At 39.5% G+C, this 144,179-nt stretch overlaps 1 protein-coding gene across 2 annotated transcripts; it reads left to right on the forward strand.

Annotated features, from left to right (window-relative positions):
- Window positions 1-42,972: 42,972 nt before the first annotated feature.
- On the forward strand, window positions 42,973-116,455 carry tbc1d9 (TBC1 domain family, member 9 (with GRAM domain)). Of its 2 annotated transcripts, none has more exons than XM_060851387.1 (21): window positions 42,973-43,682; window positions 59,427-59,537; window positions 71,352-71,470; window positions 72,208-72,436; window positions 74,605-74,866; window positions 75,045-75,264; window positions 78,584-78,787; window positions 81,516-81,692; window positions 82,531-82,681; window positions 84,694-84,908; window positions 87,204-87,321; window positions 97,738-98,023; window positions 98,578-98,707; window positions 105,289-105,387; window positions 105,505-105,573; window positions 106,779-107,019; window positions 108,569-108,634; window positions 110,641-110,730; window positions 114,826-114,894; window positions 115,091-115,197; window positions 115,290-116,455. In XM_060851387.1, exons 1-21 carry the CDS (start codon window positions 43,562-43,564, stop codon window positions 115,983-115,985), a joined length of 3,780 nt encoding a protein of 1,259 aa, XP_060707370.1. In that variant the 5' UTR covers window positions 42,973-43,561; the 3' UTR covers window positions 115,986-116,455. The 2 variants fall into 2 exon arrangements, with proteins under 2 accessions (XP_060707370.1, XP_060707371.1); XM_060851388.1 differs by having other exon boundaries at window positions 42,974-43,682; window positions 75,045-75,252; window positions 115,290-116,454.
- Window positions 116,456-144,179: the final 27,724 nt, after the last annotated feature.

Consider the following 144,179-nt stretch of genomic DNA (forward strand, 5'->3'; position numbering starts at 1 on the left):
GGTTTAATTGGAAGCACTAGCTTCCGGAGCGCCACTCCTTCAGGTGGTTGTGGAGGACACAATCGTCAGACACAGAATTTATAGTAAAAGTTTACAGTGTGATGTAACTGAAATTATACATTGAAAAATACCTTGATTGTTTGTTGAGTCTTTCATCTGTTCGAATACCATGATAGTTTCATTTCTTTCATATGTAAATCACAAAACCTTTTAAAAACTTACATTCTCAGGTTAACTGTAACAATTGGTGTTAGCTAGATAATATGCTGAAGCGTGTTCTCTGTCTATGCCATAATGTTTAGACTGATTCTAATCTAAAAAGTGAGTTAACGGAATCTTACATGGATTCATGCAGTTTTTGAGCAAAGTATAATGTAACTCTGCAAATATAAATTCACCCACAAACGTATATATGTGCGCATGTGTGTCCTTCTGTCTGTCTTACATTGTTTCCAAATTGCAGAATAAATTTGCATATCACACTTAACCTTTGAATGACAATTTGTTTTTCCCCCCAAGCGCTCTGTTATACCTGTATTCTCTTTCTATATTCTCAGCATAGGACTTTTTAAGCTTCTGATGTTATTTAATTTCTCATCTTCCACAGATTTCTATGATTGATTTTGAGCACACTAACAGACATTTCTTTGCCCAGCACCTATGGGTGTATTGCTAATAAAAAGGAAACATCCAGCCAAAAATTATAATAATTTAATTCCTTTTTCTATTCAATTTAAGCATAGATTCATAATCTTGAATCTGTCTGATATCTACTCTGCTTCATTGGTTTCAGCCCTCCATCAGTGTGGTTACCTGTTATGTCTGCTCTTTATCTATTCGTACAGTTGGGAATCTTGAAATGAGGGGGTGATCGTGAAATGAAATTCCTTTATTATAGAACAGACTTCTGTGTTTTATTTATACATTCAAAGTGGATGAGAAAAGCAAAGCTTGGTTTGAGTCATAAACTGCTTTATTTTCATTATAGTGCAAAGTAATGACTTGCTTGGGATACATCCTAACTTGACACTATTTTAATGACAAGCAAAACAGTTCTGCACTTTAACGGTCAATAATACCCTGCTCAAATCATAGCCACTATATATTGAGCAAATTCCTAGATGGGTCTAAGGCTGGTACTTTTGGCCCTGTAAAATGCCCAATCCACCTCAGTTTACCCAAAAATGTGAGTAACAGGTGAAGCTAACTGTCTCATGACACTACTTTGTGGTAAACATGCAAATACTAACAGGATACTTCACTAACAGGATGCTGCCATTAAGAGTAAAAACACATTCTACCTACCACACAATTAAGAAATAGAGTATATGAATTTCAGTGCCAATGTGACTCTCGATGTGTAGACTGCATGACCCAACAACTGTCAGATTGTATCAAATAACACCTTCCATTCAGTGTCCACAGTGGACAGCATGCTGACATTGCTCATGCTTACAAAATTCAGAACATTAATGCCCACTTAGGTGTGATTCTGCTGCTGAAAAATATTTACTGAATAATCTGACTCTGCTAAGAATTACTTCAGAAATTAATTTAAGGTTAGGAGTTGGCCCATGGATTTTAGGACCCAAATGTTAATGTAACTTACTGAGCAGAAATGGGCTGAGACAGCAGTTACTGCAATTTTAACTCTAGTATAGAGAAATGCAACAAACGTCGCTTAATAAAAATATTAATAGACAGAAACTGGGATTTTATGCTGTTATTAGAACACCAATCTAACTTTAATTGGGTGTGTCAGAAATTGCAATTTGTGAATAATCCATGGAGTAAAATCTAGTCATTGGGTTCACAAACTGACTGACACGCCGGAGACCCGGGTTCAATTTCGACTCAGGCGACTGACTGTGTGGAGTTTGCACGTTCTCCCTGTGTCTGCGTGGGTTTCCTCCGGGTGCTCCGGTTTCCTCCCACAGTCCAAAGATGTGCAGGTCAGGTGAATTGGCCATGCCAAATTGCCCATAGTGTTAGGTAAGGGGTAAATGTAGGGGTATGGGTGGGTTGCGCTTCGGCGGGTCGGTGTGGACTTGTTGGACCGAAGGGCCTGTTTCCACACTAAGTAATTTAATCTAATCTAATCAATTGGATTTAAAGGTGCAAACACTTGGATTTGTCAGTGTTTTTGAGTAATCAATTTTCAAGCCATTTCTGAGCTCTGGGTTTAATTACCGTGATGAACTCTTCACTGTTTATGAAGACTGCTTTTTCTGCTTATTTATTTTGGGTGGCAGGCAGTTAAATAAAGAGGAGCAACAAGATCAACATCTGGGAAAAAAAGGGAGGATCAGCAGGTGAGGCTGACAACTGTGAAGGCTCTTACCCAGTCCACACCAGGCAAAAAATTTCTGATGGACACTAAATGAAAAGGACGCACTTCACTGCTGGTGATTGTGCAGTCTGTTGAACTTGCGACTGTTGCATGCTACTGCCAAGGCCACAGCGTTGGGGATCTTGACTTCCAGTGGTCAGCAGAAGAGAATCCTGTTGAAGATTGATGCTTCCATTCAGGAATAACAGCTAGTCGTTACTTTCATAAGTGACTTTAACAGATGAGAACAGGACACCAAATCATTAAATTCAACAGTTCCCTCATAATGGTATCAAAAGAATGCATATAAATGGGAAGATGTCATTTTAAAATAGTTGACTTTGTTAAGGGGAGATTGGAGATATTGGGATGATGCGCAGGAAACATTGTCGGCTTGGATGAAGAAATTAGATGTGTGGATGTCTTGGTGCAGTTTTGTACAGCTCTGCAATGAGGATATTTCACACCACAGGGTGGGGAGTAACAGAAGCTTGATGGTTGAAGGGAAGGTCAGAAATCTTGACGTAAGGATCAAGGAGGAAGGATTCTAATTGCCTTGTCTCACAGGAATTACAAGAATGAGGAAGCTGCCAGCACTACACCGTATTTAACCTCTGTTCTGCTCTGACCTACCCTAACTCTGAAAAATGTAAATTATTGTGATCATGTAGTCATTGAGAAAATTGCTGGATGCTTACTGAATAACTATCAAAACCTGCTGAGGAAGAGAGACATAATATGTACAGTGAACTGATAAGAGTGGCAGGTAATTATGTAATGCTCACATCCAATCTCTGCTATTCATTCTAGCTGGATGCATAGAAAATAATCAGACAGGTTCTAGTACTGTACCAATGTTTTTGGAGTCGGCTCTAGAACTGTTACCACTTTGACTTGTCAAATCAAATTTATGAACTTTTCTTTTTTCTCAGTTTTCTAGATATCTGACTTTTTCTGCAAATGTGAAAAATATTTCTCTACTGAAACAGTTTGCTCTTTTTTTAAATTAATAACTGTTTCTATTTTGATAAATAATGCTGTAGTTTATTGATTTAAAGTTTCTTAACAGAATATGGCTTGTTAAAGTGTAGTGTAAGAGGTGCAGAACCTTGAACCAACATTGCAATAGTGTCATGGAGTTGCCTCTCCTTGGTCATAATTAGCTCAGCGTGAATGGAGACAGTTAGAATGCAGATAAGACGTACAGAGAAGCATGTGAAGTAAACAAAGGAAAAAAAAAGTATGAATCTGATCTGGTGATGAGTTCAGTGCAAAAATACCACAGATGCAGAAAATTTCAATGCAATGATGTCATGGTGTCCATATTTGATACAGTAAAAAAAACACTAAATCTTATTGACTTTTACTATTTTGAGAATGTTTCTACCTATGGATCTTTTTAGACATCCTTCAGCAATCTAAAAGGAATATCTTCATTCAACTTCATGAAGATGCCATATTGATGCCAAGCAAAACCAAACTATACATTAAAAACAGCATTTAGAATAGCAAAAAGTCAAACAACTTTCAGTTTTTGTACTTCGACAATAATCTTTACAAATTAAAGTTAAACAATTTTAAGTAACTAAGAGTAATTGATCAGCAAATTCTTAAGTTTTCATACACCAGTGCAAATGTGAACAGGTTATCACATTCCTCTACGAAATGAAAAGAACATCAGATCATGTGTTACATAGACAGCAGATTGATGAAACAAATTATACCTGACAACCTCACGGTAGGTTTTGATTAATATTTCACTTCAAGAACAAATAAGATAGAAGCAATACCATGCTTCTAAAGCAGATACCAACTCCCAGGAGGGCGTGTACATAAATAATTTCAGTAATGACCTGTATGTACAAGTTGAACCACACAATTATAGAAACCTACAAGAGCTCACCTGTGACAGATCTGTCACCTAGATAAATCAGTTACTTAACTTCTTCAGCCAAAGATGCAGAACATTCGATATTGAGTACTGAATACTTAAAGCACTGTATGTGACAATTTCAACACAAAATCCTAAATAATTCTAATGCTGCAGAAATTGCCAGAGACGTCAGTGAAGACAAAATCTTTTGGCCAATTCTAACAATTTAGTCACTGTCGGAATGGAGGTCACCTTTCAAAGATATGCAACAGTCTAAAGAATATTCCAAACACAACTAAATCATTTTAAGTATATTTGTGTCTTGAACAGAACTTGGAAGATCAGATCAATACTACATGTGGACAACCAACATTGACTTTTTCTCAGAAAAACAACATCTCCTGATTCAGATGCTATCAATGATGAGTGGCTACACGAGTAGACAGGGTGGTAAAGAAAGTGTAAAGCATGCTGCCTTTATTTGTAGGGAAATTAAGTACAAGAATCAGGATGTCATGTTGCAACCTTAGGTGTGGTTAGGCCACACTTCAAGTATTGTGTTCAATTCTGGTCACCACATTACAGGAAGGATGTGGAGGCTTTGGAGAAGATGCAAAAGAGGCTTACCAGGATGTTGCCTGGATTAGAGGGTATGAGCTATAAGTAGAGGCTAGAAAATCTCAGATTGTTTTCTCTTGAGTGGCGGAGGCTAAGGGGAGACTTTATATAATTATGAAAGGCACAGATAGGGTTGATGGTCAGAATCTTTTACTCAGAGTTGAAATGTCTAATACTAGGGAGCATGCATTTAAGGGGAGGGTGGAAAGGAGAAGTGAGGGGCAAGTTTTTATATAAAGAATGGTAGGAATCTGGAATGCGCTGCCAGGGTGATGGCGGAGACAGATATGATAGGGGTGTTTAAGGGATTTGTGGATTAGCACATGAATATGCAAGGAATGGAGGCATATATCCCAAGGGCAGACTGATGGAATTAGTTGAATTTAGCATCGTTTTCAGCAGAACATCATGGGCTGAAGGACGTGTTCCTATGCTGTACAGTTGTATGTTCTGTGAAGAAGAAATTAACTAACTTCCCATACATTCTTGCAGTTAAAACAACATCCCAGGCCAGCATATTGATTAATCTTGATCTCACCTCAAGTGTTTCTATTCTTTGTGGTGGACTTTCTTGACCCAATTCTTGACACAGATGAATCACATCAATGACTTGGTGAGGGATGAGAGATATAAGGAAATATATGCACTAAATGTTATAAAAAGTAGTTATATAGATAACTCATTTATTAGTCACAGAATCATACAGTATGGAAGCAGATCCTTTGGTTCAACCAATGCACGCTGACCGTATTACTAAACTAAACTAGTTCTACCTGCATGTGCAGGGTCAACATCCCTCCAAACCTTTCCTATTTATTAACTTATCCAAATGTCTTTTAAATGTAACTGTACCTGCATCCACCACTTCTCAGGCAGTTCAGTCCACACATGAAACACACTCTGTGTAAACAATTCACCTCTCAAGTCTTTTTTTAATCTTTTGCCTTTTTGTAAAGATCCTAATCAATTTTTATGATGCAGGGTTTTAAGGCCTCAGGAACAATCTTGTGATGATGTCACAAAGCTATCCCAAACTGGGTAGAAATAGCTCCGTGTGGTTGGAGGTAGCGTATGAGATAGGAAAAGAAAAACAGGAATATATATTTCAGGTCATGTCTTTCGTCTATATATGTAATAAACAGCATTATAGAATGCAAATACAGCTTTTAACTTTGTCTAAAATATCTCAATGTCATGTATTTAGTCCAAATATGTAATAAACAGTGTTAGAGAACCTGACTACAGCTTTTAACTTTGCCTTCTCATCAGCCAGTCTATCTTGAAACTTTTGGATATGGACATAAAACCCGTATCTAGCACTTCCTCTGGCAACTTGTTCCACACTCGCACCACCCTCTGTGTGAAAAAGTTAACTCCCAGGTTCTTTTAAATCTTTCCCCTCTCATCTTAAATCTATGCCCTCTAGTTTTGGACTCCCCCACCTGAGGAAAAAGACCTTGGATATTCACCCTATCCATGCCCTTTAATGTTTTTATAAAATCCTATAAACTCAGCCTCTGACCCTGCAGGGAATAGCCTAAGCCTATTCAGCCTCTTGCAATGACTCAAACCCTTCAGTCCCAACAACATGCTTGTAAATCTTTTCTGTACCCTCTCAAGTTTAATAACATATTTTCTATAGAAGGGAATTTTACACAGTATTCTATAAGTGGTCTCACAAATATCCTGTATAGCCATGACATAACATCCTAACTCCATATTCAGTGCACTGACCAATAAAGTCAAGCGTGCCAAACATCATCATCACCACTCTGTCTACCTGTGACTCCACTATTAAAGAACTATTCACCTGCAACCCTGGTCTCTTTGTTCAGAACACTCCCTAGTGCCCTATCAATAAGTGTATAAATCCTACCCTGGTTTGCCTTACCAAAATGCAACATCTTACATTTATCTAAATTAAACTCCATCTACCACTCCTTGACCCATTGGCCCATCTGATCAAGGTCCCCCATTGTACTCTGACAATCTTTGTCACTGCCCACTACACCACCTATTTGGTATCATCTGCAAACCTACTAATCATGCCTCCAATATTCACATCAAATCATTTGTATAAATGATGAAAAGCATTAGACCCAACTGATCCCTGCGGTACACCACTGGTCACAGGCCTCTAGTCTGAAAAAAAAACCACCACACTCTTGTCTCCTACCTTTAAGCCAGTTTTGTATCTAATCGCTAGCTTCCCCTGGATCCTACGTGATTTAACCTTACTAAAAAGTCTACCATATGGAACCTTGTTGAATGCTTTGCTGAGGTCCACCTCAGATAACGTCTACCTTTCTGCCTTCATCAACCTTCTTTGTCATCTCCTTCAAAAAAACTCAATCAAGTTATTAAGACATGATTTCCCTCGCACAGAGCCATGTTGACTATCCCTAATCTGACCTTTCCTTTTCATACACATGTAAATCCTGTACCTCAGAATCTCCTCGACAACTTCCCCGCAATGACCAAAGGCTCACTGGTCTGTAACTTCCTGGCTTTTCAACAGTTCACCCAAGGTTGTTGATAATAGAAATATCTCAGCAAGGGGCCCTGAAATCTCTTCTGTAGCTTCCCACAAAGTTTGGGAAACACACCTGATCAAGTCCTGGGGATTGATCTACCTTTATGCACTTTAAGACCTCCAGCACATTCTCTCCTGTAATATGAATTCTTTTCAAAACATCACTATTTATTTCCCTAGTTTCCCTTGCGTCCATGTCCTTCTCCACAGTAAGTTCTAGCGTGAAATATTTGCTTAATATCTTATCCATCTCCCATGGTTTCGCACAGAGACGGCCACGTTGATCTTTAAGGGACCCTATTCTCTCTCTAAATTACTCTTTTACCCTTAATGTACTTATAAAATAACTTTGGATTCTCCTTAACTCTATTTACCAAAGCTATCTCATGGCCCCTTTTTATCCTCCTGACTTCCCTCTTAAATATACTCCAACTGTCCTTCTACTGCTCGTGAGATTCATGCAATCCCAACTGTTTATACCTGATACATTCCTACTTTTTCTTGACCAGAACCTCAATTTCTCTCATCAACCAACATACCCTACACCTATCAGCCTTGTCTTTCTCACTAACAGGAACATACTGTCTTTGAACTCTCATCATCTAATTTCACTAAGTGTCTTTAAAATGGAGATGGATGGGTTCTTGATTAGTATGGGGATCAAGGGTTAAGAGGATAATGCAAGAGAATGGGGTTGAGAAACATATCAAACATGATTGAATGGCAGAACAGATTCAACAATCCAAATATTCTAATTCTGCTCCTATGTCTTATGATTTTATGGTCTTATGACAGATAGAAAAGGAATGATGAAATCTATGAGATAAATATTTCATGATGGATAATTATATTTTGTATGAAGGAGCTTGGAGATTTACTGTCAAAAGTCTAACAGTGTGAAATCTGCATTATGTAGTTTTATTTTTATCTCTTCATATATTTTATATCATAGTATGCCTAAGCTTTGAATAGTAAAATAATACTTGATAACTTCACAAATTTACTTTTTCCTTATATTTGATCTTTATAAAAAATTGACTGTCATTTCAATGAACGATATATTATGAATGCAGAATGAACACCATCTGCTGATGGTGTGCCATGGCATAGTTTTATCAAGGACAGTGAATAATTCATAAATATTATTGTGAGAGAACTAAGTCCATTGTTGAGTGAACAATAGAAAGCTCTGAGATATTCAAAGCATTAGCATCAAGTGAATTTATTCATGTATCTATTCAGCATGAGTATTACTTGGTGAAAAGTAAATTTGAAATATTGTGCAAATGAATTTTGCTTAAATTCTCAAAATGTGTGGTCTAATTAGCAGTAATACATTAATTGTGCTTTACCATTGCAAATATATAAAGTTTTTTTGTCTTTGCTCCAGGAATACTACTTATGATTAAATGATCAAAAATTAAGTGGCTGCTTTAAGAGGTGGGAAATATAATCCACCAGTGTACTGCTCATGTGGTAAACATAAAAAATTGCCCCAAAGTGTGCTCTGACACTATTTTTGCTATGATAGCAATAAAACTACTAAAAATAGCTAACCTGCACATTTTCCCAAGTCTGCCCGGGTTTCCACCAGGTACTCCTATTTCCTCTCATAGTCCAAAAAATGTGCAGGTTAGCTAGATTAGCCATGCTAGATTGTCTCATACTGTCCAGAAATGTGCAGGTTAGACAGATTAACCAGGGTAAATACGAGGTTATGGGGATAGGAGGGGGGTTGGGTTTGGGTGGGATGCTGTTCAGGGGATTGGGGGTGCAGAGTTGATGGGCTGAATGGCCTCTTTCCGCAATGCAGGGATTCACGCTTAAAGCTTGGATTTGCTTCCTGAGACAAAATAAATTTGCAACATTTCAACAGGCCAATAAGCCCCACTGATTGCTGAATGGATCTAAAAGATTATTTTGTTTTTATACATCTTAGATTAATTCCTGACAAATATCATTTAAATGTAAGTGAGAGTTTAAGATTAACCCAGCATCCATTAAATAGAGTTCCAGCTGCCATCAAATCTGAAAGACAGGATAGAAGAGCGGTAAAGAAGGCAGCAATCAAGGAAGTGACCAAGATGAGCAACTTGGTGGCTTTGAAAAATCCTTTTAAATTGATTTGGAGATGCCAGTGTTGGACTGGAGTGTACAAAGTTAAAAATCACGCAACACCAGGTTACAGTCCAACAGGTTTAATTGGAAGCACACTAGCTTTCGGAGCGGCGCCCCTTCATCACAATCACCTGATGAAGGAGTGTTGCTCCAAAAGCTAGTGTGCTTCCAATTAAACCTGTTGGACTGTAACCCGGTGTTGTGTGATTTTTAACTTTTTAAATTATGAATATACATAGATTCAAGAGATCTCAATAAATCTTCAAAAGATTTCACTACTCCACAACAAACATTGTAGAAATTTTTTCACCACTTTCTAAAGCTAAGGCCTTTACTACCTATGATGCTCAGGATCGTTAGCTGCAAGTGAATCTGGCTGAAAACAGCTATTTTCTTACACATCTGGACACTTTCCTGGAGATACAGTTGGCTTTGCATAGCATTCGGCATTTCTGCTGTTCCAGAACAGTATCAACACAGGCAACATAAGATAGTTAATCTTCCCAGAGTGGATCAAGTTATACTGCTGGCCAATGGATGTGAAGACATAATGAAACAAGTCAATGCAAAGCACAATCAGAATCTAGTGCAATTGCTAGAAAGACCTCATCAGATGAGCTGGAGGCTGAAAAAGGTATGTAATTGAAGGTGCTTGAAGTCAAACGCATGAATCATATACTGATAGCAAAGGGATTCCACCCAGATCCTGACAAGTGAGAGTTGTATCAGAGATGCAATGACCAACAGAAGTGAAACCAGTTGGAACCTCTATTCAAGTTTATTGCTTAAGGTGTGCAATTGTATTGGGGAACAGAACAACAGCAGCTTTAATTAGAATAAAACAATTGATGACATTGCTCATGCTGAGGTACTGCAACACCAATGATGAAGTCACCTTGAAGTGTGACACTGGTGAGACAATATTGAAGGAACTGTTATGCAATAAGGAAAACCTTTTGCATTTGCACCCAGAGCAGTATTTCAAACTGAATAATGCTATGCTCAGATTGAGAAAGGTCAGCAGTCACACTACAACAGATTATGGTTCAACAGGTTTATTTGAAATCACAAGCTTTTGGAGAGCTGCCCTTTCATGGGGTGAAGTGTGGAGAGGCAAATGGGCACAGAATTTATAGAGAGAGAGATCAAAAGATCATACAAATAGTGAGAGTGGAGTGTCGACAGGTTGAAAATTAGTCTCTGCAAGTGATTGAAAGTGTCAGATGGTAGGAGTAAAGTGTCAACAAAGTCACCCTCATAAGAAAGGGATATGATGGTCAACCCATCCATTGCCAGTTCCAATGTGCCACAGCAAAAAACCTACAACAACCTCCTCAGAAGATAGACACAGGACACAACCAATTCAGTACCCTTCATTGTCCAGTACTTCCCTGGAGCGGAGAAACTACATCATATTCTCCACAGCCTTCAACATGTCATCAATGACGACGAACATCGTGCCAAGATCATCCTATACCTCAACTTCTCACCTTCAAACAACCACCAAACCTTAAACAGACCATCATTCGCAGCAAACTACCCATCCTTCAGGGCAACATCAACCACAACACCACACAACCCCGTCACAGCAACCTCTGCAAGACTTGCCAAATCATCCGCATGGACATCACCATCACACCTGGGAACACCACCCAACATGTATACAGCAGATACTCATGTAACTCAGCTAATGTTGTCTACCTCAAATGCTGCAGGCAAAGATGCCTTGAGGCATGGTAAATTCATAAGACGACGAAGACATTAGAACAATGGATAACGGACACCATGCAACAACAGCCAGACAGGAATGTTCCCTCCCAGTCGAGGAACACTTCAGCAGTCAACAACATTCAGCCTCTGATTACCGGGTTCTGATTATGTCCTCCAAGATAGCCTTCAAGATACACAACAAAGCAAAATCGCCAAGCTTGCATCCATGAAGACTTATCAGGGGTAAGCAATAGGGCAGAGGTCTCTGGCGTAGAGTCTGTCCCTGTCACTCAGAAGGGAATGGGGAAGAGGAGCAGAGCATTAGTCATTGGGGACTCCATAGTTAGGGGGACAGATAGGAGGTTCTGTGGGAACGAGAGAGACTCACGGTTGGTGTGTTACCTCCCAGGTGCCGGAGTTCATAATGTCTCTGCTCGTGTTTTTGGGATCCTTGAGGGGGAAGGGGAGCAGCCCTAAGTCATGGTTCATATTTGCACCAACAACATAGGTAGGAAGAGAGATGGCAGAAATTCTGGGAGCTCGGATGGAAGCTTAGAGCTAGAATAGAGTTGCTACCTCTGGTTTGTTGCCCATGCCATGTGCTAACGGGGCATGGAATGGCGGGGGGATGGAGAGAGCATTTGAACACATGGCTACTGGATGGTGCAGGAAGGTGGGTTTTAAATTCCTGGATAATTGGGGCTTTATCTGGGGTAGGTAGGACCTATACAGACAGGACATAATTCAACTGAACCAGAAGGGTACCAATATCCTAGGGGGAGAAATTTGTTAATGCTCTTCAGGTGGGTTTAAACTAATTCAGAAGGGGGATGGAACTGACATTGTAGTTCAAGTATACAGGGTGTTGAGAGTAGTGATGTCAGAACTCAGGTTTCAAGGTCACAAGAAGGCACCAGCAAGCATGAAGTTGGTTTGAAGTGTCTCTACTTCAATGCCAGGAGCATCCGCCATAAGGTGGGTGAACTTGCAGCATGGGTTGGTACCTGGGACTTTGACGTTGTGGCCATTTCAGAGACATGGGTAGATTAGGGACAGAAATGGTTATTACAGGTTCTGGGATTTAGATGTTTCAGTAAGAACAGAGAAAATTGTAACAGAGGGGGTTGTACAGCATTGTTAGGCAAAGGGTGTATTACAGTATTACAATTTTGAGGACTCGTCTAGTGAGGTAGTATGGGCTGAGATTAGAAACAGGAAAGGAAAGGTCACTCTGCTGGGAGTTTTCAGTAGGCCTCCAAATAGTTCCAGAGATGTAGAGGATAGGATAGCAAAGATTATCCTCAATAGGAGCGAGAGTGACAGGGTAGTTGTTATGGGGGACTTTAGCTTTCCAAATATTGACTGGGAATACAATAGTTCCAGTACTTTAGATGGGTCAATTTTTGTCCAATGTGTACAGGTGGGTTTCCTGAGACCGTATGTAGACAGGCCAACAAGGGGTGAGGCCACATTCAATTTGGTACTGGGTAATGAACCCAGCCAGGGTGTTAGATTTGGAAGTAAGTGAGCACTTTGGTGATAGTGACCACAATCTGGTTATGTTTACTTTAGTGATGGAAAGGGATAGGTATATACTGCATGGCAAGAGTTATAGCTGGTGGAAAGGCAATTGCGATGTGATTAGGCAAGATTTAGGATGCATAGGGTGGGGAAGGAAACTGCAGGGGATGGGCAAATTGAAATGTGGAGCTTATTAAAGGACCAATTACTGCAGGCTCTTGATAAGTACATACCGGTCAGGCAGGGAGGACGTTATTGAGTGCGGGAACCGTGATTTACTAAGGAAGTTGAATTTCTTGTCAAGAGGAAGAAGGAGGCTTATGTTAGGATGAGATGGCTCAGTTAGGACGCTAGAGAGTTATAAGTTAGCCAGGAAAGACCTAAGGAGAGAGCTGAGAGAGCTAAGAAGAGCCAGGAGGGTACATGAGAAGTCGATGATGGAAAGGATTAAGGAAAATCCTAAGGCTTTCTAGGTATATCAGAAATAAAAGAATGACTAGAATAAGATTAGGGTCAGTCAAGGACAGTAGTGAGAAGTTGTGCATGGAGTCAGAGGAGATGGAGAAGGGCTAAATGAATACTTTTCATCAGTACTCACACTAGAAAAATGTGGTTGAGAATACTGAGATACAGGCTACTGGACTAGATGGGATTGAAGTTCACAAGGAGGAGGTGTTAGCAATTCTGGAAAGTGTAAAAATTGATAAGTCCCCAGGGCCGGATGGGATTTATCCTAGGATTCTCTGGGAGGCCAGGGAGGAGATTGCTGAGCCTTTGGCTTTGATCTTTCTGTCATCATTGTCTACAGGAATAGCTCTAGAAGAATTGAGGATTGCAAATGTTGTCCCCTTGTTCAAGAAGGGGAGTACAGGCAACCCTGGAAATTAGAGACCTGTTGGAAAGGGTTATAAGAGATAGGATTTATAATCATCTCAAAAAAAATAAGTTGATTGAGGATAGTTGACATGGTTTTAGGGAGGATAGGTCGTGTCTCACAAACCTTACTGAGTTCTTTGAGAAGGCAGCCAAACAGGTGGATGAGGGCAAAGTGGTTGATGTGGTGTATATGGATTTCAATAAGGAGTTTGATAAGGTTGTCCATGATAGGCTATTGCACAAAATATGGAGTAATGGGATTGAGGGTGATTTAGCGATTTAAATCTGAAATTGGTTAGCTGAAAGAAGACAGAGGGTGGTGGTTGGTGGGAAATATTCATCCTAGAGTTCAGTTACTAGTGGTGTACTGCAAGGATCTGTTTTAGGTCCACTGTTGTTTGTCATTTTTATAAATGACCTGGATCAGGGCTTAGAAGGATGGGTTAGTAAATTTGCAGATGACACTAAGGTCGGTAGAGATATGGATAGTGATGAAGGATGTTGAAGATTACAGAGGGCAATAGATAAGCTGCAGCGATGGGCTCAAAGGTGGTAAATGAAGTTTAACGTGGAAAAGCGCGAGGTGATTTACTTTGGAAGGAGTAACAGGAATGCAAGGTACTGGGCTAATGGTAAGATTCTTAGTCGTGTAAATGAGCAGAGAGATCATTGCAAGTTGCCACCCAAGTTATTAAGAAGGCACGTGTGTTAGCTTTTATTGGTACAGGGATTGAGTTTCGGAACCATGAGGTCATGTTGCAGCTGTACAAAAATCTCGGGTGGCCACACTTGGACAGTTCTGGTCACTACATTATAGGAAGGATGTGAAAGCTTTGGAAAGGGTTCAGAGGAACTTTAATCAGATGTTGCCTGGTATGGACGCATGGTCTTAAGAGGAAAGGCTGAATGACTTAAGTCTGTTTTCATTACAGAGAAGAAGATTGAGAGGTGACTTAATTGAAACATACAAGATAATCAGGCAGTTAGATAGATTGGACAGTGAGAGCCTTTTTCCTCAGATGGCGATGGCTAGAACAAGGGGACATATATATCTGCCCTCAATTTAAATCTATATAGGACAGATGTCACAGATAGATAGTTTCTTTACTCAGAGTAGTAGAGGCATGGAATACACTGCCTGCAACAGTAGTAGACTCGCCAACATTAAGGGCATTTAAATGGCCATTGGATAGGCAGATGACGATAATGGAATAGTGTAGGTTAGATGGGCTTCAAATTGATTTCACATAACTGCGCAACATCGAGGGCCAAAGGGCCTGTTCTGCACTGTAATGTTCAATGTTCTAAGACAGTCTCAACTGTGGTCTTGGGTTCATGTCACTCTACATATAACCCCACCATGCTGTTCTATATGTAAAATCTTCCTTACTGTACTGTTTTGACACCATTACCTTGATAATGTGTTATGTATGATCTCTCTAGCTTAATTAATTTATACAGTTTTGGATTATTTGTTACTTTGGTTACGCTCATAGCATACAACTTATACCTATCATGTTATTCCAGCCATTTGATTTGTATCCAGCACCATTTTAACTTTTTTGTAATTATATCTCTACCTCAATTAATTGGATTATAGGTTACCTTACTCATACTATTTGACTCTTTTGATCACCTACAGAGACTTATCCATCAACCTGTTGACACTTCACTCACCCAATTTGCATAATCTTTTGATCTCTCTGCTACAAACTTTGTGCCTATGTGCCTCTCTACACTTCATCTGACGAAGAGCAGTGCTATAAAAGTTTATGATTTCAAATAAACCTGCTGACTATAACTTGGTGTCATGTGACCGTGTCCACCCCTGTCCAACACCAGCACCTCCACATCACAGATTCAGAAAGAGTGCCAGATTACCCTGGCATTTTGATAATTAGTTCTTTGGGCAAGACAAAGTAACATCAAGTTTTGACCATCAACTACGTACCTTCCTTAAATCTTGCTATTATCTCCTCCATAGTATCTGCAAATAGTTTATTATGTTGTGAGATATCATCAGGATGTGATATATAAGCAGGGAAACAGATGTACATTGCCGATATGCTGTGGAGAACAGCATTCGCTTTAAAGAAAGTTGAGGATGCTAGAAAAGAGTGTGAAATCTTTCAACTTCAATGGGAAGCAACAGCTTGATGTGCACTGGAAGTTAATAACCCAGCAGAGACATTGAATCTGAAACTTAAGTGGCTTGCTAAGTTAAGTGAGCTATACAACAAGATGCAACTCTCCAAGTGGTGCAGGACATAATGATGAAAAGATGGCCTGAAAGAGCAAGGAAACAGAGATGAAGTGATAGCCTAAGATGACATTTTAAATAACAAAAATAATAATGTTTCCTCTGAGGAGATGGTGAACATTCTTGAAGGCCAACAAGGAATTGATTCCAGTCTGAAGAATGCAAGAGAAGTAGTCCATTGTCCACGGACTTAAGAAATGAGTTAAGAATCAGCCATTGCAGTACTTGTAATGAGCATCAATTTAAGCAAAATAAAGAGCTGTTTGTGGTACATGACATCCTAGACATCAAATGAAGACATGGAGAGTAGTGTAGTCCAAAGACTAAAGACATGCTATTTGCTAACAACACTTTCAACAAGGAAAAAAACTACTGAAGCCACTAATATCAGCAAAATCATTGTCAGAGCCAAGCATTAGAGATTCATTCTGAGAGTAAACTTTTAACTTGTTCAACACAGTCAATCTATCTAGCAACTCAAGAACTGAGTGGAGCAGTTGTCATTTTGATAATACACAGTAATCCTAACTGACCAGATATACCGTCACAACACAGACATAAGGGTACAACTAGACAAGCTGTTCCTTCACTGCATGCAGTTGATACGGAAGATGTGATCTCACCATCTACATAGAAGACAGAACAACCACCAGATCTGACATCTATTGTTCTCCAAAAATGGAAATAGATCAGCAACAACAGTTATCACAACAGGAGTTAACACCTGAATGACACTCCCTGGAGTGGAACATTACCCTAGGAATGAGCACATACTAGATGAACACCCAACAACGAATCAAACATGTCCCATTAAAGACATGCTGGGCAGGAGAGAACTGCAGCCTAGGAGTAAGGAGAAACCAGAGGAGGGAATTGAGACTAGTTGCCACTCTGCTTGGCAAATGGTGAAGTGGTCTCAGACCCTCATCTACTTCAAAATAATATTAACCAGAAAGATATGAAAAACTAGTAAAAATATCTTTAGAATCAGTTTGACAGTAATGGTTTTGTGGCCTGTGAACTAATACAAATATCTTTTGCCATTTTTAGGATTATTACTCTTAGTTTTAGACTTGCTTCAGCGGAGATGAGTGGATGGACTTCATTTGACAGCTTCTATCTGAAACTCAAAATTTTCATTCTTTGCACTGAACTGGGCTCTAAACTTGTTATCATTTTGTGATTTTTACGTTGAGGACTTCGGTCTCTCTGCACCTTGAATTCTGCAGTGATTTTCTATTTAATACTACTTTATTCTTCCTGTCAAAGTGAACAACTTCACACTTACCTACATTATACTTCATCTTCCATATTTTTTGCCCATTCACTTAACCTCTTTATATTAGTCTGTATTCTTGTTATGTCACCTTCTCAACATACTTTATGCCTATCTCCGAGTCATCTGCAAGTTTAGCCACCATGCCTTCAATTCCCTCATCTAAGTCACTGATGTAAAAAGTTGAGGTCCCAGCTCATTCCCTGGCAGGACCCCACTTATTACATCCTGCCAATCTAAAAAAGGCTCACTCATACTTAGTTTGATTTCTGCCATTCAGCCAATCTTCTCTCCTACACCATGGGCTCTTACTATGTGCAGTAACATTTTATGTGGCACTTTCTGGAAATCTAAATGCAGTGCATCAACACCCTCCATTATCCATAGAATTCTGATAAACTGGATAAAGACAATTTGTCTTTCACAAAACTATACTGAATCTTAATTCTATTAGGTTCTTCTAAGTGTTTAGTTATAGTCTCTAAATGATGAATTCCAGTACCTTCCTAGGATAGACATCAGGCTAACTGGTCTCCAATTTGTTTTTTGTTCTTTCCCAGCTTGAATAGAGATACAATATTTGTTACTTTCTGCTTTACTGGAACTTTTCAGAATCCAACACATCTATGACCCTATTAGCTACTTCCATTACTATAAAATCCATCAGGACTTGGACACACATCAACCTGCAGGTCCATCAGTTTGCTTAGTACTGCTTCCCAAATATTTAGAAATCTTACTAAGTTCCTCTTTGCTTCAATATACAGATTTACATGTATCATTCAGATTTTTTTCTACCCTCAATAATAAAGACAGAGGAAAACTTTTATTTTTTCCATCTACAATTAACTTCCCATTTTCAGCCTCTAGATCATTAACACTCACATGACTTACTCCTTTCTTTTTTGGACACCTATAAAAATGTTTGCTACCTGCTTTACATCTCTAGCTGATATCTTCTCATGAAGTAACTTATTTGTCCTAATTAGTATTTTAGTCATTCTCTGTCATTCTTTGAATTCTGGTCAGTCATCTGACCAGCCACTCATTTGCAGTTTTTTTTAAGTTTGAAGAAGTTAAGGAAATCCACAAATAGTGAGTCCTCCCTTTGGAACTTTTCTTTAAAAAAGCAATGTACTTATTATGGGTATTATAAAGTACCTTTTAAATATTTGCCACTGCTTCTCTACTGATCTAACATCTAGCCTAATATCCCAGTTTATTTTAGCTAGCTTAAATGCCCACATAGTTTCTCTATTTCAGTTTACAACATGAGCCATGAACCAAGTTTTCTTCCTTTCAAACTGTATGTAAAGTCCAATAATTTACAATCACTGCTATGAGTGGCATCTTTATTCTGAAAAAAAATCAATTAATCCTGTCACATCACACAATGCCAAACTTAGTACATTCTGCTCTCTGGTCAGTTCTACATCATGCTGCTCTAAGAAACTCTCTCAAAATCATTCTATGAACTCCTCCATGAGCCTTCTATTGTCAATTTCATTTTTCCAGTTCGTACATACATTAAAATCACCTGTATACACTATCGCCTCCTTATCACCAATATTTATTCTTCCACACTTCTTCCTTCATTGTGGTTATTAGTAGGGGGTGCTATAGATCACTTCCACTCATCACTTCTTTCTCCTACTATTCCTCTTCTCCACCCAGACTGATTCTACATCCTGATCTCCTGAATTAAGTTCAGCTCCAACAAGTGCATCAATACCATCTTTAATTAGGTGTGCTAATACTGACTTTACCTATCTTCCTATCCTTCTAAAATATCATATCTCTTAACATTCAGGATCTAATCCTTCTTAGTCAGCAGCCACATCTCTGCAATGGCTGTTAGATCATATTTACTATATTATAAATGCTACATTCATTCAGATACAAAGCATTTAATTTTGTTTTCTTTGTCTTTGTAGCAGACTTAGTTTTTATTTTCCTCACTGTTCCTTCCAGACATTCTCTGACCTTCATTTTCCATGTTTGTATTTTGCTTTCCTGCCGCTACTCTCCTTCTTGATTTCTTACACCTACCCAAGTTTCATCCTTCACCCCATCGCACTAACCAGTTTAGTTTAAAACTCTTTCTGCTTACCTCGTAATGTGGCTTGAAAGAATATCAATCGCAGCATGGTTGAAATATTGACCGCCCCAGCGATACAAATCCCAATTTTTCTGATACTGATACCTGTGCCTCATGAACCAGAACCCATTGCTCTCATACTAATCTTTAAGCCATTTCTCTAATCTTATACCACCTATGCCAATTTGCACATGGCTCAGAAAGTAATCCAGATATTACTGTTTTTTAAGTTTTTCATCTTAGTTTACATCTAACTTCTCATACTCCCTCAGCAGAACTTCTTTGCTTGCTTTATCTATGCTGTTGGTACTGATATAGAACATGATCATTGGATTATTTCCTTCCCACTACAAGTTCCTCTCCAGCCCAGAGCAGATATCCTAAGCCCTAGCACTGGGTAGACAACACAGTGGTCAGCACTCATGCTCTTTACTGTAGTGAACACTGGCAATTCCCCTCACAATACAGTCCCCAACTACTATTACATTCCTCCTTATCTCTAATATGTGCTAATAAACAAACTTATTTTGCCACTAAATGGAAAAATAATCCAATTCTTCTCCATATCGCCTTTCATTTCCCCAGCAGAACGTGGTAAATACACAAGCATTTTTACTGATCCAGTAATTCAATATTGTTTTCATTTCAACGGTTGCCTCTTTTGCAGCTTTGAAAATCCACCTTTTCAGTTGTACTATTCTTGGCAGTATTCATTAAGTGATGCAGTTTATAGCTGCCACAAACTGCACACAAAGGCACTTCCATGAGCGGCAGAGGTCATATAACTACATTAAACTAGCCAGTATACTAAGTACAATTCAATTTTTCAAAAAACAAAATGTGCTACTATTGTGGGACCAAATGTATGCTTGAAAACCCCGACAAAAAATGATCATCTTTGAACAGAGCAGGCATTCAAGATTTGGAGTAAAAACATTAAGTGCTGGAGAAAGTCAGTAAGTCTAGTTCTTCAACTCAATGTTGAGTGCTGAAGGGTGTAAAGTGGCAAATATTGTGAATCAGACCAAACACCCTCAACTGTATTAAGGAGATAGTCTAAACCCTAACTTTTATCTTATTTTACAGGCAAGCATAAGGTGCTGTGTTCCAAACGTGATTTGATTGGTAGAACTACTTGGCTGTAAGCAAAGCACATATTATTCTTACAGTACAGTTTAAATACAAGCAAAATATTGGCACTACTTTATTATAAGACCTAATAAAATATTAACTACTACTTGTCAACTGTTCCAACATTCCCAAAACACACCCTTGGCAAAGGCAAATTCAGCAAAACAGATTCCCTCACTTGCTATCTTCTCCAGTCCAGGAAAAAGGAACACTGACAGAAAGAATCTGGCAGCAGAGAGAGAATTCAAGTTTTTTCCAGAAGCAGAGAGAAAGCTGTATCTAGCAATTTCAACTCTTAAAAACCTCAACTTCAATAACTAAAAGCAAAACCAAAACCTGGCTCTGTGAGCCTGACTCCACTCACTCATGCTTCTTTTGTCTAATTTTTTTAAAAAAGCTTTTTACTCTGCTTTCCATGGAGCATACACCTCAGCAACACGGAACAAATCTCTCTTGAAGGCATATATCATCACACTAAGCAGAAAAAGAGGTTTTGTTTCATCAGCTTGAATTGGCTTCACCGAAGCAATCCTAAAACAGAAATGCAAGAATGCTCTTGTGAACACTGCCCTTGTTTTGATTACAAAGTCTTCTCCTCCCCCTCCCCCAAATTATGTTTGTGTTGCTTTCAATAAAGCTGACACCCATTTTCTACTATTCACACTCATAATTATTTTGCATTTATATTGATCTTTTACCACTATGAGCACTCCCTTTGACTTTTGCTGTGGGCATCCTCACCATTTGTTCTATTCAGTCTCTTAGCAACAACATCACTACTCAGCTTTCTTCAGTTCTGAGATGTTAAGTTGGACTTGGAACATTACCTTTGTTGGTAGTGATTTCGAAGGCAAAACGACTGGTGATTCAGGAAAGCAAACTGTTAGTTAATTACCATTGAGCCTGGGCAATAAACTGATTGGTCGTGAAGTGGAGAGGTGATGACCTAGTATAGTTGCTGGATTATTCATCTATAGATGCAGGTAAAACTCTGGGTTCAAATCCTGCCATGACAAATAGAACATTGAACAGAATGTTACAGCATAGTACAGGCCCTTCTGCCTTTGATTTTGCACTGACATGTGAAATTAATCTGATGCCCATCTAACTGACACAGTTCCATTTTTATCCATATGCCTATCCAATGTCTATTTAAATGCCCTTAATGTTGGCAAGTCTACTACTGTTGCAGGCAGGCTATTCCACGCCCCTACTTCTGAATAAAGAAACTACCCTTGATATCCGACCTCAATCTGTCACCCCTCAACTTAAAGCTATGTCCCCTCTTCTTAGCCTTCACCATTCGAGAAAAGAAGCTTTCATTGTCCACCCTATCTAACCTTCTGATTACCTTATAAGTCTTGATTAAGTCACCTCTCAACCTTCTTCTCTCCAAAGAAAACATCCTCAGTTTCCTCAGCCTTTCCTCATAAGACCTTCCTTCCATACCAGGCAACATCCTAGTAAATCTCCTCTGAACCCTTTCCAAAGCTTTCACATCATTCGTATAATGTGGTGACCAGAACTGTACACAATACTCCAGGTGCGGCCTTACCAGTGTCTTGAACAGCTGAAACATAATCTCATGGCTCCGAAACTCAATCCCCCATCAATAATAGCCAACATACCATATGCTTTCTTAACAACCCTATCAACCTAGGTGGCAACTTTCAGGGATTTATGTACCTGGACACCAAGATCTCTTTGTTAATCTACACTGCCACAAATTTTACCATTAGCCAAAGTGAACTACCTCACACTTTTCCGCATTAAACCCCATTTATCACTCCTTTGTCCATCTCTGCATCTTATCTATGTTCCTCTGTAACCCAAAACATCCTTTGGTAATATCCACAACTCTGCCTACCTTAGTGTCATCCACAAATTTACTAACCCATCCTTCTACACCCACATCCAGATAATTTATAAAAATGACAAACAGCAGTGGCCCCAAAATAGATCCTTGTGGCACACCACTGGTAACTGAGCTCCAGGATGAACATTTCCCATCAACTACTACCCGCTGTGTTCTTTCAGCTAGCCAATTACTGATCCAATTCGCTAAATTACTTTCAATCCTGAAACTCCGTATTTTGTGCAAAAGCCTACCATGTAGAACCTTATCAAATGCCTTACTGAAATCCATATACACCACATCAACTGTTTATCTTCATTCACCTCTTTTGTCACTTTCTCGAAGAACTCAGTAAAGTTAGTTAGGCACGACCCTTCACAAATTGTGTTGCCTATATCTAATCAAATTATTCCTTTCCAGATGATCATAATTCCTATCTCTTATAACCTTTGCCAACACCTTACCCACAACCGAAGTAAGGCTCTCTGGCCTATAATTACCAGGGTTGTCTTGACTCCACTTCCTAAACAAGGCAACATTTGCTATCCTCCAGTCTTCTGACACTATTCCTGTTGACAATAGTGACATAAAGGCTCTGCAATCTCCTCCCTGGCTTCCCAGAGAATCAGAGGATAAATCCCATCTAGCCCAGGGGTCTTATCTACTTTCAAATCTTCCAAAATTGCTAAACCCTCCTCATTGTCAACCACAATCCCATCTAATCTAGTAGCCTGTACCTCCGTACTCTCACTAATATTGCCCTTTTCCAATGTGAACAAAGACGAAAAGTATTCATTTAGCACTTCCCCTATTTCCTCAGATTCCACACAAAACTTTCCACTACTATCTTTGATTGGACCTAATTTTACACTAGTCATTCTTTTATTCCTGATCTACCTATAAAAGTCCCTGATTCTATCCGCTAACAACTTCTCATGTCCCCACCTGGTTCATCTTAGCTGTCTCTTAGATCTTTTCTGGCTAACTTATAACTCTCAAGCCACCTGACTGAGCCTTCCTGCCACATCCTCACATAAGCGTCCTTCTTCCTCTTGACAAGGGCTTCAACTTCTTTAGTCAACCATGGCTCCCTCTCTTGACAACTACCTGCCTGCCTGATAGGTATATACTTATCAAGGACCCGGAGTAGCTGTTCCCTGAATAAGCTCACATTTCAAGTGTGTCCATCCTCTGCAGTTTCCTTCCCATCCTATGAATCCCAAATCTTGCCTAATTGCCTTTCCCCCAGTTATACCTCTTTCCCTGCAGTATATATCTATCCCTGCCCATTGCTATTGCAACATAACCAAATTCTGGTCATTGCTGTGGTTCTGTTCGCCGAGCTGGGAGTTTGTGTTGCAAACATTTCATCTCCTTTCTAGGTGACATCCTCAGTGCTTGGGAGCCTCCTGTGAAGCGCTTCTGTGATGTTTCCTCCGGCATTTATAGTGGCTTGTCTCTGCCGCTTCTGGTTGTCAGTTCTTGCTGTCCGCTGTAGTGGCCGGTATATTGGTTCCAGGTCGATGTGTTTGTTGATAGAATCTGTGGATGAGTGCCACTATTGACAAAGTGCTCACCTACCTCAAAATCTAACACCTGACTGGGTTCATTCCCCAGTATCAAATCCAATATGGCATCGCCCCTTGTTTACCTGTCTACATACTGGTAGAATTTGAATTTGATTAAGAGAATCTGGAATTAAGACACTAACAATGATCATGAAATGATTGACAATCTAGTTCATTAATGTCCCTTAGGGAACAAATCTGCCATCCTTACTTGGTCTGGCCTACATGTGACTCCAGATCCACAGCAATGATGGTTGATTCTTAACTGCTGTCTAAGCAACTAGGAATGAGCAATAAATTCTATAGTGGCTTGTGATGCTTACCTCCTGTGAACAGGATAATAGGAATAAATGTTCACGTGTTTCATTTTTGTGAAGAAACAGAGTTGATGATCTTTTTGCTTATTTATTCACAAATGCTGCGGAACACACTGCATATTTCCAGTATTTTTTCCATATTTATTTTAGATTCTCAGCATCCACAACATTCTGGCTTTTTCAAACAAACTTTTTGGATTATAAAATTCTGTTGCAAGATCAGGACTGGACTGTTGTGAGACTGGTATAAGGTCAGGAGCAGGTGGGGGGAACAGCAGCAGAAGTACTAAATGGCCTCAATTCATGAAATCTTGTTGAGCTGTTTGAGTCTTACCTGCGCATTGGAAAACTGGCAAAAACATCACTCTACCTCTTTATGTGAAAGCCTGTTGAAACGTAAGCCAACTGCAAAATGGTAAACTTCCCATGGAACCAGCAATCAGGGACAGATATCTCAGCTACTCAGAAACCAGCAGCTCTTGTGCTCACAGTTCCTGCTGGAAAAACAGGCACTAGCGTCCCAGAACTGGGAAGTGATCCTGGCTGCAGTTAAGTGGATCGAAGGGTCTGTTTCCATGCTGTACATCTCTATGACTTTATGACTCTAAGTCATGTGGTGGGTGTAGCTTTGCTCAATGGGAGTTGTAGCAGTGTGGAAGGAGGATCAGCAGAAGGGCTGGGGATGGCTTGCAGCAGCACCTCTTTCCTGTTTTTCAGTTCCCCAATCAGGCGCTTGAGTGTCTATGCTCAAGAGACACACCACCCCACTCCCCATCAGAGGTGACAAATGGGACTACATGGTTGCAGTTGCTGTGCATTCCATTTGGCAACACACCCAACTCCGTTCCAACAGAGGTTTTGATTGCAACAGAGGTAATTATTGACTATTTAAGGGCCCATAATCAGAAGTGAATGAAAGGCCGAGCACATGTGAGAGTGTAATTCAGGTGGAGGTGGGAAGGTAGCGGGTGTTTGGTATATACCACCCTGTCTAATTAAATGCCCATCAAGCTTGCCACTGGTGAGAGCAGACGATGTGTGTCATGTTTGAGACAACACTGTGATAATATGGCTTTTGATATGGGATAAAACATAAAGCTGGTGGCATATTGAAGCATTTTGGGTTGTCTTTGTCCCAGAGGATAATTTAAAAGTTGACTTATCTGGAGGCCAAAATTGATTTCAGCTGAGGAAAGCAAAAAATAACAGCTTTGAGGCATGGTTGAAGTATACCTAGGGATACAAGATGCAGTGAATTTTTAGGAGTGTACCATTGGAAAGGTGATGGAAGCTTATCCAAAAGAACCTTCAAAGAAAACTGAATTAATACTTGAAATGGAAAGGTTTGCAGGGCTGTAGGGGAAAGATAAGTGGTGTGGGATTATTTGATTGCATAAATTCACAGCAACAGGGCATTTCACCTAAAAGATTGATACTGATGTTTACATGCCACATTATTTCTCTGCATCCACCCCTAGTTAGACTATGACTAAGAAATTCAAATTTGGAGAGCAGAAACAAGGGGTAAAACATAGAATCATTAGGAAAAGTTAGTTGTAGAACTGGCTTTCAAACATCATCTCGAGTAAGCATTGAACACCACCAGCACTTGTTTAAGAAGTTTTTCTAGGGAGCCGCAGCATTATTCTGCCGAAATACACATCATCATAGAATTGAATGATTGATTTATTGTCTGACTTTCAGGACTTTAAATTACATTGGTTTCTTAAAACCGGGAAAATGAAAATTCCTTGGTGCTCAACTCTGTATTTTTCGCTAAACTAATTCCTAAAATTAATGAGATGAGTAAAGCAAATACTTGTTGGTGCAAGGTATCTCACAGCCTGCCCTGTTAAGATTTTTTTGTGTGTGCCTTTCAAGTCAAAATGTTTTGACACTGTGATTTGCACTGATGTGTGAGCCATTAATTCTGTGCTGTGGACAACATGGTATCAAAGAGGAGTCTGGGAATTTCATTAATGAAAGGACGAACAGTATATCTCTTTAATTGATTAAATTTAATGATTGCATTAGAAACATAGGAACAACATAGTAGGGATAATTAGGGTCTAATCATCTACAGAAATAAAAGTAAGGAGAAGGAAAATAAAGATAGAACTAAGAGAGAGAAAGAAATGACTTAGAGGAAAAGTAAGCCAAATGTAAATTGACAAGCAAATTCTGGGGTCCGCAGCATAATTCTTAATCCCCTGAAGGTGCTACACAATTTGCTGCTTCGTAATGTTGTATTGTTATGCAATCATTACATTTCATCCATTAAAGAGATATACTGTTCGTCCTTTCATTAATGAAATTCCCAGACTCCTCTTTGCTACCATGTTGTCCTCAGCACAGAATTAATGGCTCACACTTCAGTGCAAATCAGTGACTTGAAAGGCACACAAAAAAAATCTTAACAGGGCAGGCTGTGAGATACCTTGCACCAATAAGTATTTACTTTACTCGTCTGATTAATTTTAGGAATTAGTTTAGCAAAAAATGCAGAGTTGAGCACCAAGGAATTTTCATTTTCCTGGTTTTAAGAAACCAATATAATTAACATTGCATTCATTTTCCAGCAAGATCTGGCTTACTATTTTTATAATGCTGTCTTAAGGCCAACCACAGATGTGAAACCGTCTCTACGTCACTCAAATTTGATCACATTTTTCAAAAATTAGTATAGAGAACCCAGACAGTAGAACTCCTACAAACAAAGTAGGTAGGCTGAAGCGATTTGCTTGTGGTTTATACTTTATCTCTGGTGGTCGTTAACAGTGAAATTTGTTTATCTGCGTAAAGGGGAAGGGAAATTTAGATACTGAGGTCAGAAACCAGACATGCAATGCACTCTCGCCTACCCAAACCTCAATGCAGTACTCAAATGTTTTCTGCACTTCATTATTTTAATCAGGTTTTGATAATCCACAGGAAAGGGGTTGACATTAAGATCTGTGTAAACAACCCTATTTTGAGATTAAAAAATGATGTTTATATTTTCCAATGATTATCATTTTTAAAAAAAATATTTTTTTATAATCTATCTCAGAATATGATTTGATAGCTGGCCTTTTAGATTATTCTGGTTTTGTGTATAATGATAACATTCCTTCTTATTTCAAAGAATCAAAGAATGAATCTTGTAAAGATCAGAACATGGAAAGAAGCCATTTGGCCTACTGAACTGATGCTGGCCCTGCAAGAGTCATTCACCATGCTGATTCCCTTCTTCTTTTCCTGTAATACTGCGATTTTCTCATCTTCAATTGTTTAAACAATTCTATTTTCAAGACCATGATAAGTCTTCTCCTTCTAGTCATAACTCGCTGCATAAAAATGTTTTCCCTAGGTTACTTTGCTTCATTGTTGATCACGTTAAACCTATTTCCTCTGGTTCTCAACCCTTCTACTAAGGGGAGATTTTCCTCTAACTACTCTGTCTAGATGTCTTGAGGAGAACAACACCAGATGATCCAATATATCATGTGAAGTTCCTCATCCCAGAAAACTTCTCATAAATCTTTCTGTCTTCCTAAAATACAACAGCTAGAAATGGACAAAATGGACTGTTGTAGACAGAGTTTATAAAGATTATGACAAAGTTTATAAAGCTTTGTCATAATCCTTGTTTTGTATTTTATGTCCCGCTTTATAAAAGGATGGATTTTAGATACTTCTTAAGCCACTCTTTCAACCCACCTCACCACTTTCAAAAACTTGTGCACCTCTACTGTCTTCAGAATTCCATGTTTCATTTCGTATTGCCTCTACTTATTCTTCCCACTAACATCTATGACATTGCTCTTTGTTTTAAATTTCATCTGCTGAGTCCATCCATTTACATGACTGTCCACATGGTTTTGGAAAACTGCAATCTTCCTTACAGTTCACAACACTTATAAACTAAGTGTCATCTACAATTTTTGAAATTGTTGTCTGTCTACCTATTAGCAAGAAAAGTAGTTCTAGTATGAACCCCTGAAGAAGCCCAACATATATTTTCCTCTACTCCCACAATTGTTGACCAATACCTTCTGACTTCTTCAGCCATTTTAGATACATGCAGCGAATGTCCATTTTATTCCACGAGCTTCAACTTTACCTCAATTTTGACTACATTTCTTGTCCTAATGTGCCTATCTCATAAACATAGGTACAAAAGTGAAAGTCCCAATTAAGATTTTAAATTAGCAAGTTGTGAGAAGATTTGTAGCTCAGTTTCAGGTTCTGCATGTAGGTTTGCTCACTGACTGGAAGGTTCATTTTCAGACGTTTCGTCACCATACTAGGTAAAATCTTCAGTGATCCTTCAAATGAAGCATTGATGGTGTAGCCCACTTTCTATTTATATATTTGAGTTTCCTTGGGTTGGTGATGTCATTTCCTATGGTGACGTCATTCCCTGTTCTTTTTCTCCACGGGTAGTAAATGGGATCCAAGTCGATGTGTTGTTGGTAAGAGTTCCAGCTGGAATGTCATTCTTCTAGGAGTTCTTGTGCTGGTCTCTATTTGACTTGTCCTAGGATGGATGTGTTGTTACGGTCGATGTGGTGTCCTTCCTCATCTGTAAGGATACTAGTGAGAGTGGGTCATGTCATTTTGTGGCTAGTTGACGTTCATGACCCACTCATGAACAGGAAATGACATCACCATAGGAAATGACATCACCAACCCATGGAAACTCAAACATATAAATAGAAAGTGGACTACACCACCAGTGCTCCATTCGGAGGCTCACTGAAGATGTCACTTAGTATGGTGACGAAATGTCTGAAAACGAACCTTCCAGATCAGCGAGCAAAACTTCATCCAAAAGATGTGAAATGACTGAAGCTAATGTCATTTTTAAATTATTCATAAAATTCAAGAAAAGAATTATGGTTCCAAACTGATTTACATAAGATTATCATGAAGTAGGGTTGAACGTGTTAATATCAATAGGGTTAAAATTAAGTGTGTGATTGTATTAAAATAGGTGTTGTAGTAATGCTCAATTTCTGCCATGTTGTAACAATGACAGCCAGACATGTATAATATTCATTGTTATGCAGAGCAAGAAGAATACCTGAAAATTCAGACAAAACAATTATATTACCATGAAACTAGCAGAACCAAAGCTGAAGACTGAGATAACAAGGGCCTGCTTGAGGTTGGGATTTATAAATGTGTGCTGAACACTATTTTTGAGAAGTTAATTGAGTAACTGAGTTGAACTTCTCCCTTGCACATACTCCATTAAAATCGCTCTTTGTTTGAACCACAGACTCAAGAGGGGCCATGTTTCACCACCACAACGAGAGTAAATGGAAACACAGGACTCTTGTGGAGGTGACTGGTGTCTCAGCCACCAGCTAAAGAGCTGCTGAAAATTCTATTGCTTATCTAGACAGAGTCAAGACTTACCATTAATTCAAGCCTCAGCAGGATACAAGTGCAAACAAATCCAGCAGCTCTGTAATGCCAGCAGTATTACCAGGTACAACGACAACATTGGTATTGCACTATGGCTTAACAGAAGATTGCCAAGGGATACTCCAGCAACAGCTAAGTGTGCAAGATGGGGTTCCATGGATGGATAATTTTCTACAATAATGGATGGTTCAATTTTATACAAATGGGAGTGTTGACAGTGAAAATAGGGGATTGACTTCTTGCAAATCTCCCTTCCCAATGTTAGGTCCCTTAATAGACAAAAGAATCTGTTTCAGGGAGTGAACATCTCCACCAGTTAACTAAAATAGCCAAAGCTAAACCTAATAGGTAAGACCTACTCGGTTAGTGTTTGAGGAGCATTAAATTCCACAAAAGCAAGTATTTCCACTTGTGAGAAGAGCAATATTTTTTATATAAATACAAGATTGTCACTAGTATATATAATAAGGTATTTAAGAAGAACTACTTAAAAATTGGTAAGAACATGGAATGAGAATGTAGAACTTGCTGTCACATAGCGATTGAAACAAATAGCATAGATGCATTTAACGAGAAGTAAGGTAAATATATAATAGGCAAGGAAATAGAAATATATATTGATCAAATGAGATGAAGTAAGGTGGAAGGAGAAGGCTCATACGGAATTTCAACATCTAGTGGTCATCTGATAAATTGACTAGTTTAATAATGTATAAATTTATAATTCATACCACTTTTTTTTACTGTACATGTTGTTCCCCAGGGACTTATGTTCTATCAATGGTGGAACAGTTCCAAAGTTACAAATTCACTGGCATTGTGAATGATAAACAGAGAGCTGTGCCTGTTCCAAAGGCATATTATACAGGAACCTCAAAAAATGAAGGTTTTGTTTTCCAATTCTGTAATGTTTACAGGCTTCCAAATGTTTTGAAGAAGTTTTCAGCCCTTCTACTGCTTCAATTGAAGCTTCTCACTGCTGAACTTCAAAATAGAAAAGTTCAAATTACAGGTGATCCCGACGGCTAGCAACATTCCATTGGGGAAAAAGTTCCTCTAATTGTTGTACTTTTGGTTAGGATATTCACCAAAATAAGGCATTAAAAATGGGTCACTGATATTATAATTTAAACTTAATTGACTGTAATGTCTTAATATAGCAGACATATCTTAACCAACTAATAGTAATCCTACACACATTGGATGGGATTTAGTGCTCCCCATCCCCTCAGATAAGTTCTGGTATACTGGGGGAGGAACTTATGATTGCATAAGTCAATTGGAAATCTTGCTGCTATCACACCTCCATTTGATCATGTTCAGAATAGGAAAGCCCTGCCCAGAACCATTTCACAGTGTTGAGGCTGATGAATCACATTCTGATGGGTGACGGGGGACTTGCCATCCAGGAACTGCCCAGAAACAAGTGGTCTCTTACCATGTGGAAGGATGGGGGTGTCCCTTATCTATGATATAATGTGCTTGTTTGAGAGAATCAGAAGCAAGTAGGGGCACCTTGTAAGAATCCATACCTCTCCTTTGTGCCTATCCCTCTCCCTCCTCACACCTCAACAATGATCCCACCCATCCTGATACCTCCATCCTGCCCACACTCACTCTTATCTAGTGACCAATGTCCAATGTCTCCTGCAAGCCTATCACAGTTGGTGAGTACTGTCCCAGGCGGTGTTAACTCTGACTAGCCAGCTGCTCAGACTTAATTATTAAGGAAGCCTGATTTAATGCAGATCAGACCACCTGGTGAAAAGTGACAAAAGTCTCCCATTGGTTCTCTGATCAATTGCCCACATTAAATATGGTCAATATTTAAAATAAAAGTACTTAAGCAGATATTCAACTGACAAACAGAGTACTTCAAGCAATTCTATGGTACAAGTTGTGTCCACTTTTCGCCCAGCTCTGGGCACTGTTTGTTCAGACACTGTTAAACTAAATCTATTATTGGTATTAGGTTAAACATTTGATCAGCACACTACCTGCAATTACAACATTTATTAAAGATCATGAAAACATGCTTCTAACTAGGTATTTTTTATTTGTCACCAATAATTTAACAATATTATTTTATAATACACTTATATGGCATGACAGAAAGAAAGCAACTAGTACACAAAATTCTAAAACAGAACTCAAATAAATCAGAAATGAACTGTTTAACCCAAGGCCTATGAACATGTTGTGATATTCTACCTTAGCAACAAATTGACAAAGTCCAACTCATACGTTCAAAATCTCCTGATGCAATGCCCCTTTGAAAATTGGAGGTGCCTGAATATAGGCATAAAGGCTAGAGGTGGGCAAGATATAAATGCCTGTGAAGTTTTCCTTGTGTGGTTTCCTCAGAAACCAAAAACATTGCTTACATTATAACTCTTCCTCCAACAACAGCCAAGTGTCCAGGATAACTCATATCTTGAACTCATAAGTCCTTGTAAGTTTAGAAATAAATAATAGATATTCAAATATAAAAATCATGAAAAAGTCTAGATAGGTGAATTCCACAAAGATACTAAGGACCTGAGTACTTGTTTCATAGTTGTTGTAGAAATAATGTTGAAGTACTAATAACATCATAGGACTCAAATTTAGATAATGGGACGGTGAGTGCAGTCTTGTGATTTTAGGACTACCTCAACTTAAAATCAGCCCTATTATGACAGTCACACTCTGCACACTCAGGTACTCAATGGGGAATGGAGACAGAGATAAATTTAAAGGTCTTACTTTTAGAATATTATTAAAATAAAATTTGCAAACAATGTGAACCAAGTCAAAGTTTCATTTTTTTTCATTTGCCCATTTGAGGTTTTTGCATTTATTTTTATTGACACTTGCCTCTATCTCTCTGAATTCTTTCACTGTTTATGATTTCTTGCACTTCTTTTCCAACATCTAATACTGAATGAGAAATTTTCTCCAATTAAGTATTTGGAAGACTGAAACAATTGTCTTTGTACCTGATACAAACAGCAATCTCTGCATACTATTTCTATTTCTGCCATCTGTCTGAAGCTCAGCTAGATATTCACAATCTTAATATTTATCCCCGAGACAAGCTTCCAACTATGTGTCCATTTCAGCACTATAACTGCCTACAATAATCCCTGTAACATCATCCAGCAGCATCTCTGGTCAGTACATCTGTTTTCTTGTCCATTTATTTGTGATTTTTAGATATAGTCACCTGGCTGGTCTCTCATCTTCCAATCTCATGCTCACATAAGAATGATATGGTCTGTATTGTATTAGGATGTGAAGGTCTGAAACAGTTAATGCCAAGAAGTGCCTTGAGCGCCACTTACTCTGATGACATTGTACAAAGCTGGTGGAAGATCAGCTTAGAATCTCAAAGGAGTAAGATCTCCCATTCAGGTTTTTCTCATAACTTTTGTAACAATGTTTATTGATCAGTGAAATTTGTGCTTAGTTGCTAACATTCAGTAAACTACATTTTAGTTAAGAGTCTTCTCATTAGGTTACTAAGTAGTTTTCCTCTATCACACCAGACAAAACGAAATCCTATTCACCCTTTCCCTAAAATAGCAAAGTGGCAGCAAATCTAAACCATGATCAGAAACAAGACAGATAGCTCTTAAAACAAGATGATCAGCAATAAATTTCCCTCATACACAATGCATTGTAGCTCCTGACCAGTCTCATCCATGCTCGTTAAATACAATGGTTCCTGTTCTGGCAATACATCAATCAAAAAAACCTCACCTTTGTCAAATCCTTAGGTCTCTGCCTTCCCTACCTCTGTAACCTCTTTCAGCCCTTCAATCTTTTGAGATGTCTGCAATCCTTCAATTTGGGCCTCTTGCATATCCCTGGTTTAATAATTCTATCATTATACTTTAAGAAACAGGCACAGGGAGTAAGCCATTAAGTCTGCTCTACCATTCAAGGGCTGATCCAACTTTCCTTATGTCCATTTTTCTGTGTTTTCCTTGTAACCCTTGATTCACCTACAGATCAAGAATTGATCAATCTATCTATCTCAGTCATAAATATACATAAGGACTCTGCCCACACAGCTTTCTGCGGCAAGGAGTTCCAAAGACTCTTAATCCTCTGAGAGAAGAAATTCCTCCTCATCTCAGTCTTAAATTGGTGTCTCTTTATTCCAGGACTATGCCCTCTGCAACTCAACTCTCTCATGAAGGGAAATATCCTCTCAGTATTTACCATGACAAGTCTCTTAAGAATCCTATACGCTTCAATGAGATAATCTCTTGGTCTTCTAAACTTCAGTGAGTAGAGTTTCAACATGTTCAGCTTTTGCTTATAAGACAAACCCTCCATGTCAGGAATCATCCTGGTGAATCTTCTCTGAATTGTTTCTAATAAAAATGATATATTTCCTTTAAAAAGGGACCAATACTCCTCTCTGCACTCCAGATATGGTCTCACCAGTGCCTTGTATAGTTGCAGTAAGACTTCACTATTTTTATACTTTAACCTCCTTGAAATAAAGGCTGACATCCCATTCACCTTCCTGATTTCCTGCTGTGCCTGCATACTAGTTTCCTGTGTTTCATGCACAAATACCTCAAATCCATTTTTGTTGCAGATTTCTGCATTTTTTCCTCCATTTAAATAATACTGTTCTTGTTTTCTCACTTCCAAAATGAACAACTTCACATTTTTGACATTTTGCTAGTGCTATAGAAATGTAAGTTGTTATTCTAACAATACATGCAGATGATATCATTGGGATTCAGCCTTAAAGGAATGGCTGATTCTAAATGTAAGAGATTAGAATCTTAGAATCCCTATAGTGTGGAAGCAGGCTATTCAGCCCACACCAATCCTTCAAAGAACATCCCACTCATCTCCACTCACCCCCCACCCCGAACCTATCCCTGTGTCCCCTGCATTTCTTATGGCTAACCCACCTAGCTTGCACACCCCTGGACACAATTAATATTTTAGCATTTAAAAAATCCAGCTAACCTGCACATCTTTGGACTGTAGGAGGAAACCCACACAGACACAGGGAGAATGAGCAAACACCACATAGAAGCAAACCTGGGTCCCTGGCGCTGTGAGGCAGCAGTGCTAACCACTGAGCTACCATGCTGTCCTAAAGAATAAGAGCCAGTCATTATGGATGATTCAGCATTGATAGTGTTTACCAATCATCTCAGAATGTTTGAGTTAGTAATCATGAAGAACCAAGCCATTGCTGACATTCCAAACATCAGCATATTTTGGCAACCTATTTAGGAAGACCACATGGTGCCTGGTTGAGCCACTGGAGTGAAATGACAGGCTGTTACTTAATTAGGTGTCCTCTGTTACTTAATTAGGTGTCCTCTGAAGTTGAGGTTGAGGCACTTTACTGGTGCAGAGCACAGGAGCTTTACTCTCCATCACAAGTGTTTGATGCTGTCACGGGATACCTGAAATAGAAGGTGCTCCATTAATAAAAATATACTAAGTAGGCCATTGTTTAGAATCTGTGTGAAACCAACTTGTCACCCCACATTTCAAACACCTCTTGACCTCCAACAGATGGTGAATAGTCAAGGGAAGCTATTTGTCAGTTATACTTGTTTATGTGTAAACCTTTTATGGAAAATTAGCTGCAGAATTTTCAAATCACAATTTTCAAATGTGGTGTTGATACTTGGTTAGAGTGGAAATCAAGGCAAATAGTGCGGGTTAAGGAGACCAAGCCTTACATTATCTTCGATATACAGCAGGCAATTGTTAGGTTCTTTAAAATATGCTTTTGACAGGCTCTTTTTAGGGAATAGTTTCTGACTTTGATTCTTTATTCAGTCACTATGTAACCAGGGGAATGCTGATTTTACCAAGGTAAACCTAGGCCAAAACCTCTCCTTTGAAGCAATGAATTCAGGATAGGACAGCTCCAAGAGCATGTAAGCAAACAATTATCAGAATTACCTTTGTCTGCATTCGTGAAAGCAGGTCCCAGGCAATTGGGAATGTTTAAAGTTTGATTGAAGATTTGCAGCTCGGGTATCCGTTGTTGTGGTTGTGTTCGCCGAGCTGGAAGTTTTTGCTGCAAACGTTTCGTTCCCTGGCTAGGGAACTAACGTAGTTTACAAAATACCATGCAAGGACTGCACAAAACACTATATAGGACAAACAGAAAGACAGCTAACAATCCGCATCCACGAACACCAGCTAACCACAAAACGACACGACCAGTTATCACTAGTAGCCATACACTCAGACAACCATCAACATGAATTTGACTGGGAAAACACCACCATCATAGGACAAGCCGGACAGAGAACAGCCAGAGAATTCCTGGAAGCATGGCATTCATCCCCAAACTCCATCAACAGACACATTGACCTGGACCCAATATACAAACCACTACAGCTGAAACTGACACCCGGAAGCGGCAAGAACATCCATCAACAGACACATCGACTGGACCATATACAAATCACTGCAGCTGAAACTGACACCCGGAAGCGGCAAGAACAAACCAATATAAATACCGGAAGAAACATCAAAGCAGCGCTTCACACGAGGCTCCAACAGCACTGATGATGTTCCCTAGACAGGGAACGAAACGTTTGCAGCAAAAACTTCCAGCTCGGCGAACACAACCACAACAATTGGGAATGTTGGCTGTCAACTATCTGCGAGTTTGTAAATGCGTACGTAGTTTGTTTAAACATCAATAAGGATGCAGACAACACAAGAATCATACAGCACAGAAACAGACCCTTCGGTCCAATCTGTCATGCAGACCATAATCCCAAACTAAACTGGTCCCACCTGCCTGCACCTGGCCCATGTCCCTCCAAACTTTTCTTATTCATGTACTTATCACAATGTCTTTTAAACATTATAACTATACCTGCATCCACCACTTCCTCTGGACGTTCATTGCACACACAAACTGTCTAAAAAAAATTGCTTCTTTTAAAAAAATCTTTCTCCTCTCATCTTAAATATATGTCCCCTCTTCTTGAAATCCCTCACCCTCGGGAAAAGAACTTACCACTCACTTTACCTATACCGTTTATTATTTTATAAACCTCTATAAAGTCACCTCTCAACCTCCTTCTCCAGTGGAAAAAAAAGTCACAACATATCCAGCCTCTTCTTATAACTCGAGCACTCCATTCCCAGCAACACCCTGATAAATCTCTCTTGAACTCTCTCTATCTTCATATTTTATTCCTATAACAGGGAGACCAGAACTGGACACAATACTCCATAAGAGGCATAACCAAACTCCTATACCCAACAGTCAGAGCAGAGTAATGAAGGCAAACATGCTGAACCTTTTAATCACCTAGAACCAATGACATAGGAAGGGAAAAGGTTGAGATTCTCAAGAGAGATTACATAGAGTTAGGCAGGAACGTAATGGAGGTCGTTGAGAGTAGTAATATCTGGATTACTCCCGGTGCTACGAGCTAGAGAAGGCAGGAATAGGAGGATAGAGTAGATGAATACATGGCTGAGCAGCGGGTGTACTGGAGAAGAATTCACATTCAAGGTTTGTGCGAAGATTTGTAGCTCGGGTGCTCGTTGTTGTGGTTCTGTTCGCCGAGCTGGAAGTTTTTGTTGCAAACGTTTCGTCCCTTGGCTAGGCGACATCATCAGTGCTCTGGAGCCTCCTGCGAAGCGCTTCTTTGATGTTTCTTCCGGTATTTATAGTGGTCTGTCCTTGCCGCTTCCGGGTGTCAGTTTCAGCTGTCCGCTGTAGTGGTTGGTATATTGGACCCAATATACCAACCACTACAGCGGACAGCTGAAACTGACACCCGGAAGCGGCAAGGACAGACCACTATAAATACCGGAAGAAACATCAAAGAAGCGCTTCGCAGGAGGCTCCAGAGCACTGATGATGTCGCCTAGCCAGGGGACGAAACGTTTGCAACAAAAACTTCCAGCTCGGCGAACAGAACCACAACAAGGATTCACATTTTTGGATCATTGGAAGCTGTTTTGGGGTAGAAAGTGACCTGTACAAGAAGGACAGATTGTACCTAAATTGGAAGCGGCACGGTGGCACAGTGGTTAGCACTGCTGCCTCACAGCGCCTGTAGACCCGGGTTCAATTCCCGACTCAGGCGACTGACTGTGTGGAGTTTGCACGTTCTCCCCGTGTCTGCGTGGGTTTCCTCCGGGTGCTCCGGTTTCCTCCCACAGTCCAAAGATGTGCGGGTCAGGTGAATTGGCCAAGCTAAATTGCCCGTAGTGTTAGGTAAGGGGTAAATGTAGGGGTATGGGTGGGTTGCGCTTCGGCGGGTCGGTGTGGACTTGTTGGGCCGAAGGGCCTGTTTCCACACTGTAAATCTAATCTAATCTAATCTAATATACTGGCAGGGAGATTTGCTAGTACTGCTCAGGAGGATTTAAACTAATAAGGTGTGGGGTATCCCAGGGAGATAGTGAGGAAAGATTTCAGTCTGAGACTGGTACAGTTTAGAACAAAGGCAAGTCAAACCGTCAGGGCAGGCAGAAACAAAGCAGAGAAAGGGTAGGACTGATAAATTAAACTGCATTTATTTCAATGCAAGAAGCCTATCAGGGAAGGCAGATGAACTCAGGGCATGGTTAGGAACATGGGACTGGGATATCATAGCAGTTACAGAAGCATGGCTCAGGGGTGGACAGGACTGGCAGCTTAATGTTCCAGGAAACAAATGTTACAGGAAGGACAGAAAGGGAGGCAAGAGAGATGGGGAAGTGGCATTTTTGATAAGGGATAGCGTTACACCTGTACTCAGGTAGGATATTCCTGGAAATACATTCAGGGAAGTTATTTGGATGGAACTGAGAAATAAGAAAGAGATGATCACCTTATAGAGATTGTATTATAGACTCCCTAATAGTCAGAGGGAAATTGAGAAACAAATTTATAAGGAGATCTCAGTTATCTGTAAGAATAATAAGGTGGTTATGTTAGAGATTATAACTTTTCAAACGTAGACTGGGATTGCCAGAGTATTAAGGGTTTAGTTGGAGAGGAATTTGTTAAGTGTGTACAAGAAAATTTTCTGATTCAGTATGTGAATGTACCTATTAGAGAGGGTGCAAAACTTGACCTACTCTTGGGAAATAAGGCAGGACAGGTGACTGAGGTGTCAGTGGGGGAGCACTTTGGGGCCAATGATCATAATTCTATTTGTTTTAAAATTGTGATGGAAAAAGATAGACCAGATCTAAAAGTTGAAGTTCTAAATTGGAGAAAGGCCAATTTTGATGGTATTAGGTAAGAACTTTCAAAAGATGATTGGGTACAGATGTTTGCAGGTAAAGGGATGGCTGGAAAATGGGAAGCCTTCAGAAATGAGATAATGAGAGTCCAGAGTAAGTATATTCCTGTCAGGGTGAAAGGAAAGGCTGGTAGATGTAGGGAATGCTGGATGACTAAAGAAATTGAGGGTTTGGTTAAGAGAAAGAAGGAAGCACATGTCAGGTATAGACATGATAGATCGAGTGAATCCTTAGAACAGTATAAAAGCAGTAGGAGTCTACTTAAGAGAGAAATCAAGAGGGCAAAAAGGAGACATGAGATAGCTTTGGCAAATAGAGTTAAGGAGAATCCACAGGATTTTTACAAATACATTAAGGACAAAAGGGTAACTAAGGAGAGAATAGGGCCCCTCAAAGATTAGCAAGGCACCCATTGTGTGGAGCTGCAGGAGATGGGGCAGATACTGAATGAGTATTTTGCATCAGTATTTACTGTGGAAAAGGACATGGAAGATATAGAATGTAGGGAAATAAGATGGTGACATCTTGAAAAACGTCCATATTACAGAGGAAGAAGTGCTGGATGTCTTGAAACACACAAAAATGGATAAATCTAGGATGTACCCTAGAACTCTATGGGAAGCTAGGGAAGTGATTGCTGGGTTTCTGACCGAGATATTTGTGTCATCGATAGTCACAGGTGAGGTGCTGGCTAACCTGGCTAACTGTTTAAGAAAGGTGGTATGGACAAGCCATGGAATTATAGACCAGTCAGTCTGACATCGGTCGTGGGCAAGTTGTTGGAGGGAATCCTGAGGGACAAGATGTACATGTATTTGGAAAACAAGGACTGATTAGGGATAAAGTTTGTGCGAAGATTTGTAGCTCGTGTGCTTGTTGTAGTGGTTCTGTTCGCCGAGCTGGAAGTTTTTGTTGCAAACGTTTCGTCCCCTGGCTAGGAGACATCATCAGTGCTGTGGAGCCTCCTGCGAAGCGCTTCTTTGATGTTTCTTCCGGCATTTATAGTGGTCTGTCCTTGCCGCTTCCGGGTGTCAGTTTCAGCTGTCCGCTGTAGTGATTAGGGATAGTCAACATGACTTTATGCATGGGAAATCATGTCTCACAAACTTGATTGAGTTTTTTGAAGAAGTAACAACGAGGATTGATGAGGACAGAGCGGTAGATGTGATCTATATGGATTTTGGTAAGGTGTTCTACAAGGTTCCCCATGGGAGACTGGCGAGCAATGTTAGATCTTATGGAATGCAGTGAGAACTTGCCATGATTTGGATGTGAGCATAAGAAGTATAGTTAGTAAGTTTGCTGGTGACACCAAAATTGGAGGTGTAGAGGACAGCGAAGAAGGTTAAAATCTTTGAGTAAAAAGTGAGGTCTGCAGATGCTGGAGATCAGAGCTGAAAATGTGTTGCTGGTTAAAGCACATTAGGTTAGGCAGCATCCTAGGAACAGGAAATTTGACGTTTCGGGCCAGAGCCCTTCATCAGGAATGAAGGGCTCTGGCCCGAAACGTCAAATTTCCTGTTCCTAGGATGCTGCCTAACCTGCTGTGCTTTAACCAGCAACACATTTTCAGCGAAGAAGGTTACCTCAGATTACAACAGGATCTTGATCAGATGGACCAATGGGCTGAGAAATGGCAGATGGAGATTAATCCAGATAAATGCGAGGTGCTGCATTTTGGGAAAGCAAATCTTAGCAAGACTTACACACTTGAATGCTAAGGTCGGGGGGGAGAGGGTGGTGGTGGTGGTGGTGGTGGTGTTGGTGTTGCTGAACAAAGAGACCTTGGAGTGCAGGTTCATAGTTCCTTGAAAGTGGAGTTGTAGGTAGATAGGGTAGTGAAGAAGGCATTTGGTATGCTTTCCTTTATCAGTCAGAGTATTGAGTACAGGAGTTGGGAGGTCATGTTGCGGCTGTACAGGACATTGGTTAGGCCACTGTTGGAATATTGCATGCACTTCTGATCTCCTTCCTATCGGAAAGATATTGTGAACTTGAAAGGGTTCAGAAAAGATTTACAAGGATGTTGCCAGGGTTGGAGGATTTGTGCTGTAGGGAGAGGTTGAATAGGCTGGGGCTGTTTTCCCTGGAGCGTTGGAGGCCGAGAGGTGACCTTAGAAAAGTTTATAAAATCATGAAGGGCATGGATAGGATAATTAGACAAAGTCTTTTCCTTGGGGTGGGGCAGTCCACAACCATAGGGCACAGGTTTAGGGTGAGAGATGAAAGATATAAGAAGAGACCTAAGGGGCAACTTTTTCACACAGAGGGTGGTGCGTGTATGGAATGAGCTGCCAGAGGAAGTGGTGGAGGCTGGTACAATTGCAACTTTTAAGAGGCATTTGGATGGCTATGTGAATAGGAAGGGTTTGGAGGCATATGGGCCGGGTGCTGGCAGGTGGGACTAGATTGGGTTGGGATATCTCGTCGGCATGAATGGGTTGGACCGAAGGCTCTATTCCCATGCTGTACATCTCTATGACTCTATGTAAAAGAGATCTAAGAGGCAACTTTTTCACTCAGAGGATGGTACATATGTGGAATGAGCCACCAGAGGAAGTGGTGGAGGTTAGATTAGATTAGATTACTTACAGTGTGGAAACAGGCCCTTCGGCCCAACAAGGAATAGGAAAGGTTTGGAGGCATATGGGCCAGGGGCTGGCAGGTGGGACTAGATTGGTTTGGGATATTTGGTCAGCATGGATGAGTTGGACCGAAGGGTCTGTTTCTGTGCTGTACATCTCTATGACTCCATGACACTATCTATATGTGATGCAAATTCCAAAGAATAATGTACCTAAACCGCTGGGTCTCTCTGTTCTCCAACACGGTCTAAAACCTTACTTATAAATGCATGAGTCTTGTCTTTATTTCTTTCATCAAAATACAATACTTCACATTTATCCAAATTAAACTCCTTTTGTCAATCTTCAGCCATTAACCAAAACTGATCAAGATCTTTGTAATCTTAGATAACCTTCTTCATTTCTTACTATACCACCAATCTTGGTGTCATCAACAAACTTACTAACCATGCTTTCTACATGGTCATCTAAATTATTTGTATAAATGACAAACAAAAGCGGATCCAACATCGATCTCTGTAGAAAAACACTGGTCACTGGCCTCCAGTGTGGAAAAACAACCCTCCACCCTGTCTCCTACTGTTAAGCCAATTTTGTATCCAATTGACAAGCTCATCCTGAATCCCATGTCACCTAGTTTTACTAATTTGTCTACCAAGTGGTACCTTGTCAATAGACTAAGAAAGCTGGCGTGAAACTATAATATTGTAAAGAGGCCATAATGTCTAGCAACAAGATTTTTTAAAAACTTGCAAACTTTTTTCTGCTCTATTTTCAGAAGGTGAATAATGAAATTTGGCTTGTGCAATGTGGTAGGTAGTGTAACACTGATGCATAGTTAAGTAACATCTTGATAAGGATTTTAAAAAATAAGGCACTTATGTACCATAGGATGTAAACATGTACCTTATTAATTAAGAGCCAAGGACTGGTATTTTGTAGTCATTTATTTAACTATAGAAAGGAATTTAATTGTTGATATTAAACTGTGACTTAAAAGCAGGTATCTTTTGTGTTAATTGCTATCAGCCAATCTCTTGAACACACTGCCAGAGAGTAACTCAAAATGACTCAAGACTGGCAGGTGAGTCATGTAAGATCAATACATGATAAATTTTACCAGATGCACCAATGCAATTGTAGTTATTTTAACCAACCTATTCAGATATAGTAAGACACAGCTTTAAGGCAGGTGGGACTTGAATTCGGGCCTTCTAGTCAAGAGGTGCCACTGCAGTACAAGATTCCTACCTATGCAACAATAGATTGTCGAAGATAAATTCTGCTCACTAGCTTTGTAAATCTTCCCCTTATACCAAAAACTGACTTCAAGCTTTAAACACCTTGTCCGAGATACCATTTTTAAAAAAAGCCCCCCCGGTTAAATTGGTGATGCCTTTCGATATTGATAGGATTTTGGTCTATGTTGGTTTCGGTTACCTGTCCGGATAGTGCTCATTCGCAGTTCATTTGTTCTTTGTGCTTCGTGGCACTGGTTTAATTCGGAAACGGGTTTGAACAGGGAACGTCAGAACAATAGCAACACGGCTGAGCGGGAAGGAGATTAGCCGTCGTGAGACGTAATGGTGAGAGTCAATAGGGCGGTGCTCGCTGATACCGCAACGTGACAGTGCCGGGAGCTGTTACTACATGTTGACATTCCGGCTGGGTGAAAGGGTAAATAAAGCCAGCGATCGGCGCTTCGCTCCATTACTACAACAACAACTACACAGCAGCAACAATAACGGACGCTGCGTGAGACCATCTCGCGCCCCACTCTCCCTCCCTTTTTGAACCGCTGCCGAGTCCCAATCCGATTCCCTTCATTTATTTCATTGAAGCGTTTAACGTTGACGTTATGACGTGACAATAACACCGCGCCAGGGGAACGCTTGCCTGCTGCCGTCGTCCGTATGGTTTGAATCGGCGATCCGTTGGTTTATGTTTTCAGCAGCTGTCGAAAACGTCTGTTGTCATTAAATGTCTATTTTATTTTAAAACGACGAACACAATAGCGGAGTCAATGTACTCTTTTTAATCGGATGGTTCCATTTACTATAGGCAAGGGGCAGCTCCTCCTCTACCTGCTCCCACCCCTCTGTGGTGTAAAAGTCCGTTGTCCGCCGCGCTCCTGTCGGTGATGCTGCGGTCCTTGCTGCTGACATAGTCAGTACCCTCACGCGGCGCCGCTCGGCTCGCTCGCGCTCTTTCCCACCCTCCCTTCAACCGCCGCGGCCACCGGGGATGTGGGTCAATCCGGAGGAAGTAGTGTTGGCCAACGCGCTGTGGGTGACCGAGAGAGCCAACCCGTACTTCATACTGCAGAGGAGAAAGGGACATGGAGAAGGGAGTGGAGGGCTGGCTGGTAAGTGTCAATACCTACTACCTACCTACGTGTGTGTGTTTTTAATTGATGCTCATCTGAGAATGCAAACGTGCGCCAGGTGAATGATTGCGAATGGCTGTCATTTACTGCTTGTGTAAACATAAGACCTCTCTCGCCCTGCCTTACCTAGAATACATCATTTTACTGAATGCAAATTCTGCATTACTATATTGCCATTTAAGGGTACGCAAAGTTTTTGTTCAGCATTTTCATCCACAGTCTCTCAATTCAGCACTTGTTGAGATATGTTCATCATAAACCACATATGACTCGTTAAATGTTTGGGATTAATTGTCCATTTGGATGCTGTGATTATCTAACAGGAGGGAGTACCCTATTATTGGAATATATATGTATTTTGGATTTAATTTACTGACATTCAAGTGTGGGAAATTATTGAAGAACTACTGTATATGGTGTCCCAAGATTTTCTCCTTTGATCAGTTTTCTCTGACAAAAATAATACTTTCGTCTGGTATTTTTACATGAGTACACTTCAGTCTATTGGAAATAGTTTAGTGGTGTAGACAATTGTTAGTTAAAATTCCCCCTTTTCCCTTCATGAGCTATTGGAGCCAGTGTGCTTCCAGTATGTGTAAACTTACTGTTTCTCATTTATCTCTTCTGTTTAGCTGAGTTGTTTTTGACATAGAGTCATTGAGTTCAACCCATCCATGCTAACCAAATATCCTGAGCTGATCTAGTCCCATTTGCCAGCATATGGTCCATTTTTCTCTAAACTCTTCATATTCATGTGTCCATCCAAATGCCTTTAAAAGTAATTATACCCACCTCCTCCAGTTCCTGTGTCAGCTCATTCCATACATGCACCACCTCTGCTTGAAAAAACTGCTCCTTAGGTCTCTTCAAAATCTTTCCTCTCTCTAGTTGTGGACTCCCTATCCTGGGAAAAAGACCTTGGCTATTCACCCTATCTGTGCAGATTTTATAAACTGCTATTAGATCACCCTTTAGTCTTTGACGTTCCAGGAGAAAAAAAGCCCCAACCTATTCAACTTCTCTCTATAACTCAAACCCTCCAATCCCTGCTACATCCTGTAAATCTTTTCTGAACCCTTCCAAGTTTAACGACATCTTTCTTATAGCAGGGAGGCCAGGATTGAATGCAGTATTCCGAAACTGGTGCTGGAAAATCACAACAGGTCAAGCAGCAACTGAGGAGCAGGAAAATCGATGTTTCAGGCAAAAGCCCTTCTTCAGGACAAGGCGCCTCATTTTCCTGCTCCTTGGATGCTGCCTGACCTGCTGTGCTTTTCCAGCATCTCTCTCATCTTGACTTTGATCTCCAGCATCTGCAGCACTCACTTTCGCCTGGTATTCCAAAAGTGGCCTTATACAATGCCCTGTGCCACTGCAACATGAAATCCCAACTCTTATACTCAGCACACTGACCAACAAAGGCAATTGTGCCATACGCTTTTTTCACCACCGTCTACCTTCGACTCCACTTTCACAGAACTGATTACCTGCACCCCAAGGTCCCTTTATTCTGTTTTAACAAAAGAATTCTGGACAAGATTGTTTAGTGCTCTCTATAAGTAAGCCTGATGCGAGCTATTTATAGTGTTGTGATTTTTATTGGTAAATTCTGCAAGTATCATTGTATGGCTATACACAGCTTTGCTACAGACTGTAAGGCTCTTCTTTGTATTGTAGGTTATCATCCCAAGGGCTTCCAGGCAAAAGCTTTGCTTCCTGTGTTATCAGATCAACCTTTTATTGTCATGTGACCAAAGCTGTGTCTCAGTCTAGAAACCATTGAATATAGACGCAGAGCTACAATGCACCTTGTTTAATGGTTATTTTTAATCCTGGAAAATCACATTGTTAGAAAGCAATTATCCTATACTTCAGCTTGAAACAATCTTTAATCTGAGGAAACATCTGAATAAGAGTTGCTATCTACTGCTTTAATTCATGTAAACAATAATATTTTGGGAGACTTTCTTGAAGTTAATGCTAATGATCCTTTTACTTCTGGTCTCCTATATAAATGCCAGTTTGAGTCTTATCTCCATTTGCTGAGTAAAGCTTTATCTGCTCTTTCCCTGTTAAATGCATCAAAAATGAAAAGACAACTAATTTTTTTCTGTTTAAAATGTATTTGTTTGACAAAAATATTATTACCTACTAGAAAATTATATCTACTATTTTGATAGTTTTTAAAATTAAACTTGTAGAGGTAGATGCTGCTTTTCTGAGGTCAGCCAGCTTTGGATCAGCTTTGGACTGTCAAAATGTCAACTCCAATGAAAATCTATTGAGCTGCTCCCGGCCACACATGTCTCTGAAGTCTGCATCACTGAAAGTCAGTTTCAATAAATCTGAAAATTCAATATTTTCTGGAAGATTATTTTATTTTATAAAGGTACTACACAATTTCAAATTCTTAGACATTAAGAAGGAATTACAGCTTTTGTAAAATCTATACAGTCTGTGATATTTTCCTTTCTGTTTCTAAAAAAAATAGGAACCGCTCACCTCAGCATAAGTTTACTGTCATCGTTCACCCTCTAGTCTACTCATAACATCACTGATTTGTAGTCCAGGACCAGATGAATGCTGCTTATTTATTTTTCCAACAAATTTAGAATGCTTTTTATTTACTTTCCCAATCCACTTGTGTTCAATCCAAGGGAAGTCCTTAATGTCTGGATTCAATTAGAGGATAATTGTAGTCAAATGTGAAAACTATATATTCAGACTCTTTGTACTGCCGCCACCACCACCACCACCTTCAAACATTGACAGTTTACATTTCCAGGTAATGTGATGGAGACAATGGGGACTACAGATGCTGGAGAAATCAGAGTTGATAAATCGTGGTGCTGGAAAAGGCACAGCAGGTCAGGCAGCATTCAAAGAGCAAGAGATTACTTGTATTTTGTATTCATTCTCCTCTTAGGATTTTGTGAGTTTGTTGTTTTGGTCATGAGATACATGTATAAAGGAGTCAAGCATGGATTTGAGAATTGTGATGTATGAAATGATATACTATGCATCTTTGTGGCTCAGAAAAATACTGTTTTTTTGTTTTATTTAACAGCATTGTATGCTTATTTGTAAATTAGTGGACAAGCAACAATAGTGGAGTAAGAACAGCAAATGAACTGAAGCACAATGTCTGGAACATAGAACAAACTGGGCCTTATCATTTATAATACTTCACATTGATTGTGCTGCTATTGTAGCTTCTGATTCTTGCACTTTTTTGAGATAAGCTGACAGTAACTGATGTAGCTGTGCTATACACTTGCAGAGGATTTTTTTTGACTTTTCCAAATAAACTTGTATTGTTAGTCTTCAAAGGCAGCCAAAGACAGGTAACAATTTTAACTACTTGAATTAGTTAGTCAATCTTCGGTGCTACAGATGGAGTGCAGCCAAATGTAGTCTTTCTGTGATTTAAAAACAGAAAATGCTGGAAATACTCAACAGCTGGACATCTCTGTGGAGAGAAACAAAGTTCCTGGTTGTGATGAATGGTTAACTCTTTTTGCTTGAATGTACTGCCTGATTTTCTGAATATGTCTGGCCTTTAGTTTTATTTTGGATGTTCAGTATCTGCTGTCTTTATTTGAAATCATGCTGTTTGTTCTTATGTTTCTATGTAACAGTTTGATTTGGTGTTTGTAGTCAAATAGCAAAACTGAGGAGATGTAGTAGGTTTTTTTAAAATGTAGACATCTAAATTTATAATGAAGCAGTTGCCAAAAAATTCTATCCATATACATTATCAAAATGTATTTTACCTCGCAGGCCAATAACTTAACTTAAAACTAATTATTTTTGAGGACCTTTTCCAAATTCCTGTGATTGGTGCTACTTCCAACTTAAACAAGTTAGCATCAACAAACATGGTTAGGGTTCAGGATTATTTCCGTGTGAAAAAGATATGAACATGTAAAAAGTTCATAAATTGTATTTTTTTAAGAGGATTTCAGAAGTTGAGATGTATCTTCATCCTGCATTTGGCTACAGTATTATATGTAATACTGAACATGTACTGTACTGATTATGTAAAAGTCTCCTGAGAAGAGCTGTGGAACTTTCTTCGAGTGCATTGGGTTGCCTGGCTTTGAACATTTGTAATTAAATCCTGAGATTAAAGTAGAATTCCATGTTCAATTTGACACAAGTCGACATCATGAATTCTCCCCAAATCCATGAAAAAAACTAAGCTCTATCTTTTGAAGCTGTTGAAAAATTAGTCCAAAAGTAAAAACAAACCATTTCATCATCATCATTGAAGGCAAGGTGTTTAATTTCTGCTATGTTGGTAGCATTTCTTTTGATTAAATTTTAAATAAATTTGTGGGAAAAGTTTCATCATCACATTGTGAGCAGTAATGTAATGGAGTGGAACATCCACATGTTTTCGAACTTGATCGATTTTCGTACTCTATTGAGATTAGTTAAATTGTGCTTATTGTTATACAAATGGTTGATTCACTTTGCAAGATTTATACCATTGTGATGGCTATGAGAGTTTATCCCTTTCTTCCCTAACTTGTTAATGATTTACTGTCCTACCTGCTTGAACTAAACAAACCTGGTCTTTATTCATATTAGTGCAAAGTACTACAGATGATGGAAATGTAAAATAAAAGTAAAGCCTGCTCTAAACCTGCTCAGCAGGCCTGGCAATATTTGTCAAAAGGTGATGTGTTGGGGCATCCTGATGAAGAGCTCATGCTCAATGTTGGCTGTCCTGCTTCTCGGATGCTGCCTGATCGGCTGTGCTTTTCCGGCACCACACTTTTCAAATCTGATCTCCAGCACCTGCAATCCTCACTTCCTCCCTGATGAACAATTGTCAACTTGAAACACTAATTGTTTCCTTCCCCACAATGCTGGCAGACCTGCTGAGTAGTTCTAGGATTTTCTGTTTTTTTAAAAATATCTCATGATATCTGACATTTTTAGTTTTTTTTCACATTTTGAGCTTTAGTGGATGTATAATATTTTGTATTCAAATAGTTATGATTCAGCAGTCACAAAGTGTAATTGGAGCCTCCCGGTGACTTTTTAAACTTACCATTTACCAGTAACACTTACCTCCAAGCAATAAGGAGAGTAATGCTGAGCATGTAGATCACACTTTCACTTGTTTAGTTGTATGCAGATGTACAGTGTTTAATATTTTTATAATAGTGCTAATGAAACTGAATAGCTTATCTAAATGCTTTTCTCCAAGTATGATGTGGATGTGCCGGTGTTTGACTGGGACAGATAAAATCAGAAGTCACACAACACCAGGTTATAGTCCAATAGGTTTATTTGAAACCTCAAGCTTTCGGAATGTAGCCCCTTCATTAAGTGAAGTGAGAGAGAAGCACACAGGCGCAGAATTTATAGGCAGAGAGATCAAGGGCAGAGAAAACAAAAAAAATTATACAAATGGTGTGAGTGGGGTGTCAAAAAGTCTGTGCAGGTGATCAAAAGTGTCAAATGGTGTGAATAAAGTGTCAATAGCTGAATAACAAGTGAAGGGATAACCTCTAATCAATTAAATGAGACAGAGATAATTTATATAAAAAAAAGGTGCTGCTGGAGACAAACCAAATGACTGGAGTAACATGATAAATATAAGACTTGCATGATGAAGGGGCTATTCTCTGAAAGCTTGTGATTTCAAATAAGCCTGTTGGACTCTAATCTGGTGTCATGTGATTTCTGACTTGTTTTCCAGGTAGAAATTGTATTTCTTCAGTTGGGAACAGATCCACACAAAAGTGGATCTTGACTACAGAATATTTACTATTGTATACCTTTATTGCATTCTTCATCTTCTACATTTTCCCAGAAAAATAATCTTGCAGTCTGCCATACCTGTAGCTTTAAGGTATGGTTTTAAGCTCGGTTTTGCGGTTATTATTGCAAGATTTCACTTACCTTGAAATAAAACTTTTGTCATCTTGTTGTAGATATTTTGAAGTTGTACCTATAGTTGCTGCAGAGATGGGAAACTGCTACAACCGTACACTGTTGCTATTTAAAATATCCTTGATCAGCTTGAAAAGAAATGGTACAAAGTCATATAAAACCATGGACTGGAAACTAAGGTTGTCTCTGATCTGTTTCTAAGGCACTTCTGTATATGATAACTCTTGGTAGCTCAATGACAAAGCCTTTATTTTTGACTGGATCAATATTTTGTAGTGACACAAAGAAAATGCTTAGAGTCTAGCATCTCTTAATCCTTACAATGTGGAAATTTTTTAATCTTAGTTCATTTGGAGTGAAGATTTAGGAAGGAGGATCTGCATTGAGAACATGAATTGGGCCATAAATTAAAGGGTTATAGTCTGTATTACCTGAGCTATCACAAATTGTCATCAGGTACTTAAAATTAGAAAGATGAACATATTGCTCAAAAACTGATGTGGGAGAAGTGAGATCTGGTTTGACAGCCACTGGCATCAGTACTGGGAAAAATGGGCATTGCATAGTGGGGTCAATCTACAGAATTCTGTGCCTTACAATTGTGTCCTCCACAATCACCTGATGAAGGAGCGGTGCTCTTCCAATAAAACCTGTTGGACTATAACCTGTTGTTGTGTGATTTTTAACTTAATCAAGTCCTGCAATAGTTAGAGATCACCTTGGTTCAAGAGATCAGGATGTAGAATTGTTTTGGGTGGAGATGAGGAACAGTAACGGAAAGAAATAACTTGTGGGAGTAGTTTGCTACTCCCCTGACAGAAAAATCAATGTGACACAAAGTGTACTAGAATTATATTTGGGTGCTTATGGTAATGGGTCGTTATAATCATAGTGATTTTAAATTGGATATAAACTGGAAAATCACATTGGCAGTAGTAATAGCCTGGATGAGGAATTCATACAGTTTGTTAGAAGAGCATATTTTGGAACCAACCAGGGAGTTGGTTATATAATACCAAGTCTAATATAATGTAAGGGGACTAATTAATGACCTCCGAGAAAAGGCATCCCTAGGAAGCAGCAACCACGCTATATTTGAATTTTACATCTAGTTTGAAAGGGAGAAGCTTGCATCTTAAGACTAGTATTTTAAACCTAAATAAGAAAAGCTAAAGTGAACTGGCATACTAAACTGGCAGTTAGATCAGTAGAGATGCAGTTGCAGATATTTGAAGGGATATTTCAGAATACGCATTGTCAAAGTAGAATCTTTCTTTATCATAATTATAAAGGAAGGACCTTTAATCTGTTAATTGAAGAAGTTTGAAAAAGCATCAAACCAAAGAACAAAGTAGATACTTGTGGAATGGAGAGTGACATGTCAGATTAGTCAGAATATAAAGAACAGTAGAAAATGACTAAAAGATTAATCAGAAGGATCAAGTTAGAGTATGACAGGAAGCTTGCTAGAAATGTGAAAATGGTAGCAAGAGTTTCTACTGGTACCTCAAGGAAAAAGTAAAATGTGAATGTTGGCCCTCTGAGTGATAATGGCGAGTTAATAGTAGATAATAAGGAAATTCTAGCAAATGAAATGAACAAACTTTTTGCTTCTACCTTCACTATAAAGGTTTAAAAAATCCATCAATAGATGTAAAACAGGAGGTGGAAGTGAGAAAAGGAACATGATGAAATGACAGTTTTGAGGGAAGTACTACTAAGCTAACTGATGGAACTGTAGCCTAGTAAGTCTCCAGACCTAGAAGAGGTTGCTAATGCGGTTGTAGTTGTATTGATGTTAATTTTCCAAAATTCACTAGATTCAGGTAAGGTTTCATCAGGCTGGAAAGTAGAAAATATAACCCCTCTGTTCAAGAAGAAGGGAGACAGAAAACAGAAAACTACAGGCCAATTAGCTTGTTGTTTATCATCGAATTAGCCATTAAAGAGATTAGTTTCTACCCACTACAGAAACGTAATTAGGAACAATCAACATGGTTTTGTTAAGGAGAAATCATGTTTAATCAATCGTTTAGAGTTCTTTGATAGAATAAGAAGCACTTTCAATTTTAAAAAAAGAGCCAGTAGACATACTGTAGTTGTATTTCCCAAAGGCATTTGAGAAGGTGCCAGATCAAAGGTCATTGTGGAAAATAAAAGCTCAAAATGTATAAGGTAATGTTAGAATGCAAAGAAGATGGGCTGACAGAAAACAGGAAAAGTATAAATGGATCTTTGACTGGATATGATGAGTAAAGTCCTAGAATGATCTGTGCTTGGGCCTCAAACTTTTACAATTCATATCAATGACTCCTATGAGAGAGGGAAGACATTGTAGCTAAATTACACCAAGATAGGTCGGAAGCATGTTATGAAGAAATCATAAGGAGGAATGTAGATGGTTGTATGGGTGGACAAATATCTGGTAATCGAATATAATGTATGAAAATGGGCAGGAAGAATAAGAAAGCAGAAACCTAACTAATGGAGAATGAGGAGAAAGTGAGGACTGCAGATGCTGGAGATCAGAGCTGAAAATGTGTTGCTGGAAATGCGCAGCAGGTCAGGCAGCATCCAAGGAACAGGAGAATCGACGTTTCGGGCATAAGCCCTTCTTCAGGAAACTTCAGAATGACCTCAGAATTCTGAAATGCAGAGAATTTGTTTTCCAGTGCATGAGATACAGAACTTGAGTATGCAGGTTCAACATGTAATCAACAAGGCAAATGGGCACTCTTTTAATAAGAAAGGAAGTAAACATGTAAGTAATTATGTCATATTTCAATTATATAGGATATGGGTGAGACCACATCTTGAATACTGTGTGGAGTTTTTACCTCCTTATTTAAACTGCTGGTGGCACTTCATAGTAGATTACTTGCAATGAGTGGGTTGTTTTATAGGGACAGGTTGGACAGCTGGATTTGTTTCTACTAGAGTTTAGAACAGTGACCTTTGATTCAAAATTCATTTGCCTCAGTTCCGAGTATACTTAATAACCCAGCTCGACAGCCTGAATTCCACAGATTTGGTACCCTCTGAGAGAAGAAATTCTTCCTCATCTGTCTTAAATGTGCCACCTCTTATTCTGAGATTATGTCCTAAATTCTTCCACAAGAGAAACAACTTCTCTGCATCTAACCTGTCAAGTCCCTGAAGAATTTTATATATTTTTACAAGGTCACCTCTTATTCTTTTAAATTCTAAGGAATACAGGCCCAACCAATTCAAACTCTCCTCATAAGACTGCCCTTCCATATCTGATAATGTTCATGTGAAGTGTCTTGATTAGTAACAGTCTTGTCTAAGTTATTGGCAGGCATTAAATTTCCATTGAGTGAGATGGTACAAATTTAGTTTTGGATTCATAGTGTAGAAAGAAAAATGATCTACAACAACAACATTTTAGACAAGGCAGATGTTGAGTGATTCCTTTTGCCTATTGGCATGATGCAGAATTATACAATATTGTACATGTTGGCATAATGTACCATGTTAACAATGAAGCAGGTGTTTATCCAAATAAGTTGAAGTTAACTTGGGTCACTGATAAAAGATTTCAAGTTTGAATTTACTTCTTGATTCGTTTTTGTTTTGGGATGAAGAAAGAATTTTGATTTCATGCAAGAAATACCAAATAAGATAATTGGAAAAGTTGTGTTCACCATTGACATTGTAATTCTTAGATGTATTTTTCTGTTTAATTTCTTCTTCATTCATTCATTGGATGTGGACATTGATAACTACGCCAGCAATTTTTGGCCATTTCTAATTGCCCTTGAAGATGGTAGTGATCAGTTACATAATGCCTAAACATGATCATGGATATTCAAAATGCTGAATAATCAGATGAAGCAGAGTGTATTAATCATGTTCAGTTTGCAAAAGCAAATCCTATTTTTTTTGATGTTTAAATTATTTCTGCAATAGACCAAGTACTATAACAATTTATGGGCAACATGAAGTCGCATAAGACCTCTGTTGCCTCATTGTTTAACATCACTTACTATTGTATGTTATATTATTTAGAGGCTCCACTATTGGTAAAGGACATCCCATTAACTCTTCTTAATATTTATTCATGACTTCACTGCCAAAGCCAACATTTATTGCCCTTCACTAAGTCAGCCACATTGGTGTGAGTCTGGTAGCTTTCTTCTTTTAAAAATATTGGTGAACCAGATAGGTTTTTCCAATTTTTGACAATAGTGTCATGGTCATCATTAGACTCTTAATTCCAGACTTTTCTTTTTATTGGATTCAAATACCACATCTGCGATGGTGGAATTCGAACCCAGGTCCCCAGAACATTACTTTGGTCTCTGGATTAACAGTGCAGCAATTATACCACTAGGCTGTTGCCTCCCTTCCACCCAGCATGCATTGGCAATAAAGCTGTAATAGGGTACCCTCCAATTCTGCATCCTGCCAATAGAATTCAGCATTTTGTTGGAAGTTCATGTAGACTGCATGAATTCCTGAACTATATTCAGGAGAGTTTTGTCCCCGTCTGTCATTTTTGATTCTTCTAATACATACTTGAGAAGATGCAGAAAAAGATTGAGTAATTTCAGAGATGAGGAACTCCAATTATATGATAAATTGGAGAAGCTAGAGTTCACTTTGGAGAACAGAATATTAAAGAGTACTTTAGTTAGAGCTGCTAAAAGTCATGAAGGCTGTAGACAGTAGATAGAGTTAAACTCTCCCTATTGTTTGGTCAATAACTATAGGTGAAAATGGGTTGCTGGAAAAGCACAGCAGGTCAGGCAGCATCTAAGGAACAGGAAATTCGACGTTTTGGGCATAAGCCTTTCATCAGGATTCCTGATGAAGGGCTTATGCCCGAAACGTCGAATTTCCTGTTCCTTAGATGCTGCCTGACCTGCTGCGCTTTTCCAGCAAAACATTTTCAGCTCTGATCTCCAGCATCTGCAGACCTCACTTTCTCCTCAATAACTATAGATACAGATCATAATTGACTGGTAAACAAATTATTGGTGCAGAGGAAGACTTTTTCTTATGCAGCAAGTGGTTAGGATTTTAAATGCATTACCTGGAAGAGTATTCAATTATGGTTTTAGAAAAGGAATTCGGTAAGAGAAAAAAATCACAGGGTTATGGGGGAAGGATGAGGAAGACCTGGCAAAGACATTATAGCTGAACATCTGCTTTGTTGCAACCTTTCTAAAACTTTTATTTTTCTCAAATAAGTTCAGCCTGCAATTAAATGTTCTCCGTTATCCACAATGTTACTAAAGTTCCTAAAACATTTTTCTAAATATTATTTATAATATTTGACATGTTTTTGATCACAAGATTGATGGTTGTGAAATTCAATTTTGTGACAAGAGTGCATTCATTGCAGTCAAGTCCAACTGTTATCCCCGTAAAGGCACCTAAAAGGATGCATTTTAGGTTACTAAAAGAAATAACTCCAGAAATAGTGGTAGTAATTGTCCAAGAATCCTTAGATTCTGAAAAAGTCTTGAAGGTTTGGTAAAATGGCAATGTTACACCTTCTTAAAGGAAAAAGACAAAAAATAAAAGATACTTTTCAGCCAATTACCTTCATGTCTGTTACAGGAAAATGCTATTGTCTGTTATGAAGTATGTAATAGCATAGCGTTTAGGAATATGTAATGTGATCAAGCAGCATCAGCATGGCTTTATGAATGGGAAATCATACCTGACAAACTTATTAAAACTTCTTGAAGTAGCAAGCAGAATAGCTAAAGATGAACCAATGGATGTAATAGATGTGGATTTCCAAGAAGTGTTTGTTAAGGTACCACATGTTAGGCTATGCAAAAAGATAATAGTCCATGGTTTTGGGGTTGGTCTATTAGCATGGATAGAGAATTGGTTAACTAAAGGAGCCAAACAGTTAAGAAAATGAGTATTTTCAAGTTGGCAGCCTGTAACTAAGGAGTGCAAGAGGGATTAGTGCTGGGGCCACAGTTATTTACAATATATGTTAATGTCTTGAATGAAGGAAGTGAATTTACTGTCACCAAGTTTGTGGATGACCTAAACTTAGATGGGAAGGCAAGTGGTGAGGATGATAGAAGGAGTCTGCAGAGAGATATAGATAAGTTAAACGAGTGAGCAAAAACTTGGCCGATGAAATATATTGTGGAAAGATATAAGGTTATTCACTTTGAAAGGGAAAATATAAGAGTTGAATATTATTTAAATTAGCTGCAGAATGCTGAAGCCAAAGAGGATTAAGAGTCCTCATGCCTAAAACACAAAACCAGTATCCAAGATCAGCAGGTAATGGGGAACACAAATGAAATGTTGGACTTTATTTCAAAGGAAATGGAATATAAAAACAGGGAAATCTTGCTAAAACTGTGCAATGTGCGCATTACACTACATTTGGAATATTGTGAACAGTTTTGGTCCACTTATTGGATGTAGCCTAGAAAAGGTTCATTAAGTTTACCCTGGAAATGGAGTGTTTTTTTTGTGAAGAGTCGTTGAGTTGGTTTGGCTTGTACTTATTGAATATAGAAGAATAAGAAGAGACTATATTGAATTGTGAAATACAGGCACATTCTCTATCTGGTTTATGGGGAGTGCAACTTAGAATCATAGAATCCCTGACGGGCGGAAAGAGGACATTCAGCCGATTGAGTTTTCAGCTCGGAAGAGCATCCCACCCAGACTTGGCCTCCAAACCTACCCCGAAACCCTGTATTTTACCATGGCTAATTCAGCTAGCCTGCACATCCTTTGATACTATGGGGCAATCTAGGATGGCCAATCTACCTAACCTGCATATCTTTGGACTGTGGGAGGAAACTGGAGAACCTGGATGAAACCCATACAGACACCGGGAGAACATGCAAACTTCGAACAGACAGTCGCACAAGGCTGAAATTGAACCTGGGTACTAATGAGTTCTGTGCTTTCCCCTCCCCACCCCAAAGAAAAACAGTATTCAAACTTCATAAAGGGTCTGAAGTGGTCTTCATAAACAATTGTTTTTAGAGTTTAAGAAGAAGAGGTGTTTGTAGTGCAGTGGTAGTGTCCCTAATTCAGAGTCACGAGACCAGGGTTCAAGTCCTACTTGCTCCAGACATGAATCATTACATCTCTGAACAGGTTGTTAGAAAACATGAGATTGAGTGTAATATATCCAAGTTTGTCGATGATCCAAAGCCAGATGGAAATGTAAGCTATGAAGAGGATGCACATCGGATGTTAAGGGATATAGACAGCAAAAGCGAATGTTCCACGAACAAGATGGATGAAATATCAGCTGTTTATATTGTGGTGCTGTGGAGTCTGTCGACCATGTACATATTGGTTGTGAATGGATGCAACCCCCTTTTAATTATTTGAAGGGTTTTTTTTAGCTTTTCATTGTAGTTTAACTCCACTGTTCTAATCTCTAGACATCTCGTGTAAGGTCTAAGGTGGCCATTGGAGGGGATCATAGTTGTCAAATGTCTCTCCCTCTTCCATGGCTATACTCAAGCCCAGCAGTCCTTTGAGAGGGAGCATGTTGTCTCCACTAACACTCTTGATGCTTTTACATTGTTGTGCATTTTACGTAAATTGATCAATTGGAAACAATTGATGATAGTGGTATGGATAATAGATGAAGTAGTAAAAAGTGAGGTCTGCAGATGCTGGAGATCAGAGCTGAAAATGTGTTGCTGGTGAAAGCGCAGCAGGTCAGGCAGCATCCAAGGAACAGGAAATTCAACGTTTCGGGCATAAGCCTGATGAAGGGCTTATGCCCGAAACGTTGAATTTCCTGTTCCTTGGATGCTGCCTGACCTGCTGCGCTTTAACCAGCAACACATTTTCAGTAATAGATGAAGTACCATGTGTGTTTTGGAGGAAAAGCTGTTCAGTTGTGCATGCATTGTGCACTTCTGGATTTTAAGAAAACATTAAAAAAGGGGCTGTTATGCAACAGTAGTGTCCCTACCGCTGAGCTAGGAGACCCAAGTTCAGGTCCCACCTGCTCCAGAGTTGTATCTTAACGTCTCTGAACGTGTTGATTTAAAAGGTATTTAGAACATGAAAAAAGGACCCAATTGGTGCAGTGATAACGTCCCTACCTCTGGACCAGGAGATCCAGGTTCAAGTCACACCTGCTCCAGAAATGTGCAGCAACATGATTGAACCGGCTGATTATAAATATATTTAGAGGGCTGTTTTGATGTATGTTACTGAAACTACCTCTGAGCCAGGAGGCCTGAGTTGAAGTCTCGCCTCCAGAGGTCTGTGATAACAACTCTAAATTAGTTGATTAGAAAATGTCCAGAATAGAGAAATGCTATTCTCTTCTGTGGTATTCTTTTTCGATAAAAGGGCCATATGAATTTAAGACCATATGTTACAAACTACAGTACTCAGATTTAGAATGTATTCAGCAATGAGGCAACAATGATAAATCACTGTTCTGAGCTTTGGAAGGCAGGAATTTGTTGTAATCTGGTTTAATTGGGTGATGGCAAGTAACATTCATACCACACGTGCCAGATAATGACCACCTCCAACAAGAGAATTGAGCCATTTTCCCTTGATATTCAATGGCAGTGGCATTATTGAATTCCACCACTATCAACATCCTTGAGGGTTACTGTTGACCAGAAACTGAACTGGACTAGCCATATAAATGTACTGGCTACAGGAGCAGGTCAGAGGCTAGGAATTCTGCGGCAAGTAACTCATATCCTGACTCCCCAAAATCTATTCACCAACTACAAGGGGTGAGATGGTTACTCCCTGTTTGTCTGGATGAGTGCAGCTCCAAATAGCACTCAAAGCCTGACATCATTCAAGAAATGGAGAGTTTGATAGAGTGTGGATATGGCACCAATCAATCACCAATGCTCTGTAGCAACTGTGTGAACTGCAGAAATTAACTAGCCTCCTCAGACAACACATTCCAGACTCTGACACCTTTCATCAAGGAGGACAACGGCAACCAATGCATGAGAACATCTCCACTTGCAAGTCATCATTCCGACTTGGAAGTGTATCGCTGAGTCAAAATCCTGGAATTCCCTCCCGAGTAGCATTATGATTCTGCCCACAGCATATGGACTGCTGTGGTTCATGAAAGCAACTTGGCAGCAACTTCTCCAGAGCAACAATACATCGGCAATAAATGCTGGCCCAGCCAGTGATGCCCACATTCCATGAATAACTTTTAAATCTAAGGAAAATGGATCAAAAGACATCATAATGTAAAGATGAAAACAGTCCAAGCAAGGAGCATATAATCTTCAAGAAATTAATTAATTGTGTTGTAATTTTAAGCACTTTCTAACTTTCACATTTTCTTAATTTCGCAACTTTCATTATCATTCATGAATTTCTCATTACATTGCATTACTTTCCAGTTGTTGGATCACATGACCAACTCAAATGTTGCCATATTTTTCAATGTTTCAGATTATTAAACTTACGAAAAGTTTGTTTTCATGTGTAAAGAGTGAGAACGAGTTGTTAAATAATCTTTTAAATTATAGCTACATTTTGACAGAAGAACATTCATTTGCACAATCATGACATGCTAGACATTCTGTATTTAAATTATTTCACATTATACTTTAACTTCATGTAAGAATGCGGTACTTATCAGTATTTTTAAGAGAAACCTTTTCAAATAGTCCATAATAATTTTCATTAGTAGACTAATTTCTTTTCATAGCTAGAAAACAAGATTGATCTTGGATGAAAGATTTGAACATGAACTTTTGCAATATTTAGATACCAAGTAACTGTGTGTCCATTTATTTAGTTGTAATTACTGGAATAACTTGTCATATTTTGGGGCCTTCAATGCAGGTTTGCTTGTTGGGACACTTGACGTTGTATTGGATTCCAGTGCTCGTGTTGCACCATATAGAATCCTTTACCAGACTCCTGACTCCCTAGTCTACTGGACAATTGCTTGTGGTAAGTGCTAAAAGAATAGCTCATTATTATTGTGCAATTTGGATATTAAAACCTTACAATTGCTTTGTTCTCCCTCTCTCCTTTCTCCCTCCCCCTCGTTCCTGGATCTGAACCCAGAGATGGAACAATATTTGGTAAAATTTGCTTTTGCTCAAACCTTGATAGTCCGAGTGCTAAGGTTAATATTTTGCATCATTTATGAAGTGGTATTACATCACATTGTAGTGCTCTACTTGCCCAATAAAATGCTTTCACCTTTGAGGACCCTATTTTGAATTCAATGATGCATTCAAAACGTTTGAGTAGTATAGTGAAAATTTTAAGAAAACTTTGCTGCAACAATGGTTTCTTTTTGTTTCCTGTGTATCTTTTGCTAGTAAGCATTGCCACCTTTGGCATGAGCTGTTTCTATTTAAAAAAAAAATAATTTATGCAATTTAGCATATTTTAGGTGAAAATGGCTATTTTGTAACTTATGTCATTTTATTTTCAAATTGAACATACTGTGTTATTTGTCTTTGTTGTGTGGTCTGCCTTTGGCAAATTAGCTTCATCTTTAGGCATTTCCGAATATCTTCCTTCATTTTAGACTTTATACTCCACCTATGAAGATTTCAATTATCTTTCTAACTTACTTAACAGATGCACGTGAGGTACTTCTGGTTTGTTTAATTGTAAAATTACTCTAAAAATTACTCCAGTGTAATACTGCATTTGTGTTCAAGTGCTAAATATATAACCGAGGTGATGTTAGTATTTCTGGGATGGATTACCACTTCAAGACTGCTGTGCTACAGTATTGTACAAGAACATGAGAACTAGGAGTAGAAGTAAGTAAGTTGTCCACTCAAGCTTGCTCCGCTATTTGATATGATCATGGCTGATATCACTTCTGGCTCAACTCCACTTTTGTACCAGCTGTCCATAGCACTTCAACCCATTACTAATTAAAAATTGGTCTATCTCCTCCTTAAATTTACTCAGTGTCCCAACATTGCCACACTCTGTGAATTTCTGTTCACTAGCCATGAATGAATTTGGAGTATATATGTACATAACACTCCACTACCAGCTAGTTTTGTTTTAAGATAAACCTGCCAAAACATCCAAAAAAAACTATTGATCTTCTTTAAAAATAAGTTGCAGTTTATTCAGACTGAAAGGCCTGGTGATAAATCCCATAGATATATGATATTTATCGAAGAATGCTATGACACAGGGAATGTTTCACCTTGCTATTTTAAGACCCTTAAACTCAGAAAGGTGACTAATCTTTTAGTCACCTCTTCAAATATTGCCATCTTTGATTTGATGTCCTTTTTTATTATGGCTTTGTAAAGTGTCTTGGCAACTTGTTTGCAATTTAAATGCAAATTGCTGTACTGACAAAAACTATGAAAGACTGCATAAACTGAAGATTCCAGAGATTTGGGAGCAGATTAACATAATGCCCATATTCAGAAGAGGGTTACAATGGATAACTGATGTCCAAGGAAAAATAACAGGAATCTGTGTGAAGTAAATGAATGTGTCCAACTGTGTGTGGTGTGGGAAGCCCAGCCATTGCTGGAGATTTTGTTTCCAAAATCAATCGGGTAAGAGTGAAACAAATTAATTCCCACAAATTTGGAGGATAGGAGTTGAAAGAAATTATTATGGTTGACCATATTAGAGTTTGCAGAAAGATTGGTGCAAAAGAATAAGCAACTAATTCTTTACTGTTGAATTGTATAATTCATCAAGTCGGGGTGGGGGGTGGAATAAAACAAAATGTTTACGTATTAGGCTGACATTAGTAAAAGGGAAAGTGTTAGGAATAGAATGTGGTAAACGTGATATTTTTTGCATTTTAAGACAGAATCAATGTGGATATACAAAAGGGAATCATGTTGGAGGTTTTTTTTAAGTGTGCAATTGGCCGGTTGGATGAGGGGAAGCCAGTGAATGTGGCACATGTAAATTTGAAAAAGATATTTGATAAGATGCCACATGAGACCATTACAGTATATTAATGCAGTTGGAATTGAAGGGTTGAGGACTGGTTAGTTAACAGAAACTAGGTAGCGATAAATAGGCTATTTTCAAGTTGTCAGGCACTGAGTATTGGGTTACCACAAGGATCAGTGCTTTGCCTCAGGCAATTGGTAATCCATATATCAGTGATTTAGCTAAAGGATTCAGCCATGATATATCAAAGTTAGATGACCCTATAATGGTTAGCAGGTGTGGAGGGATGGTGGAAAGCAAGTTGTGAAGAGGACCCAAGGAATCTTCAAAGAGATATAAACAAATTTAGTGGATGACAAGATGCCTCAATGGGATTCAATGTGGAACTTATTCACTCTCTCTATTAGGAAGAATATAGAAGCAGAATACCCTTTTAAAAGGTTGATAATTAGTAAATGTTCATATCCAAAAGCATTAAAATGCCCAGAACACAAATCAAAGTTAGTGGGCAGATATCGCAAGTCATAGGAATATGTATAGAATATTAGCTTCTGTTGTAAGAGGACTGGAGTGCAAGAGCAAGGAAAACCTTTGCAATTATTTACAGCTTTGGCGAAATCATACATGGAGTATTGTGATCAGATTTAGTCATATTACCTACGAAAAGATAATATAATTCAGTGAATTTTGTTTGCATTTTCTTTAGATTATTTCCTGGGGTGAAAAGATCTTGCTATGAAGAAAGATTTGAGTAGAATTGGTCTCTATTCTCTGGGGTTCAGTAGTAACAACTGAATTGTGTAAAATTCTTTGGCAGATTTGACAGTGCGAGTGCTGTGAAGCTCTTTACTGTGGCTGGAAAATCTAAAACTAGAGGATTAGGATCGAGTTACTTTAAACCAATATAAATTGGTTGAGTTTTTGCAATTCTATACTACAGACAGCTGTTATAGTCAAGATGATAACTGGTGGTTTTTTGAGTGATAAGAATGTGGCTTGGTAAGTGTGAATATTCAGTCAGCTCAGTTCTGATCTTATTGAAGGACATGATCTTAAACAATTGTATGGCTGACCTCTACTATTTATTGCATTTCGACCATGCTGGACTTAAACTTGATGAAATGTTGAGCCCAGTCAATGCTCGATGAGCACTACAACACCTGTGAGATTATAATGCTATTGAACACTGTGGTCCTAATATCAACATTGCACACTTTCTGACCAGATTTGGTGTTAAATAGTTACCAAATATGTATCTGCTTGGACTCTCAACAATATACATTAGCCTTCTAATTGTGGAAAAGCAGTATCCAGAAGTCCATGCTGCACTTACCCAAAGATAAGTTGTCCTGGCTGTAGTTAGTAACTATAGATATGTCAATAGATTCGATTAATAATCTGGGTGGACCTTTCAATTTCAATAGGTTTGTAAAATGGGCAGTAGTGAATTTAGTCTGCCTTCAGCATCTTTTCAGGTACAACATTCTAGTTTGTAAGCACTTGTTGTGTTTTATTTAAAAAAATATATATTTCTGGATCTTTTGCCAGTCACATTAGGTTTGTGTCCTCTGTTTCTTGACGTTTCCACAAGCTAAAATAGCTTCTCTACTAACACTGTAAAGATCCCTTATGAATGTGAATGCCTCTGTCAAATCTTCTCATTAGGGTGAACGCCCCATCTACTCCCAGAATCCCCTCCAACTCACTAGCTATGGCACTCCGATATTCAAAGATCCTGTAACATGACCATAAACAACGCGTAAGGGTGCCTGTGTTGATTTTACATTTAGGACATCCTGGAGATGCTCCTTTCTTGAACTTTGCCAACAGTTCTGGAGCCATATGGGCCCTGTGAAGAATCTTCAACTTGCTGTTTATTACGTAGCAAGATTTTCCTCCCATTCTCTCATATGTCCTCCCATGCTTCAAACGAAATTTCTTCTCCTAGTTCCTGACTCCAGACTCCATAGAGTCTTTCCATATCCTCCAGGTCGCCCCCTCTCTTTATCAGACTTATGGGGCTGAGCCAAGAGCGTGGTCTTTCTCTGCATGTTGTCCCTAATCTGGGAATAATTGAAGATGTTGGCCCTGAGATTGGAAAAGATGCTGTCCACTATTATAAAAGACAACTAGAAAGGCTTACTAGGGGCTGTAGTTCTCCTAATAACATTAGGAGAGTGTTGAGTATAGTACAGCAATGCCAGCAGAGGTTAATTCCAGGTTTGGTGGTCTCCTTGGATTTCCCTCGCCCTGCCGCATTATTCTCCACACTTTGACCATGTTTAGGGTAATAAGGCTTTTACAATGTTCAGTCATGGATTTCATCCTACCCATAAACAGTAAATTATTGAGAGGACATCTCACCTGAGAAGCCTTGATGTCAAGCCATACTGACCCCAGATTCTTGCACACCTAGTCACCGACATATGACAATAGGGCATCTATTTGATATCGCTTCAAGTCTGGGAGATTCGGCCCCCCCCCACCATACTCTGCATGAGCTGCAACTTAGTAAATTTACTGAGAGGGCGTCTATGACACCAGACGAAGGACGTAAGCCAACCTCAGCAACACCTTTTGGGCAGCAACAGCAGGAGCATTCTCATAGGATATAGTATCCGAGAAAGAAAGTTAATTTTAATCAAGGCTATTCAACCTAACCATGATATTGGTAACCCCTCCCACCACTGCATATCCTGTCTTATCTTATCAAATAATTACAAAGTTAGCTCTGTACAGATGATAGAAAACAAGGGTAATAAAAATACCCAGGTAAAGAAAGCCTATGTTCCATCCTCCAGGTCAGGCCCTCCACCAAGCCCCCATAGGCATACATTCCAAGTTTGTAAAGTTTATTCTATATCCGGAGAAGACGCCGAATAATTTAATTTTGTGTATTAACCGGCATATGGACTTTTCTGGATTAGCCAAAAATAGGAGAACGTCATTAGCGTAGACAGTAATTTTGTGCTGTCCTATTTCTACTTTTGGCACCACTATTTCAGGGTCCTTCGGAATGGCCTCTGCCAATGGTACAATTATGAAGGTAAATAACAGTGGCAAGCGAGGTCATCGTTGTCAGCTGCCTCTTGCAATGCTAAAGTTATCTGACAACCCTGCTTGTACGAACCGCCGCCTTAGGGTTACTATATAGCATTGCCACCCACCTAGCGAAAGCCCCAACCCCCCCCCCCCCCCCCAAGACCAAAGCGTCTAGGACACCAAAAAGATAAGACCACTCTACCCGATCAAACACCTTTTCAGTGTCCAAAGAGACCACCAAACTCTGAACTCTGCTGGCACACCTGCACTATATTCAACACTCTCCTGATGTTATTTGAAGAGCAACAGACTCTAATGAAACCCTTCTGGTTGTCTTTTATAATGTTGGCAGAACCTTTTCCAATCTCAGGGCCAGCATCTTTGACAGGATTTTAAAATCTACATTCAGTAATGAGAGGTCTATGAGGCACAGTCCTCAGGGTCTTTTCCTCCTCTTTAAAATGAGGGAGATACTGGCCTCCCTGAAATAGGGTGGAAGGCAGTCTTGGTTATGAGTGATTATACATTCCCAGGATTGGCTCAGCTAACATATTTATGAACTCCTTGTAGAACTCACTCAGGAGCCTGTCTGAGCCAAGTGCTTTACCAGTTTGGAACTGTCTTACCACCACTCGCACCTCCTGTGTTAGGGGAACATGAGTAAGGGAGGCTCGCTCTGCAGTTATGCTGAGGAGGTTCAGGTTCTTGAAAAAGGATTCCATGCTTGCCAACCCATCCTCGCAGCTCTAGTGCCAGTATAACTCCACATAAAATTTCCGAGATATGACGTTAATCTTTTTTGACTCGTGAGTGATAGTACCAGTTCTCTCCCTAATGGACACAATAGACAGTGGAGCATTTTTCTTCCGAGCCAGATAAGCCAAATACCTGCCTGGCTTATCCACATATTCAAATTACCTTTGCTTTGCAAAGGAGACCTTCCTCTTTTCTGCCTGCATAAGCACTGAATTCCGAGCAGCCTGGAGAGCCATGCCCCTCTGCAGCTTGACCACAGATGGTCTGTCATAATATATCTACTCAGTTGCTTTTAGCCAGGCCTCTAGCATCTGTTGCTGCTCACCTCTCTGCCTTTTCCTGGTTGCTGAATATGAGATAATCAAATCCCTTAAGTGTGCCTCAGCAGTGTCCCAAAGCACTGATGGATTACTAGCCATACCCGAATTGACGTCCCAGAAAGCTCCGAACTCCCTTTTGAGGTATGCTATAAATTTACTATCCTTCAAAAGAAACTGATCCATGCGCCAATGTCACGTGTCTATTCCATCATCTTTTTAATTTTGAGATCTAAGTACACTGCCGCATGGTCCAAGGTAGCTATGTTCCCAATCCTGCAGGACAACGCTGAATCCAAACAGATCGATGAAGCAAAGAACATATCAATTCTCATGTGGCATTTTGTACAGGTTGAACTAGAAGGTAAAATCCCTCCCATTAGGGTGGAGATATCGCCACACATCCACAAACTCCAACTCCCTGCACAAGTCCACTACCTGTTTAGATTAGAGTGAGATACCATTTGTTTGCTGTCTACCTCAGGGTCCATGAGGAATTAAAGTCTCCTCTTATGATGATATGGTGCACCCCAAGAGCCATTAATTTAGAGATTGCATCAATTACGAATTTAAGGCTGTGCGCCAGGGGACAATAGCATTCAGGATGCCATACTCTTCCCCGTGTGTTAAGGCCTGGAGAATGATGAACCGCCCATATTCATCCTTGATTTGTTGTACTATCTGGAATGGGAAGTTCTTTTGTTATTAGTATGGGCACTCTTCTACTTTTGGAGTTGAAAAAAGAGAAGACTACCTTACCAAATCCTCTCTACTGCAACTTCACATGTACCCTGCCTGTTAAGTGTGTTTTCTGCAGCAGAGCGATGTCAACCCTTTCCTTTCTAGGTTTGAGAGCAGTTTCTTTCTTTTAAACGTAGAGTGGGTCCCTTTTTATATTCCAGATGCACCATCTAAATGAACAACGAGGCATGACTGCCCACAGCAGCCAGCGGACCCTGAAAAGAAGAAGCTTATTCTGTGCTGAGTGGAAAAAACACAGAATTTATAAGATCTAAAAACTATCCATACAAATATTACCAGAACTAAAACAAACTAACCACTACACTTAACTGAACCAAACAAACATATAAGCAACAAACCGCTGAAGATTTCCCAAAGGGTGTATTCGTCCCAAACCTTACAACCATCCTGGTTCCTTCTAGCTAAGGGTGCACACCAGACCCAAGCAATACCAAGACAAAGAAAACCTACTATTTACACACATGGGAGATAACAGTGGGTGCCCACCCTGTCCCCTCCATACAACAACCCCATTCATCTTCCATTTTTAAAAAAAGATCACCCCTCACCATTGTCCATAATTGTCTTTTTTTTTAATCCCCTGACCCGAATCACTTTCTTCAAAGAATCCAAAATGTTCCTCGCTTTTTCTTCTGAGTTAAAATTATAAACAGACCTTCAATGATTAAAGCACAGTACTGCCGGGTACCTCAAAGAGTATTGGTTATTTAAGTCTCTTAATTTCTTCTTGATCTCATCAAAGGATTTCCTCTTCTTGATTATGGCACCAGAGAAGTCCTGAAAAAAACATAATTTTCAACCCTTTATACACCAAGGCCTGTGAATCACTTTCCAGTCTTCTGGAGGCTTCCATTGTCAGCTGCTTCTCTTTATAGCCCTGGAGTCTCCAGGTCACCAATTTGATCCAACAGGGTCCGAACCCGATCTTCCAGTGTTTGGATCCATCCCTCTGAATTTTTCGCTGCAGTCTCTGACACTGCAGTCCTTTGTTCAACTGCCTCAACATGTCGATCCAACATTTGGATCTCCTGCTCGTGCTTTTTTAGCATGGCAGAGATCGGCTCCAGTGTCGAGTCGATTCTCTCTGAGTTTAACAAACTCTGAGACTAGTTTCTGTTGGTCCAACAAGTACAAATGTGTCGCCATGGGAGTCTGGGCTGCTGCAGTAGGTGTCTCCTATATTGTAGGGGAGTGCCCTGCTGGCTGCGATCCTTTGGCTCCCTTTCCTTTATTAGACTTCATCTTATCCCCAGATTGTCAGGATGCAAATTGAAAAGGTTCTAGGTACTTTGTTATTTTAATGAACTTTTCTTATAAATGACTCACGAGGGTGGTGGTGAAAACCCACCTTACTTGGGTTTTGATGTGGAGCCCTAGCACAGCAGACCTATCCGATCGCCACCATCTTGGATCCTCCAGATGGTAACATTGATAGTAACATTATTATACGGTACTTCATCTGTGTGTTCATAGACACTGATTTTGTTGCCTTATCCTTTCTATTATCTTATCGAACAACTCAATCAAGTTAGTTCAACAAAATTTGTCTTTAACAAAATTATGCTAGCATGCCTTAGTTAGTCCAAGCTTGTATTCAGTGACTGCTATTTTGTCCTGGATTAACATTTCCAAAAATCTCTATGCCATTGATGTTTAATCGGCTTGTCTATCGTTGCTGGTTGATTTGGCAGGAATTTCAATGTTTCCACCTTCTGGTACTTCCCTTTTCCTAAGAAAGATTTAAAGATTATGGCAAGTACTTCCATAACTCCCTTTGGTATATTCAGTTGTGTGCCATCTATTTATGGTGGCATACCTAACTTAAATTCAACTACCTTTGCAGTACTACTTTGACAGCTTTTATTCCATTCAGTATTTTGTTTCATGTGGGTTCAGCTCACTTTTTTCACATTGGGTATTTGATTAGTTTCTTTCTAAGTTCAAAGTGTTGTCCTGTACTTTTTAAGGTCCATAATTAGTCCCAATGCATCTCCTTTACCCCTTCATTGTCTGTATGCGTATTGGAGACTTCTGAATGCTCTTTTATGTTAGTGAAGACAGAACAGTTTAGCAACTATCCTGTTTCAGCATTGTTTTCACTTTTATTGCCAATCTGGCATCTATTATACGCATTCACTGCTTCATCTTGCTCTACATCCCCTTTGACATCTAGGGTGCTTTTGAATTGGTTGTCTTGTCGTCTTTTGTGGAATGTACTCTTACAATAACCGGACTCTCAATTTTTATGGCTTGTCTTGTTGAAGTATATTTTGCCTGTGAGTCTTTGATTACAATTTACCTTGACCAGATCAATTCTTAACCAGCAAAAAAAAGTCCTCCTCTAAGTATTGTTTCTACATTTGACTTGTACTTTATATTGTGATCACTGTTCTCTAAGCATTCCCCTGCTGACACCTGTAAACTTGACACACTTCATTCTGCAAAATCCAATCCATTGATTGCTTCCTGCTTCACTTGACCAGTACAGTAGAAAATTCTCCTGAACACACTTCAGCAATTCTTCTATAAATAAGATAAAGAACTGCAGATGCTGCAAATGTGAAACAAAAACAAAGTGCTGGAGGATAGGCCTGGCAGCATCTGTAGAGAGAAAAGCAGTTAACATTTTGAGTCAAGTGACCTTTCATCAGAACTGGAATTCTGAAATTCTTTGTCCTTTGCACTGTTAGTATCCCAGTCAATATGATAATTTAAGTCCCCATTTTCTTTACTCCTATAGTTCTTGAACCTCTTTGTCACTTGGCTGCAGGTTTGCTTCTATATATCCTTCCCAGCAATTTGTGACCTACAGAATGGATCTAGTTGTGTAATGGCATCTCTGTTGATTTTTAATTCTAAATCAATAGATTCTGGTCAGAAATCACACAACACCAGATTATAGTCTAACAGAGCACCTGATGAAAGAGCAGTGCTCTGAAAGCTTGTGATTTCAAATAAACCTGTTAGATTATTACCTGGTATTCCGTGACTTCTAGTCTTGTCCACACCAGCCCAACACCGGCACTTCCACATCAGTAGAATCTAGGAGGTATCTTCCTAGCCTCTGACTGCCATAGGCATTAGTAAGAAAGTTAGAAAAATTATGTGAGATGGCCAGTGAGGAGCTTTTTGATGCTGAGAGCAAAATGTGCCATTCTCTCACTGAGTGAACAGTGAGACTCAATACTCACTAGTGAGCAGCAAGAGACTTACAATAGCAAGCATGTCAATACATATAAGTATCATCTTGCCTTCTTTATATACAGTTCTCCATTCTCTTGCCCATCTGGTAGAAATTGATAGGTGTCAATTCCAAGCATGAAAGAGCAGTAACCTGGCAATGCCAACTTGCTGCTTGCACCTCGCACCATCCTGGACAACAGTCAGTAACATCTCACAGTATGCTCCATGGACGTTGACTATTCATACCACCATCCCAAGGTTCTGTGTGTAAAGTAGAGTGCCAATTTCTCTCTTTACATGTCAGGGGCAATGGACAGGAACCATGCAAAGCAGCAGTGGATCACCAGTGTTGGATTGGGTGGATTGCTGAGCTTTAAAGATATTTATTCCTGGTTCTGATTTTATTGCTACTAGCGTTTCTGACTGGGATGATTAGGAAAATATAACAAGCAGGGCACATTTTGGAGTGTGGTGAGTTTGAGAAGACTGAGCAAACTTGCTAGGCTTCAATGAGAAAAATACCGCATGAAACTCACCAAGAATGACACTTCACTGCTTTCTGGTAAGCTCCAGCTCTCAGTCTTTGATTCCATCACTATATCCTCTTAAGTCAGTATTTTCACATGATCGCACCTTTTTTTCCTTTCCTTTATTTTCTAAGCACCTATATCCTAAAATATTTATTACTCAATCCCTGCACTTTATGGTGTCAAGGATTTTATTATCAATTCCATCTCATGGAGCTATTTACCATGTTTTATATGTTTGCAAATCTATCTTAGGGCAACACGGTGGCTTAGTGGTTAGCACTGCTGCCTCACAGCACCAGAGACCCAGGTTTGATTCCAATCTCGGTGACTGTGTGGTGTTCGCATATTCTCCCCATGTCTGCGTGGGTTTCCTCCGGGTACACCGGTTCCTCCCACAATCCAAAAGTGTGCACATTAGGTGAATTGGCCAAGTTAAATTGCCCACAATGTTCAGAGATGTGTAAGTTAGGTGCATTAGACAGGAAATATGTACAGTAATGGGGGGGGGGGGTGGAATATTCTTCAGATGGTCGGTGTGGATTTGTTGGAGCAGATGGTCTGTTTCCACACAGTAGGGATTCTATGAATTTTCTTATGTTCTGATCACATCAGATAACTGCTGTTTCTAACTTCAGATTCCTGAATCTTTCAATTATTTGTGCAACTTGTTTTTCCTTGCACAAAAGCTCTGCCAACTGTTTTGAAATTCTCCCCACACTGAACTGAACCTCCTTGCTCAGATGTTGATCCCAGTACTCTTGAGGTGCAGTCCTCAAGAATGCCAACATAGAACTAAGAAATATTAGCATATTAAAAAGGTAAAGTGCATTGGATTATTTTATAATGTTGTATAGATTGATATAACTAACAGAAGATGAATGTTCTTGATTATCTATAACATAATACATGTGACTGTATATAAATATAATGTTCTTTGCTTTTGACTGTATGTAGGTCCTGGCTACCAACCTTGCACTGTTACAGAGACCTCCAAGCTTTTTAGAATAAAGAATAATTAAAACTCACTTTTCTCTCTGACAACATTGGCTCAGACCGTTCCTATGAACTACCTTTTTTTTGTAGCTGATGTTTAGCAGTTCTTTATTTCCTTTTTGGGATAGGAATACTGTTAATTCCATTAGCTACCTCCCTTGATACTACAATCTTTATATATATCTTCAACTGATAAGTAATACCATTTGTTTGGATATGTTTGATTTGAACAGAATGATATAAACTTGGATTCCTAGATGTTTGAAATATTATTGCTTCCTTAGGTGGTTCAAGAAAAGACATAACTGAACACTGGGAATGGATGGAGCACAATTTACTACAGACACTTGCAATCTTTGAGAATGAAAATGATATCACTACATTTGTTAAGGGTAAAATACAGGTAACTAATGCCAAAATAACAATAATTAAACTGAGCTTAATATTAAAGTACGTGAAGAATTTATAATTCATGGGAGGCAATGGCCTAGTGGTATTATCACTGGATTGTTAATCCAGAAACCCAGGTAATATTCGGGAGACCTGGGTTTGAATCCCACAGATGGTAGAATTCAAATTCTATGAACAAGATCTGGAATTAAGAGTTGAACGATGACCATGATGCCATTGTTGATTATTGGAAAATTCCCATCTGGTTCACTAATATCCTTTAAGGAAGGAAACTACCATTCCTACCTGGTCTGACCTTGATGTGACTCGAGACCCACAGCAAAGTGATTTGATTCTTAACTGCCCTCTGAGCCATTAGGGATGGGCAATGAATGCTGGCCTAACGAAAGTCCACCGCCCCCCCCCCCCCCAACCAAACAACCCCATGGATGAATTATTTAAAGATTGAACAATATAGTAGGATTACCACTGAATACTGATTCAGCAAATGAATGGATGTTACAAGGAACTTAAGTGACTTGATTTTTTTCCCCAACTTTAGAATGAAAATGTTAATTTTAAATGTTTACTAGTGTTAGATAATTTTTTAATATTTTTCCTCTTTCCCTCTTCATTTTTAATTTTTGGAAAAATAAATTTGATTTTATTTGTGTCTTTGTAACAGTTTTTGCTTTAATATAGTATGGCATTGTATTAGTCTTAACTGTGAATAATTTTCTTTGATTCTAGGGTATAATTGCAGAATATAACAAAAATAATGATATAAAGGAGGATGATGACACAGATAAATTTAAAGAAGCTATTTTAAAATTTCGTAAGCTATTTGGGATGCCAGAAGAAGAAAAGCTGGTTAACTACTACTCTTGTAGTTATTGGAAGGGTCGGGTACCACGGCAGGGTTGGATGTATCTCAGCATTAATCATCTCTGTTTTTACTCATTTTTGCTGGGAAAAGAAGGTATAGTTTTTTTTTATATTCAACTTGAAAAATAAAGTCGCAGTTAATACTATAGTATTGAAGTTGGACTTTTTTTTAAAAAGCAATCTCAAATGTTAGCAAGTTTTGAGAAGATTTGTAGCTCAGATTGATGGTAAATCTGTAAATTAGCTTGCTGAGCTTAAAGGATTCTTTTCAGATGCTTCGTCAGTCTACCAGTTAACATCATCAGTGAGGGTCTCTGGTAAAGCACTGGTGGTATGTCCTGCCTCTCTATTTATAGGTCTTGGTTTCTCAAGGTGGGTGATGTCATTACTGGCTCTTTTTTTTTTCAAGGGAAGATATCCATTAGATGCCATTAGCAAAACTGACGTCATTTACAAGATACCATGCAAGAACTTTTTTTAAAAAAAAACTACATCGGACAAACTAGCAGGAAACCTGCCACCAGGATACATGAACACCAACTGGCCACCAAAAGACACAACCCACTCTCACTAATTTCCATGCATACAGACAAAGAAGGACACCACTTTGATTGAGACAACACGCAGACATCCTAGGACAGGAAAAACAAAGACACACATGAGAATTCTTAAGAGGCATGGCATTCTAACAAGAACTCCATCAATAAACACATTGACTTAAATCTTATCTACCTTCCCTTTTAAAAAAAAGATAATCTGAAATGACACCACCAACTTTAAGAAACCAAGACCTATAAATAGAGAGGTGGTGCATACCACCAGTGCTTCACCAGAGACCCTCCCTGATGATGTTACCTAGTGTGGTGACGAAACATCTGAAAACAAACATTCAAGCTCAGTGAACTAACTTACAGAATTAATCCCAAATGTTTAATATATGAATAACTTGACATTCCTCACTCCACCTCATCACCATCCAAGTTTAGGCTGCTGGATAATCTTCTAGAAGTAAGTGATTTAGTTAATAAGTTGAGTGGTGTGGATTTGGAGTTAACAAACGTCACCCACCTCTTCTACATTAGTATCACATTTGATAAGCATCAAAAGTAACTCTAACTCTGAAGTTAAGCTAAACTGTGTAAAACTTGAGTTAACAACTAAAATGATATGATATTATTCATGTCAGCAGATATGGTTGTTATAACATTATTGAAGCTTCCAAAGGCACGATAATGACTGCTCAGATAATTCCTTCAGTCTGTTCACCCTAAGCTTGAATCTTTGAATGTGTCTTAATTTAAAATAAAAATGAACAAAATGCTATATACTAAATTAACTAATATAATTCTTTATTTTTTAAGAGCAGAATTGATAGTAAAATTTGTCTGGACACACTTCAAATCTAGACGTTCAATTAGGCAAGTACTTTCTAAGTGGCAGAATAACTGATTACGAATAGCATATGATTTGCAGAGGCATATTTTATTGAAATGTGGTTACAGGCTAATTGATAAGAAAGCAAATTTTAATAGGAAAATAGAAAAGTTGCCATTCACAGACTTCTGCTGAAACCTTTGCTTTTACAGATATTTACAAAATTGAATGTTTGGGTGTTTTTCTGAACTACTTCCTTGCAAATGTTTGTGTTATGCTTTTATTTCACTAAACACTTAAATAGCCACTTGAATATATGAGTTACATCGTCATTGTATATTGTAATATTCCTAAATATTACTAATTTTGATGCAAGTTGAGGAAATAAAGTGTCTCATAATCGAAATACAGTAGCGCTTCGACATACGAACGACCCCGTTCACGAACAAATCAGTTTACGAACAGGATTGCACGTAAAATTTTGCTTCAACGTACGTACGAAAATTAAGGTACGAACGAAGTGCGACCACGTGGTTTCATTGTTCTGCTTTGCTCCATACTTGTTGAACGCAAAAGCTCACGGGCCCCGCGTGATCTCATTCAGTTTGTCTTAGGCGCATGCACTTTGAACAGTGTTTGTTGCTATGTCCAAGCATTCTTACGCTATCCGAACAATGGGAAAAATTGATTCAGTTCGCGAACTTTTCAGTTCACAAACCGGGTCCCGGAACGGGTTAAGTTCGTAAGTCGAGGCGCTAGTGTATGTATAAATGAGATTTTTAGTTACTCTCATTCTGACAAGATAACAGAATTATTTTGTTGCTATTCTCTTTGTGGTAAAGCGTTAGCACAAAAAGCCATTTTTGGGTATTTTTTGTTTTGTTTTAGCTAAATTAGTGATTCGATGGGCAGACATTACCCAGCTGGAGAAGAATACTACATTGCTGTTTCCTGAAATGATCAAAGTGAGCACAAGGTGCAGTGAATATATTTTCTCAGTTTTCCTCAATATTGGAGAAACCTTTAAACTAATGGAACAACTAGCCAATATTGCTATGAGACAGCTGCTTGATAATGAAGGTTTTGAAGAAGACCGATCACTCCCAAGACTGAAAAAGAAGTCTCCTCAAAAAGTTTCTGTGCTAAAACGGTTAGTGATTTGTCAAATTAATTTAGATATCGTTGAGCTCTCATTTTATTATGCAGTTCTGCCTGGGGGCCAGTGAAGACATTTGACTGGTTTTGTGTGATTCATTTCATTTAGCGCTGTACAATGCACTTTTTAAGGTCAAGCCCTGCTAATGAAACTTTTTTTTTTGAAACTGAAGGGACCTTGATGCTAGGGCAAAAAGCGAACGATACAGAGCTTTATTCCGACTTCCGAAAGATGAACGTCTGGATGGACACACAGACTGCACCCTTTGGACACCATTCAGTAAAATGCACGTCGTGGGTCAGATGTTTGTTTCTACTAATTACATCTGCTTCACCAGTAAGGAGGAAAACCTATGCAGTCTTATTATTCCTCTAAGAGAGGTGTGTGCCAAGGTGACTTAAACTGATCTTTGCTTAGAAACTTTGAAGAGTTTCTGAGCCTCATTTGTCCATTTGTGGCTGTATAAATTAGGTAACAGTTGATTTTCATGGCTCAGTTATGCTCAAAGTGCAACATTTTCACTTCCTCCAGGACTTGTGTGCCAAATGCCAGTCGGCTTTTTTTTTAGTTGTATTTCAATTGCTATTTTGTTTTATATCAGAAACGTTAATCAGATTTGGGCCGCTGCTTGCAATCAGAAGCTTTTGCCTATTCAATGAGTCTTTATGATGGAAATTTAATCAAAATAGAATTAATCTGACTCCTACTTTGGACGTAATGTTAGAATTCTTATTTCAGCAATGAGAACTAAAGTAAATAACAAAAAAAGTCTGAGAATCTTGTAGCTGACAAAGGATTCAACACAAAACAGGACTGAGGTTCACAAGGAGGATGTGTTAGCAATTCTGGAAAGTATGAAAATAGATTAGTCCCCTGGGCCAGATGGGATTTATCCTAGGTTTCTCTGGGATACCAGGGAGGAGATTGCAGAGCCTTTGGCTTTAATCTACATGTTGTCATTGTCTACAGGAGTAGTGCCAAAAGACTGGAGGATAGCTTGTTCAAGAAGGGGAGTAGAGATAACCCTGCTAATTATAGACCATTGACCCTTACTTCGTTTGTGGGTAAAGTGTTGGAATAGGTTATAAGAGATAAGATTTTTAATCATCTAGAAAGGAATAAGTTGATTAGGGATAGTCAACACTGGTTTTGTAAAGGGTAGGTCGTGCCTCACAAACCTTGTTGAGTTCTTTTGAGAAGGTGACCAAACAGGTAGATGAGGGTAAAGCAGTTCATGTGGTGTATATGGATTTCAGTAAGGTGTTTGATAAAGTTCCCCATGATGGGCTATTACTGAAAATATGGAGGCATGGGATTGAAGGTGATTTGGCAGTGTGGATCAGAAATTGGCTAGCTGAAAGGTGGTGGTGGTTGTTGGGAAATGTTCATCCTGGACCTCTAGTGGTGTACTGCAAGGATCTGTTTTGGGGCCACTGCTGTTTGTAATTTTTATAAATGACCTGGATGAGGGCATAGAAGGATGGGTTAGTAAATTTGTGGATGACACTAAAGTCAGTGGGGTTGTGGATAGTGTGGAAGGATGTTGCAGGTTACAGAGGGATATAAATAAGTTGCAGAGCTGAGCTGAGAGGTGGCTAGTGGAGTTTAATGCAGAAAGGGGTGAGATGATTCACTTTGGAAGAAGCTACAAGAATAAAGATTATGGGAGTAATGGTAAGATTCTTGGTAGTGTAGATGAGCGAGAGATCTCTGTATCCATGTACATAGATCCCTGAAAGTTGCCACCCAGGTTGATAGGCTTGTTAAGAAGGCAGACAGTGAATTAGCTTTTATTGGTAGAGGGATTGAGTTTTGGAGCCATGAGGTCATGTTGCAGCTGTACAAAACTCTGGGGCAGCCATTGGAGTATTGCGTACAGTTCTGGTCACAGCATTGTAGGAAGGATGTGGAAGGTTTGGGAAGGGTTCAGAGGAGATTTACTCGGATGTTGCCTGGTATGGAGAGAAGGTCTTATGAGGAAAGGCTAGGGGATGTGAGGCTGTCTTTGTTAAAGAGAAGAAGGTTAAAAGGTGACTTAATAGAGGCATACAGGATGATCAGAGGATTACATTGGGTGGACAGTGAGAGCCTTCTTACTCAGATGGTGATGGCTAGCATGAGGGGACATAGCTTTAAATTGAGCTGTGATAGATATTAGACAGATGTTAGAGGTAGTTTCTTTACTCAGAGTAGCAGGGGCATGGAATGCCCTGCCTGCAACAGTAGTGGACTCGCCAACTTTAAGGGTATTTTAATGGTCATTGGATAAAGATATGGATGAAAAAGAAATAGTGTAGGTTAAATTGGCTTTAGATTGTTACACCAACCTGTGAAACCATCAAGAACCAAAGGGTCTGTACTATGCCGTAATGTTCTATGTTCTAAAACAGAATTCATTTTTGCTTTTCTTCAATCTTGAGAGAGCATGGTGTGAAAGCAGGAGTTACAGAATGCTTTCCTTTTTTTCCCACCCACCCTTCAATAAATATAAGTTCCAGCTTAAAGAGAAACTGGAGATATGGCCATATTTTTATAAATGTTAAGTGTCCTTCCCAGATAAAAAGAACAAAGACATGTTTTGACCATCAGTTTAGGAGTTATAAGAGAGATATTCTCGTGACTTCTTCATAAGGACTGCGGCAAAGTGAAAATTTGTCTTGTTGGGGTCTTATTTATTTATTCATTTTACTGTAGCTGTCTTCCGTCTGATTCGCTTGAGTTTTTAGTTGATGAGCTACACTCATTGAAAGTGAAATTTTTGAATAAGAATCTTTTGTAAAGGGATAAGGTAATGCTATAAAATTCAAAATGTTTCACAATGCTTTGAGATGGGGCAAGAAGATATAAATTGAGTTGAAATGAGTACTCAGTTCACTGATTAGCTTTAAAATCTTGGCGTTCAGAGCTGTAATGTTTGTGATTCTCTGGTAAAATTCCAAGTTTTGTTCTACATGTTACTAAATGTATGCATAATTATTACCAGTAGTACTGATTAATGTCTGCAAAATCAGCAGTGAATGCTGTGACTCTTATTTGAAGTACATGATTACCCACTTTGTCATGGTTGTGCAATACAACATTTGCCTTAAATACAAATTGTATTTCTTTCTGCAAAGATATGCATGACTAAAAGACAAAGCACCACGTGGACAGATCTGTAATTGACATGTATGCTCTTAGTGTGTCAATATATTTAAATAGTCTGGAAATGTGTCTCATTGTACAAAGTAAGGAGCAGTGGTGTGCGTTGGAAGGGCAATTCATTTTCTGACTTGAAGTCTATCATTCTAGAGCATCAATAAGATATGCTAGAAATGTGAAATACAAGCAGCAAACGCTCAACAGATCTGGTAGCATCTGTGGATAGAAAAATAGTTGATGTTTAAGCCAATGACCTTTCATTAGAACTAAAAAAAACATGAGATCTAACAGGTTTCTTCAGTTTGAGCTAAGGCGCAAGGCAGAAAGCGGGAGCAATTAAATGATGAAAGGTTTATGGCACAAAGCAAAAAGGGATGATAATTGATGAAAAATATAAACAAATACATACCTACAGGAGCTGTAAATGGGAATAGCAGAAACAGTACAACTGTATTAAAGTCCAGTAACTCACTGAGGAGCAGCATGTTTAATTTGTTAAGTGATGTCATGGTGATTATTGCTAGTTTCCCATGAATAAACTGAAAGATATATAACCTTTTCCTTTCTTAGGTGACCATAGTGGAGAAGGCAGATAGTTCAAGTGTGCTTCCAAGCCCATTATCTATCAGTACCAAGAATAGGATGACTTTCTTTTTTGCCAACCTGAAAGACCGAGACTTCCTGGTGCAAAGAATTTCTGACTTCTTACAGCAAACAACATCAAAAATTTGCATTGACAAAGAAATTGTAGGCAGTCTCGGTTCAGATGATGAGGTATGTGGGAAAATACCATCTGTGAAGCAAATTTTAAGAAATTAGTAGTGTTTATTGTAATGCTAACTTCTGAAAATCAGAAATCCTTGCTGTCTGAAGTATCTTGCGGAGAGAGACTAAAAGTTGTAATCGAGGATATTTTGTATATAGCTTGTATTGAATAGTAGTATATTGACTCTGAAATGTACTTAATAATCTTGTTTGATTGCAGAATGATTAAAACTACCAAGCCATAACTTTTAATGAATGAACCTTTGCATGGAGAAATAATCGTAAAATGTCACATCATACAATCTGAAGCTATAACTAGAAATGTTATAGCATTTCCAAAATGTCTAAAATAACATTGCACAACCAAGTTCTATAAATCAAAATCTGTTTATGCTTCAGACATTCCATTACTGAAGAATAACATTTTAAGAAATACTGAAGATTATACTTAATTAAGAAAAGGAAGCCAGTGAATATTACTTAAAAAAAATTCCTAATCTATTGCTGCATATATTCTTTTTAATTCAGCGCATATTCTGGGTTGCATACTTAATCTGAGATGTATCATCGGGTTATGAAGTGAGCTAGCTTAGACTACTCTTAAATATATTCTGTGTTTGAACCTTGGTTGAGATGAGATGAAAGGCATGCTGCTCACTTCACTTTGGTGCCTCTGAATGTTCTAAATGAAACAAATCTCAGCATTTTCTTCAAATTTTTAGTAGCTAATAAGTCCCTGGGTGTGAAATAGAGCGGAATTTTCTTTCTAGGTGACCATGACCTATTTTGCAGTCTGTGACAACACACAAATTATGTCGATAGATGTATATGGTACATTTTGAGGGCTTTCTGTGTCAACATCTAATTCAGTTTGGCGGTCTTTAGAGAGGATCTGTGTGATTTGTGAGCAAGATAAGAAAAGGCATTTGTTGTCAAACAATAAGATTTCAAAAATTCTTATTGTGTCATGCAGAGTATAAACCAAGGTAAAACAAGGACTGCAGATGCTGGAAACCCGAGTCTGGATTAGCGTGGTGCTGAAAAAGCACAGCAGGTCAGGCAGCATCCAATGAGCAGGAAAATCGACATTTCGGGCAAAACCCCTTCATCAGGAATAGAGGCAGGGAGCCTGCAGCGTGGAGAGATAAATGAGAGGGGGTGGGGAGAAAGTAGCATAGAGTACAATAGGTGAATGGGTGTGGGGATGGAGGTGATAGGTCAGAGAGGAGGGTGGACTGAATAGGTGGAAAGGAAGATAGGCAGGTAGGACAGGTCATGGGGACCGTGCTGAGGTGGAAGGTTGGAACTGGGGTAAGGTGGGGACAGGGGAAATGAGGAAACTGGTGAAGTCCTGTTGATGCCCTGGGGTTGAAGTGTTCCGAGGCGAAAGAGGAGGTGTTCTTCCTCCAGGGTGGTGAGGGAGCGGCGGTGGAGGCAGCCCAGGACCTGCATGTCCTCAGCAGAGTGGGAGGGGGAGTTGAAATGTTGGGCCACAGGGCAGTGGAGTTGATTGGTGCAGGTGTCCCAGAGATGTTCCCTAAAGCGCTCTGCGAGGAGGTGTCCAGTCTCCCCGATGTAGAGGAGACCACATCGGGAGCAACGGATACAATAAATGACATTGATGGATGTGGAAGTCTCCTTTGGGGCCTTGGATGGAGGTGAGAGAGGAGGTGTGGGCGCAGGTTTTGCAATTCTTGCAGTGGTAGGGGAAGGTGCCAGGACGGGAGGGTGGGTTGTTGGGGGGCGTGGACCTGACCAGGTAGTCACCAAGAATTATGAGTTTGAAATAAATTATGCCTAGAAGGCAAACTAAAGATAGGGAAAGAAAGTTGCAATTAGAACAAGGGAGAGAGTGTGTTCAAAGAGACAGACAAAGTAACAGTGTACATTTAATTTTAGTTAGTGTCCAATATTAACTACTTTCTGATGGAACATGACTTCATACTCCTAAGACTAAATTTCTAGGAGCACATTGTGTGTTTCATAGCAACTTTTACTGACCATGCTGTTTAAAAAGTTACTTATGGAAGAATGAATCAACTCTAACCTTTTCAGGAATATCTCAGGTAATTATTGGAAGTTTAAACTTTTACATGGATGTTATTGTCTAGTTTCTCAGAAAGCAGGTTAAAATACAGATGATGGCGAAACAGAGTAACTTGGATTTCTGCCTCTGGATTTCTGAATTTTAACCAAACATGTGCATACTCCAGATGTTGCTGGCAATAAATCTTTAATATAGATCATGCTGCTTGTTTCATTGAATTTTGCATAGAAAATAACAGTCCCATAAATACTTCTGAATATGAATAGTGATGAAACTTACCATTGAGGCTGCTCCATTTTGTTTGATCTTGGATCATGTTGTTGGACAAAGTGAAGGAAGCACTTTCTACTTAATTTGAATATTTTTATCAACAAACCACATGCTACTGTGAATAATACAAAGTTACTGGTAATTTAGGTTTCCTGGATAACTATTTTGATTGTGCAATGACATAATCTGATGATAATTAAAGCTGATATCTCTAAACTTCTACAACATTTTCCAACAGTCTTCCATGACCTTTTTATAACTTTTAAAACATTTGGAACACTCAAGTTTACTGTTTGTTTGTTTGTTTGTTTGTTTGTTTTAAAGTATAGCAATATGTATTAAAATATGTTAATTTTATTAAAGACTAATCTGAGCATCATGATTTACTATTAAACAGTTTTCTAACTATTTGCCTTCCAGGTGTTTTCCAGACAAAGCAGTATTGTTTCAGGTAGCCCACAGAGAAGTCTCAGTTCTACTTCTGACACAGATGGAGAGCGACAGCTTAATCTGAATGGAAATAGTATTCCGATAGCTACACAAACACTTATGACAATGTACCGTCGCAGATCACCTGAAGAATTCAATCCTAAAGTGGTATATGTTGCTTATTCATATATTGATATATATAAATTTATTAGCTTTTTTAACATGTATCTTTTGGATTGTTGAGGTTTTGATTTTAAATTGCTGCATATCTAGTATAAACCTAGTGATTTTTGACCTGATTGTGCATGAATTATTACATACAAGCTGAAATATGATTGAAAGATATGCATCCTACTCTATAAAGAAAACAAAAAAGATACCTCAGACTATTTCAGATATATCTGCACAATCCCCAACTAAAGTAGGTATGCAAATAAGATTCCCATTTTTTAAATAAAACAGATAAATTCCTCTTTTACTCCTACCAATGTGTGCCTTCAACTCATCTACAAGAAGCATGTCTTGACTATGTTCTGTATCCTCCCCATAATACAGAATCTAACTCCGTCATTGAGAGTTGTGGTAGTCTTGCATCTTACCACTTCTAACAAGAATCTATTAAAACTGCAGTTTGTTGAAAAACACTGTGCTGCTTTCTGCAAGTTTGAAATTTAAAATTTAAAACCAGGACTGCAGAGTTGACAGTGATGCCATTTTAGACAGTGAAGCAAGTGCTGGTTATTAAAACAAGATGCCTTATTAATACTATGGCAGTGACCTGACCTTTTAAAACACTTTTTAATCATTTTTTAAAGTGATACATTTGTGCAATTAATTTAATGCAAAATGTTCCATAGATATTACTTTTCATTATGTTAAATTCAATTTTGATAATTGTTAGTGAAAACTCTAAAGTTTAGAAAGTGAATGTGTATATTTGCCGTGAAATCTTTAGTGTCCACAATTCGTTTACTGTTCACTTTTTTACATTGTATCTGACAATTAGGCAAAGGAACTAATGAAGGAGCAATCCTGGCAAGTCCACTTTGCTGAATATGGCCGTGGAGTATGCATGTATCGCACAGAGAAGACTCAGGAGCTTGTACTGAAAGGCATCCCTGAAAGTATGAGGGGGGAACTTTGGTTACTTTTTTCAGGTATGCAAGACAGAAGATTAGATCGGCACTATACTTGTTTTTGTGTTGAAAGTGTCATCAAGGTTTACCTTTCAAAGTTATCTTCATTAAATAAAAGTGGATAAATCCTCAAGATCTGATCAGTTGTACTCTTGAACTCTGTGGGAAGCTCGAAGTGATTGCTGGGCCTCTTACTGAAATATTTGTATCCTCAATAGTCACAGGTGAAGTATTGGAAGACTAGAGGTTGGCAAATGTGGTGCCACTGTTTCAGAAAGGTGGTAAGGACAAGCCAGGGAATTATAGACCAGTGAGCCTGACGTCAGTGGTGGGCAAGTTGTTGGAGGGTATCCTGAGGGATAGGATATACATGTATCTGGAAAGGCAAGGACTGATTAGGGAGAGTCAATGTGGCTTTGTGCGTGGGAAATTGTTTCTCACAAATTTGAATTTTTTTGAAGAAGCAACAAGGAGGATTGATGAGGGCAGGGCGGTAGATGTGAACTATATGGACTTCAGTAAGGTGTTCAAAAAGGTTCCCCATGGGATGACGGTGGAGGGTTGTTTTTCAGTCTGGAGGCCTGTGACCAGCGGAGTGCACTACTTTTTGTCCTTTATATAAATGATTTGGATGTGAGCAAAAGGGGTGTAGTTAGTAAGTTTGCAAATTGGAGGTGTAGTTAGTAAGTTTGCAAATTGGAGGTGTAGTGGACTGCAAAGAAAGTTACCTCAGATTACAACGGGATCTTGTTCAAATGGGCCAATGGGCTGAGGAGTGGCGGATGGAGTTTAACTCAGATAAATGCGAGGTGCTGAATTTTGGGAAAGCAAATCTTAGCAGGACTTGTACACTTAATGGTAAAGTCCTAAGGAGTGTTACTGAACACAGACCTTGGAGTGCAGGTTCATAACTCCTTGAAAGCGAAGTCGCAGGTAGATAAGACAGTGAAGAATGCGTTTGGTATGCTTTCCTTTATTGGTCAGAGTATTGAGTACAGGAGTTGGGAGGTCATGTTGCGGCTGTACAGAACACTGGTTAGGCCACTATTGGAATATTGCGTGCAATTCTGGTCTCCTTCCTATTGGAAAGATGTTGTGAAACTTGAAAGGGTTCACAAAAAATTTACAAGAATGTTGCCAAGCTTAGAGGATTTGAGCTATAGGGAGAGGCTGAACAGGCTGGGGCTGTTTTCCCCAGATCATCTGAGGCTGAGGGGTGACCTTATAGAGGTTTATAAAATCATGAAGGGCATGGATGGGATGAACAGACAAGGTATTTTCCCTGATGTGGCAGAGTCCAGAACTAGAGGGCATAGGTTTAGGGTGAGAGGGAAAGATATAAAAGAGACCTAAGGGGCAACATTTTCACACAAAGGGTATGAAATGAGATGCCAGAGGAAGTGGTGGAGGCTGGTACAATTGCAACATTTAAAAGGCATTTGGATGGGTTTATGAATAGGAAGGACTTGGAGGGATATGCGCCTGGGAACTGGCAGGTGGGACTAGAATTTGTTTGGGATATCTGGTTGGCATGGACAGGTTGGACCGAAGGGTCTGTTTCCATGCTGTACACCTCTATGACTCTGTGACTTTAAATAGAAAAATCTTTCTAATTTAGTGTTTATTTAATTTTGTTCTTCTTGTTAATAGCACAGCCTTTTAGTTGAAAGCAGGGAATGCCTTATTCCTGACAGAATTGAATATTATCGAGAATTTCTTGAACTAGAATTTGCCTTAATTCCACCTAAAGGAAAAGAGGAAATATTCAACAAAATAGCTTCAAGATCAACAATAAAACTCGCTTTTATTAATGACTGTGTTTAATAGAAGGTGAAAAAAAAGAAATTGCCCATTGCAATCTCAATCTTAAAATGAAAAGTTTTTCTTTCCTTTCTTACTCTTATTTCACCATTCTTTCTCTTAATGAGGCCATTAAAATGTTATATATTGAAGCCAACTATTGTGATTCAAAATATCCTAAGATATTTTGCTTGCTCATTTTGTAAAATATAAAAGCATGTTCTTACATTCAGGTGCCATTAATGAGATGGCCACCCATCCTGGATATTACTCTGATTTGGTGGAGAAATCCATTGGGAAGTACAACCTAGCCACAGAAGAAATAGAGAGGGATCTACACCGCTCGCTCCCTGAGCATCCAGCATTTCAGAATGAGATGGGAATTGGTGCTCTGCGACGGGTACTCACTGCCTATGCTTTCCGAAATCCTAACATAGGATATTGCCAGGTAAATAATATTGTAATGCAATAGTGGTGTGCTTCAATTTTCAAAAACATTTACAACGCCAACAATGGAGTTAATTCACTCAGAATTAACTCCTGGTGCTTAAATACTTTGCTTTGTCATGAGATATATAAAGCTTTATAAAATTATTTTCTTGTTTTAATTGAAATATAATAGCATTTTAATGAGTAATGCATTACATGGCATTTTTTGAATGGGTAAGGCTCTAAATTGATATCTACAGTATTTCCAATTTTGGCTTTCAAGTGTGATGTGAAATGTAAATTATGAATAATTGCGGTCCTAATATTGATCCCTGAGGCACACCACTAGTCACTGATCGCCAACAGAAAAGTACTCATTTATTCTCACTTTGCTTCCTGTTAGTTAATCAATTCTCTATCCATGCTAGCACATTAACCAGAATGCCATGTATCTTTATCTTATGCAGCAGTATTTTGTGTGGCACCTTGTTGGGTGCCTTTTTTGAAATCTAGATACCCCACATCATCTGAGTCCTCCTTGCCCACTGTACCTGTAATGTCTTCATAGAATTCCAGCAGATTAGTTAAGCATGACCTGCCTTTCATGAACCCATGCTGCATCTGTCCAATGGGATAGACAAGTAAATAGGAACTGTAACATATTCAAAAAACACAATGAAGAGGGAAGTATTAAAGATAAAGTTCATTGATTGGAGAAATTTCTGAAATTAAAGGGAATTAAGCAAGTGTGATGTAAGATCTGCTTTTTAATATATATTTTATTATCAAATTTAGTTTTGAGTCTTTAATATTAAGATAAATGTTAACAATAAAAAGATAAAAGATACCTTAGAAGTGGGAATTTGGTCATAATTTCAAATCAAAATCTGAAGAGTTTATTTGAAGCGGAATACTTTTAAACTCAGGTGTATGAAAGCTTCTCCCTGGAGCTGTCAGATTTTCCAGACTGGAAGTCGTAGCCACAGTTAAATTGAGCCTATCGAGGTTTGAGAGAAAGATTTTTTAAAACATTCTGGTGTAAATACTGGGTGCTTTTGGGTACATACAGTTGTATTTTTGGAATCTGAAAAGGAGTATTCTGAGATTAATGGGGTAGTTTGTTAAGTTTATATGTGTAGTTGGGTTTATTCTAAATTCTTAATTTTCTTGCTTTGTAAGCTTTTGTTGTTGAAACCAATCTGCTACATTTTGCTTGTGTTTCAATGAGAGACCACCTTATTAAAAACCCAAAAAGCCAAGTATAATTCATCAAGCTAGATTTCGGTCTGAAATCTGACTTTTTCTAGTAACAACATCAACTGGAGTCACAGCACTAATTAATCCGGGGAAAAAAGATAAGATGCATAAACAATACGAATAGTTTTAACAGAAAATGAAATTAGGATGCTGACAACTTGTTCCCTCAGGAAGTAAAGGTGTTATGTCGGAAAAGCATAGACCACTTTGGATATGTAGAGCAATTAAAATGTAAAATAAGACGAAATAAACATCTGCCAAATCTAAAGCAAATAGCAGAAAAAACAATCATGATGAAGCAAATATTAGATGCAAATATCTTTAAAAGCTCTAAGGTTGCTAAATTAAATTATGATCCTTAACAATATCATTCTGTGCTTATGAATAATAGAATGTAAGTAATATAAAAGCGCAATGTTAAATTTGTATGAATATATGTTAGGTGGAATATTATGTCTCATTTTTGCCACCTTAACTGTAGACAAGAATTCATAGAAGAGATGTTAAAAAGAATCATGAAATTAAACACGGGATGAGAAGATTTTGGCTTGAGGAGAGATTAGTGAAATTGAGGCTCTGTTCACAGCATTAAGAATACTTAGAAGGTGTTTGATAGAACTGTAATTCATCGTGAAGATTTCCATTATTAAATACTTTCACTACTTAGTGGGTTTGCAGCAAAAATGTAACATCCATAATACATTAACAGTTATGAGATTATGCTATATGCAAAGATTTGATGGGGATATTAATGGGGATAGAATCCATAATAGGCGAAGTGGTAAATATTTGAATGAGGCAAAGTGAGAACTAAGTAGCTAGCTGTTTATGAATCCAGAATGATAGCTTTCTTCCGTGCAATAAGACCTTATGGTATTATTCAATGATAACTAACTTTGCTAAATTAATTTTCATGTGTTCAGAAGATCCAACCTACTTAAGCATTACTAATTTCTGATGTGTTATTTGTGACAAAGACTAAAATTTATAAATGGACTTTTATATAAAATAGATTATACAACATCTTACTGAATACTGTTTATCTCTGCAAATACAGGCAATGAACATTGTTACTTCAGTGCTACTGTTGTATGCAAAAGAAGAGGAAGCTTTCTGGTTGCTAGTTGCACTTTGTGAAAGGATGCTGCCAGACTACTATAACACTAGAGTGGTTGGTAAGTGTGGTTTAGTTGTGGAAAGTGCTAAAATGTAATATTGATGGCAAGGAAAATAATTGTTCATTGGAGAGGGGTCTGCCTGCTGACCTAAGTGGGCAGCTAAATAAAAAATGGAATTTTTCCTAGCAAAATAAATGTCTGTCAATTCAGTTTCTTTTATCTAATTTATCCTTTTCATTGTATCATAATCAAATTTACAGTTCAAGACCTACATTTAGCATGAAAAGATGTTCAGTAGTAATGTCTTCACAGAGGTGACTCATGGGTGCACAGAAAGTAGGAGTAGGAGTAAGCTGATAAGCCTTTGAGCCTGCTCTGCCATTCAATATGATCGTGCCTGATCATCCAACTCCATACCCTGTTCCAGTTTTGTCCCCATATCCTTTGATCCCTTTAGTCTATCGAATTACATCTATCTCTTTCCTGAAAACATTCAACTGCTTTCTGTGGCAGAGAATTCCACAGACTCTCCAATCCCTGGGTGACAAAACTCTTCTCAACTCAGTCTTAACAGGCTTACCCTATACTCTATACTGTGACCCCTAGTGCTGGACTCCCTGGTTATCATGTGTATCCTCTTGTGGTTATCCTGTCTTGTTGTATTAGAATTTTGTAGGTTTCTATGACAATCCTCCTCATTCTTTTGAACTCCAGTGAATATATTTCTAACTGATCCAGTTGTCCTTCATACAGCAGTCCTGTCAGCATAGGAATTAGGCTAGTAAACCTTTGTTGTACACTCTGTGAAACCAGAACATACTTTATAAGGTAAGGAGACCAAAACAGTACACACTACTCCAGATGCGGTCTTACCAAGGCCCCATACAGTTGCAGCAAGACATTCCTGTTTCTGTACTTGAATCTTTGTGCATTGAAGGCTACCATATTGTTTACTGCCTTCACCACCTGCTGTACCTATGTGCTTACTTTGTGACACCCAGATCCCATTGCACCTCACCTCTCCCGATCTATTGCCATTCAGATCCCATTGCACCTCACCTCTCCCGATCTATTGCCATTCAGATAATAATCTGCTTCCCTGTTATCACTGAAGTGGATAGCCTCATTTTTACCCACATTAAGCTACATCTGCCTTACATTTACCCACTCACTCAACTTGTTGAAATCGCACTGAAACAGCTCTGTAGCCTCCTCAAAGTTCACCATTCCACCCAGTTTTGTATTATCTGCAAACTTGGAGAAATTGCATGTAGTTTCCTCATCTAAGTCATTACAGAACAACCTTGATTATCTGAACGATATGGGCAGGGAGTATTTTATTCTGGTAACTAATTGTTTGGTTAACTGATCTGAACATAAACGAAGGAAGCATTCTTAAGTGTAAATGAAACTTCATGACACTGCCTCAGCCAGAAGCATTGACTTGAGAAAATCAAATCGAAAGATACTCTGGCTTGGATCAGGGACATCTTTTCTGTCGTTTTATGAGGGCTCTCAAATCTCTGCCTGAGTTTCTGTCAGTGTCTCTGCTCAGAGACGTGCTGTTTCACTTATCCGGGTCATTGAGTGAGATACCCAAGTCTATAACCAATTGTCTAAAATAGTTGAACCCAAACTTCAGATTGTAATTAAAGTATCAGGGGGAAAAAAAGCTGCATGTAAGTCTGTAAATATAGAACATAGAAAAATACAGCGCAGTACAGGCCCTTCGGCCCTCGATGTTGCGCCGACCGAAGCCTACCTAACATACACTAGTCCAATAACCTCCATATGCTTATCCAATGTCCGCTTAAATGACCATAAAGAGGGAGAGTCCACCACTGCTACTGGCAGGGCATTCCATGAACTCACAACCCGCTGAGTAAAGAATCTACTCCTAACATCTGTCCTATACCTACCACCCCTTAATTTAAAGCTGTGTCCCCTAGTAACAGCTGACTCCATTAGCGGAAAAAGGTTCTCACTGTCAACCCTATCTAAACCCCTAATCATCTTGTACACCTATATCAAATCTCCCCTAAACCTCCTTTTCTCCAATGAGAACAGCCCCAAGTGCCTCAGCCTTTCCTCATACGATCTTCCTACCATGCCAGGCAACATCCTGATAACCTCCTCTGCACCCATTCCAATGCCTCCACATCCTTCCAAAAGTATGGCGACCAAAACTGCACACAATACTCCAGATGAGGCCGCACCATAGTCTTATACAACTGCAACATGACCTCAGGACTCCGGAACTCAATTCATCTACCAATAAAGCCCAGTACGCCATATGCCTTCTTCACAGTACTATTTACCTGGGTGGCAACTTTTAGAGATCTGTGTACATGGACACCAAGATCCTTCTGCTCATCCACACTACCAAGTAGCCTACCATTAGCCCAGTAATCCATCTTCTTGTTACTCCTACCAAAGTGAATGACTTCACACTTAGCTACATTGAACTCCATTTGCCACCTTTCTTCCCAGCTCTGCAACTTATCTATATCCCGCTGTAACCTGCCACATCCTTCTTCACTGTCCACAACTCCACCGACTTTCGTATCATCTGCAAACTTGCTCACCCAGCCTTCAAGCCCCTCCTCGAGGTCATTTATAAAAATGACAAACAGCAATGGTCCCAAAACAGATCCTTGTGGAACACTGCTAGTAACTGCACTCCAAGATGAACCTATACCATCAACTACTACCCTGTGTCTCCTTCCAGCCAGCCAATTCCTAATCCAAACCTCTAATGCACCCTGAATGCCATACCTCTGTAATTTTTGCAGTAGCCTACCGTGGGGTAGCTTATCGAATGCCTTGCTAAAATCCATATACACCACATCTACTGCTTTACCCTCGTCCACTTCCTTGGTCACCTTCTCAAAGAACTCAATAAGGTTTGTGAGGCACGACCTGCCCTTCACACAACCATGCTGACTATCCTTGATCACATTATTCCTATCCAGATGTTCATAAATCCTATCCCTTACAATTCTCTCTTAGACTTTGCCCACAACAGAAGTGAGACTCACTGGCCTATAGTTACTAGGGCTATCCCTACTCCCCTTCTTGAACAAGGGGACCACATTCGCTATCCTCCAGTCTTCTGGCACTATTCCTGTAGACAACGACGACATAAAAATCAAGGCCAATGGCTCTGCTATCTCCTCGCTAGCTTCCCAGAGGATCCTAGGATAAATGCTATCAGGCCCAGGGGACTTATCTATTTTCATCCTTTCCAGTATTCCCCAGACCTCTTCCCTACATACCTCATGGCCATCCACTCTAATCACTTGTGACTCAATATTCACATCAGCAACAATGTCCTGTTCCTGAGTGAATACTGACGAAAAGTATTGATTTAGTGTCTCTCCAATCTCCTCCGCCTCCACGCACAACTTCCCACTACTATCCTTGACTGGACCGATCCCTATCCTGTCATCCTTTTATTCCTGACATACCAATAGAAAGCCTTTGGGTTTTCCCTAATACTACCAACTAAGGACTTTTCCTGTCCCCTTCTCGCTGCTCTTAGCTCTCTCTTTAGATCCTTCCTGGCTACCTTATAACTCTCAATCACCCCAACTGAACCTTCACGCCTCATCTTTACATAGGCTGCCCTCTTCCCTTTCACAAGGGATTCCAATTCCTTATTAAACCACGGCTCCCTCACAAGACCCTTTCCTCCCTGGTACATACTTATCAAGGACACCCAATAGCTGCTCCTTGAACAAGCTCCACATATCACTTGTGTCCTTCCCTTGAAGCCTATTTTTCCAATCCACGCATCCTAAGTCATGCCTCACCGCATCATAATTTCCCTGCCCCCAGCAATAACTCTTGCCCTGCAGTGCACACTTATCCCTCTCCATCACTGAATCACCGAGTTGTGGTCACTGTCCCCGAAGTGCTCACCTACCTCCAAGTCTAACACCTGGCCTGGTTCATTACCTAGAACCAAATCCAGTATAGCCTCACCTCTTGTTGGCCTGTCTACATATTGTCAGGAAACCCTCCTGCACACATTGGACAAACACCGACCCATCTAACGAACTTGAGCTATAGCTTTCCCAGTCAATATCTGGGAAATTAAAGTCCCCCATAATAATTACCCTGCTACTTTCACTCTTCTCCTGAATCATCCTCGTAATACTTTCCTCTACGTCTCTCGGACAATTAGGAGGCCTGTAGAAAACTCCTAACAGGGTGACCTCACCTTTCCAATTTCTAACCTCAGCCCAAACTACCTCAGATGGCAAGTCTTCCTCCATCGTCCTTTCCACCGCTGTAATACTATCCTTGACAAGCAATACCACACCTCCCCCTCTTTTATCCCCACCTCTCACCCTACTAAAACATTTAAACCCTGGAACCTGCAACGCTTTTGTAGAGAAAAAAAACCTTCCCAGGTAAGCTAGCGCGACACCAGCTTCCGGGTCCGCTATACTTGCTGAAGCTTTCTGCTGTGTATGACAGAGAGAGAGAATAAGAGAGTCAGAAGGAGATAGAGAGAAAGGGGGCAGAGAACATGTGTGAGAGAGAGAGAGAGAAAAAAAACGAGGCAGAAGAGCAGTGAAGAAAGCAAGAGAGAGAGAGGCAGGGTGGGAGAGAAGTTGCTGAGTTCACTGGTGGGCAGTCTGGCTTGGAAAGAGAGTTTCTGCAGATAGTGACAGAGTCTGCTTTCCGATCTCAAACTTTTGGGACCTTGAGATCTTGTTCAGATAATTGATGTTCGGATAACCAAGGTTGTTCCTAAGGTAATCTTTTCCCTGCTGCCGTTAAAACCGCTATTTTTTAATATTTGTACATGCAAGAGAAGTAGTCAAAACAAATATCATAAAGCTGCATTTTTAAGTGTTTCTGCTTCTGTACAAATAGTGAAGAATCTTAGCTAATTAACTGTAAAGAATTTCTCCAGTAATTTGGAGCCAGAGGAATTAAATTTGAAACTATTAGCCTCTGCTTATTTTGAAGGAATTTTAAAGATGTTTTGCCAGCATTTGTTTCTTTTCCTGTTGCTCAGAAAGCTCAATATAAATGAATGGTAATAAAATTGCTTTCTAGAATAAAGCACATTTCAGCTGCTCAACTTGTTCATGTTTTTGCCAAACTTGAGTACAATTTCAGACATTTGTAGTTGTAACACACACTGAGCCAGCACCTTTTTAATTAGAGACACAATGGCTACTGGCTTTGCCTTCGGTTTCATGAGTAGTACCTTAGAAATTAAGTCCCACTATTCCCAGGGTCACCACAACCTGAAAAGATTTAACCAAACTAATCAAAGTCTTAATTTACATAACAGACCTAGCCCAGATTAAAAGAAAACACTAATCAGATTTCCATGCATAACAAGAAAAGACTGCTTATTGCAAACATGTTGTTTCTTATCTGCCACTGGTTAAAACAAATTGCTTATTTACATCTTGAACTTAAATTCCACCCATTTTAAATAAAAACCTTGACATAATCATCCAATTTAATTCCACCTTGTAAAGTATCCAAGCATTAGAATCATAGAATCCCTACAGTGTGGAAGCAGGCCATTCAGCCCATCGAGTCCACACCACCCCTCCGAAGAGCATCCCACCCAGATTCATCCCTCTCCTTGATTCCTGTAACCCTGCATGGCTAGTCCATCTAGACTACACATCCACTGACACTCCGGACAATTTAGCATTGCCGATCCACTTAACTTGCATGTCTTTGGACTGTGTGACTAAACCAGATCACCTGGAGGAAACCCACACAACATTGGGAGAACGTGCAAACTCCACACAGACAGCCGTCCAAGGTTGGAATTGATCCTGGGTCCCTGGCACTGAGAGGCAGAAGGGTTAACCACTGAGTCACCACTCGTTGTTTACATTTTGGTTCTATCAATAATTTATTTTAACTGTGTATTTCAATTGAATTAATTTATCAGGGATTCAAGAAAAAAAACAATGTCATAGAGATGTACAGCACGGAAACAGAGCCTTCGGTCCAACTTGTGGATGCTGACCAGATATGTCCCATTTGCCAGCACTTAACCTATATCCCTGTAAACCCTTTCTATTCATATACCCTTCCAGATGCCTTTTAAATATTGTAGTTGTACCAGCCTCCACCATTTCCTCTGGTGGTTCATTCCATATGTGCACCAACCTCTGTGTGAATATGTTGCCCCTTAGGTCCCTTTTACATTTTTCCCCTCTCACCCTAAACCTATGTCCTCTAGTTCCGGACTCCTCCACCCCAGGAAAAAGACCTTGTCTGTTTTCCCTATCCATGACCCTCATGATTTTATAAACCTCTATAAGGTTACCCTTCAGCTTCCGACGCTCCAGGGAAAACAGTCCCAGTCGGTTCAGCCTCTCCCTGTAGCTCAAATCCTCTAATCCTAGCAACATCCTTGTAAATTTTGTCTGAACCCTTTCAAGTTTCACAACATTCTTCTGTTAGAAGGGAGACCAGAATTGCACACAATATTCCAAAAATGGCCTAATCAAAGTCCTGTACAGCTGCAACATGGCCTCATAATTCCTATACTCAATACTCTCTCCAATAAAGGAAAGCATACTAAACGCCTTCTTCACTATCCTATCTACTTGTGATTCCACTTTAAAGGGACTATGAACCTGCACCCCAAGGTCTCTTTGTTCAGCAACACTCCCAGGACCTTACCATTAAGTGGATAAGGCCTGCTCTGATTTGCTTTTCCAAAATGCAGCGCCTCACATTTATCTAAATTAAACTCCATCTGCAACTTCTCAGCCCATTGGCCAACCTGATCAAGATCCTATTGTACTCTGAGGTAACCTTCTTCGCTGTCCACTACACCTCCAATTTTGGTGTCATTGGCAAAATTACCATCTATACCTCCTATGTTCACATCCAAATTATGTATATAAATGATGAAAAGTTGTGGACCCAGTGCCAATCCTTATGGCACACCATTGGTCACAGGCTTCCAGTCCGAAAAGCAACCCTCCAACCTCCACCGCTGTCTTCTACTTTCAAGCCAATTCTGTAACCAGATGGCTAGTTGTCCCTGTATTCCATGAGATCTAACCTTGCTAACCAGCTTACCATGAGGAACCTTGTTGAACGCCTTACTGAAGTCCATATAGATCAAGACCACAGCTCTGCCCTTGTCAATCTGCTTTGTTATTTCTTCAAAGCATTCAATCAAATTCATGAGATGCTTTTTCCCATGCATAAAGCCATGTTGACTATCCCTAATCAGTCCTTGCCTTTCTATGTAAATCATGTCCCTCAACAACTTGCCCACCATGGATGTCAGGCTCACCAGTCTATAGTTTCCTGGCTTTTCCTTACCACTTTTTTAAATAGTGGCACCACGTGAGCCAACCTCCAGTCTTCTGACACCTCACCTGTGACTATTGATGCTAAACGTATTCTCAGCAAGGGGCCCAATAATCACTTCCCTAGCTTCCCACAGTTCAAGGGTACATCTGATCAGGCAACCAGTGGCTCAGTTGTTAGAGCTGCTGCCTTACAGCGCCAGGGACCCGGGTTTGACTCCCGCCTTGGGTGACTGTGCAAACTCCACACAGAAACGTTCTCCCAGTATCTGCGTGGGTTTCTTCCAAGTGCTTTGGTTTCCTTCCACAATCCAAAGATGTGCAGGTTAGGTGAATTGGCAATGCTAAATTGTTCTGATGTTGTTACTGATGATTATGTCTACAGGAAGTGTCTTTGGTTGCAAATCCTATCATATCACATGGATCGGATGGAGCAGCAGTTAGAGGCAACAAGGAATTTACAAGAGCTAGGGGGTGTGATGGATGGCAGTTATAGGAAAGGAGAAAAGTCGCAGATACAATCAGGTGGAAGAGTTAACTCCAGGAAAAGTAGGTTGGGGTATGCAGGTAGTGCAGGAGTGTCCTGTGGCTAATCCTATCTCAAATAAATATGCTGTTTTGGAAATGTAGGAAGTGATGGGCTCTCAGGGAAATGCGCATGAACAGCTGAGTTTCTGGTATCAGCAATGGCTCTACTATAATGAGGGGTATGTCAGGTTTCAAGCTATCAATTGTGGTTGGGGACTGTCTAGTCAGAGATGCAGACTGACATTTCTCCAGCGGGCAGTGAAAAATCAGAATGGTATGTTGCCTCCCTGGTGCCAGGATGAAGGATATCTCAGAGGGTGCAGAATGTTCTGAAAAGGGGAGTGGGAACAGCAGAAGGTCATTGTACACATTGGAACTAACGACATAGGAAGGGAAAAGGGTGAGATTCTGAAGGGAGAATATAAGAAGTTAGGCAGGAATTTAAAAAGAATGTCCTTGAGGATAGTAATATCTGGATTACTCCCAGAGCCAGAAACTAGTGAGGGTAGGAAAAGGAGAACGGAGCAGATGAATGCTTGGCAAGGAGCTGGTGCAGGGGAGAAGGGATCACATGAGCACCTTATTGGGATTGTATTACAGACCTCCCAATAGTCAGCGGGAAATTGAGAAACAAATTTGTAAGGAGATCTCAGTTATCTGTAAGAATAATAGGGTGGTTATGGTAGTGAATTTTAACTTTCCAAACATAGATTGGGACTGCCAATGTGTTAAGGGTTTAGATGGAGAGGAATTTGTTAAGTGTTTTAAGAAAGTTTTCTGATTCAGTATGTGGATGTACCTACTAGAGAAAGTGCAAAACTTGACCTACTCTTGAGAAATAAGGCAGAGCAGCTGACTGAGGTGTGAGTGGGGGAGCACTTTGGGGCCAGCGACTATAATTCCATTAGCTTTAAAATAGTGATGGAAAAGGATAGAACAGATTTAAAAGTTGAAGTTCTAAATTGGAGAATGAGGTATGAGGCTAGTTGACTAAAGAAATTAAGGGTTTGGTTAAGAATAAGAAGGAAGCATATGTCAGGTATAGACAGCAGAGATCAATTAAATACTTAGAAGATTATAAAGGCAGCTGAAGTATACTTAAGTGGGAAATCAGGAGGACAAAAAGGGGACATGAGATAGCTTTGGCAAATAGCCTTGAGGAGAATCCAAAGGATTTTATAAAATATTAAGGACAAAGGGGTAACTAAAGAGAGAATAGTGCCCCTCAAAGATCAGCAAGGCAGCCTATGTGTGAAACCAAGGATATGGGTGACGTACTAAATGAGTATTTTGCATCAGTGTTTATTCAGGAGGAAATGGAAGATATAGAATGTGGGGAAATAGACGGTGACGCATCTTGAAAAATTTATATATTACAGAGGTGGTGGTGCTGGATGTCTTAAAACACCTACAAGTGGGTAAATCCCCAGGACCTATATTTCATAGAATCCCTACAGTGTGGAAACAGGCCCTTCAGCTCAACAAGTCCACACCGACCCGGTGAAGAGTGACCCCCCCCAGACCCGTTTCCATATTACTATACATTTTACCCCAGACTAGTGCACCTAACCTACACATTCCATAAACTCCCACATCCAACAGAAAGAGCACATCGAAGCTGTCTTTGCACCTTCACAATCTACAGACCCAGAAAATAACATTGTCTTATTGCTCTTAAAAAAAACACTGTTCCAGGCTAAGTTAATACTTATGACTTATGTTTTTAAAATTTAATCAAGAGACAGATCTCAATAAAGCATATAGTCAAGAAAGAACTCTCTATTGTATATTTACAGCAAGGCTACACTTAAAGCTATGCACTTTTCTGTTCTTGTGCTGTGAGCTCTCCCACACAGATTCCTCCAAGGTCAACTATGAACTTTGCTGTTTGTTAATTTTTCCTAGACATGCTCTAATGTCCAGAGATACTGGAATTCAAACAGCAAAGGCAGTAACTGTGCAGATTCACTGCTGTGTCAGACAGCAGTATAGGTGTCTTTCTCTGACCATGTGGTTGCTACCTTTGTCTGTCCTCCTCCTTTTTAAAATGTTGTTTTGATCTTTCTTCCCCCCCCCCAAGTTCCAAAACAATGCAACAGTATATAAAACAGTAATTGCTGTTCCTGGAATTTGAGGAAATCACCTAAATTACCTCAAAAAATGAGCAGCTCTTACAACCACAATTTTTTCCTGTCCTCCATCTTAGATTACCTTACCCATAATCCTTTGTGTTTTTAATTAAAAACAGAAGTTGCTAGAAAAGCTCAGCAGTTCTGGCTACACCTGTGAAGAGAAATCAAAGTTAACGTTTTGGGTCTGGTGACCCTTCCTCCAAATTTGTTGTTAATATATTTTTGTTGTTTCACTTGTCCTTTGCATAGAAGAGTGTCTGGACTTGAAGAAGCTGGCCTAGCCTGTTCAATATGTTTCTGTACTTTTTTTTTAAAAAAAGAATGATGTGGTGCCCTATGCAGGTTATATTATCCATCCCGAACATGTTTTGGGAAGGGCAATAAGACCGATTTTAAAGACAAAGTCACACTAATGTAAAAGCTTGTAATATTATTTTCTTTAATGTGAATTTAGCCAATTATTTTGAATATTTAACGTTTTATTCTGCTCCTTTCTGTAGGTGCATTGGTGGATCAGGGTGTGTTTGAAGAGCTTACCAGGGATTATGTGCCACAGTTGTATGACTGTATGCAGTATTTGGGTGTTATATCCACCATCTCGCTTTCCTGGTTCCTCACACTCTTCCTCAGTGTGATGCCTTTTGAAAGTGCTGTTGTTGTTGTGGACTGTTTCTTCTTTGAGGGAATTAAAGTGATCTTTCAACTCGCTCTTGCTGTGTTGGACGCTAATATTGAAAAGTTGTTGAATTGTAAGGATGATGGCGAGGCCATGACTATTCTTGGAAAGTGAGTTAATTTTATTTGCTTTTTTTGATTTTTTTTTAAAAAATCAGTTTGTTCTAACAATTCTACAATAAAATGGGTACATAAAATTTCAAAAATTTGATTTCAGGGAATTTCTTTCAGGTTATGTTACAAATAGATACATTTTAGCAATCTTTCACAAGATTCCCATGTCTAATAACTCATTAATGCTTGTGGTTCAGTTTGACCTGACAAAAGAAATAATTGGGTACCAAATAATCCTCCTTAGGATAGATAAGACAGAACATTATTTGGATTCTGTTATTGTAATTTTATTTGTATCCATACCAATGTAAATTGCATTGAACTTTGCATATATATTCTTTTTGTAGTACAACTTATGTAATACAATGGGGAGAAATTACTGCATTGTGTGTAACGCCTTCCATATCGCAAGAGAAATTATTTATTATTTAAATTCTCTAACGCTGTAATAAATTGAACTTTTGACAGTCAAGAAATTGCCCATATTAAATGACATCTGCTAGTCATCTGTCATGAAAGCATTCACAATATAAAATGTTTTGGTTCTCTAGATATTTGGACAGTGTGACGAACAAGGACAGCACATTGCCACCCATTCCTCATCTTCATTCTCTTCTCAGTGACGATGGAGATCCTTACCCTGAAGTTGATATCTTCAAGTTAATCAGGAGCTCATATGATGTGAGTAACAGTGTTCTGCCATCTCTAATATGATCTTGATTTGAGTGAAGGGTCTTTTGATCGCTGAAGACTTGAATTAAATGTTACTGATGTTTAACTTCAATCACATTTAGAGAGGAGGATGATCTAAGTTCAAAACAAAGAGGGGGAATAAAACCCCTCATGTTGACAAAACATGTTTGGCTTATCCTCACACTTGAACTGAATTGTGGAAAAGCCAGATGATTCAGTGACAGCTGTTGATAGTACTCTCTAATCATAAAATTTGATCATTTTTTCCAAGCTCATTACTTTCAGTCTAATCTTAATTTAAAGATTGAAGTAAGCATAGAAAACTAGCAATTGTCCATGTATTTTATGTTTCTTGTCATTCCTAATGTCAATTTAAAACCAAAGTATTAAGAGTAGCCCCTATAAGCTAAATTCAGTTTGGTGAATTCATGTGATTGCTGTTGACTGTGAAATGAAAAAGTACCGTCTCAATTTATGTTTTTAGGTAATAGACATCTGTTGGAGTATTGGAAAATGTTTTATACAGTTATGGTATAAATTATCACAATGAAGTCACCAAATTAAATGGTGGTGTATCTGGAACTTACAAAGGACACTAGAAGACCTTAAGTAAACATTTACCATAGTCAGGAAGGAGACCATGATCTGTCTTACCGCTTTGCTAGAAAAATCCAAAACTAATCCAACCTCCTTTTGTTTTTTTTTCCCCTAGTCCTAAAGCTTCAAATGTTTATCAGTGTTTTGCCTTAAAGGAAAGTTGATTGTATTGCTGGCTTTTCCTTGTGGCATATCATAAAACTGTAATTTGGACATCGTAATGCAATAGAAGTGAAATATTGATGAGATCATTGCAATGAAACTCCCATCTTCATTTAAGGTAACATACTTTGGAAGAGAGCTAAGTTGGCTCACAGGCCACCCAAAGAGTACCAAAGTTCGATTCTTTCAAAATAAAAACCTTGGATGTGTATAGATAACAACAGATGATTTTTTTTGATGTAGGCTCAGCTCTGTCCTTCCTGCAGAAGTAGTTGGGAAACAATATAGAAAAGAGAATAAAGTGTCTAGATGCCTATTTAGCAGAAAACAGTCATTTAAATGGAATTTTAAATCCCCCTCACCCTAGATTTATCTTCTTTGATGTTTTGATTGAACATCTGACTATTTTATACTATGATGGCTTTCTATATAATCTCTATCCCAAACTTCTGAGCAACTTACAGAATTGATATTTCCATATTAAGATAGTGATTCCCCTCTCAAAAGAGCCTACGAGCAGATTGGCTGTATTAAGATGCAAGCTGCCATGTTTGCATAGGAGTGCTGCTTAAGTTTAGAAAACTCTATTGCCATACTGAAGGTCTGAAGCATTAGTGCCACCTTTCAAATGAGTTGTAATTCAGAGCACTTGCTTTTTTAAGTGGATGTAACCAATCTAGTGACTTTTTTTTGGCTGGAAGGCCAGAGAAGAGTAAGGTGCACCTGATTTCCCAAACTTTCATCCCCCAACCAACATCTCGAAAGAAATTAACTTAATTTCATTTCTGTTTGTGGGACGTTCCTGCGTGCAAATTGGTTGATTGATTTGTATACATTATTTGTTACACCAGGGAAATAATTAATTGACTATAAAGTGTTTGGGGATACCCTAAGGTCAGGAAAGATAGTACATGGATGTATTCTTCCTTATTTCAATATAATGTACACAATAACATTGAGCAGCTCTACAAGAACAACTTCTGTTTTTGTAGTCTTTAACATAAGGAAATTATTCCTGTGTGTTTCCTTTGTAGAAAATCTAACTTAGATTTCAAAACGAACCAATAAGGAAAATATGAGAAACTAAAACAAATTGTTGGAAAATCTCAGCAGGTCTGGCAGCACCTGTGTTCTGTGGAAGAGTCACTAGATCTGAAATGTTAATTCTGCTTTGTCTCCACAGATTTTCCAGCAATAACCTGTTTTTGTTTCTGACTTCTATCATCCACAATTCTTGGTTTTATTTTTAAGTAAAGGAAATATTAGGATGGTGACCAAAAGCTTGGTCAAAGACTTACCTTTTAAAGAACCTCTAAAAGGAAGAGTGTGGGTGGAAAGAAAATTCTAAAGCTCAGGAACAAGATCAACCTTTTTTATAGTGGGCAGGTGATGCATTTTTTTCTCCATTCAGCAGCACAGAAAGTAGAGTTTAAAAAATAAAGGTTTGCCACAGCAGTGGTCATGAATTTTGTGGAGAAAAAAAATTTGCTCCAAAGCAGTAAGTTGGTTATTTAAATGAATAATGATTATTACAATTCAAATGTAACGAGCAACAAAGCTAATTAATAAAACCTTTCTTTGCCTCTTCAGTTAAGAAGCAGAGGTGGAGAGCAAAAAAAACTGGGCTGCAAGCCCTGGAAATCGGGGATAAACTAAGGAGTTTAGTCCTTGGCCTACCACTGCTGGGTGCACACTATCAGGTGGCCTTGGCAGAATTCATGTCATTTGGGCAGGGGCTGTCTGAAGTAGGTTACCTTTCACCTTGGGCTTTCTTTCCCTTTAGTTTGAAGGAGAAGGTAAAGGTATGTGTCTATTCATTTTGAAATCATGGATTCATCCAGTGCACCCATCACCCACTGACTCACCCATCAACCCAGCCCCTTGCACTCTACACTCTCCCCTCTCTCTCCTCAGTCATACTGTCAAGCCCAGAGGGTTTGGTGATTAATGCTACTGAAGAGCAGTATGAGGTTGTTGTAATGGCACTGGATGTGATGGAGTAGGGCTTCTGAACCCAGGGCTCAACTGTTCCGTCCGCTTTTCATTTCATTTCTTTTTAAATTTTTCTCTCTCCTCATTTTTTTTCCCTCCTTTATTTTCCCTCCTTATAGTTGAAGAACTTGGTTGCAGTGAGGACAATGGCAGCATCAAATTGGTCCAGGACAGACTCATGGTGGTTAACAAGTTGACCCAGGGCAGACCCAGTGGTGTTGGAGAGTGTTTGTGTTCCTAGTGGCATTTGCGTCCAGTACAGATTCACAGAGGGGACAGTGGAGGTGAGCTTGTGCCCGGTGCAACGGCTACATCAGAGAGGTGGGCCTAAAGTGGACTCATGGTGCAGCACATAGTAACTTCGGTGACATCTGCATTGGCAAGGTCCACTGAGGACACATTAGTGGTGAGGGCATTGGAAGCGAGATGGCGCAGAGGAGTGGTGACTTTCATTTCTGTTGCACGGTGAAAGGACTCGTGGCTGGCCACAAGATCAGTGGCCAATGACAGAACATTTAGCAATAAGTAATGTAAAGTTGAACACTTCTTTGTTTCTTTATTCTTCTGCCTTTATATTCTATGTTTTGGTTTATTTTTCTGTATTTAAGATGTTGTACAACACTTTTCATTGTATTTTGTAATAAAATCAAAGTCATGCATTTCTTTTGAGTGTTACAAAATTCAAACTGTGCTGTTATTGCAATCACTGGCAACCTGCCTAACTCTCCATACCTTGCTGTCTGTAAACAGCTGTCCGACTCAACACCTTTGCCACTGGCCTGCTGACTGTCCTCATACTTTCCTGCATCACCAGTGAGCCTAACAGAAACAATTACAGAAGAATAATGGCCTCTGGCTGGAGCAGGAGTCTGTTCAAAATCTCCCAGTTACATCAATCTGTGCTTTGAACAAAAGCGTGCAGACAACACAAGACCTCTCCTTTTAAGTCTCTCTGTGCCTTGTGGGCTACCTGTTAAGACAAGCCCGAGGTGATCGAAGAAACGTACACTAATGTTGGAACAAGAAAGCAAGGGATGCATGAAAGACCAGAGTTGAAGGAACACCATTTGATACTTGCACTCTGTGCAATATTTTGACTAAGATTTTATTAGTCATCGAGGGACAGGCTTAGAAGATGGACGTTGCGAATAAAGCATGGCGGGGGGTGTAAAGTTTGCCTTGTTTTTCCAATATCCAAACATTTTGTCAGCAGTGGGGAAGGTGGAGGTCCTCCTTTCTGATAGGAGGCCAAATAGCCCATTGAACTGGCCAACCTATACTCACGATTTGAATTTGCAGGTTATAGAAATTAAAATATGAAATTTATCCTACTTAAAATAAATGTATAAGCCTTTTGATAAAATGTTGTTTTAGTGTAATCGTTCTTAAACTCTCCTTCCCCTTGCACTAACAATTATATTTAATTTATTGTAATTCTTAGTTATGTACAAAAATAATGTGTTAAAATATCACATTTTAACAAGAGTGAGATTTAAACCATTAGCCGCAATCTGCTTTTGGCCTGCTTTCCACTTATCTACAATGTTTGTTGGTATAATGTGGATGAGGAAGTGAAGTTTCAAGATTGCTTAAAAAGAGCAGCCTAACTTCCGGCACAAACAAGGAAATGTTTTGAATAGTGCGAAGAAATTGAATATTCAAATGCTAGTCAGTCTGACATTTCTGAATTGTGATTTTGAAAATTTTGAAAAGAAATGCAGATTTTGTGAAAGGTTGGAAGAACGGCAAACGGAATAGGAAATCAAGCATGTGACTAGGATGAACAATATTGATGAATATTCGTTTTAAGTGGTTTAATCACAAAAGCGTATACAAAGTCCAATGTAATAGTTGCTTGCTAAAAGTTGAGGCTAGCTGCAAATGTGTTGCTGGTCAAAGCACAGCAGGTTAGGCAGCATCTCAGGAATAGAGAATTCGACGTTTCGAGCATAAGCCCTTCATCAGGAGGCTAACAAGGTTGCAAAAGTTATTGTGGAAAACTTTGAAGCATATTGTGGACTCCTATGTCTCTGGGAAATTAAACCTATCTCTGCTAATTGAAAGCTGTGGAATGAAAATTGGAGAGTCTGAAATCCACTGTGAATGCAGATGTGTTGTGAATTTGTTAGTAGCTACTATATTTCTTTGTTTGACCTTTGAGACAAACTAGACTATACTCATTATCAGGAGTACTTAGCAGGGTTCCAACAAATGTGTAGCTGACCATTAAGGCCTTTCAACACGTGAAAGGTTCTGCTGCAAATAGGATGGGAAGCCATGCACAATTGAGTCTTGAATGAGTTACTGGCTTTGGCTTTCATTGCCATGTATTTTGTATTTGGCTGTGCTAGGTGCAACACTTGTGGGTGAGTTTCTCCCAGAACTTAGAGATTGATGTCAAAACTAAGTGAAACCTTGAGCTGTTCTTATCGCACTTTCTTTTAATACCATGGGGGCATGCTGTAGACTCTGCACAGAAGATTGCTTTAGTAAGCGATTTGTCTGCCATCTGACTACATGGCGCCTAATTAATTCGTGACCATTTCAATATAGTAGACATGCTTGGCACACCTCAGTATCTGGAACTGTTCTTTTTTGTCATTTTATGTCCTTAAGATTCTGAAGGCGGTTGAAGTGAAAGTACTTGAACTTCTTCGTATGCTATTGGTGCACATGGTACATTGGTCCAAATATGTTAGGGTCCAAGTCTTGTATGTATAGAGCAGAAAAACAAAACTGTTACCCTGTAAACCTGCAGTTTGGTAGGCAGATTTACTCCTCTTTATTCCCATAGCTGAAGGCTATGCTTGCTTTGTCAATTCTTGAATGTGTCTTGTCATAATACAGACAACTCAGTAGAGTGTGCTGCCTGGAGAAGTGATATTAGACACTGCTGAGTCCATCCAATTTTGTTTTTGACTTTGTTCATGAATTGGAACCTTGGGCTCAAGATAGGGCTTTTCTGGAACAGGTTGGTACATTAGTTAAGTTTTCCTTGTACTGGCCATAAGGCCAAAATCATCGCATGCATTGGGGAATTAGTCCAAACTACATTGAATGCCCAGTTCAAAAACAACAGCTAGTGCACATCCATTGACAAACAGGAAATCAGGAACCAAATCCTTGGTACCTTAGTTTTTGCCTAGAGCCATCTCCGATGGAGCAGCCTGTTGTTAAATGTATCAAAAGGCATGGCATGGAGAAAACACTATGTCTATGTATGGTTATTATTGTGATGAGATCATAATTTCTGTTGTACTCTATTTGATCAAACCTGCACAACAAATGAAGAGAAAGAGAATAGTGACAGAATAATGGATGCAGAAATAATTTATCATCTGTAAGATTCTGAGATGAGCTCCAGAGGACATAGATGAAAATGTGAAGAACTTCCAAAAGTAAAGGGGTTATTTCTGCAAATCATGAGCTAGTGAAATATGTCAGTGAATTTTACTCACCACAAGGAAAAATACAAAGTTCAGGAACTTTTGATTTCCACCAAACACAATCTAAATGCTTTAAATTTTGAACATATTTAAATTTAAGACACTACTATATTAACATCAGTAGAAGATTAGAAGAATTGAAGGCAAATGAAGCTTTTTGTGCATCAAATTAACCTTAATTCTGCTGTTTCATGCTCCAGAATTGGTTAGATGCTCATGACTAATTACAAATTTGTTTTGTTTCTCTATTTTAGAAAGTATGTGGAATGGATTTAATTTCCATTTGTGTGAAATGTAGCTTCCATAGATGATAACATGGGATTATTTTATAATTAATATACATTATATATTGTGCATATTCCATCTTTTCAGAAATTTGGTAGCATCAGAGCTGATGTGATTGAGCAGATGCGCTTTAAGCAGCGACTACGAGTGATTCAGACTCTTGAAGATACAACAAAGCGTAATGTAGTGAGTGCAGCAATGCAACTATTCCAAATTGATTTATATTTTTGAGTTTTATTTAACTTACAAGACAGTAAAAAAAATTGTGCTTTTCCTAAAAAATATCCTTTTTTTTATATCCAGGTTCGAGCTATTGTGACAGACACATCATTTACAATTGATGAACTGGAAGAACTGTATGTCCTTTTTAAGGTAAGCAGCTTTTTGATGTCAGTGTCCAAGTTAGCATACAAACTGTTTTTTGTGTTTTCAGCTGACATCATATTATGTGTAAAGCTAATGTATAACAAATACTATCTAGTACCCCATATCTCTAAAATAGAAAATAAGGGACAGAGCTGAAGTTACTACCTTAGTGTAACTGGGATAATGTAATAAATACAAAGGCATAAATACCATTGCCTGAATGATTTCAGTTTGTTTTTCTTGCTTCAGAGGCAAATTACTTAAATACCAACCTCTGCTTTATTCCAGTCAGGAAACTGAGCTGCAGAGGTTGTAACAAAATTTAAAATTACTTAACTTGTTAAGCTTTCTAATTTTTATTATATTTAGGCTAAGTATCTCACCAGATGGTTTTAATAACTTATTCATCTATGTAGTAATTCCCCAGGATTCAATCCATGGCTGTTAGAAGTGTTGCACAATTACATCCATACTGAATAAACAACTTTGTATCTGCTATCATTTAGTGTTATAAACAACAACAATTTCTATTTATTTTGCACTTTTAACACAATAAGATTAGATTAGATTTGATTAGACTTACAGTGTGGAAACAGGCCCTTCGGCCCAACAAGTCCACACCGACCCGCCGAAGCGAAACCCACCCATACCCCTACATTACCCCTTACCTAACACTACGGGCAATTTAGCATGGCCAATTCACCTGACCCGCACATCTTTGGACTGTGGGAGGAAACCGGAGCACCCGGAGGAAACCCACGCAGACACGGGGAGAACGTGCAAACTCCACACAGTCAGTCGCCTGAGTCGGGAATTGAACCCGGGTCTTCAGGCGCTGTGAGGCAGCAGTGCTAACCACTGTGCCACCGTGCCGCCCACGGTGCGGTTTGTTCCAAGAAGCAATGCAAAGCAAAATTTAATACCAAGCCAGTTTAGGCAAAAATTTGATCAAAGAGCTATATTTTAATGAGGGTTTTAAAAGGAAAATGAAATGCAGAAAGATGTTTCCAGAACTTGGCTCTGCCTACAATGTCCAAGTACATATCAACTCTATTTTCTTCTCCATAGATATTACCAGATCTGCTTCATATTTCCACCATTTGCCATGATACTTTTTTTGTTAGCCACTAAAATTTGTCCTTTTAAACTTGCTTTATATTATCTATGTTCCCCACTTGAATATTATGAACTTGCTTTTTTATCACATTTAGGCTGAGCATCTCACCAGCTGTTACTGGGGTGGAAATAGCAATGCTATAGAACGTCATGACCCTAGTCTGCCTTATCTTGAACAATATCGCATTGATTTCGAACAATTCAAAGGATTATTTACACTTCTTTTCCCTTGGTCATGTGGTGCACATTCGGATATATTAGCTGCACGCTTATTCCGACTACTTGATGAGAATGGAGATTCTTTAATAAACTTCAAAGAATTTGTCACAGGGTTAAGTAAGTAGACAGATTTATTTTCCATTCATAAGGTTGTAAGATTTACAATGCCGTTGTACTGAAAGTTTTTTTTATTAAATTATACCTGCTAGTGAGACAGTTTGGAAACTAAGTGAGTAAACAACTAAAGATCCTGTTGATGTTTCCACATTAAGAATTTAAAGAAAATAATCAAGATAATAATTCCTAACATACATACGATTGATCATTGTTTGATATGCCAACCTGTTACAATGTGCAGTGTGATAGGATGACAGTTTGAGGGAAATGCTATGCTTGATGCTAAAGAAAGACTGTGCACTTTGCCATGGTGAACAAATTTGAGTGTTGGAGTTAGCAAGCTTTGAGGAGATTTGTAGCTCAGGTTGAGGTTTTGGATGTAGGTTTGCTCGCTGAGCTGAAAGGTTCATTTCCAGACTTTTTGTTACCCTACTAGATAACATCTTCAGTGGGCCTTGAGCGAGGCATTGCTGAAAGTTCCTGCTTTCTATTTATATGTTTGGGTTTCTTTTGGTTGGTGATGTCACTTCCTATGGTGATGTTATTTCCTGTAGTGAAGTTACTTCCTGTACCTTTTCTCAGTGGGTGATAGATGGGGTCAAACTTGATGTGTTTGTTGATAGAGTTCCAGATGGAATGTCATGCTCCTATGAATTCTTGTGCGTGTCTTTGTTTGGCTTGACTTAGGATGGATATGTTGTCCTAGTCAAAGTGGTGTCCTTCCTCATCCCACCAACCCAAACATATCAATAAAAAGCAGGAACTTTCAGCATTGCTTCGTCTGAGGCCCACTGAAGATGTTACCTAGTAGGGTAAAGAAATGTCTGGAAATGAACCTTCCAGCTCAGCGAGCAATCTACATTCAGTATTGGAGTTATTGCACTCTGGGTAGCATACAACCGGGAATAGAAAATGTCTGCCATGGAGTTGGAAAAAAAGCTATTAATTAATAAACACACCAAGCTATCTTCCCAAAGTCAGTTGTTTCACCTTCTATATTACTCCTTTTGTGTTTTGTTCGGTGATTTCTTCCATTAGTTCACGGAAATTAACTGTGTTCTTGAAATAATTATTTTTTGTATGAATAGAACATCATGTATTGTTTTCATTAAACTGTAGTGGACAACTTCCCAAACTATAGGTTGCAATCCCCAATGTGGTTAGCTTTGGATTTGCAAGCTCCAGTGCAGCAATAGTTACTCTGGAACTCCAACCAAGTTCTAATACCTGCAGGACTCCTTTTTAAATATGCTTTTTATTGTTTAAAGTACAATAGTGAGCATGACCTAATTGCCCAAACTTTAGGGCTTGAATTCTGTCCTAAAATATCTAAATAGATTCTTTTTACTTAGAAACCTATGGATAAAAAGCTTTCCCTTCCTGGGAAGCACTATGGTAGTGTTCTATTATAACTAATCTTTTTAGTTATAAGCTAAGTCAAAATGGGGAGAAAATCCAAACAGTAGAGTTGAACAGTGAATATTGTATTTGCTTGAGTATATAATCTTTTAAGACCATTTTAATTAGATTATGTAATTTGTTTTCATAGGTACAATGTGCCATGCAGATCTTGTAGAAAAATTGAAATTGTTGTATAAGATACACGTACTTCCTGGTAAGAAATGTTATGCATTTTAGAGTCAAGTTCTAATGAGAAAATTACTCCATTACTGTACAATTTCATAGGCAGTTTCTATAACAAATCTAAGTATCTGAATAACTTTCTTTCAATGATGTTCTAAAATCTTGCATGTTTTACTGCTTTGTATGTAAAACCTAATCTGTACTTCATCAAGAAATAAGACCATAAGACATAGGAGTGGAAGTAAGGCCATTCGGCCCATCAGTCCACTCCGCCATTTAATCATGGCTGATGGGCATTTTCAACTCCACTTACCAGCGTTCTCCCCATAGCCCTTAATTCCTTGTGACATTAAGAACTTATCAATCTCTGCCTTGAAGACATTTAGCGTCCCGGCCTCCACTGCACTGCGTGGCAATGAATTCCACAGGCCTACCACTCTCTGGCTGAAGAAATGATTAATGACTGGTCATTATGCTGATGTCACTTGAATTTGCAAAGCCAGAATGGAAAATATATCAGAGAAGAAATTATGTAATATTAATGTGTATCATACAAGTCAGGAGATTCATTGAGAAAGAATGTTTTAAATCACAATACAAAAACCTTTTAATTTTCATTTAAGCACATGTATATTTATATTTTGACAATTTTGTAACCACCATGCAGAAGTGATCAACTGCTGCCTCCTAGCACTAGGATCCCAGGTTTTATTCCAACCTTAACTGACTCTCTGTGTGGAGTTTGCACAGTCTTCGTGTCTGTGTGGGTTTCCTCCAGGTACTCCAGTTTCCTCCCACAGTCCAAATTTATGCAGATTCGGTGGATTGGCCATGCTAGATTGTCCATAGTGTCCTGAATTGCAGGCTAGGTGGATGAGCAATGGGAAATACTGGTTACAGAGATAGGGTGGGATGTCTGGGTAGTATACCGTTTGGAGGGTTGGTGTGCACTTGATGGGCCAAATAGTCTGCCTCCACACTCTACGGATTCTATAATTCTATGTTTTTCCCACAGTACAGAATTCACTTTCACCTTCAGAAGTAGAATTTAAGACTTAATTCTGCAGATAAGTAACAATGGAACCTACCTCTCGGCTTCTATATCTGTTAATGCTAATGGGTTGGTGCCTAATGAAATACATGTAAAGATATTTGCTTCTATGCAACTGCACACTACCATCCGTTACATAGATCAGCACTGCAGCATGCATCCAAGCAGGGTTAGCTTCATTTTGAGCCATTGCTGATCCTTGCTGTCTTGGCAAGTGTAGTAACTGCAATACATAGGCACAGGCATCCTTATCGCAAATAAGGCAGCTTCATATCAACTGCTTAGCTAACACAAGTACACATAGTCATTCTAGATATCATAGTTCTTTCGGAAACGTCTGGCAGTATCTCAAGGTAGAGCCTGGTATGGCTTTTCTAACACATAACCATGTAATGCATAAGGTGACGTGATTTGTGTGCTTCTCAAATTGTTGAGCATACCAGCTACTGAGGCATGAAAATTTCATACTCATGATGTTGGAGATAAACTGGCAAAGCTTCCTTTCAGAAGGGGGCCCCCTACTATTTCTCCGTCAGGTAAATTGAAAATAAAGTAAAAATATTTTGCATGAAAAATGTGTAGGTCTTCTGCTATGGGACAACTTGAAGTCACCCTGAGTTGGATCTGTTGGGAACTTAGTAAGAATCAGAAAATGGTAGTGCCTACCTACAATTGAGAGGAAATCTGTGCACCAATCTTACTTCACACCACAAAACAACTGGCTTCCATGGTCTGCGTGGACTCAATCTTATTCAGTTTCCCAGCCATTATCACCACATTTTCCAACACAAACACCTCTTTTGCTTTTTTGTTACAGAGCCTAAAGTTATCAGAACTACAGATTTCAGTTAGCCCTCTGACTTTGATTTGACTTATCAGTATTCTACTTGTTGCTTTATGCTTTATACCTTTTATAGCTTTTATGCTTTATACCTTTAAATCTTTTGAAATAAATGCTTATTTTGTTCATTCATTACTGTTCTTAGAACCAATTTTCAATGAGCAAGAGGACCCTGATTCTGCATTTGAAGCCACGCAATACTTCTTTGAAGATGTAACACCTGAAACTGTACAAGGTAAGTTTATTTTGTGTTGTTTATATATTTATACAGTTTGTAAGTCAAGATGAGAGATTATATTATGGATCAAGTTGAATTGGTATACAAACAGGACTGCAAAATGGGAAGGCATGGTGACAGACTGAGTTTACAGGGTCAAATTATGCTTACTGGATAAAAGTAACATTCTTCTGAAATCTTGGTTTTCTGGTTTTACTAACATAACAAGAAATGCTGGTAGCTAATAAGTAAATGATGTGTTCAATTGGGAAGAAATTCCACAGAGATCTTTAGTTTCTGATATGTTCCATTGAACATGTGCTCTGACTAATAGATATTGTTCAAGGATTTGACTTAGTTTGATATTTGGTGGAATACAATAATAGAATTCACTTTTCATGGGAACCCAAATACACTCTGACTTCAAGTTTATGATTGAAGAGTATTCCTTCTTGACTTGACCAAGATCCATTGACGACTATGACAAAATTCCTCCCTTTGTATCTGCATAAAATAGCAAGACAAGACAGAAGTAATATTAGCCTGTTAGCTCTAGCTGTGAGCCAAAGCAAGGATGCTATGAGCATCCAGATAGGGTCAAAGGGATCAGCGCAATGACAGTGTGAAGAGTCCAAAAAAGCTGCCTGGCCCAGTCTATGAGTAGGGTTGATGTACCTGAGTGCAAATTGTTCTTTCTGATCATCACTTTGATAGCTGTTGCTGCAGTCCAAAATGCAGCACTGATGTGCAGAAGCGTCCTGTGAGGGGTTTGTAGATGTACCTTGAGGGTTCTTAGAGGTTGGTATATATCAGTTCCAATGTCTGTGGGTGATGTCCATGGATTGTGCCTAACAAGATAGAAGGGCTTATGCCCGAAACGTTGATTCCCCTGCTCCTTTGCTGCTGCCTGACCTGCTGCGCTTTTCCAGCAACACATTTTTCAGCTCTGATCTCCAGCATCTGCAGTCCTCACTTTCTCGTAACAAGATAGTGCCTGGAGTCCATAATGGAGGTCATTCAGAGCAAGCAGTAAACTGAATTTGCTGTGTACTTGGTATCACGGCTCTAGCTTCATCTCAAGTTCTTTCATTGTCTAACTTGTTTGGAGAGTTTAGTACAAGAGAAAGGTGGATGAGGTGAGTTGAGCCATTAGCAAGGATTTTAACAAACAACAATTTCCCTTGATTGGCAACTCACACTGCTTAGTGAGAGATTCGTTATTCCGCTTATAAAAAGGATAAAACTTGGAAAGAGATCTAGATTGGTCTTTTCGACTTATTGTAGAATTGCACAACAAATCTCACCGAAGCTCATATTGTCCATATACCTATAATATTCTGCCCTCTGTTTTCATATCAATCCCTAACTAAATCAATAACTTCACATTTTCCCCACAGTATAAACTATCTGCCACCCTTCTTTTCATTCATTTATCTTTTTTCTTTAAAGTTTTTGTATCCTCCTTGTGGCTTACTTTCCCACATACAGTGTACCATTAGTAAATAGATTACTCTCAATTCCTTCATCCAAGCTATTTTAGATGCCAAGCATGGATCCTTGCAGCACACCACTAGCCAAGAGACTGCCAACATGAAAATGACATTTGCTCTGACTCTCCTGTTTGTTCATTAACTAGTCCTCTAACTGATATTATACCCTACTTTGTGAGCATACTATACAACAATCCATTGTGTGGCACCACAGCAAATGCCTTTTGAAAATCCAAATACACTATTGAACTGATTTCATTCATCTGCTCCACTCGTTTCATCCTCAAAGGTCTGTCAAATACGACTTCTTTTTCCAAAGCCATACTGACCTTGTCTATTCAGACTAAAATTTTTAAAGTGCCCTGAGTGAAAATCATAATCATTTTCCAAGTAAAGTCATTGATGGATTTCAATATTTTCTGCCAAGTAATGGCATCATTACTGCCCTGTAATTCCCTGTTTCCTTTCTCCCTTTTTTCTTTGAATAATGAGTTGCATTTGATCCTTTCTGATCCATTGTTCTGTCCAAGAATATTCCATTGAAAATTTTGGAAGATTACACTTGTGCGTTCTTCATCTCAATATTAATTTCTATTAGAATCTTAGAATGTAGGCCAACAAGTCAATGGAATTTCAGTTTTCGGTTCCATTATTTTGCCCAGTATGTTTTATTAATTAAGATTAATTGCTTCATATTCTTCATTCACATTACATCCTTGCCCCCCCCTCTATCTCCAATATGATATTTTGTATCTTTACTTTTGGTACAGATGGAGAGGAGTCTGAGTGAGTGATAGGCAACGCAGTTGGCATGCATGATAAATAGTTTCAGGAATTGGAATGTGTGATAGCAATTGAGGGAACGAGTTGCAAGTATTAGGGAGGGTGCCAGAGCACGAGCTTTGGTAGGAGGTAGATAATGTAGCAAAGATAGTCGATGTGAGGTGTCGAAGAGAGGTCAGTGGCACTTATGCTAGTGGAGTTCCTTTGGAATTGTGCTTTCCTCCAGACTGCTGAGACTGCTTTAACCCTAAGAGCATCCTCTGATCAGACTGACATGGTCTCCACTAAGGGAAGAGGAAGTCTCCCATATGCACCACACTGACCAGCAAGATCACAAGGTCCTGTGGCACCTATCTCTGTCTACGTTGCCCAATGCAAATGTCCACACTGGTGTTTTTTAGAACATAGAACATAAAACATAGAAAGGTACAGTACAGAACAGCCTAAAGCCCATGATGTTGTGCTGAGGTTTAATCCTAATGTAAAATATAATAACTTAACCTATGCATCCCTCAACACACTGCTGTCCATGTGCAAAACTACACTGGCACCATTAGGATTTGAAACCATAGTCTCCCGGTTATGATGAAGGCACTTTAACAAACTGAGTCATAGCGCCACTGGGCTCCATGTGTTTTTAAAATTGGCATGGGTGCAAAAGATACCAGTGAATTATGGGGTAGCTGCTGGGTTTCAAGTTGTTCTGGGAATGGCACGTGACACAATGGATAGGGAATTGGATGTGACAGATGCCATTGGGATGTGGTAGATAACAAGGCATGTTTGGCAATACAGTTAATGCAACTCGAATTTAGCTTTAAAAAAAAAATGAGATTCAGTCTCACTGAAAGAATTTTTCTTAGAAACGTGAAAGGAAGGGAAATGTTATTGTTATGGACCAAGGACAAATCAAAAGTAGTTGGCATGCAGTTATTAAAACAGATGCTATGACAGGGAAATGTCTTTATGAAGGGAAATCTGTATAAGTGAAAAGATGTTTCTCTGTAATTATATGGGGCTTTGTTGAGTTCACGCCAAAAGTTCTGGGTGCAGTTTGATCTCCTTACTGAAGTTGGTATATGCATGCCTTGGAGAGAATGTACAACAAAAGTTCACTGAACTTATTCTGTAAATGAGGGGATTAATCTCGGCGGAGCAATTTGAATAAATTAAGTCTTTACATATCAGAGTATTTTGTTTATTTCATTTTAACAATAATTTTAAAGGACTGCATTATTGATTCTATCTTAGGTACTGTCTTTGTGATTGGAGGAATTGTAGAGATTCAAAGATAAAATTAACAACTCCATCATGATCAGCAAAAATACATGATAGCTGTTGGTTCCAATAAAGAACACAAGTTAATAAAGTGAATAGAATTTATTTGTGTTTTTTTTTAAACTTTTTAATTGTACTTTGTAGAACATAACAGACCAAATTTTGTTGAATCAGGGCATCTTGCAGCTTACACTATTTAAGTATTCAACTTACTGCACTCTACAGCTCAAACTGTGTGCTGTAATTGTGAGACACAAATGGCATAAAAAGGACAGCAGGTGATCTGACACTTAGTGAATGGTGGGATCATGTAGGGCACAGAAAGAAATATTGAGAGGAAAGGAAAGGTGAACATTAGAAAATGTTTCAAGATTTGCCCCCTGCTAATGGTTGGGTTGTCAACATGCTGATATTTTTCAAAGAGGATTCTGCCCAATAGCTTTAAAAGCTATATTTATATATCTTGCGCATGCGTGCACACACATATAGACACATATAATATGATGAAGAGAATTGATAACAAGTATAATAACTTGTCAATATTTATTCTCAATTGTTACAGATGTTGAGACCAGGGCAAAACATGAAACAGAAGATGGCTTTGTCACTGTAAACCTAAGGAATGAGAAAGGTAGAAAGACAATATCACATAATTCTCTGCAGATTTATTCCTAAAAATTGTACTAATTTTGACTGTGAAGGATTCATACACTTAATTTGGACAATACTGTATTAATGAAAAGGTTTTGCTGTAATCATTTTTAATAATTCCAAATTTAATTTATAGCTGTACATTTTTGTTAAATTTGAAGTTTGCTCTTTTACAGTTGAAAAACGACCAAACTCTCATGATTACCGACATTATATCAGGATGTGGGCTCAAGAAAGGGAGCATAAGTTAGAGAGTATCAAAGACCTACCTAAATTGAATCAAGTAGGTATCCTTTGTGCCGAGATCAGTAAGTATATTTTATAATTTTCCAAATTACCAATGGTAACTTCATGTTTATTTCTGATCTTTTGCAGGAACAGTTCATTGAACTATGTAGAACTCTGTACAACATGTTCAGTGAAGATGCAAATGAGCAAGAACTGTACCATTCAACTGCAGCTGTAACTAGTTTACTTTTGGAGATTGGTGAAGTAGGAAAACAATTTGTCAGTCAGTCAACACAGGAAGCAGGCAGAAGTGATGATAACAACAGCAGAGTACACTCAAAAAAGGAAAACCAGCCATTGCATTATGGACAAGGAGATTCTTTCTGCCCAATTGCTGATGAAATGAATGATGAAAAGGTGATTTCTAGTGAATTGCAAGACATTAAACTGGATAACAGTTCACCAAAAGACAATGGAGTATCTTCAGCAATGTTGATTTCAGACGATGAAACAAAAGATGACACTTCCATGTCCTCATACTCTGTTTTGAGTGCTGGATCTAATGACGATGATAAGCTACAGTGTGAGGACATCACAGAGGACACTGTGCTTGTGCGCAATAACAATGAAAATCCTCTTCCCAGGAGTGGCAGCATGGACAAAGATTGGGCTATCACCTTTGAGCAGTTTTTAGCTTCCTTTCTAACTGAGAATGCTTTGGTGAGATACTTTGAGAAAGCTGGGTTAGTGATGCCCAGGATTACAAATGCTAAAAATATCAGAATTATGGGAAAACCAACCACTTCAGCATATGACTATGAGATTTCTGCAATCTCGGGATGAGGTGGTTGCTGCTGTTTAGTCAACAGTTAAATGAAGTAATGTCCTATATACTTACCATATAAACCAATATAACATTTAGTAAACTTGAGTGTACAGTAGTTTCACCAGAGTTGTCAGGTGTTCTTTATCTGTATTGTAAATTATAAGTGATACTTAGTCCCATTTTTCCAAACCCCACTTTTCATTGCGTTTTATTGAACTTAAGACATTAATTTAAGACATTCTCTGTAGAAAACTGGAGCACCTGCACTTTGATTTTCATGCTGCTTTATAAAAGAGTTTACTTAAGTTTGTTTATTAATCATTTGTATCCAGTGATTCCTTGTAACTGTATATGTTAACTAATGTCTCTTTGTTACTGAAATCATTCCTGGAAACTTCATTTTTATACTAGATTCAGTGCTAATACAATTCTAAGTTTAGTTTCTAAATCAAAATAGTGGTTTTAAATTGGCTTCTTTTCTTTTTTGTTTTGAAAGGATTCTTGGAAATATTGATTTGATCTATAAAATTAAAGGAACAATGTATAGAATAACATTAAAACTGTTAAAAAGTATGTGTTACGCTAATTAATTTGTTGACTTTTTTCACCATGCAATTAAAAAAATTAAGTTTTTCATTAATTAGAGAAAATGTTTGCATGGAAGAATAAACGAGGAAACAAATTGCAGACAATTAAATGTAGATGGAGAGAGGAAATTACAGAAATATCTTGGACCAAAATGAAGGGGAAACCATATGTTATACGTTGGTAAGGAGAGGGTCACTTAATAAGTACAGAGCACATGAAGCTTTGAAAAGTCCAAATTTAAAAATAAATTATATTAAAATGTATATAAATCTCTCACACTACACCACAGAATAAAGGTTAATATTGTGCCAACACAAGGGAAACTAGAAGCACTGCAGATGCCAAAATGCAGAGGTTGCTGGACCAGAGAGTGGTGGATTAGGGAAGTTCAAAACTGTATTTGGTTGCTGCTTTCTTGTCTAGTGACTAGGGCGATCTGTACAATCACTCTCGATTGTACAAGAGAAACAGAAAAAGCCTTTAACTCTGTGTGGGAGCCACATTTCATTTTGCACCATTCCTCTGATAAAACTTGTAGGCCTTCATGAAGCTACATTTGAGACATGCCATCATCTGAAATACAGGTTTAAATGAATATTTTGCATTGCAGCTATTGCCTGCTGATGACACCTAATTTTCATTCATGGTTTGCTGTTTTTTGGAGGTCATTTGAGGTACCAATGAATGGAAGATGATGATAATTCCAGGTATTTTTTTTTCCTTGCTGAAATTATTTTGAAGCCTATTCTTGATAATTTAGTACAAAGAAAAATAACATATACAGCAGTTATTGGGGACTCAACAGTCAAGTTCTTCCAAATCCATCCACATATTAATTGTGTGATTTCCTTTGTATTAACAGATTATTGTGATCACTGGACCATCTTTCTGTTCCGTATTGAACTTCATCCTCCTTCCATCCATAACAGATGCTATTTAATGGACTTTACGAGCTAATGTAACCAGAAATCAATAGTATTACTTTATAATGTTATGTTGCCTGATGCTCACTTCTGAACTTGATCTATTATGCTACCAAAGAACATTTGCATGCAAAATGCATTGAGAATGCTGCATAAGCACCAACATACTATCCAAAGTGCATGAAAGATAGTTTTTACTGGATTGTGACACTCTAACTTACATGGTCAGGAAATGCCTTAATGAGTAGTAAATCAACAAGGTGGCGGAACCTTCTAGATTTAAATTTCCCTGGTGTTTCCCCGGTCAGTACCAATATCTCACACACTTCAGCATTTTCTTGTGAGAAGCACACAATTACTAAAAGGAAAAGTATCATTTTGAAGCAACTGTGCAGTGCATCACATCTGCCAAAAATGCATTTCAGAGCCAATCGACTGAAGAAAAAAAGGTAAAACGCAATACTGGGTGGGGTAGAATGGACAAATTGTCACTGTTAAAAATACAGAAATTGAACAAGTTGATATAGCATTTACCCATGAGAGATAGCCATGCCTTACTGAATTGATTTTAGATGGCCAACGTTTTGCACCCCTCCAATTCTGGAGTATTACTAACTCTGCAAACCTAAGAGAGCCCCGAGGACAGTCATATTTTTGATCAGAGTGACTAATGGACTCGAGCCTGCTGATTACAGAGAGAGTTTGGAGGCTCTGTTCTGTTTAAACAATGCACCTCATTACTCTGTGACTTTCAACTTGTAAAGAATGTAATAGAAGAGCAGCAAAGTCAAAAAAGGCCCACATTCCCTTAAGTAATTCAGCAAACAGCTAGTCAACTTGCAAACACCAGCTCTTTTTTTCCAACAGAAATCTGTTTTTCTTTCAAAAAGACAGAGAGCTGGGGATTTACATAACATGACGATTTGATAGCTTCACAGATCTTATCCACCCCCCCCACCCTTACAGTTTTAATATATAGTCTTAACATTCTCCAAAGAGATACTTATTGCTTCAAAAATGTACTTTGCCTTTTCAAAGAACTTTGTTAGGTTTTGGCCTTTTTTTTCCCAAATGTACAAAATCCGCAAGTCTTATTTCAAAAAGCTAATTGATTGCTTATATTTGAAGGCCATTAACTCAAGCAACCTGCATCAACCACAACTGTGTCGAATATATCCAGTTCACATCCTTCACCCAGCCCTGGGAAATTAGTGCTAATGTAACTTTGCTTAAGACTCAGAACCTTTCCGGCTTTCTAATATTTCACATCACCATCTCCATCCAGAGTATCCTCTGACATTCTATTGAAAAAACAGAATTTTACCCTGTTTGATAGAAGTTATGCAACAATTAGCCAACTGACCGGCTCGGGATTATACGATGCCTAGAAAGCATATTTTAAAATTTATTTTGAAAAGCTCAGCTGGTCTGGAAATATCTACGGAGTGAAATCAGAGTTAATGTTTCGGGTCGAGTGAATCTCCCTCAGAACTGATGGTATCTAGGAAAATGTCAGTTTATATGCAGAAGGTAGGGAAGAAGTGGTAAGGAGTAAACAATAGGTGGGGATAGACCCCAAAGAGAGAGAAGAACAGTTGGACAAAGTGGATAGCTATCTGGCTAGGAGAGTGAATAATTATGAATGGGAATTGTTAGTGACTTAACAATGGATTGAGTATAATAGCAGACAATGTGATAACAAGGCCTGATGTATGGAGGTTTGGGATGAGGACATGGGAAAGCTCAAACCCTAAAGTTATTGAACTAGATATTGAGTCCAAAAGGCTGCAGGGTCCCTAAGAGGAAAATGAGGTGCTGTTCTTCCAGCTTGTGTTGAGCTTTGCTGGAGCCTGGCAGCAAGCCTGAGACAGAGGTGATAGCCAGGGTACAGGATGGTGTGTTAAAGTGGCAGACAATTGGAAGCTCAGGGTCTTTTTTTTTGTAGATAGAAGATAGGTGGTCTGCAAATTGGTCACATCTGACTCCATCCCCTCTCCCAATCCCACTTCCTGACCTTCTGCTTTCTGATGCTGAACGTTCTATAGTTATCATAAGTCTCAGTTTTATTCCTCTGTGTTCCCACCTTAATGAATTTTGGGCACAACATGATGTTGAACTCTTCTTCCTGTTGTCTCTGCCTCCATGTCCATTTCTTTGGACAAGAGTCTTATCCCTGTCCCACAGACTCCTTTGTCCAGCTCCAACACACCCACCACCTATACCCCTCCCTCTGGCTTTTTACCTGGACTTGACCTGTTTATTGAGAGCTGTCAACATGAAATAGGTTGCCTCAATTTCTTTGCCAAACCTCTCTTCCCCACACAACACGCCCCCCCCCCCCCCCCCCCCCCCCCCCCCCACTTGCCCATTCCAACCTATCCTCCCAGGAAATGACTACCATGGAATCAGATTCAACCCTGACTTTGTAATTAAGCCTGTTGATAAGGGTGGTCTGTTGTAGTCTGGTGGATTGACCTCTAAATTGCAGAAGCTGAGTGCAAGCCCTCATATACCTCCTCCTAGCTCCCCTTCGACTATGATACCACCATGGAACATCAAGCCATTGTGTGAATTATGGTCACCTCATTTCAACTGGTGATCTCTTCTCTTCTCCCACCCCATCCCCACTGCCTCCAAGCCTATAGCATCTCAACCCCAGCCACAGCTGCTTCTACCTCCTTCCCAAAATGCACCAACTGGACTACCCAGGTAGCCCCATTGCTTCTGTCTGCTCCTACTCCATAGAACTCCTCTCTTCCTACCCTGACTCTTTTTTCCCCGGTCCAGTCCCTGCCCACTTACATCTGCAATTCCTCTGACAATTTACACTAGTTTCAGCATTTCCAGTTTGTGGGCTCCAGCTGCTTCCTCTTTGCCATGGACGTGTTATCCCTTTACATGTCCATCCCCCATCAGAATGGTCTCCGGGTTCTCTGCTGCTTCCTGGAACAAAGGCCTAATCTGTCCCCAGCTACTACCAGCCTCCTCTGCATGGCCGAGCCTGTCCATGCTTTTAACAAATTTTCTTTTAACTCCTGTCACTTTCTTCAGGTCAGAGGGGTGGCTATGGGTTCCCAGTTGCTATGGGCATAGGCCCCAGTTATTCTGTCTCCTTGTAGGGTATGTGGAACATTCCTTGTTCCAGTCCTATTCCAGTCCCCACCCTGAACTCTTTCTCCGGTATATTGATGATATCATATGCTTCCCTCATCCAGAATTGGAAGAGTTCATCAGTTTCACTTCCAATTTCCATCCCACTCTCATTTCCTCCTAGTTCATCTCTAACTCCTCCCTTCCCTTCCTCTATCTCTGTTTCCATTTATGGGAATAGCATGCTACCAATATCCACAATAAACCCACCAATGTCTACAATTACCTTGACTACGCATTCTCACACCCTCCTTCCTGTAAAGACTCTATTGTATTCTCCCAGTTGCTCTATCTCCATCATATCTGTTCTGAAACTGCCAACTTTGACAAGGGAGCCTCCGAAATGTCCACCTCCTTCCTCAACAGAGGATTCCCCAGCATCGTTGTTGACAGTGCTCAGTCGGATCTGACCCATCTCCTGCACTTTGGCCTTCAATCCTCTCTTCCCTCCCATGACAGCGATAGGGTCCCCCTTGTCCTCCCCTACTATCCCATCCAGAGGATTGTTAGCGTCTATTTTCTGCTATCACCAGACACATTCTCCTCCCCTCTCTTGTTAGCCTTCCATAGGGGCCTTTCCCTCTGGGACATCCTAATTCGCTCGCTCTTCACTCCCAATGCCCCCCCACAGTCCTGTGGCACCTTCCCCTGTATCTGCAGAAGGTGTAACACCTGTCCATTTACTTCCTTCCTCAGTATCCAAGGGCCCACACACACCTTCCAGGTGAAATAGCACTTTACCTAGACTTCATACAATCTAGTCTACTGCATTTGCTGCTCACAATTTGGTCTTAACTACATTGGGGAGATGAATCATAGACTGGGTGACCACTTCACAGAACACCTATGTTCTGACAACAAAAAGACCCTGAGCTTCCAATTGCCTACCACTTTAACATGCCACCCTGGTCCGTGGCCAACTTCTCTGTCTTAGACTTGCTGCAGTGCTCCAGTGAAGCTCTGCACAAGCTGGAAGAACAGCACCTCATTTTCCTCTTGGGGAGCCCTGCAGCCTTTTGAACACTCTATAGAGTTCAATAACTTTTGGGCTTGAACTCTTCCATTTCCAAACCTCACACACGAGGCCTTGTTGTTACATTGTCTGGTATTACACACAAGCTATTGTTAGCCACTAACAATCCCCAATAATAGCTTTTCACCCTCCTAGCTACATCATTATCTACTCCTTTATCTTTCCAAATATTCTTCTCTTTTTGTGCTGTATCCCCATTTATTGTTTACTCCTTAACCCCTCCCCCACCCTATCTTCTGCATATAAAGTGAAACTTTCCCAGTTACCATCAGTTCTGAGGAAGGGTCACTCGACTTGAAATGTTAACTCTGATTTCTCTTCACAGATGCTGCAAGACCTGCTGAGCTTTTCCATCAATTTCAGTTTCTTAAGATTTTTTAATAATTTTTTTTTGTTTTGTATCTCACAAGCTAGAGATGGGCAAGCATTCATACCCTGCAAGGAAATCTTGGACTTCCTCTGCCCATGCCTTCATTCCTCTCCAATCAGTTCAGTAACCAGTGCATGAAACATTAGCCTCACTGATCGTGACTTACTGTCACCTGAAATCCCACTTCTGCCCACCACCCACAGAGAGTGAGAGTGGGGGCTTCATGTCCATTTCAACCTCTGGCCAAGCTAATCTAACTTTTCTTTAAGGTCACTCTTACTGACCACTGCTAAGTCAGTCAGTAAATACATCAGTAAGGCCATATATCTTTTGGATTTATGACCACTTAAGTAAATACTAACTCGATCTAAATTCTTACTAGACCTCCTTATGTATCCAGTCAACAAAAATTGCAGTTCCACCCATTGCTATCATAAGATGCCTAAATATTTCATTCAATTTATCTAATAACTATGCAGAATATGCTGGTTCAAATGTCAGTTACAAGTAAAATTCCTACTAACTAGATCTGTCACCATTGTCATGACTATGTTATAGCTCTGGCATTAAAGCTACTTCTTTTTGTGCGAATCAAAATTTTAAAGGGAATTCTGTTTCATTATTTGGTTACAAAAGTGCTTCTGATGTTTTGAACTTCTCATTGCAAGTAGTGATACTTTTATTGTATGAAAGAAAATAATACAATGAAAATTAAATAATGTTGATTATTCAGATTAGATTCCCTACAGTGTGGAAACAGGCCCCTCGGCCCAACAAGTCCACACCGACCCTCCGAAGAGCAACTTACACAGACCCAGTCCCCTACATTTACCCCTGACTAATGCACCTAACACAACAGGCAATTTAGCATAGCCAATTCACCTGGCCTGCGGGAGGAATCCCATGCAGACACGGGAAGAATGTGCAAACTCTACACAGACAGTCACCTGAGACTGGAATCAAACCTGGGACCCTGGTGCTGTGAGGCAACAGTGCAAACCACTGAGCCATGTTAATGACATTGCCTTAAACAGATAAAAATAAACAGTCATTCCAGCACAGAAGGAGACTATTTGGCCTATCTAGTCCATTTAAAAAAAAACTTGCATCTGTAGTGAGTTTCATTTCCTCAGCTATCCATGTGCTTTATGATTATTGGCCTACTTTTAATGTATGAAGTGCTGGAGTCATAGAGTCACAGAGATGTACAGCATGGAAACAGACCCTTCGGTTCAACCTGTCCATGCCGACCAGATATCCCAACCTAATCAAGTCCCACCTGCCAGCACCCAGCCCATATCCCTCCAAACCCTTCCTATTCATATAACCCATCCAAATGCCTCTTAAATGTTGCAATTGTACCAGCCTCTACCACTTCCTCTGGCAGCTCATTCCATATAAGTACCACCCTCTGTGTAAAAGGTTGCCCCTTAGGTCTCTATTATATCTTTCCCCTCTCACCCTAAACCTATGCCCTCTAGTTCTGGACTCCTCCACCAGGGGAAAGACTTTGTCTATTTATCCTATCCATGCCCTCATTTAACAATCGTTGTTAATAGATGTGAAATGTGATTTCTGACCTTCTGGATGACAGGATCTTTTTGGCCATTCACAGGCCAACAGTTCTCCAGCACTCAGGATAGAGACATGCAGTGTTTGATCAGGATTTGACTAAATGGGGGGTTTCAGCTGACAAGCTGACAGGCCCTGGTGAATTGAGCAGGGAGCTGGTGTTTGAGAGCCCATAGGGGAGAACAAGCTCAGAGTGTAGATCATTGGGGATGCAAATTCCCTCTGATGGGCCCAGCGGGCCATTAGGATGGGAATTGTCTGCCTACTACTAGCCCACACAACGGGGATGAGGCCTTTGGATCAACAATTATTGGCCAATGGCAGGTTTTTTTACCAGCCACAATGCCTGCTACTGATGATAATTGCAATGGGTGTATTTGGGGGGCGGGGGTGGGGTGCTTGTTATGTTTAATGAAACCCCAGCCTTCAAAGCCACCAGCAGGAGAGAGAAACTTCAGCCTGTACTCACTGTTATTGGAAATGTGGCAGACAATTTCTGCCAAGCAAGGTCTCAAAGCAATGAAACAGGATATAAGTCAGCATATTTGTTTTTAAACAGTGATCTAGCACTAGAGACCTCTCATTCAGAAACTGAATTCCAGTCTTGACTGTTCCTTCCACACTTAACCCTTAATTGCTGAACTGTCATAGTTTCAGTCGGTCTATATACCTCGATGGTGACAAGGTTCAAATTCCACAATGGGGAAATGCTGGAAGCAGCACTCGAGATCTGCAGGATCACATTCTTGTAGTTGATCATGAAGCAAAATTACCAAACATATCCACAAGTTATCTTGATACTGAATGAGAATGTAAATTGTTTAGTCGTAAAGGGAATGATTTAGTGAATTCCAGGTGGAGGAAATGGGCACACTGAGGGAAAAGTCTGATGAAGTTCTGCTGATGTTTCTGTAAAATAACATGAAAAGCACTTGAAGCCTTCAGTTACACTAATTTTGACTAAAGTTCTCATATTTATGTTAAGCTTCCTCTCTGGCCTTGCTTTGTATTTCAGTAACCTTCTTGGGCCCTATAACCCTCTTGGCACTCTGCATTTCCCTAATTCCCCTTGTACATTTTTACAACTGGTGAGCCGACCATTCAAGTGCCGGCCCCTATATCTGTAGGTCCCTCCTTAACATTTTAATTTTTCTAAATATCTCTCTCCTCCTTTAAAATGCTTCCAAAACTTTAATTTTTAACTCAGCTTTTGATTGTCCTAACGTTAACCTATATATGTGCCATTAATATGTAATTTTCTGAAAAATCTGTAACATTTGTGCTCTTGTGGGATATTTTATGATATTAAAGGTGTTATAAATACAGTTTAGTATTATTCAAATTTAACATCAATTTGTTTAAAGTACATTTTGTGACAAAGATCGTGAAAACTATACAAGTAGTCTTGGGATGAAAGGTAACATGCAATCAAATGTTGGTATATTCTGGAAGCAGGAGTAGTTAGTGGGATGCACCTTAATTTTCACAATACAAGACCGAGTCCCTTAAACAGGTATCACTGGTCATTTATTTCCTCTGAAAGTCTTAAGGCTAAAATGTATGAATAGCTAGATAGCCAATCAATTGTGCCTCCTGATTCTCCAAACTTGTCCACAAAGAACAGGTCATGAATATGTTTGCATTCATGCTGCTCCAACACTATTCAAGAACATGGCAGAATCCGGAACAAAGCATGATTTGGAGGTGCTGGTATTGGACTAGGGTGGACAAAGTTAAAACTCACACAACACCAGGTTATAGTCCAACATATTTAATTGGAAACACCAGCTTTTGGAGGACTGCTGCTTCATCAGGTGGTTGTGGAGTATAAAATTGTAAGGTACAGAATTTATTGCAAAAGTTTACAGTGTGATGTAACTGAAATTATATGTTGAAAAAGACCCCTGGATTGTTTGTTCAGTCTCTTTTCTGTTAGAATGACCATGTTGGTTTCAGTTCCTCCATATGTAAATCGCAAAACTTTTTTAAAAGTTACGTTCTCAAGTGGACTTTAACAACTTTAAACATTTGCTATAAATTCTGTGTCTTACAATCTTATACTCCACAACCACCTGATGAAGGAGCAGTGCTCTGAAAGCTAGTGTTTCCAGAACAAAGCAGCTCACTTAATTTGCACCCTGCCCACCATCTTTAAGTATTCACTCCTTCCACCACTGGTACAAGCTGTGTGTTTTATGCAAAAATGAACTGCAGCAACTCAACAAGACTCCTTAAACATCACCTTAAAAATCCGTAACTTCTCCCACCTAGAACAATGAAGATAATAAGCAAATGGAAACAAAAGAAATTGCAAATTCCTCTTTGCTTGAAAACATATCTCCTTTCCTCCACTGTCAATGGACCAAAATTCTGGGACTACCTCCTTAATAGCACATTGATGTTCCTGTGTCGCAAAGACTGCAGCAATTCTAGAAGGCAGCCCACCAAGTGAAAGCATATCACTTTCCCAAGTGAAATTAGCAATGGGCAGTAAGGTTAACCACCATTGCTGAAGCAATTTCTATGTCCTTGTCCTGCAGAGAAAGCTAAGAACATTGCCTTGGCAGGTGTGTGTGATGATGGTTTAAATCGAACAAGAGCATGTAGGTTGACAGAAGCAAGTGAAATAATATTGATAATGCCAAACTAAATAATAGATGGAAAGATTTATGATTCCTTAAGGCAGGAATTAATTGTGTAGACAGGAAAATAAAACTAAACTGCATCTGTACAATTACACCACTTTACAAGAACAGAATAACTGTGCCTTTTTCACTGGCAAAGAAGCCTCACACCTGCTGTAAGACCTGTTGTTGGATAACAAAATTATAATTCTTTGTGTTAGTGGAAAGAAAGTCCATTTAAGCAATGAACTTGATTTAGAACTGTAGTCACCAATGAGTAAAATCATTATTGTATTATCTGCAAAAATATATTGAATATAATGGAGACTTGGAAAGAAACCAAGACTGTTAATCTAATTGAAGAGTGCATGTGACATCAAAATGCTATAAGATCAAAGTTGGAATGATTTATGTATGTAATTTGATGCCAAAGGTTAGGTTGCCCCACTTCAAACTCCTTGCTACTTGTTTGTTTTTACTGTATCCTGGCCCCAAAGGTACAGGTGGTGGGGAAGGTGGCATTTTACTCAACTTCAAACCCTGAGACAGAATATGAGCCCACTATACGAGATGCTGTTCACTACTGATCCCAGCTAAAACTGTAGAATCAATTCATGTCATATTGTAATGACCGAAGGTTGAAAATGTGGAAAAGCTTCTCCAGTGTATTCATTGATAATTTATACATTATAACAGTGACTACAATTCAAAGCCTTTCTTTTTCTTTCATTAATTCCCATGCAACATGCCATTGGAGTGAGGAGGCAGTCATTGGGAGTGGCTATTGGACAGTCCTGGATTAAGTGCACCAAAAGATGAACAAACTGCAAAATATGTACAGTAGAAAGAAAATGTCTACTGTAACAATTGAAGGTGATTGTACCATACTGCATACAGCTTTCAGGACCTGACAGTCACTCAGCAAGGAGCTATCTCTGAGGGGTTTCCAGGTTCTTTAAGCACCATAAAGCCAATGAATCCACTTATGGTATTCTCAGTGATCACTCTAGTTTTGGCATAAATTTATGAACAAATTCTGTAACCAAATACGTATTACAATCTTATCGGACGATTTAATGTGGCACAGGATTAAAATACAAAACAAAACTTTAATAAGTATAAAATGTTTGACATGCCTGGAGAGTCCTTAAAAGTCTATGGACTAAGGCTGTCTTTTATAGAGTCATAGAATCCCTATTGTCCGGGTTAGACCATCCAGCCCATCAAGTCCACTCCAACACTCTGAAGAGGGTATCACCCATACCCACCTCTGTAACCGTGCATTTCCCATGGCTAACCCATCCAGCCTGCATATCCCTGGACATCATTGGCAATTTAGCATGTGCATGCTGACCTGCACATTTTTGGACTGTGGGAGGAAACCAGACCACCCAGAGGAAACCCACGCAGACACAGGGAGAATATGCAAACTCCACACAAACAGTCACCTAAGGCTGGAATTAAATACAGGTCCCCTGGTACTGTGAGGCAGCAGTGCTAACTACTGAGCCACCCTGCTGCCCAATTTTTTAAGTATTATTTTCCTATGACCGAGAATCAAAAGGTAGCCAATCCCGAGGTACATAATTAATCTATGATCTGATTGTGAAAGTTGCCTTTCTACATATGTGTGTATAGGAGTAGGTAAATGCAATTAGTGTAGTATTGTGTTTGTTGATTGGCAAAGACCTTGTGGGTCGAAGGGTCTGTTTCTATGCTATATGATGCTATATCAAATAATTTTGATGGATTTTTGTATTGTAGAGCCCTCTCTGTTGTAATTGCTGTTGTTGATGTAATATTTTCAATAATTCCTGCTTGCTATGAATTCACATGGATAGTTTTTCTCAAGTAACGCAAATTGATGCCAATGAGGCTGGAATAGAATACCTTTTTAATTTCATTTGAGAAATCAAGGATTGAATTTTTTGTGACATATTTGGAACTTCTAAAGTTGGCTTTGACGAAGTTTGAACAATTTGAAAGTTTACTGTATATGCACATTGTATTTAGGTATAGGCTGAACCAGTACAGTATGTAATTGAAGAAATAGCATTGGAGACATATATGAATATCTTTAATTGTCACATGCATTTGATACAGAACATCATGAAAAGTGTGCACCGTTACTCATACATAAGTGCCATTCACAAAATAAAATAAGATAACTTAAAGAGAGTTGTGCGATTGTCTGCGTGGAGTTTGCACATTCTCCCCGTGTCTGCATGGGTTGCCTCCGGATGCTCTGGTTTCCTCCCACAGTCCAAAGATGTATAGGTCAGGTGAATTGGCCATGCTAAATTGCTCATAGTGTTAGGTGCATTAGTCAGAGGAAAATAGGTCTGGGTGGGTTACTCTTCGGAGGGTTGGTGTGGACCGGTTTGGCCGAAGGGCCTGTTTCCACACTGTAGGAAATCTAATCTGATTGATTTGGAGATGCCAGTGTTGGACTGGGGTGTACAAAGTTAAAAATCACACAACACCAGATTATAGTCCAACAGGTTTAATTGGAAACACACTAGCTTTCAGAGCGACACTCCTTCTTCAGGTGACAGTGGAGGGCTCGATCGTAACACAGAATTTATAGCAAAATTTACAGTGTGATGTTACTGAAATTATACATTGAAGAAGTGATTGTCTGTTAAGCCTTTCATCTGTTAGAATACAGTGATAGTTTCACTTCTTTCATGTGTAAATCACAAAACCTTTTTTTAAAAGTTGCATTCTTGGATTAGCTGTTAACAATGGTGATAGCTAGATAATATGTTGAAGGTGTTAGTCCCCTGTGTTCTCTGTCTATGCCATGATGTTTAGATTGATTCTAATCTAAAAAGTGAGATAACAGAGTTTTACATAAATTCATGCAGTTTTTAAACTCAGAGTTCTACATGAATGCATGCAGCTTTTGAGCAAAGTAAAATGTAACTCTGCAAGTACAAATTCACCCCTCAAAATATACATGTGCATGTGGGTCTTTGTCTGTGTGTGTCTGTTTGTCTGGGATAGAGTTGTGAGTGTGAGAAAGTGTGTGTGTGTGTGTGTGTGTGTGTGTGTGTGTGTGTGTGTGTGTGTGTGTGTAGTGAGTGCAGAGTGTCTTAGTCTGTGAGGGGGTGCATATGTGAGTGTGGGAGTGTGTGTGTCTACAAGGGTGTGTGTGGGTGTCTGTGTGTACCTGTGTCCGTGTGTATGTGAGAGTGTGTGTGTGTGTAGTACAATGGTGATCACCTGTAATGTGACATGAACCCACGGTTTCGGTTGAGGCCCTCCCTATGAGTACCGAACTTAGCTATCAGCCTCTGCTCGGCCACTTTTCTCTGCTGTCCGTCCCGAAGTCCACCTTGAAGGATGGTCACCCGAAGGTCCGAGGCTGAATGTCCTGGACCACTGAAGTGTTCCCCAACTGGGAGGGAACCCTTCCGTCTGTTGATTGTTGTGCGGTGCCCATTCACCCGTTGTCGTAGCCTTTGCTCGGTTTCCCCAATGTACCATGCCAGTTCGTAGCAAACTGCCCGGCTCTCAGGACAACTCCATATAATTGTGTCACGGTGGACGCTGCAAGACGTGTCAGATTGTGGACATAGATACCACTACACCTCCCACCTTGTACATGGCAGGTACTCATGTGACTCAGCCAACATTGTCTATCTTATACGTTGCAGGCAAGGATGCCCGGAGCTGAAAATGTGTTGCTGGAAAGGCGCAGCAGGTCAGGCAGCATCCAAGGAACAGGAGATTCGATGTTTCGGGCATAAGCCCACACCATGCTGCCGAGTGAGTGTCCCACTCTGGGCTACACCAGCCCACACCATGCTGCCAAGTGGGTGTCCCACTCTGGGCTACATCAGCCCACACATGCTGCCGAGTGAGTGTCCCACTCTGGGCTACACCAGCCCACACCATGCTGCCGAGTGAGTGTCCCACTCTGGGCTACACCAGCCCACACCATGCTGCTGAGTGAGTGTCCCACGCTGGGCTACATCAGTCCACACATGCTGCTGAGTGAGTGTCCCACTCTGGGCTACACCAGCCCACACCATACTGCAGAGAGAATGCCTTACTCGGGGCTACACCAGCCCATGCCAAAGTGCCGTCAGGGGCCTACACCAAATAGAAGTGAGTGTCCTGCTCCAGGCTTCACTGGCTAATGCTGCCTCTGAAACGCCGCCGCCACTCCATAGCCCATCGAAGCTGCCTCCTGCCGAACAGCTTCCTTATGAGGTAAGTTTGAGGAAATAAAGAATAGATTATTTCATAATGATAGGTTATATTATCTTAAGGCAGATAAGAGACATTGACACTTTGTTCACTTCGTCAGTTGATGTGAAAATTGTTTCCTCTTATAGGTGAGTCCATAACTGGAGGCAATGTTTTAACTTTAAAGGTCACCAATTAGGGCAGAAATTTGCAGAATTTTTTCCTGTTGTTGCACTGTGGAACTTTGAAACCTTCAGCCTCAGAATGTGGTGGGGACAAGGCCCTTAAATATATTTAAGGCTAGAGGTGAACAGATATCTGATAGGTAAGAATCAAAAGGTTATCACAGTAGGTGGGAATGTAGAATTAGAAGCACAAACAGCTCAGTTGTAACCATACTAAATAGCAGAGTGTCTTGATGGACCAAATGATCCAGTTTTACTCCTAATTCATATGATTTGTATGTACCTTTAAGATCTTCCAAGGTAGTAAGTAGATCTATGCTATAAGGCCATAGATAGAAAACTGATTTACAACTAATAATCGGAAACTAGAACTGATATATATCAGTAGGCAGTGCTATTCCAAAGCTTTCAAGTTAACCCTTTCAGGCCAACTGTCTATCTAACAAGGTGAAGTTAATGTTAGAATGCAACATGACAATGCATTCTATTATATGCCATTGCAAATAGGATAGAACCCCTTGAAGTAATTGGTAATTGAGCAGTGATTGATAAGAGTATACCTGACATTGAGGAACTATAAACGAATACAAAGCAGTATCCTTGATAAAATTACATATTGTAAGTCAGCAGATCATGCAAATACTTGTGTTCTTTCAAGATTTCCATAAAAGACTGATTAATACCTGTCATTGATTTCCCTGTGAATTATTTTACATTTTACAGTGTCGACCAGAGAAATGAGTGAAGAAACTGTTGCTCAGTCTCGTACTCAATTATATTATGAATGTGTGTGTGGTTTGGTGTGTTGAGAAACTGTAGGAGTATTGCCAACGTAGAAATAAACTGAAGATTAAGGCTGTCTCCTATGTTGTTTATTACTCAGTCAATGTTTTCAAAAAATTGTTAGGGAAACTTCATCAGGAACAGATAGGGATAGTTTGTATGAAATCAGTAGCAAGAAGCTGTTTAAGGCAGTCAAAGGAAAATTGAGAGACGTTACACAAATATTTGAAGTGTGTTCAGAATGAGAAATGATCCAAGCAAGATTCCTTTCATTCCATGGTCAAGCACAAGAAATCTGTGGGAATGAGTATATATCAATTTCTTCAAAGCGGAGCGGATATTGCACTTGGCTTAGCTGTTAATTATATCTAATGCTGAGTGCATGCCCAATACCACAAATGTTAAAAATACTGACAGCTTGAGAAATTGATCACAACTTATGGGTTGCCAGAGGTATTAGTGTCAAAAATAGTCAGCAGTTTACATCAGAATATTTCTAAGTAAGAGATTCCATGGTTCAAACTGAAAGTTAGAAAGAAAGTGGAAGTCAAAAAAATCTTTAACTTTACTGGTATTACAACATCCACCCACAGAGTAAAGTGAGTCAGGACCTTTGGTTTTCTTTATTCTTTCATGGGGTTGAACATCTCTGGCAGGGCCGATTTTGTTACCCACTTCTCCTTGCCCTAGAGTGAGTAGCTTGCCAAGTCATTTCAGAGGACAATTAAGAATCAACTACATTGCAGACCAAGTAAAGATGGCAGATTTCCTTCACTAAATGACCATGGTAAACCGAATGGATTTTTCCAACAGTTGACGATAGTTGTCACATTCATCATTACTTGGACCAACTTTATATTCCAAATTAAGACAGTCAATGCTACAGTCCCAATCAATAAACAGACTGGACAAAGGCAATCAAAGTTCAATTGTAACACAGAAATATTAAGAGAGCAGAGACAAATTGATGTAAATGGAAGGAGAAAGAAGACAGATATATTACTTATTAGTATGTAGCAAGGAAAATGAAATGTTATTTTCATTTTTATTGTCAGAAAATGATAGTTATGTTTAGATATACTGGTGTTATGACACGGTGGTGAACCCTTCCATTAATTAAATCAAACATCCAGAAAAGCTCACTTCACCTCATCATCTGTCAAAGTATGAGTGACAGAGAACTCCCAAATTCCACTATTTAAAGAAAATAATATCAATTTATTCTTTAACTCTAAAAGTGAACATTAAACAACAACTATTCACAACTCTAAGCCCCCCCCCCTTCTCATTACCTACTTCCAACTTGAAAACAATATGTTGTTCCAATAAGACACTTATTAAAATTACATCAACTTAATTTCAAAATCGTACAGTGGCTGTCATCTTCGGTGACTGTCTTCTTCCTGCTGGAAGGGGCTGGAGAGTCCCGAGGCAGAAGACAAGGCATTCTTCCTCCAGGCATCAGGTGGTGAGGGAGCGGCGATGAAGGAGGTCCAGAACCTGCGTGCCCTCAGCAGAGCGGAGGGGGAGTTGAAGTGTTTGGCCATGGGGCAGTGGGGTTGGTTGTTGCAGGTGTCCCGGAGATGTTCTCTGAAACACTCAACTCAGATATCCATTTCACAGCCAAATGTTACATATTTTCAATTTTCCAGCACACTCTGAGATTGTTATCTATTAATATACACAGGTGCTTGTAAGCTGTCAGTGCAGAACACCATTCACTCTCTTTTGAAGATACAGTACACACCTTCAACTTTAACACTGATATTAAAAAAAACATTTTCTCTGACATCTAGCTTACTCTAGCAGTATTGGTCATATATATTTCAGTTGTGTTGCAACAGGAACACATTAGCGATCCGATAAATTTTCATATATTGTTGTTCATAAATATATAATATGTGTGTGTATAGTGGTTTAGTCATATTGTATTCTGGAAAATTACGAATAAATGCCATTTTACATTTTAATGTGTGATTTCTCTTTCAATAGAAATAGAATAATGAAATGCTTTATGTACTCTTCTCCTGCCTTGATTGGGGGATGTGTAAATAATGCTGGTTCAGTAATGACTGCTTGCTGTGAATCCAAATGGTGAGATTTTCTCAGTGCAGTACACATTTGTCTTTGACCTGCAGGCAATTCAGATCTTCTACTTCAAAAATAAAACATGCACTTACCACATTCCCTTTTACATAAAAAAAAGGCAGGAATTTTTAACTTGCAACGCAAAGAAAATATTCTTGTGTCTCCATGAAAATGAGACTTGCTGACTGGGTTATTTGAAAAACAAAATGTTCATTGGTCTGCGCTCTCCTGACTTCTTTGAAATGGCTAAACACAGAATTGATATTTCTCAGAAGCATTTGTAGATTGTAATTTACACATCCTTCACACTGCTCGCAAAATGAAATCTGTCATGATTTATGACAGCTCTGCAGGAAATTGCAGCCTTCAAACTGTGAAAGGCTACATTGTTGCAACATTTTGAATTGCAGTGAAAGGTTAAGAATCTAATGTTTAATAAATGTTAAATAGGATGTTGCAAAAGTACTTTTAAATTAAACCTCTTGATTACTAAATAAATAAAAATAGGACATCTTTTTAATCATTTATGATTCAATTGGATGTGATAATGCCGCTTAGTCAGGATGGCAAAATGAGCAAATAAATTTAACCAATGTGCATTTTGTCATGGAACAGGAAAATTAGATAAAATGTGCACAATAAGTACCACTCTAACTGCACAGTCATTAATGTGACAAAAACCTGTACAAACTAACATTTTTTGGTACGATGATGCTTGTACCACCAAATTACATTATTTAATATACCAATTTCAAATAACCTCCCTTCTCTTCCCCTGACTCCCTTCCCAGCTCCTCCCTCTCCCTTCCACTTCTCCTAGCCACCTACCAAATTTGTTCCTTCTATTGACCAACTAGGTCATGCCCTGTACCTGTCTTCGCCTATCCCCACTTCACCACCCAGGCTCTGCCACTCTCTTTATCTGCAGCTCCTGTTACACCTACCCCCAGTCCTAAAGGAGAGTTACACCCGAAACGTCCACTTCTCCACCTCCTGATGCTGCCTGGCTTGCTGTGTTCTTTCAGCCTCCTGCTTGTCTCATTGTATCTTTATTAAGCTTTCTTTCCATATTATTCTATATTATTCCTCCTTTGTTCAGTTCTGATATTGTAATGAATGCCTCACTTTCCAGTGGAGGAAATCACACCAACGGTGCCTGGTTAAGTTTGGTTTCCATCTTGGGAACAGTTCATCATTCTGGAATTTAGTTGATTGGTCTTCAACAGCCCTTAAATATCTTACCCAACTGTTGATCTGAAGTTTGTGGGTGTGGCCACCAGCTCATATAAATGGACAGGTTTCATCCAATTTTACTTTGAAATTGCAAAGAGGCATAAATAACAAACATAGAAACTGGATTTACACACACATGATAAGTTGCCATTTTTCTGGTGAGTGTGTTTTATAGGCCCAACTGAAAAATGTATCTGGTGGGCATTGAATGTCTCAGGAGAAGTCAAGCTCCTATTTTCCATGACTGTTTCTTTTCTAACAGTTTAAAAAGTATCCTGAAGGCAAAGTGAATTGTGTTGTGTGAGAGTGAATCAGGAGGTATGTACATGAGGATGAACACATCCCTCCTTCTCATGTTCAAATGTCTTTGGAATCTCCAGCTTCCGATGTTTATGAAACATCTTCTAAAGATACAGGTCTGCACATGTGACTTTGATAGGTAACTTTAGAACTGAAAATCCAACTGAATTACCATAGATTAATTACCATATAGCACGGAAACAGACCCTTCGGTTCAACTTGTCCATGCCAACCAGATATCCAAAGTTAATCTAGTCCCATTTGCCAGCATTTGGCCCATATCCCTCGAAACCCTACCTATTCATATACCCATCCAGATGCCTTTTAAATGTTGTGATTGTGCCAGCCTCCACCACTTCCTCTGGCAGTTCATTCCATACACTCTCCACCTTCTGCATGAAAATGTTGTCCCTTTGGTCCCTTTTAGATCTTTCCCTTCGCACCTTAAATCTATGCCATCTGATTTTAGACTCCCCACCCGACCACGTGGAGACTAAGCAGAATGCCTTAAAAATATGCAGCATACAACATAAATTTGTAGGTATCAAGTGTGCTTTTAGAATGGTTTGTTGGAATATGATCCACAACTATTGACTGCATTTTGGAAGCTAAAAAATTGTGGTAAATATTGAATGTCAACTTTGATTTAGGCAGCAAGCAAAGTATATTCTTCAATGTTATGATATTTTTAAGGCACCTTCCATTACCAACATCAGTTAGCAGTGCACAGAATAGAAAAACAAAACTTTTTTTTGCAAATTACGTTTCAAATGGTTTTTCTTGGAATTATAATATTTGTAGAAGTCATTGACACAGTTCAGTGGGTTTGAAGTTAACAGTTAAATGTTCACAGTTTCATTTCAGCTTCTTGTAGATTACTGTTTCTTCACATAGATGTGGTGCTGCTCCAGGGTTGAATCAAAGCACTTTCTTGAACTGTTGCAGTCATAGAACTGTACAGCCGTAGAGTCATGGAGCTGTACAGCATGGAAACAGACCCTATGGTCCAACTCGTCCATGCCAACCGGATATCCTAAATTAACTTCGTCCCATTTGCAGGATATGATACATCTCCATGACTCTCTGACTCTATGCTGCAGTCCATATGGTTAAGATATCCCCACAGAGGTATTTTTTGATCACACATTCCAAGGTTTTGGCCCACCAATGTTGAAGAAGGCTGAGTAGATTTCTAACTAAGGATAACTTGGAGCAGAACATTCAGGAGATGGTGGTGCTCCCATGTACCTTCATTCTTTTCCTTGTAGCAGGTTGATTGTCCAAGGAGCCTTGATGGGTTACCACGGTTCATTTTGGGGACAGTGGACACTATTTCCACTATGTGCCAGAGATGGAGAAAATGAAAGTTTAAGGCGGCAAATAGGATGCCATAAAGTGGGTCCTATTGTACTGGGTGGTGCTAAGCTTCTTGAATGTTGTTGGAACTGCACTCAACCAGGCGAATGCAGAAAAAACACTATCCTGATTTCTAAGACCATAAGGTCTATTTGCAGTAGCCATTTTGGAGATTATGGCTGAACTGATTATTCTCAACTCCACTTTTTTGCCTTATCCCATAACTCTTGATTCCCTTACTGATTAAAAATCTGTCTATCTCAGAATTGAATACACATAACAACTCACCTTTGACAGTCCTCTATGGCAAAGATTTCCACAAAATAACTAGCCTCTGAAAGAAAACAATCCTTCTCACTTGGTTCTGAAGGATGGTCACTGGCTTCAAAGCAACTTTGTTCTCCTTCCACAGATGCAGCCAGACCTGTTGAGTTTCTCCAGTAATTTCTGGTTTTTGTTGTTTGGATCTCCTGCATTCATAGAGCTTTGTTTTATTATCTTTCTTATCTCTGTCTTATTTGGGCAAAGCCTTCATCTGAGATTATGCCCTCTGGTCCTAAACTCTCCCTCAAAGGAGAAACTCTCAACATCCTTCCGATAGGAAGGAGACCAGAATTTTTAAAAATTCATTTGGGGGACTTAGACATCGTTGGCCGGCCAGCATTGATAGCCCATCCCCAGTTGCCCCTTGAGAAGGTGGTGGTGAGCTGCCTTCTTGAATCGCTGCAGTCCACTTGCAGTGGGTTGACCCACAATGACGGTGGGGAGGGAATTCCAGTATTTTGACCCAACGACTGTGAAAAAACAGTGGTACATTTCCAAGTCAGAGTGATGACTGGCTTGGAGGGGAACTTGCAGGTGGTGGTCTTGACAAGTACCTGTAGACCTTGTCCTTCCAGATAGACGTGGTCATGTGTTCGGAAGGTGCTGTCTAAGGATCTTTGGTGAATTTCTGAAGTGCATCATGTAGATAGTACACATTGCTGCCGGTGGTGGAAGGAATGAATGTTTGTAGTTGTGGTGCCAATCAAACAGGTTGCTTTGTCCTGGTTGGTGTCAAGATTCTTGAGTGTTGTTGGAGCTCGGCAAATGGAGAGTATTCCATCACACTCCTGACTTATGCTTTGCAGATGGTGAATAGACTTTGAGGTGTCAGGAGGTGAGTTACTCGCTGCAGTATCTCTAGTCTCTGACCTGCTCTTGTAGCTATTGTGTTTATGTGGTGAGTCCAGTTGAGTTTCTGGTCAATGGTAACCCCAAGGATGTTGACAATGGGGGTTCAGTGATGGTAATACTGTTGAATATCAAGGGGCAGCAGTTAAGAGTGTCTCTTATTGGTGATAGTCATTGTTCAGCTATTGTGTGGTACAAATGTTACTTGCCACTTGTCAGCCCAAGTCTGGATATTGTCCAGATCTTGTTGCATTTGGGCACAGATTGCTTCAGTGTCTGAGGAGTCGCAAATGATGGTGAACATTGTGCAATCATTGGCAAACATCCCCATTTCTGACCTTATGACAGAGGGACGGTCATTGATGAAGCCCCTGAAGATTGTTGGGTCTAGGACACTACCCTGAGGGATTCCTGCAGAGATGTCCTGGAGCTGAGATGTCTGACCATCCACAACCACAACCGTCTTCCTTTGTGCGAGGTATGACTCTAAACAGCAGAGTGTTTGCCCCCTGATACCCATTGATTCTAGTTTTGCCAAGGATCCTTGATTCCATACTCTATTAAATGCAGTCTTGATGTCAAGGGTTGTCACTCTCACTTCACCTCTGGAATTCAACTCTTTTGTCCATGTTTGAACCAAGGCAGTACTGAGATTAGGAGCTGAATGACCCTGGTGAAACCCAAACTGGCGTCACCGAATGGGTTGTTGCTGAGCGGGTCATGCTTGATAGCACTGTTGATGATCTCTTCCATCACTTTACTGATGATGGAGAGCAGACTGATTGGGCGATAATTGGCCTGGTTGGATTTGTCCTGCTTTTTGTGCACAGGATCTACCTGGGCAATTTTCCACATTGTCAGGTAGATGCCAGTGTTGTACCTGGACTGGAAGAGCTTGGCTAAGGGAGCGACAAGTTCTGGAGCACATAACTTCAGTACTATTGCCGGAATGTTATCAAGGTCCATTGCCTTTGCAGTATCCAGTGCCTCCAGCTGTTTCTTGATATCAGGTGGAGTGAATTGAATTGGCTGGAGACTGGAATCTGTGATGCTTGGGACCACTGGAGGAGCCTGAGATGGATCATCCACTGGGCACTTCTGACTGCAGATTGTTGCGAATGCATCAGCTTTATCTTTTGCACTGATCTGCTGGGCTCTTTCATCATTGAGGATGGGGATATTTGTGGAGCCTCCTCCTCCAGTGAGTTGTCTAATTGTCCACCACCATTCACGACTGGATGTGGAAGGACTGCAGAGCCTAGATCTGATCCATTGGTCATGGGATCACTTAGCTCTGTCTATCACTTGCTATTTATGCCGTTTGGCACGCCAGTAGTCCTGGTTGGTAACTTCACCAGACTGACACCTCATTTTTAAGTATGCCTGATGCTGGTCCTGGCATGCCCACCTTCACGCTCCATTGAAACAGGGTTGATCCCCTGGCTTGACGGTAACGGTTGAGTGGGGGATATGACAGGCCATGAGGTTGCAGATTGTGCTGGAGTACAATTCTGCTACTTGCTTCCTCCAAGTGTTGTTCAACATGGAGGAGTACTGATTCATCAGCTGAAGGAAGACAGTACATGGTAACCAATAAGAGGTTTCTTTGTCCATGTTTAACCTGAAGCCATGAGAAATCATGGGGTCCGGAGGCGATGTCATGCACTCCCAGGGATGTGGGCCAAGTGCTGGTAAATAGGACTAGATTAATTTAGGATCTCTGGTCGGCATGGATGAGTTGGACCGAAGGGTCTGTTTCTGTGCTGTACATTTCTCTGACTATGACTCTATACACCAGGAGATAGAAAAGACAGTACAGCTGGAAAATCTCACAGTTCATGTTGCCATGAGGCATTTGACTTGGGTTCGATTCTGCACAGGGCAGAGACGACTGCCCTTGTCTCTGCTGATAGCATGTGGCCTGTAATACTTCCACTTACATGTGAGTAATTGCTATATCAATCTAGTAGGTTCTATTTATACTCTTGTGCATAATACTGTTCTCTGTTATTAGCTCTGTCGATAATACAAGCCATTCCATCCTTTCTTCAGTCTCTTGCATGCTAATGCTGATGCTACAGTTATCTCATGATATATGACACTAGTTCATTATCATATTTATTTTCATTGTACTGTAAGGCTCATAGCCTTTACTATATTCACATGAAGCGAAATAAATTGGCTGAAGCCTGGTATCTGTGATGATGGATTCTCAGCAAGAGGCCAAGATGGATCATCCACGCAATATTTACAGATGCAAATGCTTCAAAGATTGAGCTTTAAAAACAGAAACAATAAAATCTGAATGTCTGAATGCACAACACCTGAACCTACCTCCAGCCAGCTTTTATTATTAAACTGTCTGTTTTCACATTTGTAATCCAAACTGTCCGTGTAGACACTTCCCTACTTTCTACCTGTAACTTACCCATGTGGAAAGGGTGCAGTGGCAACTTAAATTATACATGAGTTTGTAGGAATTAATAACACTTATATAAAATGAGTGATGAACTTTGTGGTTTTAACACGTGGTCAAATAGAAAATTCTTGGTGCTTAACCTTGTTTCACTAGAAGACTGACTTGGTCTGACTCCCCTTATACAATGGTAGATCACTCACTCTGTCTCTGTTATTAAGAGAGCTGCTGTCAAGTTACGTTATACTTATCTACCTTATATTAACTTCTCTGTAACTCCTCTGTGACTGCTCCTTAATGTTCTTCCTCTCTTACTACTCCCTCCATTTTGTCCTGCAGCAAAGATCTCTGAGCTTTTCAGCTCTGATCAAATGATTGAAATACTGGCGTCTGCTTTTCTCAGTGTCACTTCTGTTCTTTCCACTCTTGCAATTTCAAACAGGTCTTAGTACCCACATCTCCAAGACCTTTATTCTTCTTCCACAGATCTTTATTTATTATTGCTGAAGTGTGTTGATAGAATAGAGTGATTTATGAGTTTGTTCATTTGTTACAAACTTGAGTTTTCTTAATATCATTCTTCATCTTCATAGCATTTTGTGACGATGAAGATAGCGTTAACAGCCAGAAAACTTAGATTGACTAAAAGCAAAGTACAGTGGTAACTGGAAATCTGAAATAAAAACAAAAAGTACTGGAAAAACCCAGCTGGTATGACAGCATCTGTGGAGAGAGAAACAGGGAGCGAGGAGCAAGTGGAATAAATTGTGAGGGTGCCAATAGCAAAACACAGAGGGAAACGTAATGGTGATTAAGGAGCAATTGTGATATAAAATGGGAGTGAACGTAGATATGAAACAGAGAAAATGTGTCTACTCAAGTCAACAAGACACAAACAAGACATGGCTGAGAGTATGTGGGGTCTTTTACGAGAAATGGAGGATAGAGATCATACTCTGAGGCTGTGGAAACCAACGATATATCCTCAAGCAAGGTGGTTTATTGAAATAGCTAGCAGATAGAAGCAACTGCCCTTAATCCTATTGCAGGGGCCATTCCTTCAGACAGAGTGGAAGTGGAACACCTTCGCTGTGTTTTAGGAAAGACCCTAGAGGAAGTCAATGATCTTCTGGGCTGTACAATGATAAGTTGTACCATCATCTTTCTACTTCATCACACTCACTCTAACTCTGCACAGTATCATCAAGGCTGATGGGCTACAATTCTCACAATTGCGTCCGGGATCTCCACTCAATGGCTCTCACTCACCTTATCCTCCCAAACTAACCCCTTCCGTTCCTGCACTCTGTGCTTTCTCTTCACTTATTTGAAACATCTTTCCATCTCTCCTGCTCCTGCATAACTACTAACAGTTCTTACATCCACTTTCATCAGACTTAATCCTTCCTTTTGCCTCACTGTATTGGGAAATTGACTCATAATTGGACAAAATAAGCCTGGATGGGTGGAGCTGAAGTTCTTCTCCTCATCCTCAATGTGGAGCACATTCTTGAGATGGCTAGAGAGAATTGAGTTCGATGTTGTGGACGCCTGGGATCTCCATATCGAGGCAATCTAATAAACCTCTTTGTGCTGTGCTGCACTGTTCTCCTTTTACCTCCAGTGTTAACTTATTCTTAAAAAGCTCAAGTTTCTCCCTATAGAGCACAATTAATGTCTTCTCTTCATTTGCACAGGCATCTGTGATATCTCACAATTGCCATCCAAAATAGGCCAATCTGTCAGCCCAACAATTAATGCCTCACCTCCAAGAAAGGAACTTTTGCCTGCACCTTCCAGCAACTTGGGAGATTTTCACCTCAGTGCGTTCTCTATCTGGATTAGATTTGGGAACATAATCTGGTGAGCATATCACTAGCATACTTCTGCAGCGGGTCAAGAAAGAAGGAGCCTATGTCTCTGGAACTCAGAGGAGTGCTCAGATCAGGCATCTGATCCCAGGCAGGAGATAATCCCATGTCAGCCTCTTAATGACATTTTACAAATGCACAGACAATCACTGGAGCATCAGGCAGGATTTGTCAGAAACACCCAGTTATTGAATTGAAGTATGCAGGATTTTCCAATGTTATCACTGCCATGCTGGCTCTGGTGTGCATGCATTTGGCTGTTTTAATGGACAGCAACATGGAAAGCCAGTTCCAACAGAATCACAGTGACAGCTGGCAATGCTTGCAAACTGGCACTCCATTGCCATGCCTATGATAATGATCCATTGTCCTCCCACAAAGGTCAGTGTGATGGTAACTTGGGAAAACCTCCCATCCAATAGTTCTCCATGTTCCGTTATGCTGGCCTAGATTTCACCCTTATATTTAGAATTGACTATCAGCAACCAATGACTGTTATATTCGCCCCAACGTCCACCAGAATGCAGACCATCCTAAGCTTAGCTTTTCCATTCTCCCCAACACTGCATGGACTAACTCCTGATAAGCCTCTTGATGTTTACTGCCCAAACCCTTAGGACTAACCATGGCCAAACCCCAGGAGAGAGTTATGAGGATAGCCTGACTGAGCACATCCCTCTCCTCAGACTGATGTTCCAACAACGCTAAATGTGATTTAATCCCTGCATTTTCAAGACATGGATCCCCTGACACTGGAGACACCATGTGTCTGAGTAACAGTAGCCCTCTGAGTGCCAACTCCCAGGACTGAGATCAGACAATGTTCTTAACTGACTGTAGTCCACCTTTACTCAAATAAGGGTTAGAACATAGAACATAGAAAGATACAGCGCAGTACAGGCCCTTCGGCCTTCAATGTTGCGCCGACCGAATCCTACCTAACCTACACTAGCCCAATAACTTCCAAATGCCTATCCAATGCCCGCTTAAATGACCATAAAGAAGGAGAGTTCACCACTGCTACTGGCAGGGCATTCCATGAACTCACAACCCGCTGTGTAAAGAATCTACCCCTAACATCTGTCCTATACCTACCACCCCTTAATTTAAAGCTGTGTCCCCTAGTAACACCTGACTCCATTAGCGGTAAAAGGTTCTCAGTGTCGACCCTATCTAAACCCCTAATCATCTTATACACCTCTATCAAATCTCCCCTAAACCTTCTCTTCTCCAATGAGAACAGCCCCAAGTGCCTCAGCCTTTCCTCATAAGATTTTCCTACCATTCCAGGCAACATCCTGGTAAACCTCCTCTGCACTCGTTCCAATGCCTCCACATCCTTCCTATAGTATGGCGACCAAAACTGCACACAATACTCCAGATGAGGCCGCACCAGAGTCTTATACAGTTGCAACATGACCTCAGGACTCCGGAACTCAATTCCTCTGCCAATAAAGCCCAGTACACCATATGCCTTCCACACAGCACTATTTACCTGGGTGGCAACTTTCAGAGATCTGTGTACATGGACACCAAGATCCCTCTGCTCATCCACACTACCAAGTAGCCTACCATTAGCCCAGTAATCCATCTTCTTGTTACTCCTACCAAAGTGAATGACTTCACACTTAGCTACATTGAATTCCATTTGCCACATTTCTGCCCAGCTCTGCAACTTATCTATATCCCGCTGTAACCTACCACTTCCTTCCTCACTATCCACAACTCCACCGACTTTTGTGTCATCCGCAAACTTGCTCACCCAGCTTTCAAGCCCTTCCTCTAGATCATTTATAAAGATAACAAAAAGCAATGGTCCCAAAACAGATCCCTGTGGTACACCGCTAGTAACTGCACTCCAAGATGAACATAATCCATCAACTACTACCCTCTGTCTCCTTCCAGCCAGCCAATTCCTAATCCAAACCTCTAATGTATCCTCAATGCCATACCTCCGTAGTTTTAGCATTAGCCTACCATGGGGAACCTTATCGAACACCTTACTGAAATCCATATACACAACATCTACTGCTTTACCCTCGTCCACTTCCTTAGCCACCTTCTCAAAGAACTCAATAAGGTTTGTGAGGCACGACCTGCCCTTCACAAAACCATGCTGGCTATCCTTGATCACGTTATTCCTATCCAGATGTTCATAAATCTTATCCCTTACCATTCTCTCTAAGACTTTGCCCACCACTGAAGTCAGACTCACTGGCCTATAGTTACTAGGGCTATCCCTACTCCCTTTCTTGAACAAGGGGACCACATTCGCTATCCTCCAGTCCTCTGGTACTATTCCCGTTGACAATGACGACATAAAAATCCAGGCCAATGGCTCTGCTATCTCCT

The sequence above is a fragment of the Hemiscyllium ocellatum genome, chromosome 36, assembly GCF_020745735.1.
Source record: "Hemiscyllium ocellatum isolate sHemOce1 chromosome 36, sHemOce1.pat.X.cur, whole genome shotgun sequence".
Taxonomy (NCBI): Eukaryota; Metazoa; Chordata; class Chondrichthyes; order Orectolobiformes; family Hemiscylliidae; genus Hemiscyllium; species Hemiscyllium ocellatum.

What these genes read in the sequence shown, in the direction of transcription:
- tbc1d9 (XM_060851387.1), top strand. Translation starts at nt 43,562, where the DNA reads ATGTGGGTCAATCCGGAGGAAGTAGTGTTGGCCAACGCGCTGTGGGTG. An exon ending in CTATAACACTAGAGTGGTTG is followed by an intron (nt 87,322 to 97,737) that starts GTAAGTGTGGTT and finishes TCCTTTCTGTAG; the next exon opens with GTGCATTGGTGGATCAGGGT. An exon ending in AACTGTATGTCCTTTTTAAG is followed by an intron (nt 105,574 to 106,778) that starts GTAAGCAGCTTT and finishes TATCACATTTAG; the next exon opens with GCTGAGCATCTCACCAGCTG.